This window comes from Mchenga conophoros, linkage group LG11 (genome assembly GCF_057382185.1).
Source record: "Mchenga conophoros isolate Kocher_MC1m ecotype Shallow Benthic linkage group LG11, M_conophoros_male_GT1.1, whole genome shotgun sequence".
Lineage (NCBI taxonomy): Eukaryota > Metazoa > Chordata > Actinopteri > Cichliformes > Cichlidae > Mchenga > Mchenga conophoros.
Window position 1 is genome coordinate 6,155,461 of NC_140536.1, and position 144,179 is coordinate 6,299,639.

At 40.6% G+C, this 144,179-nt stretch overlaps 1 protein-coding gene across 4 annotated transcripts; it reads right to left on the reverse strand.

Annotated features, from left to right (window-relative positions):
* Nucleotides 1-13,637: 13,637 nt before the first annotated feature.
* On the reverse strand, nt 13,638-92,243 carry gask1a (golgi associated kinase 1A). 4 transcript variants are annotated; one of them, XM_085290602.1, is made up of 6 exons: nt 91,951-92,243; nt 57,420-58,432; nt 55,092-55,529; nt 29,606-29,728; nt 21,667-21,770; nt 13,638-16,234 (listed from the first exon to the last, which is right to left on the reverse strand). In XM_085290602.1, the coding sequence occupies exons 1-6, from the start codon at nt 91,976-91,978 to the stop codon at nt 16,030-16,032; spliced, it is 1,911 nt and encodes a 636-aa protein (XP_085146728.1). In that variant the 5' UTR covers nt 91,979-92,243; the 3' UTR covers nt 13,638-16,029. The 4 variants fall into 4 exon arrangements, with proteins under 4 accessions (XP_085146728.1, XP_085146727.1, XP_085146729.1 ...); XM_085290601.1 differs by having other exon boundaries at nt 57,420-58,529; XM_085290603.1 differs by lacking the exon at nt 29,606-29,728 and having other exon boundaries at nt 57,420-58,529.
* Nucleotides 92,244-144,179: the final 51,936 nt, after the last annotated feature.

Below are 144,179 nucleotides of genomic sequence, written 5' to 3' on the forward strand. Positions count from 1 at the left end.
TGTTTGTGGTCTGATGCATGACTACGATGACCTGGATGACTGAGAACCTTCACAGACATGACGTAACCTGTTACATAGTAAAATGTTTGGATTTTATAAAATAAAAGACTATTTTGTTGTATAAAATTGTTCTGATCCCAACCAACCAACCATGTGATGTATCGTTCCGTACTGGCACAAGATGGCGCTAAACATTTCCTAAAACCTTTTAACTTTAAGCACTTATTTCTTAAATCCAGCTCCACAAAATTGGTGATATCAATAGCAGCTGCACTGAAAATTTTCTTTAAGAGGAAATTTAAATCGCACAAGGATTTTCGCTATTATACGCTTCCTATTTTTTTAACTTCATGGATGAACTGCGTTAAATCAACAATGAAGTTAAAAAATGTAATATATAGAGATCAGATCAGTCTATAAAAATGTGAGACTGAACAATAAAATAGGGACACATAATTACAGTATAATACAGTCCATTAAACGGTTTCTGTCGGTCAAAGCCTGATGTCTGCCCTGCAGGCTGCCATGTGGTTAATATGTGGCAGGTAGGGGGCTAATGTGTCAGCTCCTGTCTTATCACGTCACCTGCAAAGAACGGATGGGGCCCTGCAGGGAGAGAGCAGCAGTCACCTCTGTATGCATCTTCACAGTAGCTTTGGCATATCAAAGGACCACACTGTGTGCTCACATGAATGTTATACCACATAATCGTCCCTGCACTGTTAGAGTGAGGAGTTACAACTGTGCCAAGGTAAGCTGCATTATAGGATAAAGATATATGCTTATATGAGCATGTAATATAGACTATTTAAATATATAGAGTGTTTAAATATATAGACTATAAAACCCTCTGCCATTACCAGCCTTTTAAACCTCTATTCTTCTTCTAGCTTAAGCTGCAGATATGACAATGTTGTGCACAGTTTATTCAAGGCAAGAGCTCTCGAGGCTTTGTTAATTTGGGGACAGGAAAAGCCAACATCAAGCGGTTTATCTCAACCTACAATGTGTCTGTCAACCTGGCTGCAACTCTGTTACACTTACTTAATAATTTCAGCAGCCAGAGATAATGAGTAAGTAGTGAAAGGAGTGTGGGCTGAGCGGAAGAAAAAACATTTTGTATCCCGCTGTGTCTTCTTGTCCTTTGTTGAATGTTTAATGTTGTTTTTATTCTGCTCTGCGCATCAATGGTTCTCAGCCACTAATGCTCATATTATTATGTTGCTGTCACCAGGAGATTGAGCAGTTAGTCAAGAGTAACATTGTTTCAATTTGTATGGCACTTGTGTAAAAATAAATACATTTAAAAAAAATAGAATGAACACTGTTCATTCTATTTTTTTTTTTAAAAATGTATGTATTTAAATGTATTTACAGTGATTCAAGATCACTGGTAACAGGATGAGCAGCTCAGTGCAGCAGTTTCAAGGATGTTTCTCCTTTGTGATTTTGCTCTGATGAAATATAAGTAGTTACAATGGATTTGTTGCATTCCTTTCTAGATCTATATTTTTATTCTTGGACATTTTGGACATCTGTATACGTCCAATTATACTAAATGAAAAGGATTTGGATGAGGTAACTGGGGCGGCCAAAGGAGACCAATGAACTCATTGTTGTGTACATGATACCAGTGTGACAAGGATCATTATCCGTATAGAAGCAGCTACTAAAATGGTACGATGCACATGATCAACAACAATCGGCATTCAAATCATGACTGCTCTGCTGCCACAAGGACAGATACAGCAAATCTTTCTCATCCCTATATTGGGTTGATGTTAGGACTGTGTGCAGGCTACTAACATTCTTCCACTTCACACATGCATGTCTTTATGGACCTTGTGCACTGGTACGCAGTCATGTTGGAAGAGGAAGGGGGGCCATCCCCAAACTGCTCCCACAAATTTAGGAACATAAAATTGCTCAAAATGTCTTTGTATCCTGAAGAATTAAGAGATCCTTTCACTGGAGCTAAGGAGCCGAGCACAACTCCTGAAAAATAACCCCACACCATAATCCCCCCCCGCCCCAAGTTTACACTTGTCACAGTGCAAGTACAGTTCTCCTGGCAACTGCCAAACCCAGATTTTGCAGGCACAGAAGATGGACGGCTTTTTGTCTTTGTGTTTTACTTTTTTACAACCAACAATAATATTAGTCATATAATATAACACGATCGTGGCTCAAGAGTTAGGAGTTCGCCTTGTAATCGGAAGGTTGCCGGTTCGAGCCCCGGCTTGGACAGTCTTGGTCGTTGTGTCCTTGGGCAAGACACTTCACCCGTTGCCTACTGGTGGTGGTCAGAGGGCCCGGTGGCGCCAGTGTCCGGCAGCCTCGCCTCTGTCAGTGCGCCCCAGGGTGGCTGTGGCTACAATGTAGCTTGCCATCACCAGTGTGTGAATGTGTGTGTGAATGGGTGGATGACTGGATATGTAAAGCGCTTTGGGGTCCTTAGGGACTAGTAAAGCGCTATATAAATACAGGCCATTTACCATTTACATCATAAATAAAAGTAGTTATTTTTATCATTTATTCTTTAACTAATACTTAGATGTCAAAGTCTAAATGTCTAAACCTTGTTAGCAGTTTGCTGACTTGGATTTGTACCTAAATTCAGGCTCCAAAAGCAGGACGTAGAATGGCTAAAAAGAGTGCAGATAAGAGGAGAAAGGGAACAGAAATCTGGGTGTAAAAGAGAACAGTGGAAGCTTGAGGCGCTGACCTATCTCTGATCCACATTATCTCCTCTATAGTTAGAAGATGCTGAGCAGCTGAGCTCTCTTATTTATGGCTTGCTGTCGCTTGCTGTAAAAACATCATTATTAGCTGATAGGCAAGAGCAGAAAGTGTGTAAATATTCTTTTAATCACTAGCAATAGCAGCAGTCATCATTACAGTTTCAACTGAGAGGCATGAATGGAGCAGTAATCAGAGAGGGGGACAGGCTGACATAACCATAAACATGCTGGCTGTGGACCAGTTTTAGATTCTGCACTTTTGACAGACATGCATACTGCATTTATATTAAAAGTGAAGGAACATTTTGATTGGTTCTGAATTTGTTCTCCAACTATGAGAGGACCAGCACACAATTTCAATGTTAAAATTTGATCTCTTTAAGGATAGATATAGATTCCACCTGAGAGCTCTTTCGTGGATGCTCTTCAAATGATCAAATTAACTTGAGACACACACTGGAGTTCTCAGTCTGCACATATCATGAAAATATTATACATAACGATACCCCATTTAAGGAATAGCAAATGGATTAAAATGACAAAAGAATGTAGGACTGAGGTGTAAGCTTAAGATGGATTTATTTTCCAGGTCAGAAGCCTTATATTTAATAAACCTGCATTTAATATGCCCAGATCATCGAGTTACAGAAACCTGGGCAGAAATATTTGATGGATCGTGGCAGCTAGCTTTGATCATCAAAGCTAGCCGTCGTTTTTTCCATTCCATCTTCGATTTTTTCAGTAATTAGACAGAACATGCAGGAATGTGTTGAGCAGTTATAAAAGGTGAGCACTGTACCTTACTGAAATAATGATCATCACAAAAACTTAAACAAGCTTTGAAGAATCTGATATTAAATGGAAAATAAAGCCAGAGCCTAGAGTTTTTTTTTAAAAATAAAAATAACACTATGTTTAATGCGTCTACACACACACACACACACACACACACACACACACACACACACACACACACGCACACACACACACACACACACACACACACACACACACACACAACTAACACGGTCCACTCTCTTACAAGGTCCATTCTTCTTCTGCTCTTTCAGCGGCTCTTGTCAGAACCACTTGTATAATTAGATTTGTATAATTTGTATAATTTGTATATATATATATATATATATATATATATATATATATATATATATATATATATATACTGAACATCTGTTCCGATGTTCAGTCTAGCTTTGGGAAAGATAGATTATGCAGTGTATGCTCGTTGCTTGCTCACCTGTGATTGTGTAGTCATTAGCCAGTGACTGTGCACTTTTGCAGTCAGATACACCTGCCATTTGTCACAGCAGCTGCATCCATCTTTATTATTATTATTATTTTTTTTTTTACTGTTTCTAGCTATTGTCAGTGGAGCCTGAACACGATGCCGACCCTGGCTCTAAACCAGTTGTTCAGAACTGGTCAAAACTATGCATGACAACCTGTGACTTTCATAGTTAAAACATTTGGATGTTTTAATTGTATTTGACCTGGACCTGACCTGGGTGAAAATACATTTCTGGTTCTGTGTCAAGAATGCACAGCGGCAATTTGATAAATGCAGTAGCTGTGTCCATTTATAAACTCTGGATAAATGGGCTCACTGTAATAGCATTGAAAATGAAGCTAATGTAAAATTTGATATCATGCTAATGAGGGAGAAAAAATATCCTCATTACCTGCACGGCCTCCTTTTTCCAAAGTGCAGTAGTCTGATTCACATCACAGCTTCAAGGCACCACATCAGGCCTGCAGCTCGCCTCAGCATCTCATAATAGCCCATTTTTTTTGCACTGCACCAGATAATGACCTTCACCATACTGCTCCATGATGATAGCTTTTTATGGATGAGTCATGGTTGACTGGTTGTTTATGTTTGCCGTCTATATCTCTCTGTCTCCTCTGCTTTCTCTGTCTTAAAAATGCATTAACACATTTGGGGTTTTTATGAGCATGTATGGGAGGCATACATTTATTTAATGGAAATCACTGCAAACAGGAACAAGGCTAATATGATTCTGCGGTACACTGCGTGCCTTACACCAGATATAATTTACATCTGAGGTGCATTACTTTAAATGATAATGACAGTAGCACTCACTTGCACTCTGGAGATCAGAGAAGTAGTCAGTGGACAATATTAGTGATGCGCGGATCGATCGTGAAATATCGATTCCTCCGATACCAATGTTCTAGAATCGATTCTCACATTAAAATATCGATATTTTAGTAATTTAGAGTAAATTTGTAGTTTATCATTAACAGGAACACAGTGGAAAGAAACTATAACATTCGGATTGTCTACATTCAAAGGAACTACTTCCTCTTCCACCTTTCATAGTTACGTGCGAAATACGGCTGCATAAATGTCTCGCAGCCGCTGGCGTGCGCACTCACAACAATGGCTGAGCGTAATTGGAGTCATGTGCGGACTTACTTTACCTCCACAAACAGCTGAGACGTGGTTTGCGATACATGTGGCAAAAAAGTGCTCCAATGCTCCAGTGCTGCAAAAATTTTCGTTTGTGCTGCTATCATTTTAAAGATATTCAAGAAAATTTCTAGAGGTCATCAGAGGTCAACCAGCCCCCCCACATTAATGGAATCAAACAAAACTGGTGTCAATCAACTATGCTGTGTTTGTGCTGGTTTGTGCTGCTAAAATTGTCATTTGTGCTGCATCTGTTTTAAAGATATTAATGAAAATGTAAAGGTCAAAAGGTCAACCAGCCCCCCCACATTACCCAAATCAAACTAATTTGATGTCAAACATTTGTGCTACGTTTGCGCTGGTTGAAAAAAAATTCATTTGTGCTGCTATCATTTAAAAAATATTAATAAAATAATGTCCTGATGCCTGCTCAATCATCCAGGTAAGTAAATTCCAAAAGGTTGATTCTGTTCATCCGGACATTTTCAGTGGGAGAAACGTTTTGTCACTCATCCAAGTGACTTCTTCATTCTCAGCTGACTGCAGGTTTCCCCAACCTTATAAACAGTACATTTGCATAGTGAAGGAAACTAGCAGCACTGAATGAACAATAGGCTGGGGGGTTAGTTCCATGATTGTTATCGTATGCAAATTCTTATGACCATTGCTCAACGACTACTAATCAAAGACACAGATTCTCGAATGGCCATGAGTACCATTCACAGAGAGTTGGGGAATGGCTGCAATCACAGCATTGTAAGATGGCGAAAGATGTACCCTTGGGCCCCCCTTCTCGATTCAGAGATGGTCAGCATCCTGACAGCTTGATGGAGCTTGATGGACAAAGCTGTCTCTCAGTCTGCGGGTTCTGGCCCGGAGGCTCTTCAATATCCTTCCTGATGGCAGCAAACTGAAGAAGCTGTTGAAGGGATGACTGGAGTCACCTGTAATGGAGAGGACCTTCCGGATGAGGCAGGCACAGTAGATCTCCTGGGGAGGGAGACAAGAGAGGTCCCCACAATCCTCTCCGCTGCTCTCACTACCCGTTGTCATTTTTTATTTAAAGAGGGGGGTTATTTAAATCTTTTATGTGAGGTAACATTTACATCACAATGGCTAAATCGGGGCTAAAATCTAATGTCCAGTCACTGAATAAACAAAGGAAAAATTACAGTTTACAGGTTTACCAGTTTGACTCGACACCTGTTCAGGATTTGGAAAGAGTAAGTTGAAAAAAAAAACATGAATTTGTATTTCTAAGAATATGTTGCATAGTTTGAATCGAAGCCAAGGATTTGGATCCCCTGGCTGGTGCAGTTAGTTCAGTCTCAAGATGTGGCAGGACACAGGTAGGTGTAGATGCAGCCGGCAGTTTTTACCAATTGAAAAGTTTAAATGTTAATAATTTACAGTAGCTATGCTACCGTAGCAGTTTTTGGTGATCATAAATAGAACTGTGCAGTCGAGAGGAGACAGCTGAGGCTAACAGAAAGGACATTACGTGTTAAAACCACGCTCTGCTAGGAGGGAGGGAAGCAAACTAATTTCATTCAGTAAAGTTGGTAAATAGCTTTATTCACAAGATGAACAGAAATGGCACATTACACTGAGAAGGGGTCTGTGGATACTGCTAAATCAGTGGTTCTTAACCTTGTTGGAGGTACTGAACCCCACCAGTTTCATATGCGCATTTACCGAACCCTTCTTAAGTAAAAAAAAAAAAATATATATATATATATTTTTTTTTCAAATTCAAGACATAGATATGTTTTTTACTGGTGCACAAAATGAGCCGTGCATGAACATCACCTTGTTCAAAGAACAAAACCAACACAATGCATGAACTTACACCAAATTACATACCTGCAAATCAGTGTGACTTCTGCCGTTGCCTTTGAGAGACCAGTTCAGATATGTGTGGCTTCACCTTGGCAAGTGCCAGTCTCATGTCATTTTCACAGAAAATTCTGTTCCTTTTCTTCGTTTTTATGTCCAGCATCGTCGAAAAGGTTTGCTCGCAAAGATATGTTGTAACAAATGGTATAAAAAAATCCAGGGCTTTCTTAGCAATAATTGGATACTTGTCCATTTGTCAACACCAAAACGTTGAGAGCGTTGTTGTTCCGAAGAGTTGCTGTTGAACCTGGCTCTGCTGAATTTCAATGATTTCGTCAAGGTATTCATCATTGACATCTGCTGTCTCAACAGCAAACGTGAACGGCTGTCTCACCCATGCTGGATATGACTCTCTTGTAGGGAAATATCTGTCGAGAGACTTTGCAAGCTCATCTAAGTGCGTTGCAATTGTTTGCTTCAGTTCCGTGGATACAGAAACATCTCCGATTCCAGACACATCTTCGACCTTACTTACACAGTTGTCCAGAAGGGGGAAGTTTGCAAAGTTGTTGTTCTCTGTTCGTCGTTTCCATAACGTTAGCTTTTTTTGAAAAGCCTTCAGGTGTTCTTCCGCTTCTATGATATTGACTCCACCACCCTGCATCTGCTGATTGAGATGATTGAGAGCTGCGAATATATCAGCCATGTACGCTAAAATGAGAATGAACTCGGGATTTTTGAAGCAATCTGCATGACAGTGTTGGTGCTCTTGCAAAAACAGGGCTAATTCTACACGCATGGCAAAAACACGATTCAGCACCTGTCCCCGGGATAACCACCGAACATTAGAATGGTACAGAAGTACCTCGAATTCAGAGCCCATTTCTTTACAGAGCTCACTGAAGATGCGGTGCCTCAGAGCACTATTTCGCACATAGTTCACACATTCCACCGCGGTTTTTAATACTTCTGCCATTTTTGGAGGCAAGGTTTTTGTTGCCAATGCATGCCTGTGCAAAATACAATGAGCCACAATGATGTGTGGTGCATCGGCTTTTACTAGCGCACCAAAACCAGAGTTTCTTCCCAGCATGACTGGAGCTCCGTCCGTACAAACTGCAGAAACCATGTCCCATGAAAGATTGTTGTCTCTGAAGAAGTCATCCAGAAGCTTCTTCACATCGGCTGCCTTAGTTGTTGTTGTAAGAGGCTTACAAAATAAAAAATCTTCTTTTATCATGTCATGTTTCACATAGCGCACAAAAACAGTAAGCTGGCTTAGATTAGCAACATCTGTGCTCTCATCGAGCTGAAGGCTGAATTTTGCCGGGCTTGAAATCAGATCGGCGACTACTTGAGCCAAGATGTCTTTACTCATGTCTTCTATTCTGTCACTGACGGTGTCATTTGAAAGAGGAATTTGTTTGTTCTGGGGGCCTCTGGATGTCTGGAGTTTTGATCTCCTCCATACCCGCTTCACACCCTGGAGGACGGGGCTGTGGCCCCCCCACACTCCCTAGCAGATCATTACATGGAGAAACCTTTGGAATGCAAGCATGCTGATCCACACAGGTATGCACACATGGGTATTCACAGACACGGACTAAAGCTTTCTTGGCTGCTGCCTCAAAGCACACTGTGCGCTGTCTATCTTGCGTGCTGCACAATATCGTTTATTATTTAGTAAATACTGATATCTATGACTAGCTAGTTTATTGTGATGGTGCTTTGTTCTCTCTATTATTATGTTGCTCTTTGTTGTTTGCTGTCTCCTCTGTTTGTTTTTTTTGTTTGTTTGTTTTTTTTTTTTTTTTTCTCCATACAGGTGACCCAGGAGTTCTTTTTTTTTTTTCTCTCTCTTCCCCCCCCTTCTCACCGTCTCTTCTCCTCTTTGGTTTTCTTTCTTTCTCTCCCCCTCTCTCTCTCATTCATTCCCCCTGTCCTATTTATTAAAAAAAAAAAAAAAAATGACAAAGGATGAACTGAAGCTCTGCCATCACGTAATGTCGCATACTGCTGTTTCTGATGTCATTTAAAAAAAAAAAAAAAGAAAAAAAAAAAAAGAAAGAGGAATTTGTGATAATTTACCTTCGGCCGCTGTTCCGAGTATCAGATTTGCCATCTTTAACGCGGCTGGTTTCACGAGTGTTTCACCAATGGTGTGTGGCTTGCCCTGCTTTGCACCCTGCTAAGCAACTTTGTACGATGCTGTGAGGACTGGTTTGTTAACGGGTAGAAATCCAAGAGCAGGCAGAGTGGGCCTTTCATCGAATCTGGCTCTCTTCACCTTGAATTCAGCAAGTGTTGTGTTCTTGTGTTCCCCGTCTCCATGCAGCTTCAAGAAGTGTTCTTTTAGTTTTGCCGGTGCAAGACTAGAGTTGCTCAACTTGGCGTTGCAAATCACAAATTTACACGATAATTCGGGTGTGGCTGGACCTCTGCGACCTCCGCGGTGGAGGCTCTGCTGAACCCCTGAGACCAACTCACCGAACCCCTAGGGTTCGATCGAACCCAGGTTAAGAACCACTGTGCTAAATCAATGAATTAAAAGAGAGCACCTATACTGATGTGGAGAGCATGTGAGCATTTTTCATTCTTCACTCAGAATGATGTGATTTGCTATCTTTCTAAATGCATTTATTATATTATGGGTTTATAACCGCACTGAAATTTGAAGTGATGAAGCCCAACTTTTATCAAATATTGAGCCAGTCAATCCCATAGTTGTCAAGAATTCAGAGATGGGCCAAGAACCCACCCACTGAAGTCCTGTTTATGTTTGGTTTTTTGGCACAAAGTTTATTTTTCTAGAATGTAAGCATTTTTTTACTTACCATAATTCAGAGCTTCCCGGGCCCCACACTTTGGACACTGCAAGCATGGGGCGCCCACACAAACGCAAAGCAGGAGGTGAAGCAGCTGAATATGTTTCCAAACCAACTTCATTCAAGCCAAAGACTAGAAAATATGGTGAAGCATAACTTCCCTTTGGTTTTACCTGCACAAGTGCCAGGTAGGTCTCCCCTACAGAATTGGTTTTCCCTGCGTCGGGAGCCGCGCTGGGCTCTTCAAATCACGGGCAAAAAGTATCCCACACAGTGTTGCCAACTTAGCGACTTTGTCGCTATATTTAGCGAGTTTTCAGACCCCTTTTTCTCTAAAAAAAGTCGCTAAAAAAAGACGTGAAAGCGCATATCGCTTTTACTCTCAATAAGCACCGGCACCGTTTCAAAAGTACCGGTTTGGCACCGGTATCGGACAAAACCTAAACGATACCCATCCCTAGTGATGGGTAACCCGCGCAGCCTCAGATTTCTCCAGGAAAGCCTTAAGGAGTTGGTCTTGGGTTACAGTGAAAAGTGTGAGTTTTCACGAAACGGTGTGAGCAGCATGGCGAACATTGATGTCTCGCCATGAAGAAACAAATTAGTGTAACTAAAAGAAAGCCAGTCTGATCAGTACCAGACTTTACAGATATGATGACAGACCTGCCCTGAACAGATTGATATGCTCATTGTCAGGAATACGGAGAGCGCCACCTAGTGGGAACAGAAAATGTCATGTCTTTCACTTTGATATACTGATTTTCACAGGTTCATCAGGTCCACCTCAAAAGCAGTGAATATTAACATCAGCCCCTGATGATGCTTCAGTGAGAAAATTGTGAGTTTAAACGGAATGGTGAACCCTGGTGGCATGGCGGTTCACCATGAAAGATGAAGTGGCTGTTGAGGGGCTTGGAAAGTTTAAAAACTCTTGAAATTTGGTCCACACCTCCAATGTGTTGAAGGTTTTCTTGTTATGTGATCATTTTAATGGAATATTGTAAAATGGCTCCACAGCGCCCCCAACAAAATTTCAGCCCCTGCTCTGTGTTTCATCTATGAGTCTGAAACCTGGTAAGTTTATGTAAGATATCAAGATGTACAAAAAAGTCTCTTGGAGCAATATTCCAAAACCAACCGGAAGTCATCCATTTTGAATTGAACATGTAATTTTGGCTTAATTTTTCCCTCTTTTCAGGCCTCGTACCTTGATGAACTCCTCAGAGGGATTTCATCAGAACGACGTGATCTCCAATGCATGGAATCTAAAGACCTCTGTGATGTTAAATTGCAAAGCTTTTTATGTTTAGGGAAACGGGATGGTCAGGGCGGCACGTGGAGTTTCAATCATTCGCCAAAAAGCAGTAATCTGCTGTCACTCAAAAACACAATGTCCAATCTCACCCAGACGACGCAGGCATGAGTCAAGAGTCAAGCTCAGAAATGTTTGATAAGCGATGGTTAGAGCGCCACCTAGTGGGATGACTATAATCATCATTGATTCACATGAAATTTTACCTGGTGGTTCTACACATGAATTCCATCAATGTGACATCAGATCTAACATGCTGGGTGTAGGTGTTGGGCGTGGCTCGATGCAACGGGGTGCGATGGCCCTCATAACACTGCTTGCAGCTTTAATCCTGGTATTGTAAACACTCATCTATCTGACTGTGACCACTTTCTTCATTTTGTTGCCTTTCTTTAGTCCCAGTGTTCTGGTATTTGAACTGCCGTCCTTCAGCAGTACAGTATGAAGGATTTACTATTTATGTCTGAAAGCATTAAGTATGGCATAATCCAGATGGGGCTTAATGAGCTGGACCGAACCGATGTAAAAATAGCAAAATCCAACAGCAGCCAGCACAGTTAGCGGACTGAAAAAAGAAAAAAACTGAGAAAAAAAAAGGAAAAATATTTAATGTAAAAGAGACCGAGTGGTGATGAAGAGAGGATCACACATCTGAATCATTTCTCATTACAGCCATTTATTCAGTGATGAAAGAGGGAGCCATAGAAAATGTCATTAATCTGTGAATTGAATATGCCTGGAATTTTAATTCAGAACGGGTCAAACATAAAACAGCTTCAACTGATATCATCTGTGCATCTCACAATAGCAACATACCAAAAGGGATTTTTTCTGACAGTGAAGCTTAAAATACGTGCTGCTCAAACAGAAAGACCACAGCTCGGTTCCTTCACTAATGGTATTTGATTTTTATAAAATTTTCTTTCAACTTTAGATTCACTATTTGTATTATACAATGTACAAGTTCAGCCAGTTTGCAATAGAAAAAAAATATCTAAATATATTTAGTAATTTTTTATAAATCAAAAAGCTTCCAGGATCTGCTCCAGAAGCTATTTGCTGGCAGCCAGTTTTAATCCCTCGATTAAAAGCTTATCTCACAAAAGCAGATTTCCAAATCAATCACTCGATCTGCTGCTAGCTCTCTGTAATATTAAAACAGAGTGAGGAAACGGGGGATAATTTGTCTCACATTTCCCTTCAATGAGGCGACATTTGGGGAGAAGCTACTGAGTGCAGATGGGAGGCTTCAATGAAAAGCAGTGACAGGCGCCCTGAAGAACAGACGGAGCTACAGCGGTATTGCATATTCTGCATTTGAGTTAGGGCTGGGCGATATATCAAGTTTTTAAAAAAAAAAAATCTATATATTTTCATACGAGATATAAGATGTGACAATACCGTTTATATCGATATAGTATATGTTACGTTATAATTATACTTGTGGAGCCGCAAGTTTGCCTCTTTCGTCCACTTTTGTCTCTACGCAACGTTACTTGGCCTCGCCTCTCCTTCACTGAACACAACTCCCCCTCACCCATAGCTTCACCTGCAGGCAACGACAAGATGAACACAGCAAATCTCCGTTAACGAGTTACCGCAGATCGCTCCGTGGGGCTGGACGGCGTCAACGTGTTAGCGATCTAACCGCGCTAAAATCCTTTCATTTTCTCAAAAATCGACAGCGCGCCTTATGTATGAATTCTGGTTGTGCTTAATGACCGCGAACCGTTTTTATGTGGTACACAGCGCTCAGCAATCTGTCAAAAAAATGTTTTAGTACGACTTTGGTAAGCTACGGAGCAGCACCGCTTATGGATTGTCGGAGCATTACGGCTACCGTAGTCTTTAGCCTCGTGGAGTGATACGTACTGTGCTTCAACGTAATATTACTGTATTGTGTGTGTATAAGGGCCATAAATGGCACCTGTTAAGAGACATGGTTACGAAGAGGATTTCAAACTCAAGGCTGTCAGTCACGCAGTAGAACTTGGGAACAGAGCAGCTGTGAAATCTGTCTGTCTTTGTTATTATGCTCATCGTCTTTTAGTTTACATTTTGACTGCACAATTGTGAGCTTTTTGTTATCCACAAAAACAACATTGTTTTCTTTTATTTATGGAGCATTATTATTTAACACTTAAACCCCCACGGACTGCCATTTGGCTTTTTCTACCTTTAAAACCCGGGAGAGCAGCCAAATGGCTTTTAGCTAAGCTTTAGCTTCAGCCAAGTGGAAGCTAAATTGGCTAGTCATTCATATGTAAATTGGGTTGTTACCTGGGAATTCTGGAGGGAGGGGAGTGGGGGTGTGTGATTGAGGGGTTGGGGGAGCTGCTAAAAGCTGTGAACTTCCTTTTGTGTTTCATCTTGATGCATTCTCAATCATCCAGGGAAATAAATCTCCAAAAGTCACCAACTTGGAGTGTTTCAGTTTGCCATCTTAGGGAGAAATCAACACACATGGGTGTATTTCCTTTGTTGCTGAGATTTATTGATAAAAACAGTACAAAAAAACCAACCATTTGTACACATATTTACAAATAATAATAAAAAGTGAGTGAGTACATTTCAACATTATACCAGTGGTCTGATTGATGCCACAATGGAGCAAATCGAGCAAAGACTGATAAGTTTGCTGCAATTTCCAGTGTGTGGGGATCATTTGTCACCAACTGCATCACGTGCTACAACCCTGGTCTACATATCACCGTTGATGAACAGCTTTTCCCATCAAAGACTCGGTGCTGTTTCCTGCAGAATATTGCAAGTAAACCTGACAAGTTTGGGATCAAGTTTTGGGTGGCTTGCGACCTAAAATCCAAGTACATTTGCAATGTCTTCCCATATCTTGGCAAGGACCCCAATCGTCCCACTGGGGAGAGACTTTCTGAAAATGTAGTAATGAGGCTGATGGAACCATTCCTAGACAAGGGCAGAAATGTTACCACGGACAATTTCTTCACATTGCTTTCACTTGCGCAAAAACTTCTTAGACGGAAAACCACCATCCTCGGCACAGTCAACAAGATTCGCAGGAAAATTCCTCAATCCACTAGACAGACAGATCGCAATGAATTCACCACTCAGGTATGTTGCAGGTCTTTTGTGGTTCTATGTTTATGTGTTTCATTGTGTGTAAAAGGGCTATGGAAATAACAATTTATCTTATTTCTTAGGTGTTTTCAACCTCTGCTGCCACGCTGACGGCGTATGCGGCCAAACGGAAGAAGACAGTCTATATTCTTAGCAGCATGCACAGCGTGGTTCAGACTGATAACACTACCAAAAGGAAGCCAAACACTGTCACCCTTTACAACAAAACAAAGTGTGGCGTGGATGTGATGGACCAGATGGTTCGGGAGTACACTGTCCGCAGAGGAACACGGCGCTGGCAGACCTTTCCAAAGTGTGGGCCCGCCCCCTAGGGGGGGGGGGGGGGGGCGCAGAGCCATTGCAGGGGGGGGCGCAGGAGATGGAGCATAGCTGAATATAAACATTTTTCTTGTAAAACAAAGGGGGGCCTAGCAAAAAAAGTTTGGGAACCACTGATTTAATAAATGCTGATAATTTTTTTTTGAGTAATTTCTTCATGTACATCTACGCTGTATGTTACTAAAAGTGCCTGTGTGACATCTGGGCCACAGCTTTGGCTAACAACTCTCTTTTTGTTCTTACATCATGGCTTTAAAAAAAAAAATTATCGAGATATATATCGTATATCACCATCCAGCTAAAAAATATCGAGATATGAATTTTGGGTCATATCGCCCAGCCCTAATTTGAGTCAATCAAATTTAGGACTGCTGGCTCTTTTTTTAACGGGGTACACACAATGACACATCTTCAGGTTTAGTTTTGAATCTGTTTCCTGAATAATAACAATAAAAATGGCTAAAGCAGAGACATGACAACACACTTTATTTTGTAATGAATTAAATGGAGTGAAGCTTGTGAGCTCAGGCTGGTAAGTCATACACACTATCTCTCCTTATGTCATATACCTGCCGAAACCTTAGCGGTCTTCCTTCATTCCCGAATTTCCCATTTCTCCCTCTGACATATTAATGGCTCTGCTGTCCGGGGTCTCTACCTCCATCAACCTGTAGGCTCCAGGGAGGATGTTTAGTCATCACTCCCTAGTTTCTGTGTGAATCATATGTGGTGGGAGTGATGAGCTTGAAGCCTAGACATCAAACTTTAAGTGAAAACAGAACTGTCTTTTGTGGTAGGACTTGGTGAAATAACGCAAATTGCAATATACCTTTAGAAAGTTTCAGAGTGCTTTGTATCAACTCAATCTTACTCTAAGAGCACCACATGCTGACATTTGGTCAGTCTAGAGGGCCCTTTAGCATCTTTACAAAGTGCAGACCAGAATGCAAGAGCACAGGGGTCCATCTCTCCAGCTGACCTAAAAGCAGTTGCACCTTTTAAAAATACTGTATCTGCTGTACAGCCAATACTACAGAACACTAGGACTAACCAACGAAGAATGAAAAGCGTATTATGAAGTGAAAAAGTCAAACATGTTCATGAATTGCTGGGCTCGGGCTGCCAGACAGTGCACTTAGCTCCCAGTGTTTCAGTCCACTTTGTTGCTTTGTTGATATGTTTGCACACATTTAAATATTTTATTTCACCATGCAAGCCCTGGATGACTCTGCACTGCAAAAACCATTCTAAATCTGTTTTCATTGTGCCTCGGCGCACTTTTCAATCTTAATGACTTTTGTGCTTTAAATTATACAATGCATTTCATTGCTGCAGGCTTCTTTTCTTCCAGAGACTCTTGCTCTCTTTGACGACAGCTAATAGATGCAGTTTGCATCTACTTTATAATCCAGGCTGGCCTGATCAGGTCAGTCACAGATCCCTCTTGAGCTGAAGCTTTTTGTCCCTGATGTGCTGCAGGAGAATTCTTCCTCTCCGCTCCACCATGTGGATGAGAGGCCCGAGACCGCTGGACCCGCCGTGGCTGTCCCAGAATTCCCTGTCTGTGTAAAGGGAGCGTAGCAGAAGACTTTCCAGACAGCCTGAGCGCAGCACAGACACAGCTTTCTCTGGAAATCTGACAAAAGACATAACATTGGTTTTGATATGTTGTAGCTTTAATGGCTGTTTCACAGACTAGAAAACTAAAATATTTGTGTGCAGACTCTAAAGATCGTCATGTTCTTTATTCGTCACAATATAGGAAAAAACAAAGAACCTGCTCATGATTTAGGTTTTAGCAGTGCCAGGGATGAAACAATGGCGACAAGCCTGATTTGTACAGAACACTTTAAAAGAAGAAAATGCTTTACCATGAAAAGTTCAAAAAATTGCCCTGAGCATGCTGCTAGAATAAAGGCTACAAGGCTACTGAAGGCTGACATCTTAGCCTGAGGGTGGCATAAGAAGAAAACTTGTGGATTATCAAAAAAAGGTTCATTCTGCTGGGATGCTCTTCTACTTCAATGTTGAGGTTACACACAAACTGTATATTTTTAATATACGAGTACACTTTTAGACTTGGTGACGGAGCTAGAGGTGGAGTCACTCTGTGCCACAAGAAGAATTCATGTTGATAGTGATTATTACACAGCAGATACTCCCTCAGCCATCATTAGTTTTTGAACCTGGCTGATTCATTAAAAGGAAGCTGACACTTTTCTTCATTACCTCTCAGGGGCGTGGCTTAACAGCCCCATTTCAGCTTCTTCTAAAAAATCAAAAAGCAACAACTACACAGCAATTAAAAAACATGTTGTCCTTCTCTTTGAGTTTGTGTAAATATAAATAAAGTTTTGAAAACTCTACCGCCCTTCATACTGTATGCATCCCACTGCATAACATACCCTTTACTCTGCAAAGGTGAAATTCAACTTAAGGATGTGTAAGAGACTGTTGTTTAATTATTACACAAGATGCATTCTATACAACACAATCTTTTAAAAACTGCATTTTTAAAAGTCACCTCAAGGTTGACTCTTATCCTCGGATGTGCGGTTATATTTTTATGGGCAAGCCATGTTTATGGACATGTGTTCACAAATAAAATCAACAGAACTCACTGTTGATTTTATATACATATATATATATACACACACACATATATACACACACACACACATATATACATATATATATATATATATACATATATATATATATATATATATATATATATATATATATGTCATTGCTATACAGCAATGACATTGGAATGTCGTTCGGACTGGAGAAGTGTAGTCGGATGGTAACAAAGAGAGGGAAGGTAGTCAGAACTGAGGGGATTGAACTACCAGAAGGCAACATTGCAGACATAGAGGACAGTTACAAGTACTTGGGGATCCCGCAGGCAAATGGGAACCATGAAGAGGCCGCTAGAAAAGCTGCAACCACCAAGTACCTGCAGAGTGTCAGGCAAGTCCTGAGGAGTCAGCTGAATGGTAAGAACAAGATCCGGGCCATCAACACGTACGCCCTGCCCGTGATCAGGTACCCTGCTGGGGTAATAGGCTGGCCAAAGGAGGAGATAGAAGCCACTGACATAAAGACAAGAAAGCTCCTTACCATGCATGGAGGGTTTCACCCCAAGTCCAGCACCCTGAGGCTGTACGCTAAGCGGAAGGAAGGGGGCCGGGGACTGGTGAGTGTCAGCACCACAGTCCAGGATGAGACAACGAACATCCAAGAAAACATTGGGAAGATGGCCCCAACTGACCGAGTGCTCAGTGAATACCTCAGGCAGCAGAAACCCAAGAAAGAGGAGGGAGACGAGGAACCAGCATGGAAGGACAGAGCCCTGCACGGTATGTACCACCGGCAGATAGAGGAGGTGGCTGATATCCAGAAATCCTACCAGTGGCTGGACAAAGCTGGACTGAAAGACAGCACAGAGGCACTAATCATGGCAGCACAAGAACAAGCTCTGAGCACAAGATCCATAGAGGCTGGGGTCTATCACACCAGGCAAGACCCCAGGTGCAGGCTGTGTAAAGATGCCCCAGAGACAATCCAGCACATAACAGCAGGGTGCAAGATGCTAGCAGGCAAGGCATACATGGAACGCCATAACCAAGTGGCCGGCATAGTGTACAGGAACATCTGTGCAGAGTATAACCTGGAAGTCCCGAGGTCAAAATGGGAGATGCCCCCAAGGGTGGTGGAGAATGACCGAGCTAAGATCCTGTGGGACTTCCAGATACAGACGGACAAAATGGTGGTGGCTAACCAACCGGACATAGTGGTGGTAGACAAACAGAAGAAGACGGCCGTAGTGATCGATGTAGCGGTTCCGAATGACAGCAATATCAGGAAGAAGGAACACGAGAAGCTGGAGAAATACCAAGGGCTCAGAGAAGAGCTCGAGAGGATGTGGAGGGTGAAGGTAACGGTGGTCCCCGTGGTAATCGGAGCACTAGGTGCGGTGACTCCCAAGATAGGCGAGTGGCTCCAGCAGATCCCGGGAACAACATCGGAGATCTCTGTCCAGAAGAGTGCAGTCCTGGGAACAGCTAAGATACTGCGCAGGACCCTCAAGCTCCCAGGCCTCTGGTAGAGGACCCGAGCTTGAAGGATAAACCGCCCGCAGGGGCGTGCTGGGTGTTTTATATATATATATATATAGAAGAGCGCAGTCCTGGGAACAGCTAAGATACTGCCAGGACTGCGCTCTTCTATATATATATATATATATATATATATATATATATATATATATATATATATATATATATATATATATATATATATATAATTAGGGGTGCAACAATACTCGTATCGGTATTGAACCGTTCGATACAGTGCTTTCGGTTCGGTACGCAAATGTATCAAACAATTTTCTTCGTCAGAAGAAAAGTTTGACACAACTTTTCTTCTGACGATGCTGTCTGTGTTGAGCACTCAGTGGATCTGCGTTCAAATACTCCGCCTAGGCTGCACTGTCGAGCGCAGATCCACTGAGCAAGCTAGCAAGACAGAAGCTAAGCTCGTTGCAACATGGCAACTGCCTCAACGCTAGCCAAAATTAAACCTCCCCCACCCTCATTCAGATCTAGCGTTTGGAACTATTTTGGTTTTCATGTCAAGCATGACCCTGAAGGTAAGCGCATCATGGACAAAAGTAAAACAGTATGTTAGATGTGCCACGCAGTGCGTTAGCGCAGTTAGCTCATCAACGTGTTGACGCCGTCCAGCCCCACGCACGGGGCGATCTGCGGTAACTCGTTAACGGAGATTTGCTGCGTTATGGCGTTAATGTCATTTTAACGAGATTAACGCTGACAGCACTAGTGGGAACACAATGAATATGACTGCACATTTACGCCGACATCATCCTAGTGCAAAGACAAGTGGAAGCAGACAAAAACAACAAGCACGCATGCTACAAACTTTACCCGAGTCATTTAGACAGCCATTAGCACATGATTCTCCTTATGGGGACCTGATATGTTTAATATGCTGCTGAGAATATAGCCCAGAAGAAGCGGATAGTATAGCTTTTATTTTGGAAAGAGACATTTCTCTGTAATAAACTCTCTTTTCCTAAGATGAGGGATTTCTCGATCAGATAGATTTTTATTTTTTTTAATTATTTTTTTGTTTCAGTAACATTACATTTAAAAACTGTACTTTTGAGGTAAAATATATATTTAGAACTTTAATAAATGACAAATTAAAAAGGCATGAACATGTTTTTGTATCGAAAGAATATGTCATTTTTTCAATAAAAACCCTGACACTGGCAGACTCACAAAAAGCACTGATTGCTGTTGTATCTTTTGAACTGAATTGAAATAATGGTGTTCTGGACTTTTCTGATTTGTTGTGTTCATGCTTTCACACAGAGTACTATACTCCTGTATAGGAGATGTCGTGCATGTGAGTGTTCATACTACATGTTCGCTTCTTTCTGCTGGAAGGATGGCATTTAACTTATTGTTTGTAATCTGCTCTTTAATTCAGTTTTGTTGGCTCTTCGGGTTAAACAAAGCCAGATTTCCTGTTGTTGCCTTTAAATATTTGTGCCTTTTGTTCTGTCTGCAGTTTATCTGAAGTTAATTTTGTTTTGTCCATAGTTCTCTGCCTCTGAGTCTCTGCGTGATTTTTCACAAACAGATCAATAATCATACAGGGAGATTTTGTAATGAAGATTTTTACAAACAAGGAAAAGGGAGGCCATACATTATTATTATTACTTTTTTATTTTACAGTGCTGTGCCATACTAGATTTTTGTGATAATGCAGTGCAGACTTCTGTCAGGTTGGAAAGCCATTTGGTGATTCAAGCTTCCTGAATCAATAAGTCATAAGCAAAAAGCTTTAGAGACATCAATATTAGTCATTCTCTAGTGCTGCAAGAGCAGCAAAGCTCAACAAATCACCACACTAAAAAGAAAAAAAGAGAAAGAAAAACACAAAAACAACTTTTGGGACCTAAATCTTTCTAGTAGTTTAGTTTAATGTTTTTTATTCATCAGCCAAGAAATTCAATCTAATTCCAGTAGACCGACACTGCTGCAGCTGTTGTGGACAAAAAAAAAGATGATATGTGTATAAAAGAAGATGTAAGTTTTGAGCTTTGTTTGTATGACTGACCTAGAGGTCAGCTCAAATCCAGCTCTTTATGAGCAAATCTACTCTTTGCTCTTAAAGAGCACTCTGCTAAACGCTCAATCTCTGAAAGTTTTCTTCTACTCTTTGCTCATAAAGAGCAAAGTTTGAAGCCTGAGCTTTGGGCTTAATTTAACTTCAATATTTCACACTATGTTTATTATGAGCATGAACAATTTAACAGTATAGTAATGACATATTTATTGACAAAAACAATTTATTTTATAAATTCAAATTAAACCTTCAACCCAATAAAGTGTACAAAAAAGCAAGAATAACTATCATGTGAAAATGAATGTATATTAAAATGTAATTATATTAATTAAATACAGCAAGCATTAAATACAATAAATACAATAAATAAATACAATAAAATTTGTCCTGTAACACCTCTGAAAACTAACAAGTTTCTCTTTAATCTTCAGTCATGAGAAATAATATGTGACTTTAACATTCTATTTTCATTCAGCTCCAAGTCCAGGCTTAAGATATTTAAGAGAATTTTATGGAAGAGCTTAGTAATCCTAAGTGACAGACAAAGGGGAATTTCTATCAGAGCTGATTCATTCAGTATACTGAATAGCAGGCTAATTGAAAGCACGCTAATCTAATCAGACAGACATCGTAACAAAAATCTAACAAGCTTCCAGTGGACGTTTCTGTGCTGCTGATTTGAAAGCTGTTCAAATCAGAAACGTCACCAGGGAAATATGTTGTTGGATGTGTTTTATTTTTTCCTGGAACATTTCCTTACATCATTGTTTCTACCCGCTGTGAGCTAAAATGAGTTTCTCAATCGGCATGGTGTAATTTGTTGAACCTCACTGCTAGACTGAAGGACACGCACACAAAAAAAAAATCTCATTTGCCTGCTTCTTCTCTGACATAATGTTTTATACTCACTCATCAATGCCCTCAACCAGCTTGAAGTTGAGGTTGTCTGTGGACTGTTGTGGTCTCCCTGCATTATCTATAAACACCAGTGTGGAGGGATCCGTCTTCCTCACCTGAGAATACACACAAACATACACAGTCAACACAGAGCCTACTGTTTGCTCACCAAGAAGGAAGTGTGCACCGATTGGAAGTGAGTAACATTAAACGTAATACAATATTAACAGGAATAAATAAAGCTGATAAACTACAGACGTCACGATCCTGGGTTGTTTGACACAGTGTTTTTTGTTTTCTTATATTTTGATGTTTACGGTTTATATTTAAGTCTCATTTAGTTATCTTAAGCTCATTTCTATTTTGCCTAGGTTCTGTTTATTAGAGTCCCTCTAGTGTCTTCACCCCCTTGTGTTTAATGCGTTTCAGTAATGTTTTTGTCTGCCATCTCCCCCTTGCTTACACGTATTCCCCTTGTGAACCATTCCTTTTCCTCCCAGTTATCATGGTCTGTTTGTGCTTAGTTATTTCCATGTCTCATCTCCAGTTTCCTTCTTCCTCTGTGTCCGTGTGTCTTAGGTCGTGTCCAAATTAATGGGCTGTATTCTCCTGAGGACGCATTTGAAGGCCGATTACATCACAGTGACGCAACGCAGGCTGTTCAAATTCGTAGACTCCTCCGAATGCAGCCGACAAATGTGTCCTCTTTTTCCCCGAATTTGAAGGATGGGTCGGGTGTGTCCTTCGTGGCCCACCATATCCCAGAATTCATAGCGCGGCCCAGCCAGTTCCAGTTTCCAACAATGGTGGCTGCTGCTAAGTTTTTAATATTACTCTTATTACTCTTTCTGGGTCACAAAATAAACATATTTTCAGGCGAGAATGCAGCTGTGTAAACTTCAAATATCTGCTCGGTTTATCAAGATACCACATATTTGCAAAAGTGCTCCGACGTTTTCGGAAACGTCTGTTATCCACCAGCTCGATAGCTAGCTGGGAGCTCGAGGGTCACTAGAGCCGGCGAGAACGTCAAACTCCCGGCGCATCATTTTCAGATCACCGCGGTCTTTCGCTACTCAGGTTAAACGTGATATAAAAGTCACTTACATAACCTAAAAATGTTATTGTTTGGCTTTTTTCAGTGTTTTATTTGTTCGTGAGTAAATCGGTTTGGCTGAGATTAAAATTATTAGATTAGATTAGATAAAATAAAACTAGCTGTGTGGTTTTCACACATCTGAATAAACGTCAAACAGAAAACTGATTAAACAGAAGTGTGAGATGGTCGAGAATTTACACCAGTGTCCTGTTATATTTTAGATAGCAAGGAGCAGACGGCTGAGTTTACTAAACTCCACCGAGACAGCGGTGACGCAAATCTGTGTTTCCACTTCACCATATCACCTCCTGTGGCCGTGGCTCAGGGGGTTGGGACTCGCATCTGTAACCGGAAGGTCGCCGGTTCGATCCCAGGGCTCTCTGTCCTGGTCGTTGTGTCCCTGGGCAAGACACTTTACCCTACTTGCCTACTGGTCTTGGCCAGAGGGGCCGATGGCGCGATATGGCAGCCTCGCTTCTGTCAGTCTGCCCCAGGGCAGCTGTGGCTACAACTGTAGCTGCCTCCACCAGTGTATGAATGTGAGAGTGAATGAATAGTGGCATTGTAAAGCGCTTTGGGTGCCTTGAAAAGCGCTATATCAATCCAATCCATTATTATTATTATTTAGTCTCTGAGTTTTCATTCATTCCTTGTCCAGTCTGGGGGGATTTCACGTATTCATGTCAAGCCTTCATGGTCCAGGTATTTCATGCCAGGTTTTAATGTTCATGTTCCAGGTTTGTTTTTGTTAGCGTTAGATCATACAGTTTTGGTTATAGTTTAGTTTCACCCTTTTGTTTTGTACTGTTTCAGCACTGTCAGTGTCAGCACTTGGGTCCTCACTCCACACAGTCTGCTTCACCCAGATTGTGACAACAGATTTATATAATTTTGTGCAGTTTCTTTACAAAAATACATTATGTGTGTCCCTAAATAAAAAAGATAAGTGAAACCACAGTTCACCTTTAACAGTTTCTTTAAATAGTGTGTCACCATTACACAGATTGAAAGACACACGACAGTCCACTTGGACCGTGTCAAACTGCATTCTAAGCATTTCAGTATTTCATTCTCACATTAACCCAAGTGGCTTTTTCAGACATGAACTCTTCGCTTCATAAACAAAACATTTAACGACCTCCCCTGCACCCTTAGCAAATTAGTATGGCAGTGAAACAGCCAAACAATGAGAACTGATATTTTCTATTAAGACAGACTCTACTGTTAGAAAATACTAGAAACTGGGTGGGGTCTTGGATGTTGTATCAGCAATCTGGATAAATCAATTCAGTTAAGCTGGGCATACACTGTGCAATTTTTTTCAGTCGCGTTATTCAGCCCCTGCTCGAACTGTACGATTGACTCACAGGGGTTAGAATTTCATAGGTGATGATGCAGGGTCTCACACTATACGGCCCGATACTCTGATGCGACCTGAGTGCTCACACTGTGCGTCCATAACATGAAGGTTATAACAGAAAATCTGTCGCTCGCTCTCCCTTTCTCTCCCTCTCTGTTTTTCACTCACACAGACGCGCCACCATCAACTTTGCTAAATTGCTAATGAAAAACATTGATCAGGCAGCTGTGATTGAGCAGCAATGTCCATCCAATTATTTTCACGGTTGTTGTGGTCATGAAAATTTTGTGAGGCCACATCGAAAAGGCTCAGATGAGCTTGCCAAAGTTCTACAAGTTGTGCCTCCATCGCTTGTGTCCAGATCATACGCTGCACCGCTGTGCTGCTCCGTCTTTTCACTTTCATTTCTGTGTTTGCGTGTGCGCAGTGTGAGAGTCTACACCCTCACGACGGCCGACAGGATTTCAAACACGTTTGATTTTCTTACGACCAAGTGATTGATGATCGGGAGCTGGTCGTGAGGTGTTAATCGCTTCTTGTTACCCCACGTATACTACACGATGCATGACACACGATGAAGGCCAAACTCGGGCCGATCACCAAAACGGTCGCACGACTGAAAAATCGGCTCAAAATGAGCAAAAAAAAAATAATCACACAGTGTAATCCCAGCATTACAGAACATTATTTGATGGAATACTTTATAATAATGAAAACCTTTTCTGGATAAATCAATGTGCGACTCAATCAATGTGGTTGTGGAAAAGACAATACATTGTTAATATCCCATCCTGATCCGTCCACATGATAAGGAAATTAGCTACTGTGCCACCTGTGTGGGTTGCTTGTGATTTGCTACATGCCATATAAACTTGCCAGCATTTATCAAAGCCAATATTACACATTGTAACATTCAGATAATAAAATACACTTTAGATTTGTGTGAGTCCCATTAGTAGCTGCATTTTGGCAGATACAGTGGGATGCAAACGTTTGGGCAACCTTGTTAATAGTCATTATTTTCCTGTATAAATCGTTGGTTGTTACAATAAAAAATGTCAGTTAAATATATTTAACTGACATTTTTTATTGTAACAACCAACTCAACCAAATCACAAGCTGATGTAAAACCCCGGCTGGTTCCAGGCCTGGCATAAAAATCAATGCCAAACCAAATATGTCAACTCAATTTTTTGGTTACAAGCAAAATTTTCTGAACATGTAATTGAAGCTAGTATTGTTAACCTCACATGCACATAATTTAGTGACAAAGAAAATTAAAGTTGCCAAAGCTGTTATCTAAACATGCAAATCTTAGTAAAGCTCACAACAACAACAACAGGCAAAAGTTGAGAAAACCCAAAAAGCTACTGAATGATGTTGATTGACATATTTTTAGGTTTGTCATTTTTTCTTCTTTTTTAATAGCGCATCACTCACTGTAAAAACTCGTCTGCCTCACTGTGCTGTTTTGGGAGTCTCCTCTTCCCCCTGATGCTTCAAAGTAAATTAAGTCTGCTTTGTTTATCAAAATACCTCTATCATTAAGGACCAGAAATATGTGGGACAGGGGAACTCATTAAGGAGTTACGGGACAGAGCCAAAACATCATAGCTTTGAGCCATCCAAGGCCGTTGCTTGTCCTCACAACATCTCTGACTTTCAAATAAATGATACAGATGCTGTGGCTGATACACAGCATCTGTATCAGCCACAAGAGCTGCAGAGTAAGATGATTAGTTTGACTGTCAATTCAAATACTCTCCTCCATAAAATGCACATTCCAATAAAGCTAGCCACAGAATAACAGTGTCCATGCATTTCAGTTACAAAATAGAACGTTTGCTTTTCCGTGGCAAAAGAAGGTTTTGGAGTGGTGCAGAATGATCATAATATGGATTTAACTGTAGTCTAGCATCTTTTACTAGGTAATATTATGGTATATTTAGAGTATAGAAATAGTGCTTGAATTTGATGACAACAACACATCTGAAAAAAGCCAGGACAGGGCCACATTCACCACTGTGTAGCTTCCCTCTTCGTCCATAAACATCTGGAAACTGAAAGAGAGCAGCTGCTAAACTTTTTGGAGAAGAATGTTGTTATTTTTGTCTGATATAGGACTCTAGCTCCTCAGCAATCTTGGGTCTTAACTAACTATATTTTTCAGTTCATGATGTGCCAGAAGGTCTAAAGTACAGGCAGGCCAGGACCCAGACTCTCGTACTACAAAGCCATGCTCTTGTTATAGATGCACTGGCTGTGCCTTTCCAGATGACCAGGCTGCAGACACTAATGCACCCCCATATCAGCTTTGGAAATGAGTGCTGATTACAACCTGAATGGTAACTCTCCTTATTAGTTCAGAGGATGCAGCGTCCGTATTTTCCAAAAAGAAATTCAAATTTCAATTTGTCTAGTCACAGAGCAGTTTTTCACTTTGCCTCGGTCCATTTTAGATGAGCTTTGGTCCAGAGGAGACAGCCAGGGTTCTGGATCATGCTCACATACAGCTTCTTTTTTAACCTCCATTTGTGGATGGCACAGCAAAACGTGTTCACAGACAGTTATTTCTGAAACGTTTCTGAGCCCTGCATGATTTCCATGCCAGATTCATGTCTGTTTTTCATGCAGAGCCCAAAGATCTCAGGGATCCAATATTAATATTTGGTGTTGTCCTTTGCGCTGAGTCATTGCTCCAGCCTCCCAGGATATTTTGATGATGAAATATCCAAAGTCTTTTTTATGCCCATCACATTACTGACCAGCTGCCTATCTTACTGACTTATGTGCAAAATGTTCCTCCGGCTGATGTGTTCCTTTCATTAAATTCACAATGAGAAAATATTTCAAACATCTGATATATTTTGTATGTTCTATCATTGCATTCTTTTTTTACTGACATTTTATACAGTGTGCCAACTCTTTTGGCACTGGGTTTGCAGACTTCGTGAAAAACATTAATTTTATGATAAACATTCATGTCAGCAGTGTTACTTCAGTATCAGTGAGCCAAATTAAATTTCAACATCCGCTCAGTGTTTCACAATCAACTTCCACACTCCTGGAGAACGTAGCAGAGGGTCGGACTGTTGACACCGACACTCACGGTGAGTAGCTCACAGCAGCTAACAGGATAATGACAGCATGTGGCAGGATGAGGAAAAAGTCTGGGGCACCTTTCCCAAATATGAATGTAGTGAGTCTTCCTCATCACATTAAGGAAGATCATGAGTGGTTAATATCCAGGATAGCATCACCGGGAATTAAAGAATTTCAGAACAGAGCGTCAAAGTGATTGATCGTGGTGATAGCTCTCATTTAGCTTATGTGTGTGAAATCTCTGCAGTGAACATGATCACTGTCAGGAGCACAGCGCACACCCGAGAAAGCTGAAACACAATCTGCCTTCTCCAGTCACACACATACACATCATCCCCACCTGGACATATGCATTGTGTACACTCTGCAGTCTGGAAATAAAGCCAGTGATGCTCTCACACAGGCATTAATCAGAGTCTTTATGGTTGATCATTGGTGCACATTTATTGGGGTGGCTGTAGCTCAGGTGGCAGAGCAGGTCAGCCACTAATCAGAAGGTCGGTGGTTCGATCCCAGGCTGCATCCTGGCTGCATGCCAAATATCCTTGGGCAAGATACTAACCCCGTGTTTGCCTACTGGTGGTGGTCAGAGGGCCCGGTGGCGCCTGTGTCCGGCAGCCTCGCCTCTGTCAGTGCGCCCCAGGGCAGCTGTGGCTACAATGTAGCTTGCTATCGCCAGTGTGTGAATGGGTGGATGACTGAATGTAGTGTAAAGCGCTTTGGGGTCCTATGGACTAGAAAAGCGCTATACAAATGCATTTACATGGAACATCATTTTGGAATTAAGAATCCACTTAATTCCAAAATGATGGGGTTGGGGTGGCTGTAGCTCAGGAGGTAGAGCAGGTCACCAACTGATCGGAAGGTTGGTGGTTTGATCCCTGGCTTCTCCAGCCTGCATGTCAAGTATCCTTGGGCAAGAGACTAAACCCAAGTTGCTCTCCGATGCATCCAAGAGAGTATGACTGTGTGTAAATGTCATTAGAAAGCACTCGGATTAGAGAAAGTGCTTGTGAGATTCGGTGTGATTGGGTGAATGTGGCATGTTGTATAGAGCGCTTTGAGTACTCCGGGAGAGTAGAAAAGCGCTATATAAGAATCAGTCCATTTACCATTTCAGCTTTTGTGCTCATGTTGATTTTTTTAGTATTGATCATACACAGGCAGCCTGACCATTCTCCCTCAGACTCCACAGGAAGAACAAGTGCACAATCCTGTGACCTGTAAAGAAAATGACATGCATGCTCCTGGTGTCTTGGCCCCTTTAAATGACGATTCCCTTGTTAGGTCATACCTGCAGATGTAGATTTCATCACCAGCGATTATCCCTGATAATGAAGGTCAAGTTGGCTTGACATAGAAGTTGGTGTTTGAGATGAAAGTGCAGTTGTGCACCTGTAATCTTAAAATATCAACAGTGCTGCCCAAGGGTTCATAAAAAAGGGAGACTGGCCAAATACAAACGTGGTATGTTTCACTTTTTTATGTCACAGAACTGTCTGACTGCAACTTGAGAACATGCAGCCCAGAAACCCCTCCACTGTATCAGACGTACAAACAAACAGATGTTAGAAACAGACTGCTGTGTGTCACTTGGAGCGTGCAAAGATGTTCAGCTAACCCAGAGAAAGCACAAAAGCACACAACCCGACTGCTTGTACAAAAACAACACACCTGGACTAACTTGGACTGACGGGCCGTCATGGTGTTTTTATTGTCTTTATATTGTTCAAGAGTCTAAATTTCTGTGAAGTTCCAATGTACCTAACGTTGCTCCTTTTGTGCTGCTAAGATGTGTCAAGACTCTCTCTGCAGAGCTTGTTTCCTGCAGGAAATGCTGTGAGCTTTTATCTATTCTTATAAACAATATGAAGCACATGCAGCATAATCAGCTCCAGCTCGGTAACATCTGCCAGGCTCTGAACTCATTTTCTGTCTGTGAATACACATACATCAACACTCGGAGAGTTTAATATCCACTCCTGCTGTATCATTTAAATATAGAACCATTGTCTTTCCACGGAAGAATGACAGCAACAAATTGTTGTGTAACGAAAACTGGGGAGCCAAGGTGGTTTTTATTCAGTACATTCCCACTGATATAATGAATAATGATCTGGCAACAACAGAAAACCGACACTTAAATATTTTTTTGATTATAACAATATAACAATTTAGAATGGCAAGAGAAAAGCATTGTTTGCTATCACATCCATCAAACAGTGACCAGTGAAGTGGTCTGCTGACTGAAGATAACTGATTAATGTTTGCCTTGTAGTGTCTCGGGACATAAATTACTTTGATAATGGAACAAAGAGGAAACGTAAGGGTCTACTGTCTGCAGCGACTAGACAGGATGAAAAAGCATTAGGGCAGGCTGTGATACGTACCAGGATGTGAACCAGCAGCAGGTCTTTGGTGTTGGCACACTTTCCATAAAGCCGGTTCTCCACGCAGAGTTCTGCGGGATCAGGTATGAATCCACAGCAGTACCTGTCCAGCCGGTCGTTTACCTGCAAAACAAAGAACATGCAATGATAATAATTGACCTAGAGGTTACTAACTGACCTCTGCTGCAGAGCCTTGATCTGTAAATTAGCAGAAAGTTAGCAATGCAAGAATTCTCAAACTGCTGTTATGCGGACATGCATCGGCAGAAAGTTTTCAGGGGCATTTGTTTGCCTTTCTGTTTGTCTGTCAACATGTTTGTGCAAAAGCTACCAGGCTGCACTTTGTGATACTCAGTAGAAAGGTCGAGTGTATGCAAAGGAAGCACGTCTCTAAAATAGTTGCTCCAAGAGTGCCCCTCAGACTTAGTGCTGCAATAATGAAGCTTGGCTAAGACAGAAATACAAACAGTCGCACTAATATAGTTTTTTTAGGATGAAAACTATATAGAATAATATTTAATATTTAAACATATTAAATATTGCAGTGATTCAAGACAAGTGATTTGTAATTCAGGAATTAATACAAGGGCACTGTGTAATACATGCAAATTTCCACTTTGATCTTTTAATTGTAATTTATCAAATAAAATATGATTTAAAACAAATACATATTTATTTATGACACAGTAAATCAACACTGAGTGGAGGCTTTAGCTGTAGAATTATCAATATCAGATTTAATGTAACACAATTGAATGATTATTAATTGATAGTGAATAAAACTCTGCTAACAGTTATTTACTGGTTACAAACAATTGAAATTACAATGTTTACTAATTTGTTAAGAATTATTTTTCAGTTCAATTTAGTTACAGCACCGGTATCGAACAACAGCTTTCTCAGGTCACTTTATACTGTAAGATATAGACCCTATGAGCAACATCTAGCAATGGTAGGGAGGAAGTAACCAGTAATAAAACCAAACCAGTACTAAAATCTTTATTAAAAGCCCAAAGCATTTGGTACCAGTGTTGGTCAAGTTACTTGAAAAAAGTAATCAGTAACTAATTACTGATTACTTCCCCCAAAAAGTAATCCCGTTACTTTACTGATTACTTATTTTCAAAAGTAATTAATTACTTAGTTACTTTTTAAAAACACGATTTACAACCTGAATAGGTGATAAAGCAATAGATCTTTCAGCCCAATTCTGCTTTTTCTACATAATCCATCATACAAAATGTAATCAAATGGAAAAGTCTCTTTTTAAAACTTGTTTTATTAGTTTTAATCTTTTAACTTTATGCATCAAGCAAAAATTTAATTATATGCAACATTCTCTGACTGGAAGAAATTTGTTTAATATTCAAACCTATTTTCTGCACATTCCAGCACATAAAATATTTTTTTTGTGTGTTTACACTCACTCTTTCAAATAGATGCAAGTAAAACACAGCAGAAAATAAATAAAATCAAAGACTAGCGGTCCTTTTGCTCTATTTTCACCTGTATAGCAGGAGCAGGGTAGGCGGAGGTTTACCCTGGTGCAGGTGTGCCGCAGCGGTCAGTTGAAGAATCCGCGAGTTTCTCTGTGAGTTTCCCATTACGTCGTTGGGCACTCGGTGCTTGTTGGAAGTTTAGGGGTTTTTTCGCTGTAAAAAGAAGTTTTCTTCCCACGCACCATGCTAATGGACGCTAATGTTTTTGTCACTTTTTATGGAATCAAACTCAAAGTAAGGTCAGTACTTCCACGCTTTAAACGCTGCACGGTCATACTCTCTCCCGCACTCGATATATGATCCATTGTTGATCTGCACACAGCTGTTGTCACATACGTCGCACTCGCTTACGTCACTGTCATGAGACATTCTCACAAAATAAATCACAGTTTTAGTAACGCAGTAACGCAGCGTTCCTACGGGAAAGTAACGGTAATCTAATTACCGTTTTTGCAATAGTAATCCCTTACTTTACTCGTTACTTGAAAAAAGTAATCAGATGACAGTAACGCGTTACTGCCCATCTCTGTTTGGTACTATGATTACTATGGAGTAGATCTCTAAACAGTATGAGAGCAAAAAAAAAAATAGTTCAAATAACGCATATAAAAGAAGAATCTCTGACTTCATTCTGCTCTCCTTATAGTCTGTTATTTTACATCTTACTGTTTTTGGCCAAATGATTTGGAATAAAGATCAATGCTTACAAAGGAAAAGACATGGAGCTTTGGGTTAGTCCTGCTTGCTCATCACCCCAGTCACTTATCTGCTTCTGGCTGCTGGCCTGACAGATAATCTCATGGAGTTAAAAAAAAAATAGACTCACATTTAGTATCTGTGTTCAAAACAAGAGAAGTACTGATTAGGGCTAAAAGTGAAATTCATAGCTTTGGTTATGAGACATGAATATTCTACACCGCATACTCAGTGATCGCTGCCAAAAAATATGCAAACACATTTGGTGTTATGAACAACTCAGACTATGCCTGATATTTGGGAAATGTCCAACCTAATGTGACAGCTGTTTAAGTGAATTTAAATTCTACTGACATACCAGGCCAGTGTTTGGTATTATACTTCTGTTGTGTTGACTTCAGACAATGGATTTAACACAACTGAAAAAGAATAGTTGCAGATAACGTCATGTTACATGTATACAGGACAGGACTGCACTCCAAACAAGCACGTCTGTGCACAGTTGTATATAAGATATAGTCATTGAAACCATACATATTGAAAAATGAAAGCATGTACAAGTGCGACTGCAGATGAATTAATAGAACCTTTTAATGTTCTAGTGAAACGAGAGAATGTGGTTTCATATATTTTGAAGTTCATTCTATTTCTATGCAGCAAAGTATTTGAACACAGCTTTTACATTTCAGTGTGAAAAAACGGTGCAACTACTGTGAGAACTGCCTGTGACCTGATATTCTAAGTCCTATATTTAACTCAAATAGCTGAGGTAACTGGGCAATTTACTCAAGTGATCATGGAACTTTCCATGGAACAAAAGGTTCTCTTGGCTATTTTTTACCTGCTACCAAGTCTCTTTTACTTCCTGTAATCTAAGCCTAGCAAGATCAGGGATGACATCCTTCATGAAATTTTAAATAATGTGGACTTTAACGCCTTTTAATCTTGGCCAGATAAGTGCTTTAGAGTGTGTTTCTCATTTACACATTCAAACACACCAGTGGCTGTGGAGCTCCCTTCCACAGTGGCTGCTATCAGTTGCAACCTTGGGGGATTCAGTGTCTTTACTAAGAACATCTGACCACGCAGAGAGATTAAGGACTGAACCTCCAACCCCACTACATAGTTGTGGTCAGTAGTTTACATCCACTCATCATGGGCATGAATGTTACTGCAATTTTGGGCTTTTATTTCTTTCTTTGAACTTCTCTTTTTCCAGGATGGAATGATTGTACAGTATATATTTTTATTGACTGAATTGGGAGGATAAGTTTGAATATATTATTCTCTAATCCACAGAGGGTCAAAAGTTAGTTTTAAATCTGTTTCATGGCATTAATGTGATATAAAGTACTAGATAAGAGACATATGTACCTAAGGTCTCAATCCCACGGACACAGAGATAAGTCAGGGACCTCCTGGCAACCTCTTGTTGGTAGGGAAAAATGTATTTTCTCCAGTGTGTTGGCAAGTAGCTGCTGGCTGTACACAGGTGAAATCAGTCATAAAGAGGGTGCCACATCTCCTTGTGTTTGCTTCAATTGCTAGCAGATTGCTGTGGTTGCAATTAGTATGGAAGACAATCACTAGCTAACTAAAGGGCAAAAAGTGTGATGAAAAAACCTGAAACAGATATTACTTGCCTACTTGCCTTACCGAATTTCCCAGAGGAACCCACCTGAGGGATTAATAAAGTTTTACCTTATCTTATCTTATCTTTCAGTGTGAAAGTTATGCGTTAGTGCTGAAACCAACTTCTTTCAAAAGGCGCCGCAATAACAAGCAACCACTTGCCAACTGGTAGTGGGGTGGTTACCAGTTGGCAAGTGGTTGCCAACTGGTAGCAACCACTTGCTCCAATGAGCGGTTTAGGCTCCAGGTCATTGGAGCTTAAACCAATCCATGCAGTATCCATGCAATAAATCTACATTTTTCAGATTTCAAAAATGAGAACCTGTAGTCAACTCTCCCATTCTGCAGCTGGTAAAATGATTAACAATATGAGAGAAAGCTCAGTGTAAGAGTGTAATTTACTCCCTGGTGTTGAAGGCAGAGACTGACAGAGTGAGAAACAAACAGATACAACCTTGATGAGATCTGCCTTCAGGTCAACTGCAAGGGTTTGTGTGTATATGTAGTAAGGAAGGTTTGTGTACGTGTTCAAGGGTGTATGACTCACATGACCCTATTGCCCTCAAGTCAACAGTAGGTGAGAATGTGTGAGAGGTGATTGTGTGTTTTGTTGTGTACTAAAGATGCACCTCTGCTGTTTCTTCTCACTTGTGTGCTTCTTTGAGGAGACTTCTCACCCCGTTGCCACATTTCACTCCCACACTGGAATATAGTGATTTTGAGCACAGTCCAGCAGCTTTGTGGAGACTAAGCCAATATTGACTTACACTGCCACTGAACACCAGCAAGCCTCAGAGTGAGACAGCTTTCTGCGGTCAGAGTCAACACAATATTAAAGTGGAACAAATTGTAAAGTGCATCTGGGGAGTATGATTTATTCAAATCTATTTTTCCACTGCGTGTGTCCATTTGGAACAGAGTAATACACTGCATTATCACGTGTTCAGCAACCTATTTAACATGGCAATCAGACCTTATTTTCCATTTATCCCCATTAACACTTTCCTCTGGTGCCATGTCTATCTTTCTTCTTTCAACTTTTCAGCGTTCAGTCTCAGTGTGGGCAGCGTGTATTGCTCCTTACTTTTTTCACTCTAATGAAATCAGACTTTGTGTAGGTGTTGCTCTTTCCTCTGCTTTCAATCCACTTATTATGGTTTCACAACTCCAACTACATATTAATACTAAGCAGACTTCATAATTCTGTGCATATTCTATGCTGTCTTCCTTCCCTCACCTCAGCCGGTCGCAGCAGATGGCCCCGCCCCTCCCTGAGCCTGGTTCTGCCGGAGGTTTCTTCCTGTTAAAAGGGAGTTTTTCCTTCCCACTGTTGCAAAAGTGCTTGCTCATAGGGGGTCATATGGCTGTTGGGTTTTTCTCTGTATGTATTATTGCAGGGTGTACCTTGCAATATAAAGCACCTTGAGGTGACTGTTGTTGTGATTTGGCGCTATATAAATAAAATTGAATTGAATTGAATATGGTCGAAACACTAAGAAACCGAATCTCATGGAAGTCCATCTAATAGTTTTTCAGATAGGCTGGATGGCAAAAATATGAATGCTAAATTATCAGGAGAGCACTTAGCATTTTTTGCACACAATCAAAATGTTTCAAAGCAGAATCCCAGGGAGCAGACTGCTTTTCAAAAATAATTTCAATATATGTATTTCTTCTATGCTATTTACTATTTGGCACCCTGTGGAGATACAATGTACAAGCATAACATTAAAACCACCTTCCTTAGATTGTCTAGGTTCGCCTCATATATAATGAAAAGAGGTCTGTCCAGGAATCACAGCGGTTTTTTAGTGGTCCGTTTGCAGGGTGCAGCCATTGTGGTTGTGTCAAGGCAAGGGTGTTTTCTATTTTTTTGTTGCCATGTTTTTTTTTGGAGTTGACAACGGTGGGTTTCACCAGCTCATCTTCACCCCTGCGGTCGTCATCAGGCTTCCCTGTTAGTGGCTTCTGCTCTTAAGCTCTGTTCAGTGTTAATAGTCTCTCACTTTGTGCTAGCTTGAGTCTAAGCAGCTAACCAGCTGTGAGATAAACTCCAGCTCCGCAGTTCTTGTACTGCAGCTGTTGACAGCTGGAGGGCCACTCTAACTGGAACCTGCAACAGGTGGAGAACTGTTTCATGCACCATTATGCCAAGATCACAAGTGCTGCAGTCAAGAGGGACTACAGCCAACTGCTGCTCCAGATGGTGGACTTCATCCACAGGCTGAGTCTTACTAGAGAGAAATCTTGATTATATTGCTCAGTAATGTATTTGTAACAAAGTACTTTGCAAATAAAGTATATGCAGAGGAGGAAAATTAGCACTAAGATTATTTTAAAGCCAGCTTTCTGCCTATTACATGCTCAACTGCTATGAAACTTATCGAGCACATTTGCGCAGTGCATTGGGGTCATTGTAGTAAAAAATGGATGAGGAAATCTATGCGCATGAATTACCATATCATTTGTTCTTAAAATGACTGCACAGGTTTATAATTGCTAATTGAAAAAAAGGCTATGCATAATGCTGTTACATGCATCATCAGTCACTCAGAGCAGAGAACAGATTAGACACCATGAAAGTTATATTGGATTGTAAATAACAAATTCAAATGTGATAGAGTGAAGGCCAGGAAATGCATTTTGAATAACTAGTTGTATCTTAAGAATCAAAGGGGAACCTAGTGTGATAAAAGTTGCATCAAGATTTCCAGACTGGGGAATGAGTAGTCTGAAGGTTTGGATTGAAAAAGAAAATGTCTCAAGGTGGGTATTACTTTTTTCTGCATTACTCATCATGGGGTAGGAGTATAAGCAGAGCTACATCCCTCTCCTGGTAGCCCCCAGTAGACGCATAGCCTCTCCAACATGTCCTGGGTCTGTCACAGGGTCTCTTCTCAGTTGGTCGACCTGATAAACTTCACCTGGAAGGCATTTGTACCCACCTGTTAAAGAGCTATTGCTGTTATGGCCTAAAAACTAAAAGAGACCATTATTCTTAAATGTGTTCATTATCTCTTGCATGGGGTTATTATGATTTCTTCGTTTACACTTATTAAATACTGTCTATTAGATTTTTGAGGGTGTTGTCAAACCCCCGTTTAGCCCATTTAAATCGAATTCTGGTCTTCCCCCCTTGCTGTGATTAATATGTGCGGGTGTGAACACAGTAATTACACTTGGGTGCAGACCAAAACAAACGCACCAAGACCCCTGGGAGGAGGTGGTGCTGTAAGCTCCAAACAAACTCCAGATCGGTTCGTTTCTGTTATGAACATTATCCGACCTCAATTTGAACCAACTACCAGACACATCTGGCCATTGAGCGGACTGAACATATTTTGGTTCGCTCGGAGTTTATGTGAAAACAAACTCTGTGTGAAAACAAGTTACAAACAAGCTGACAAGTTTACAAACTCATCAACTGATTCGGACAAGAGTAAATGAACTACAGGTACCAAAATACCATACGAACGATATACAAATAATATATGTAAGTGTCCTATAACATTATCTGAGTCACACCAATAACACTACAATAAAAACACAGTGAAGTTTATACATCACCAGAGGTGGGAAGTACACATACCTTGAATATTTATTTTTTTTGACTTTTTTCTACCCTATCTTTATACTTTCTACTCTTAACAAGTAACCATGGGCGACCGTGGCTCAGGGGGTTGGGAAGCGTATCTGTAACCGGAAGGTCGCTGGTTCGATCCCCGGGCTCTCTGTCCTGGTCGTTGTGTCCTTGGGCAAGACACTTTACCCTACCGCCTACTGGTGATGGCCAGAGGGGTCGATGGCGCGATATGGCAGGGCAGCTGTGGCTACAACCGTAGCTTGCCTCCACCAGTGTGTGAATGAATAGTGGCATTGTAAAGCACTTTAGGTGCCTTGAAAAGCGCTATATAAATCCAACCCATCATTATTATAACATTTTCAAAACAGACTTGTTCAGTATATTTAGGGAGAGTTATTATTTCAGAGATGAATAAGATGAAAGCCGCAAAACCATATAATATTTTTTTTAAATTGGCACGACACTGGAATGAGTGCAAATGTTCATAAGTTATGGTAAGTAAGGCTAAGTTAGCATCTAGCTAGCACTACAGAAAAGGAGCAAGCATAAAGGCAGTAACTGAAAATTTAAAGTTTAGATCTAAGTCGTCAATTGGTAAATCAGATATTGGATCTCTATTGCAAAATGTCTCCTTCTGTTGGAGGAAAATACTCTGCAGTTCAGTGCTGGTAAAGAGGTTAGATTGCTGTACTGAGACAAATTTGCATCTCACAATAATTAATAAAAAAGGCTAGAACACACTGGTGTTACTTCACTCGTAAGGTCTTCCATAAGCCACCTCTCTCCTTGAGGTGCATTTACGGAATCAAAGCCCTTTAAAGGTGGTGGAGAGGGGACAACCCCTTTTTTGGAAGTGGTGAAAGCTTACGCTGGTGCTGAAGATTCACACAATTTTCTTTAGTGCCAGCTTGAGGAGAACTCAACATTTCCACAAACTGAATAGACAGACAACCCAAAATTTTAACCTCATGTCATTAAAATCTATGTTCACATTTTAATAAATCTCAGAAAATAAGAAAATCACCAAGCTGTTTATCTTCAGCAAGGACTGCTCTCTGGGTATCAGACTTGAGTGACTGGCTTCAGGCTGGTTTGATCACACTGTGAAACAATTTCAGAATATAATCCGAGCCCATCAGAAACATGCTGAGCGTGCTAAGCTTTGGTCGATTTCTTTCCTTGCAGCTGTAGCACAAACAGCTAGGTAGCAGTCTGAAACAGTGTACCTTTCATTTTTTAAACCTACACTCAAATTGTTACCTTAGCCTCAGTTCCCTTATCCTACCCAGGGTGTTCTTCACTGCCATTGTATGTGTGTGAGAATATGTGTCCTTCACACTATTCTTCCTGCGCCTTTGGTGTTTGGTTCCCTGCTATCAGAGTCAAGGGAGGTGTTAAGGGAGAAGGTAGAAACAAGTGTTCAGAGGCGCCCTCATCGGCTCTCAGCAAATCAATAGGAGGCTATTAGAGCTTGGCCCTATTACAGGGATTGACATCTAGAGGGGGAGAGAGCAGCCTCATGGGTTATTCATATTCCATCCCACACACACACTGTAGATGGGTGTTAGATACACTTTCCATCTGAGAGTGTGGACAGAACGAAGCAGGTCCAAATGTCTATTGGACGTTGTAAAATTAGCGGCAGGGTGCAGTCGCCACAGTGCAAGCAGCGCATGTCGCGACAAGCCTGACACCGAGAAGGTGACATGAAAAGAACTGAACGTAATTATTCAGTACTGTGTTAAATATTCAGTGTGAAGACGCTCTGTATACAAAGAGTTCATCTATAGCTGGGTTTGACGTGAACGGTCTACCTTTTATTTCTTTTTCTTCTCTGTCGTGATTCCTTTTTAAAGTGGGAGATTAAAACTGTCACTGTTCTAATTTTCCTTATACGTTGAGTTTCTTGCATCAGGTTGGTGTTATATAAGCTGTAGCTTCAACTTACACCCTCTTGGTTATTTTCTGTTTTTTTCTATTTTTTTTTTTTTTTTAATTTCTGCAGATATAAATGTAGGGGTTTGTGGGGCTAGGTTAATTGATTAATCCAAATTGCCCATAGGTGTGAATGCGGGAGTGAATGTGAGTGCGAATGGTTGTCTGTCTCTGTGTGTTGGCCCTATGACAGACTGACAACCTGTCCAGGGTGTACCCTGCCTCTTGCCCTATGACAGCTGGGATAGGCTCCAGCGCCCCCTGAAAAGGATGAGCGGAAGCGAATGGATGGATGGATGATATAAATGACCCAAATAAAAGTAAATGCTCAACATTTTACTACAGTAACGTAGCACCCTCCATTTGTTATGAATAGATGAACAGGTGCACACCATCTTTCCCATTGTGTCATTTGCATATATATTTTTATTCATTTGTATTTGAGTGCCATGTCCCTCTTCTATAATGTCTCTGAATTCAGTCGTGTGACCCTATGCACTGCATGAAGATACCATATGTGATATGTAGTAGTAAACAGCCAGTTAATTTCAGTGAGCTTTGAAAGATGGAGACAAGAAGTAGAAAACAATGTCGAACTAGAGAACTGTTTGCAAATGTTGTGGGTTTAGTCCCACTGATAACTGATAACATGAGCATCGCCTCTAGTTAAAGAGAGTAACCCTTTGCTGCTGCAGTGGACTCCGTAATGTCATCAAGTCGTCCTGTAGGAATCTGTGGAATAAGGTTAGGATTCCCTACATAATACTTACTTAAACAATACGTTAGACTAACCAACTGGTCTAGTACAAAGAAACCACTGTAGCTAGTATCCTAATGCTTTTATTAGCCCAGAAGGGTGGACAGCTGTCAAGACAACATGGACTACAGGCATCCAAATGAGTGTTTCTAGTTTGTAGTGAGGGAAGCAAAGTTAAATCAGACATTAACTTGTTTGTTTGTTCACATTCATTGCATGAGTGCCTTCCATCACCAGCTGCTCTGCACCTTTCTGTTCTTTTTCTTTTCGTTTTTACAAACGCTGCGATACACCTCAGTGAAAAATGTCAAGGTATGAAAAAACAGAGGTATCTAATATTACCTCGCCTAACTGGGCGCTTAATAATTTACTGTGTAGTACATCTGTGAGCTGGTTTTCAGAACTGATAGAGGAATAATTACAACTTAAAATCACCACCTGTTCTTCAACAGATGTCATGTTCAGTTAATCCTGTCCACAGAACGTTATCTTTGATATATTTCTCTCTCCTGCATTCTAGCACTAACATACAGGCAGATTTGTAGAATTGCTGCAAATAAAATCGTGCAGGTTTAATTCTAAGAAGTTCCTGTTTATACCCGTTTATGCACAGACAACTGTCAGCTAATGATGACGCTAGAAAAGAAGTAAAAAATATAAGAATTCTTAGGCAAATCCGACAGCTGTGGTTTGCAGATGTATGCTGTTTTGTTTCTTCTGCGTAATGTGCATGTTTATTATTTCCCATCATACATGAAACCACAGGGAATATTTTGTCCCTTGGTCTGTATTAGGCAAACAGTTTAGTTTCTTTTCTAGCCATTAGTGTTGCGTTCTTGTATTGCTTCTGCTTGGAGGACATAACATAAGACAAAACTTATAATATTGATACTAATCAATATTAAAAATTACTGTGGGATTAGATACTCATTTGTAACAGTACTAATGGCAACAGAATCATCTTTGCCTACTCCGGTTGACACACAGCCCCTCCCCTCAAGTATTGAACACTTATCATAAATGTTAGCCTCACTGTGCGCGTCAGTGTTAGCCACCCAACTATTAGCATTTGCACAACAGTCACAAGGTACTGAAGAGTGGTGTCAGCTAGCTCATCCTGCAAAGGATGAGTAGTTGAAAATAACTTTATCAAATAGCATTCTTTTCATGTCACCTTCTCGGTGCTGTGTCTTATCATAAGCTAAAGGCTATGGCTCATAATAAAACAATAACATTATGGTTGCCATGAGGCAGCAAATCTTATCAGTCCTGCAACTAAAACGCTGTGAAAAAGCAACAGAAAATTCAGAATTTCTTGGATATGAACTTGTCGTGTATGTATACTGAAAGCGCTTCTGCAGAAAATCTCTCCTCAAAAAACACACTGTGAAAAAATTAAGTCAGCATCAAATGATGATGAGCTATTCCTGATGTTTCTAAACAAGAAAAGAAAGAAATGGAGATTCTGGGTTCATCCAGTTCTCACGAGCAACCAGCAGCAGGGAGAGTTTCATGGTTTGATCCAGAAGTTGAAGCTGTGTCACGACCACTTTTGTACATATTTCAGGATGCCAGCTGGCAGTTTGAGCTCTTGTTGACAGAGTTGGGACCAACTGTCAAGGATCCGACTGACCTGGAGCAGCATCAAGCTGTGTGTTTGAGTTAAAATAGTATAACTTATCGTCCAGCGAAACTAGGGCTCTAGTCTGAAGCTGAGAAAAGTCTAACATCAACTAGAGAGAAACAGCGGCTGCCTATCTTACCAACTCTGTTTGATCAGCAAAGTATGGAGCCAGTCACCAGAAGCACAGCACCCAATGTTCCCTCTAAGCTGTGCGCGTGCGCAATTGCGCACTGCTGGCACGGTCTCTGCGCACAGAAAATCTGCATTGTGCACAAAAAAAAAACTAACCTGAATTGAAATTAAAATTAAAACTTTAACAATTCTGTTTTGCAGTGTTAGTCAGTGAGTGACTGGCTGCTCCCGTATGTGTTTAGAATGATGCCACCTTATCCCATAGTCCATCCAATGATGCGATTCACATTCGTATATACGCAGCTAATCAACGTCGTTGACAGGCTATGACAGCGTGGCTGATGTGGAGTGAAGCCATGTTAATGACAACGTGTACAACCATTGGAGACGTGAGCAGGACAGATGGAACAAGTGTGGACTTCACACCAGTTTTTAAATTGTGTTGATAAGCCACGTAAAACCAGAGTTATGATAAAAATATCTGCAATGTTTGGTTTTCTTCCTGAATCCTATCGTTGTTTATATTTACTGCGGGAAGAAACGGTAAAAACTGCGTTTTATAAGGAAAACGCTCGAAAGCCTGTGAGCAAAACCAAAACCAAAAAAAACCACCCTTTCCTATTGGTCGAAAAATGTACCATGTCGACCAATCAAAAAATGATATGACAACATGGCCAACATGACCAATTGTTTAGGAAGGGGGAAGTTTTAGGAGTGACGGCGGTGTTTTGAGATGTGAGAGATTTGCGACGTTTAGCGCAAATCTTGTGTAGTTAGTGTGTAGTCAGTAGTTTTGTTGTGTGTGTCAGAACAATGAGGCGACTGCTGAATGTTACAGGTGTTACAGGAGTGATACATCTCCTGGTGTCAGGCCTGCAGGTATCAGGCTGATGTTCTCCTTTATCTCATAGTGGACAGAAATATTTTTTTTGGAGTGGCACAAATAATTTGTGTGGCATCAAATTTGATGCAGAACAGCTGATTGTTCTGTAAATAGTTTGAAATGTTTATTTAAAAAAACCGCCTTTGCTGCATTTTTAGGTAAACAGCTGCAAAAAACTTTGTTTGCATAACATAATTGTTTGTATTTTTTTGTATTTGTAACGGTATTTAAAATACAAATTGAAAATTCTAGTAACAATCATAGATCCCACCGCCCTTTGGGAAAAATACCTTTAAAAACACTAACCAGGCAATTTGTTACTTGCGTCGTTAACACAATATCTAAAAAGCCACTCACATGGCAGGAAATCAATCCATTTAGGCATGTAAGTATGGTCAAGACTAAGTATCAGAATGAGGAAGAAAAGTGATTTAGTGACTTTGAATGTGGCATGGGTGTTCTGAGTATATCAGGAACTGCTGGTCCTCCCAGATTTTCCAGTATAATTGTCTCTATGATTTACAGAGAATAGACTGAAAAAGAGATTTTCCAAATCTGCAGCAAGTGTGTGATGCTGTTCAGGTCTGTAAGGACCAAAATCTCTGACGAGTGTTTTCAGCACTTTGTCGAATCTGTGCTATGAAGAATTAAGACGGTTCTCAATGCAAAACTGGGTCCAACCCAGCACTAGCAAGATGCACACTTAACTGGCTAGTGAGTCTGGACAACTGTATTGCTAGCAGATGTCTTCATTAAGTGAACATAAGTAAGGTCAGTGTCAGTATGTGTAGGTGTTTTTGAATGTATGATCCTTAACTCCACCAGTCTAAAAATCTTGGCACACAAACTGCAAATCCAACTCCAGCCTAGAACAATTACCCAGATTTCACATTTATTGTCACCCTGAGCACCATCAAAGCTGTCAAAAGCATGCTTTTTTCCTTTAATTTAGTAGAAACATAATTTTCTCTGGATAATCTCAAGCGTACTTCCAGTGGTGTAAACAGGATTACTGTGGGCAGCTCTAATCTAAGGAGCCAGGCTTTATTTGCAGTCGTTGCTTTGAAGTGTGTGTGTAAACATACCAAGATATGGCCAACTGAATCCCACCTTCTTAATCAAACAGTAAACAAACAGAAATGTAGCCAGTACCTTGTAAATGTATACTGCAAGTCACCAATGCACCAGTACTGTATCTGTAGTCACGAGACATTTTCTTAAGCTCTTAAAGTAAAACATTTCATTTGGTTCTGTGTTGTGAAAAGAGAGCTGAAAATGTCACACATTATCTATATAAACATTTATTGTTAGCCGTTACGAACCATTAATCACATTCTGTAAACCAGTATGGCTAAGATTAGCAAACAGCAATAGCTCTCGTTCCTTGCAGGTTCACAGGTCCACATGCACCTGCAGCACTTAAACATCTAGCTGACTAGCATGCCCTTGACTCAATGAACAAAACACTTTCAATTGAAACAACAGGTACAATACACTGAACCTTTATTTAATGTCTAATGTCACCAGCAGGCAAACTTACTGGCTTATCAAACTGTTTGTTTTAAGAGCCAGATGGCAGTTGAGAATAATGAGGGGGTAAATGTTACATTTATCTTTACTGTCAGTGTTGCAGCCTCATTAAAAAAAGGCCTGTTGAGTTCCAAGACAGCCACTGATAAAAGGCTCCTCTCAACCCAATTGAAATGTGTGTTCAATCCCTGGCACATTCAAAGTGTCCTTGGGCAAGGCACTGAAACCCAAAATGCTCCAGACGCAGCTGTCATAGTGTCTCTGTGCGCGGTAGGTAGAAAATGCTTAAAGGCACAGAATAAAGGACAGTGTGTTTGAGTCAGTCGATTTACCGAGACCGAGTATACCGAGTATACTGTCACCTTATGTTCATTAGGGTTGTGAGAATTAACTGATAGAGCATAGTATTTAATTTTTAGTATTTTAGTATGTTTTGCATGTACCGAAACAGGGACACTAAATATCGAGATAATGTTAGGCGAGCAAACTTAAATCAGCTCAACCAAAAAACCACCTGACACACTTAGCTTGACAAAGTCCCATTTAGCACAAGGGAACTGGAAGCAACTGGGTGCCAGCTGGTTGTCCATCCATCCATCCATTCGCTTCCGCTTCTCCTTTTCAGGGTCGCTGGAGCCTATCCCAGCTGTCATAGGGCGAGAGGCGGGGTACACCCTGGACAGGTCACCAGTCTGTCGCAGGGCCAACACACAGGGACAGACAACCATTCGCCCTCACATTCACTCGCACATTTACACCTAATGGCAATTTGGATTTTCCAATTAACCTATCCCCACAAGCTGCATGTCTTTGGACGGTGGGAGGAAGCCGGAGTACCCGGAGGGAACCCACGCAAACACGGGGAGAACATGCAAACTCCACACAGAAAGACCCCGGCCTGATGTTGGAATTGAACTCGGGATCTTCTTGCTGTGCGGCAACAGTGCTAACCACCGTGCTGCCCTGCTGGTTGTATTCTGGTTATACTCCTAAAGAACAGGAAGGTCACTGAGTGCAAATGTAATAATTAATTGCGAATTTCTGTCTATGGAGATTTTTGACAGTTCATCACAGTTAATTGCTGTATTATCAGAAACAGACTGCACGTAATTGCTAACCTGACCCCATTCAGTCACAAACTGATAACACACTATCTCCAAATTATGGCAGGGTTTAGTAACAGTGTTGGTTACTAAGAAAAACTGAAGTAAGATAACCTAGTATACCTCTGATGCAACATTGTTTTTTGGTTTTGTTGCAAATTTGTGAAGACATCATTGTGATATTCCTCACTATCCAATCTGCAGCAAAATGTATCACAATGAAAGCCAGAAACCAAACAGCGAAAAAAGGATAAAGAACCAAGCAGAAACAGACAGCAGTGAGGACACTTCCACTGCCACCAAAATCACCCAAATCACCAGAGTACAAACATCACAACACAGAGTCCACATGGCCACAGAAACCTGAAGTGACCACAACCAACTGTGGAGACCAAGCAGCAGTAGAGACAGGAAGGATGCAGGAAGGTCTCCCTGTCATATTACAGCTGTGGCACGCAGGATTAGGACCCAAACAAAAGGTCGAACTGAAAAAGACAGCTTTATTTGCTGTGACAAAAACTCGGAATATTACAACAGAGAAAAACAAAACCGACACTGGAAACTAGGAAACTAGAAAAACACAGCACCAGAAGATCTCAGGCAAGACAGAGAAAAACGACAGCAATGAGGGAGTACGACGCGACAACGCACAGAGGAAAACACAGGACTAATCAGACAGGAAGCAAAACTGAATACACCGAACAGAGGACAAGGAACTATCAAAATAAAAAAGGAAACATAAGACTTTTACAAAGACGCAGACTTGACACTGTGACATGGAGACACGATGACTAGGGGAACAGAGGGAACATGAAACATGGAGACAAGAGGAACTAACCGTGGAACACAGGGAAGGCAGAAAACTAGAGACTAGAAACTACGCATATAACACACAGAGACAAATAGGGAAAACATGAATAACACTAAATCAAAGAATATTAATCCAGGACCTGAAACACAAATACTGGGGCACAGACGTGATTTACAGTTGAAAAAAGTATTGTGAGTGAAGTGATAATGTCATGATTCCTACCTCTAATGTTTGTTATCATTCACAGTGACGGTGTGCTGATCACGGGCTGCATTGCCAACTTACCACGAAAGGCATTTGACCAAATCAAGCAAAAAAATATCTCAGCTTTTCTAACTGCATAAATATCCAGATATTTGCAAACATTTGCAAACTGGCACAGGAATTAGTCTTTGAGTTTTGAATTTGGATTTTCTTGCTACTCTAAACTCCCCTAAAAACATAAAGAGAAAAAACTTGGCATGAAACACAACTAATGCCTCTAATGCATAGAGCCACATGTGCAGTGCTGCTGGAGCGCAACATAAAAATGTTTCACCACTTTATTTCTGCAAATGAGGAAATGGCAGATTCACATTCTGCTTAATTTAAGCTAATGGTAACTGTACACTTATGCTTTATGGTAAAATGTAAGAAAAATGAACCTTAAACTTATATGGTGCTGGTTGCCTCAGCAACAGCACAGTAAATTGAAATTCACTAGCTGGGCCGACGTTCTCATTTTAGGTTAGTAGTTAAAGGTGAATGCTTGGACATGAATTGAGCTGCGGTTGGGGAAAGGGCTGGAAGGGGACTGGCGACGGCTCCCAGGCCTGGCAGATCCCCATGTACTAAATAGGAGTGAAGAAGTTAAAGAATTGAGAACAAGGAGAGAGGGAGGGTGGGGCACGTAAACGAGAATGAACAGCTTGCAGAACTGGGTGAACCTATATAGATGACAACCGGAAGGAGGGTGTTTGGAGGCGTGGTCCCACTCCTGAAATTCCCATACATAATCTCCAATAAATGCCTATTTCTAACTGCAAATGTAAAAGCAGTAAAAGATCCTTTTATTTTTGTAGCTGAAACAGTACAATCATGAACATTGTTGCTGTTTTCTTATTCATTCTTATTAACATTGTATTTCTGTTTCTCCTATATGATTTTCAAATCTAAAGCCTTGTCATCGCCTTTTTATGGAAAACTCAAATTACAAGCTAAAAATATAACATAAATTACAAAATTACACATTTCAAATGTATGTTTTTTTTCTTCGTTAATTAAAGAAATTAAGCATCAGATAAAGAGAGGGGGCAACCATCCCACAGGGTAATAGTGGAATAGAGAGAATAGGGCTGTGAGCAAAGCCTCTTCCCACACACTACGGGTAATCAGATAAGTTACGCATGTCTCCAGCATTTTCACTCAGTTCTGAAGGACATTTACTCATCACTCTTCATGATACACAGTTCTGTGAGTCAGTGAGGAAGATGTAGGGAACATTGAGCTCAGACCAGGACTCTCAGACTGCCGTGTTTCCTTCATACTGTCTCTGTTCAAAGTGAGTAATTTCAGGATGCTGGAGACTTGTGGCCAAATTACATGAAAAGATCCTAATCGATCGTGGCCCCCGGACTACCCTCACAGCTCAGTGATGTTCCTGGGGGGATTCATTGCAGCTTACTGCTTTTACTTATTGCATTTGTACCTCTGAATCCTTTAGTGCTTCCATTTGATTTGGTTTCTCATCAGTGCACTAATAAATGTTGTAAATATCCACACTGAATGACTCCCAATCATTAGTGTAGTATTCCCATATACTACAAAGTAACTACCTATCATTGTCAAGTTTCCACTCTCTACTCGCAGGCTGTCGTTTAGCACAGAAACAGCAGCTCTGACAGGATCATTAGCAGCTAACACTTTTTAAACGAGCTCCACTAAAATTGCAAACCCAAAGACACAGACCCTGAGAACCAAAAGTGCACATACACACCGGGAGCTATATTGGATTTTTAATTGAACCGATGGTACTGGATCTATACTCACAGACACAGGCACACACTTTTTGCACACACAAGCAGAAATCCAAAGAAACACTTCTGGTGTGTAGGTATTGCTCATTAAGTGAATCCATGATGTAAAAAAAAAATCAGCCTGTCAGCTCTGGTATGCTGCAGAACACACTCAAACTAACAAAAGAGTTAAAAGATAGAATGAATGAGACTGAGCAATTAATCACATCATATACTCACAATTATTAATTAAGGGATGATTTAACTCACACATCAGATCTTGAAAGAAATATTAAATTATAACATCTTTACTGGCGTATTAATGCTCAGTGGAAACCAAAACCACCCACCCTGTGAGGGCTGGATTCAAAGTCACACCAAAAATCAGTTGAATCTAGAATTTTAAATAAAATGCGTTATAATGTGTTATCACTGCTGTTGTATTTGTTTCATTTTGTTCATGTTTCCATTTGCAAAGATGTCCGTCATTGTTTTCTCACAGGGGAAGCACTGACGGGTGCTGGAAATGTCTCCAGTGATAAATCCAGGAAAACTGCAGTACTTCTCGTCTCCAGAGCTTAAGCGTACTGGCAGTGACATGCACATAAATTCCATCTGCACAGTTTGCTACTCGTTACTTATACGATGTTCAGCCTGTCGCTAAAAGAGATGCACTGCTTTTATTTATTTATTTTTTTAACCAGAAACACTCAATTTTATTTTAGCTCCTTCATCAAAGTATTAAAAGTAACTCGAGGTGCTTCATACAACATGCCAACAGTCTGGTGATTCTTAACTTGGCAATTACTGCACTGCTACAAATTATAGTGAGTCACTAACACAAAATGTACTTTCAAAAATTACCGTACATATGGTACATTGTATGTAAAATATATTGGCTCCTGTGAATTCTTACTGCAAGCAGTGACATTACACAACAGATTCTTTCTAGCATAATATAAACACCACACATTTGTGAGTTTTCTCTGGGGAAAAACTTGCCAACCTGACTGTGTTATTTGCTGTTAAGAAAAAAAACTGGAATAGATATAAAAGGAAAACATAGTTAAACATCTGCTGCATTAGGAAGAGAAGGAGGCTATTGTGTTTGCGGGAACATGGATGCAGTGCTTGGATCATAAAAAAGCTTAAATGCATCTGCCTCTGATGACCTTGCTGGCAAAGACATGCATGTGTGGTGTTTAAACGCTTGTATGAATTTAATACTAATGCTCAGGTTTCCTCCCACATTTGAAAGACTGTAGTCTTATTAGATCATCTTACTCCACTAAAAAAAGCTCACCGTCTGTTAAATCCAATGCATTAATCCACGTTTTTCTTCTCTGTCAAAACCTACATTACCCAAAATTCAACATGCTACAAGTTATTCGTCATGTTAGTCCAATTTAAAAAAGTGGAGATAAACATCTGCTTTCCACACACTGTCCATATAGAAGCTAATTTCTCTGCTCTCCAACTTCTTAAAGAAAAAAGTCAGAAACATAGTTTTTAAAGTACTGATTGTTTCTTTTAAAATCTAATAAACTCAGTGAGTAGCTGTATGGATTTCAACTCCGTAGTGGTGATGCCTTCCAGAAGATAAAAGAAATGCAGTGGGTGGGAACTTTGTCACAATTTGTCACAGTAGATTACTGAAAAAAAATGAGATGAACAGACATTAAATGCACTTGATCAGCAAAGTGTAAAAACACATTAATCTTCAGGGAGCCCACTCTATCCAGTGAGGAAGCTTAAACCACTGAGAATCAATTTAACCTGCGTTGGTGTAGATGAACATGACAAATGGAGCACTGGAAGAGAAATCCCCAAACCGGGGGTTTCCACAGACCAACTAAGTTATCCTCTCCAAAACCCTCTGCTAAATGGATTTTTCTTTAGGTTTGGTTTTTGATAACATCCTGTAACTAGTCCAGCTCCTCCAGGATGACAAATAAAGGAGAAAATAGTACCAACCCCAAGCATAACATGAGGTTTGTGTCCCTGTTAGTCGCACAAGAAACCCAAAACTTTCCTTAAGTGATCAAATAAAAACCTTGGTCAGTTAAAACTAGGATCTCTGAAAATGGCCTGTGATGTCATCTACACATGAAAAAAAACCCACGCACAAAGAGTACTTGCTGAGAAACAGCAATTTATATTAGATTAGCGAAGGTGCACACAGTGGGTCATAGAACTGAGCGCTATCCCAGGGGCGTAATGGATAAATCCTAATCAGAGTGATGCTCTTCTTATTGTCTGCATAAAGGACTGCTGACAAAAGCTGGAACTAGCCTAGCAATTCCTCTCAGGTGTGAGTCACCACAGTGCACAGCATAACTCAGTGACTTGAACAGAGGAAGGGAGAGGAGAATTAGGCATCACACTTAGAATAAAAAGGGAATGAGAAATAAAGGCAACTATTTCAGGAAATCTCTCATACTCTGTTGGTTACTGTCTGGCTGAGGATGAAACTCTACCCCTGACACACACACACACACACACACACACACACACACACACACACACACACACAAGAACAGAGGCCACTGTGGAGAAAATATAACAGACTTCAGATTGTGTTTTTCTCAAGTAAGGTGCAAGTAAGGTGAATCATAGGTGCAACATGATCCAACAGTAAGGGAGACAATACAAGCAATTTATCAAACACCTGTTGAACAACCAGAACACACGTTTGCAGAACCTGTGATGTGTGTTTGATTGCTCCCCCGACCCTCAATTCCCTGCACGGCTAAGAACATCCTGGTATATTTTGCTCAAATGTTGTAATAGACAGTGATGTTTGGGACAAGGTTTTGCAATTGCCATCCAAAATTACAATTTGGGACCTCAGCTGTCCCAAATGTAAATGTTATGTAGGCAATGTTATGTTTGAGAATTCAAATGTCGGCAGTATGTAAGTAAGAACGTCTTAGTACAGAAAAAGGTAATACTCCTATGTCTGCTTGGGAACGTTTCAGTGTCTTTTAAAGAAAATGAGGATGTGATCCAGTCTCTGGAAGGGAAAACCATAAAGGTCATGTTTTTCCCGTCCAGGTGGAAAAACCTGGAAATTACATTAATGGAAGCACACATCCTTTTCAGCAGAAATGGTGGAGGCCCTGGAACGTTTGGGGGGTTACTTATAAACTGGATTAAAATGGATATATTCATAATTGTATTTCACCAACAAAATGAACTACTGTGCAAGTGCAGTCTATTTTCTAATTACATTACTGATGTCACAACCCCTCAAACCAAATAAATCAGTCTAGCAGCACGTCTGTAGCACTTTTTGTTCATCTATCTTTAACCCTCTCAGGCTCAAATGAAACTTTTTGTTGCTAATGCACAACCAAGTCCTGCAGTGGTACTTCTGAGTAAAAAAAACTCATAGAATATGTATGTGGGGTAATCAGGTTGTTAGTTTTTAACTGTTGCAAATTGGCAACGCCTGCCTCGAGAGGGTTAAAATGTGAACAAACAGAAAAAAATACCACTGGTTTAAAATTTCACACCGTAATCTGCAATGTAAACTTTTTTTTATAACTGCATTAATTCTCCTAAGTGTGGCTGACAAAAAGCAACATGACAGTGCACTTGGCTCATTAGGCAAGCTAAAGTCTGACAGGAACTGCAGCTCAGGCCAACTACAATTAACTCTTTTTGCCTCCCTCTTCTCATCCAAGGAGCTTACCAGCTTCAGCAGTTGCTACTGCAGCCAAACTGACACTGAAAAGATTTGAGAGCCAGTAACAACAGGTTTAAAGATTTCATTTATGAACTTTAACCCACATAAACACTTGACCCCTGTTTCAATCCAGGGGGTCAGTGTTGACATTGTGGAGGACTATAAATACCTTGGAGTACACATTGACAATAAACTGGACTGGGCTAAAAACACCACAGCACTTTACAGGAAGGGCCAGAGTCGTCTCTATTTTTTGAGGCGACTGAGGTCCTTCAACATCTGCCAGAAAATGCTGAGGATTTTCTATGAGTCTGTTGTGGCCAGTGCGATCCTCTATGCTGTTGCATGCTGGGGGAGCAGGCTGAGGGTCGCAGATGCCAACAGACTTAATAAACTGATCCGTAAGGCCAGCAATGTTGTGGGGATGGAGCTGGACTCCCTCAAGGTGGTGTCGGAGAGGCGGATGCTGTCCAAGATAAAGACAATGTTGGATAACACCTCCCACCCACTCCATGACATGTTGGTCAGTCACAGGAGCTCGTTCAGTGAGAGACTGAGATTACCGAAAAGCACCACTGAACGACACAGGAAATCATTCCTGCCTGTGGCCATCTCCCTGTACAACGCATCCACTTAACACACTGTTTGCTGCTACAACTACACATGTTTCTTTTCCAAATATTTATTTATAAGTGACTTATGTATGTATGTATGTATATATATGTATATATTGTACTATTCTTAGTTAGCGTATTGTCTGTCTTGTCTTAATGTTGGTTTAAAATGGAGCACTGTAACAAAAAATAATTTCCCCCAGGGATCAATAAAGTATTCTGATTCTGATTCTGATTCTGATATTACATTTGTAGCCACACACAGAGTTATTTAATATACCACTACAGACAAAATTAGAAAAAATATTTGTAGGGAAAGATCATCCCGATCACAGATGGCTGGACATCACTTACAGTGAAAGTACATATTAGCTCGCAGTATCACTGGAATACATAAACCAATACTTATAGTGATGGCAGTACATATTATAGCTAACGTTGACAGCCCCACATCACACCCCCTCCACTGGACTCCTGGGCTGCGATTGTACTGATGAGAAAATCTCTATGCAGGATGAATGTGATTACCAGGAAAACTGCATAAAACTGGGAATTTGATGAACAGCCAGAAATACAATAAACACGAAATGACCACATCAGTGGACTTTATAATAGCCCATAATATGCTTGGGTGTCACTTTGACTAAATGAATGAAGTTAGAAAGAATACAATTCAAATTCAGTGCAGTCACAATGATAAGTTTTTCCAGATTATTTATCTCCTTGAAGATTGTCTGGTTAGGAAAAACATTAGAAATGGCACAGCCATCAACTTAAGTGCAATCAGAAATACAGCAGACTGCCCTGTACTGCTATGCTCCTCTGTTGTATCTGCTATGTCATGTATAAGTCGGGTAAGAGTTCATATTGGCAATAATAAGCTTTTAATACAAAAAAATGCTACAAATTATACTTGTTGAATATATAATAGTCTTCACACGGTATAATTTTCTGTCCAGTGGAAACCTTTTTTTCCCACAGGCATAAAGTGTGCAGAGATTAGTTTTGTACACTATGTACATGAAACATTTATTATAAAAGCTCATTAAATCCAACTCAGCATGAACCAGGTGTTTCAGATTAAAGTTACCCATAACATGACATTATATTATTCTAGTACATCACCACTTCAGCTTTATACTTTACAAGTGATCTGTGGCTTGTAATCCTCTTAGGAAAAATGTTTAGGCGACTTTCTTCTTGGTGGGAACATTACTACAAACAGCTTTGCGTTAGTTACAAGGTGTGACCAGATGGCTTCTTACACATAACGCTGCATCTTTAATTACCTCCTAAATGTAACAGTTTGGCCAGTGTGGGTTTTTGTGTCTGAGAGCAGACATTCATCAATCTCACTCCATAAATGTCTTTTTTTCCCCAATCCACGAGCCAATGAAAGCACATGCTTATACAACTATGTGCTTTGTGTAACTTGTGAAGCAAATGTCAGAGTAATAACAACAACAGGTCTTTTTATTGCTTTTATCCAGCAAAGCAGAAATCAATGTCAGAACCATGACTGGGAGAGCTTTAAAAAGAGGAGGAAACCCAGGCTGCACATGACTGACCCTCAGTGTTGGAACCTGGTTGAAACAAATGTTGGCTTTTCAATGTTGTACAACGAATAAGACATTTCATGCTAGATTCATGTATGAATATTAGCCAGAATTAATGTTTCGATATTAAGGCCGATCAAAAAGCCCATGTTTGTCTACATACAAGATACAAGATGTTCCACCTTTTAAAGCTGAAAGGCATCACTCAGCCTCCTCCATATAATGTAAAATAGCTCATGACTGATCTCATAAAATAACATTTGACTTGTGCATGCAAGTAATTTAAAACTTGGATTCAACTGTATTTAGGTCTGAAATGCATGCCTAAATAAAGCAGCTGACCAACAGCACGTCAGCCTGACACTGGTAACCTTCAAGAGAGCGGAGAATCCAAAGCAGACATTGACACTGGAGTGTTTTGCTTGTTTAAAAAAATAAAACTTTTAACAAACTGATAAACAGAAAAGTCAAGATCTGAGTGTCTGTGATGAACTCTATTAACTTATTGTCTAGTTAGCAATTTAGCTAGCTAGCACGTAATGAAATTTAGGTTGTATCAATGTTAACTAGCTTGGGAAGTTACTACACTACAACCCACAAGGTGAGGGTCACATGACCTAGCTGTTTTTTTCTGGGTTTGTGGGTAGGTTGATGCTTTTAAAAAAACGTGCCTTTCACTCATTGTCATCATGTCATCATTATTATTATTGTTATTATTGTTATTATCAGTAGTAGTAGCAAACTCCATTCATTGTCCTGTGTCTTCTGGATAACTTTAATAGTGCATGTCAGCTTTTTTGATCTAAAGAAATTGTCCTGCTGAACTGTATATACACATCTTGATGCATTCTCAATCATCCAGGAAAGTAAATCTCCAAAAATTGATTCTGTTCATCTGGACGTAGCGTTTTGTGGGAGAAACGTTTCGTCACTCATCCAAGTGACTTCTTCAGTCTCAGCTGACTGCAGGTTTCCCCAACCTTATAAACAGTACATTTACATTATGACTGAAACCAGCCCACTGAGGGAACAATGGGCTGGGAGGTCAGTTCCTTAATCTTAATTATACAAATTCTCATAACCATTGATCAACAACCACTGATCAAAACCCACTGATCAAAGACCATGAGTACCATTCACAGAGAGTTCGGGAATGGCTGCAATCACAGCATTGTAAGATGGCGAAAGATGTACCCTTAGGCCCCCTCCTCGATTCAGAGATGGTCTTTCCCTTTTCATGTAAATGGCCTCCTATACTCCGCGCTCAAACCAGCGTTCCTCCCTGCAGTCAGCTGAGACTGAAGAAGTCACTTGGATGAGTGACGAAACGTTTCTCCCACAAAACGCTACGTCCAGATGAGCAGAACCAATTTTTGGAGATGTATATAGACAGTTTAATATTACTACAGTAGGAAGCCACAGGAAAATGGACAAAATCACTTCTCTTACCTGCAGCAGGAAGTCAAAAAGAGCTAGGCTTCCCCACTCTGAGTGCTGCACTCCCACGCAGGGGGCTGACCTCAGGTCTGTTTCACTCCCACAGCGAGCTTTTAGCAGTTTCTGGTAGTGAACCCAGCTGAGCTGTATTGAGTTCTGGTCATTGTCTTCATCAGAAAGGTGGTGAATATCTGGGTCCCACCACACTGCAGGTCTGGGGGTGCCATTAATGTACCTGTTGGGCAGCACGTGGCTATGAAAGGTCCTCAGAACTGCGGGGAGACTTCTGTTGAGTCCCAGCACTCTGTCCAGGTGGAAGGCGAACACTTCAATCCAGTCATCAGTGCGCTTGACCAGGGCGCAGCAGCCCTGCTGACAGCGCTCACTGTGGGTAGTTGAACGTCCACGTCCTTCTCCGTGCTGATGTGAGTTTTTCATCACGGATGGCTTCTGTGATGGATGAATACAGTTAGATAATGCTGTTCACTTTACTCTAAGACCATGCACCCATTATGATCCTATAGCCATGTATATTTAATTGTAAGGACTTCATTTACGACAAACTGAATATTTATTCAACTAGCAGATTATGACTTTTTATCCAGTAATTAAAGGATGGGACCTTTTAACATCTTTCATATATAAATGTGCCAAAGGTGGAACTAGAGTATACATAATAATATTGTTGAATTCTTTCAAATGTAATATATTTTTTTCTCCTTTTCCATAAACAGCAGGAATCCATTATCAGACTCAAAAACCTGCTTGACTTGTGAGCACAACCATCAGCTCTTAGTTGTGTCACACTGTCACTGCATGACAATCCAGATTAATCGATGAAACTGCTGTTACTCTAGATTTTTGGTTTTGGCCACAAATCCCATGAAAAGACTGAAACAACAATATGTTATTCCAACACCTTCATTCTGGAATTAAACTGACAAAACTGACAAGTCAATAACACGACTGGGTATAAAACAAGCAACCCTGAGACAGGTAGTTTCCCCCGAGTGAAGATGGGCAGCTTTGAGTAATACTCAACATATTTGTGAAGGCTTTATTAACACGCTAGACTTGAATATAACTGTTTAATATGGTGGACAATTTATGGTATCTACACTTGTTTGTGAAGCTTTGTGAAATATTCTCTATTGTTTTGTGATAATGTTATTATGTTTGATTGCTCAGCATGTCTTAAATCCTCTACAAACTCAGACTGTGGTCTGGCACATATTTCAGTATTCTGTTTGCATGTGTTCTCTGTCACGTTATGCTTCTGTTTCTTTTCTGTTGTGAAGGCAGCGTCCTGCTGACCTTTCAGTTTTATTTATACTTTCTGCTTTGTAAGGCTGAGGCAGTCACACAAAATACTAAACTAACAACTAGTAATCAACTGAATTAAAATATGAAATAAGTATTTATAAAACCGCTTTCACCACACAAACAATGAATTCATGTCTTTATCATATTTTTTTGCATGAATGAGCAAAATACTTTTTGTATCACTTACATGGACTTTCTAAATGACAGCACAAACCATTAAATAAATAAATAAATAACTTGTAGTACTTACTGTAATATTTTACAGTTAATCCATCATTTATAAGTATAACAGTGCTGGCATTATTTCCATTATATATGAGCTTATTAATTCAAAATAAACCATGTTTAGAAAGTAGAAAGGTCTTCAAATAAGTATTTACTAACTGATTACTAATGCTTCATAGTGCGTAACTATATTACAAACATTTTATGCAGTAATAGGATTATAAAGTCTAACCAATTCATCCACATTTGGTGCAATAATGAGTTTTTCCAGTGAGATGACTGCGACTGTGAGACTGAGTCAAAATATACCACAGTGTGTGTGTTCAGAGAATGAAGTGCAGCAGCAGGAGTGCTGTTTTAAATAGTTCTAGAGAAGAATAGCTGCTCTTTGGTGCAGAATAACATGCCTCACACAGTATCCGGCTTCGATTACACATGCACAGCGCTAAGATGCATTCACTGTTGGTTTTTGCAGAATTCAGCATCTCATCCTGTCACCCAGGCATGTCGTCACCACTGACCCTGTGTGTCTCAGGAAGTGTGACAAGGATGGCACAATATTCAAGGCCAACACAATACGGGCTGACAATCTCAAGCAGTATTCAGCTTACATTGCCAAATTACACCTTTGGCTTGTTATGGTCATATCAGAGCAGCGCTCTTTCACCTGCTTTCACCTCATCTGTGTCAGTCTGTGAGGCGTCTGCATTATGTGATTGAAAAAGTAGGAAACAGCTTTTTAACATTGAGAAGTGTTTTCAACTTAAAATTACAGTCAGCAATACAACACACCTGCTGGTCTGTTGGAGCATCCAGTGCCACTTGGAGCACCTGTCCGTGTCCCGGCATCCTGGTCTTGCTAACCACCTCGCCCTTAGCGAGGAACTCCATCTTCTGGATGTCTTCCCTGCTGAACCAGGGAAGGCGGTGCAAGTCGGCCCTGATCCTTCTGCGGTCGCTGTCTGGGAAGTCCTGCTCTGTAAAGCTTTGACACCAGTCGATGTCATCTTCCATCACAGCGACCTCTGGTTTGGACAAAGCCTTTCTGTTGGCCAGTGATCCCGGGATCTTTTTCGCATCTGAGGGATCCTCAGAGAGATTACGGTGTTTTATGAAATATCCAGCGGGCTTTTTAACAGCCTGCACATTGTCTGATTTCAGATTGCGTTTTGTTGGTTGTTTGTGTTTTTTTAAACCCAGGTGTTGTTGTGCTATCTTTGCACTTGTATGGCTGCCATGTATCTGTTTGTCTGCATTCCTGTTTGTGTGTCTAAACCAAAATTTGGCTGCCTGTCTATCTGCAGCTCCTGTCTCACTTTCTATGGGATCTGCTGAAGCATTCTTTTCAAGATAAATATATGTTTGTGTAGCTTGCGTTGCCACAGCACTGTGGTTGCTTGGTTTAATTCTGTGCTTTGGCAGCATGTTGTTGTCTATAAACTCTGGATGGGGACGGTGATGACTGGCTGGCTGGCTGACGCCTGCCAGCTCTTTTCTCTTGGAGGCAATGCCTTTGCTTTTGTGTTTATTTCTTTGTATGTCAGCGCGACGTCTCTCTTTGATGCTGTTTTTGTCATTGCCAGCAGCGTCCCCGAAAGGTTTAAGTGGCACAGAATGTTTAGATGTCTCTCTTCTACTGCTGCTTCTCAAGCTCCTGCTGTACATGTGAGTGAGTGGCTGCTGGAAGCCAGCAGCTGGAAGGGTCTCCACAATCCTGTTCCTGGACCTGAACTCCCCCGTAGAACTCAGGGCCCGGGACGACCTCCAGGCGATGTGAGCGGGTGGTGAAGGGAGTGGCAGGGTGACTGTCATCACAAAGATCATGAGGAAGAGAAGGAAAAGAGGGGTAAGAAGTAGGATCCATTTGTGACCACACCAGAGTTTGGACCACACTCGCCAGGCCTGTGGTTAAAAAACAAAACCAAACACAAAAACAGATAAAAAGAAACAGAAGTTAGAGGGAGAGTGAGAGACCAATGATTATAATGGAGAGGGAACATAAAAATCAAAGATAGCATTTGCAATAAACAGACTGGAGTGCTCAGTGCTCAGTGCTCCTGCGGGGTCTTTCTCCTGGCATGTAGAAAACAAACTCTACAAGGGAAAGCTGAAAAACAATCTGATGTGGGCACACAGCTCGGGTCGGTTGCATGAGATCAGAATAGTGACCTCTGAGTCATCAGTTTACGTGAGAGGAATAATCTGGAATTTTGTAGCACAGAGCCATCAGCACTGAAACGTCCTGTGCATGCTGCACAAACATGAATGTGTGAGGAGCAGAATATAAAGAATATAAAGCTCGTGTCAGGCGGCTGCATTTTTCCAGTAGCTTACAATTGCATTGGACCTATCCAGCTGAGACCAATACAGCTGTGGCATGCCCATTGCCTGTGCCCAGCAAGGATGGAAAAGCCGTATTCCTCACAATGTGCTCTCACTGCCCCAGTACGACTTGTGGTGTTCTTGCTGAAGGCTCTGTCAAAGTGATTTTGTCGCAGAGGTGCTAGCCCTTTATTTACTGTAGACTGCACTCCTTCTATTTGCTTTTAAACAGCAAAACTATAACTCCATGACGCTGACATTCAAATAATAGAGCTGGAATTGGCCCTTCCAATGATTTATCGTCCAATTTTTCAAGGGGTTGTGTTGCAAGAAGTCTCTGTAGCAGCATTTGTTTTATTTGACAGATCTGAGCTGAAACTCGAAATAAAATTGTTTGAGAACAGGATGGTAGCTCCTCTGCAGACAGGGTGGCCTACCAGTGGAAATATTAAGAAGCTAAGTGGCAGAGGATGCATACAGCACTTTTCCCATCAGCAAAACTTCCTGCAACTGTTGGATTAACCACACAGCTCCATCTGAATACCACACTTTCCCCCCACCTGTAAGTAAAGCCATATGTGAATGCTGCCAGGTTGACCCAGATAACTGCTCTGTCCCTGCCTGCTCTCTCGCTCGCTCCCTCCCTTTGCATCACCTTCATTTTTTTCTGCATTCAGGTGAAGGAATGTTTCAGACCCTTGAGATCTCTTCCTCATCTCAAAGCCTCTTAACAACATGCCCAGATTCCTCCACCTGTGAAAGGGTTCCATTATTCTTCTCCTGGACTGGACGGCCTGAATCAGGCTGCCTGTGCTGACAGAGCCTGTACAAACTACCCAACAGTACCAGTGTGAGACTTGGAGCGTCAGACTTATATAGATATATTCATCTACCGCTCAAAGACAATTTTTAATGCTGTAGTTAACAGTGTTAAAGAGACTACAGTATATTATAGTAGCCACACATTCAGTCCAGAATTGATCAAATGTGCTACATGGAGAAATTGAATGTCACTGAATCATTAGTGTGAGACTCTGCTGAATTACTTTAAATAAATGAGATCATTACTGAGCAGACTGGCAGCGTTTACTGACCTCTTAATGCCTTTTTATATTTCACGCTAATGGATTGGATTTCACAGCAAATCTGCAGCTCGCCTGCCTCAGACACTTTCGAGCAGGACTGCTCTGACTGAAAACTCACCTTAACCTTCGTTGTAAAGAGGTTTAAATAGTTACTCCAAGTCAATAATACAGATCCTTTATCCATCCATTTATTATCTGAAATGTTTATTTAACCAATCAGATGCTACTGCTATTTGCAGTCCCACTAACACTTTAATCTTTAACTGGTTGGTCAATTGTTAGATAGCTTAAAAATATCAAAAAATATTAAGAAATTCACAATCATAATATTTTAACTATTAATACAAATCCTCAAGTAATACAGAAATAGCTTATCTGAAATGTTCAAATTCATTCAACTCCGATGTTCTATGATGTTTTTAAATACACAATACAGATGTATGACATACCAAGATGGTGCATTATATTATTTTTAACTTACACAGAACTGGTTGAAATCTTTGGCGTCTATAAGCTGTAAAAACTTGAGATTTTAAGATATATTCATGTAGTCTGTGATTTTGCGAATCTTTATGGCATCATTGTGATGTTGTCGGGTGACAGATTGCACAGCACTTTAATACGTTACTCAATATGGTTTCTTGAAATTCTTTTCAAGGTCAACTTTGACCTTAGGGCAGTACCAATGAAGGTCAAGGTCAAATGTTTAGCCAACCTAGGTACCTAGGTATGTCCCTCGCGGCCTAGTCTATTTTTAAGTTTGAAGATGATCAATAAAATATTATGGGTAATATATAGTTTTTAACCTATCCCTACTGTCCAAAGACATGCAGTTGGTGGGGATTTGTTAATTGGAAACTCTAAATGGTTGTGAGTGCAAAGGGTTGTCTGTGTCTATATGTTTGCCCTGCGACAGACTGGCGGCCTGTTCAGGGTGTACCTGGCCACTCGCTCTAAGACAGCTGGGAGGACTCCAACCCCGCGCGACCGTGAAAAAGGATAAGCAGAAGCAAATGAATGGATGGATAAAGTTTTTATTGATTTTCAAATCTGGTGGGACCTTGGCCGGATTTTCATCTTAGTTCAACCTATCACTGGTATCTACATCACATAAAATGTGAACATACCTTCACAACTGTGGCCGTTAACCTGCTAACAAACAAAACTTTTTTTTGGTCAAAAGACGAGAGTGCATCCAGAAGACAACTGCATTCTGCTGCTACAACAACTCTTTGCAAGCACCTACACAGAGTGATGATAAAACTGAGTGTCTGCTGACCCCAGCAGCAACCAGACCCTGAACTTAAACAGGTAACCAAAGCAACGACTGTTTCTAACTGTACATTTTTCTCAAGTAAAATCACTTTACTTTAAAGTCTCTTTGTGCTCGTTTTCATCTTTGATTTGTGCTGTCGGCTTTGTGTTCTTACCCTAAATACTAAAGAGAAAGATCACACGTGACCTCATTAGGATAAGGATTTGTAATGGTGTGTGTAACTGTAGCCTATCGGTTTATATTGTCAAATGGTAATTATGAGACAGTGTGTTTCAGGTTTCAGTAAAGTACGACATAATTTTTTAGGAAAGTGTTCTGTGTAATACATTCGTTTTTTTGAGTAACAACCCCAACACTGACCACAACAAATAGGTGAAATACTCCCAACATTAGACATTACATTCATGCAGATTTATTACATGCCGTGTTGTCATTGATGTGCTGCTTAGTGATGGTGGTGACTCTCAAGTGGAGCCAGTGACAATCCATTGAGAATCAAATTAATAAGTGACGTTCCCAGTTCCCATCCCCACTCCTGTATACAATTTATGAAGCTAAACTGCACAAAGTCAGTTTTTCAGCTAATGACTGAATTTGATTATAATACTGAACTATTAAATCTAACATGATACCTTCATAGTACCATATAAATGAACTTTATTCAAGTTCAACATTGATTTTTAATTTAGTTCCACCTTGGTCTTCTTCCGCTACTGAAGAAAGTATGTGGCTCTTTTTCCTTCCTAATTCTTCAGCCTGTCTGCTGTGCTGAGCAGGTAGTGTACTGTACCGTGGCCGTTTGAAGCTTTTTCACAGAAAAAAGTTGCCTGCTGCTTTGAGAAATTAAGTCTGTGAAAAAGTGCTCAGTGTGATACCGACAGTAGACTTCAGACTATAAAAAACCAAACCGGGAACTGAGAGAGATAATCATTTGCAGTGAGTGTGCCACTAAGTGAAAATACTCTTACTGTTTCTAGTCATGTAAGCCATTACTAATCTTTTAATGCACTTCACACATAATACAAACACAATACATTTTGGTCAGTTTAAAATTGTACTTTCTTCTTATGCACATAGTGTTTCCTAATAATAATAATTTCTAATGTGTTTTCATTGTAGTCCAATGAAATATCCCACCAACAGCCTGCATTAACTCATCAGTGACAACTCCCCCACCAAGGAAAAGCAGTATAGTAGTCACAAGTGCCATCCTGTTATTGTGGCAGGTCAAGCTGAAAAATGTCTTTATCATTGAGTTTCATTTTAGCCACTGTAAGACTCACACGACACTGCCACCATCAAGACAAATTTTTAACTGCTAACAGTTTACAGGATTCTTATTTAATACAATCAACCTGGCTCTGCAGTGACTTTAAACTTTGTGTTTCAAATTATAGCTCAAATTATGACCTTGCATTGAAGACACAAGGTGATAGCATTCCATATGCAATACTACAGCCCCACACAACACACACACACACACACTCCTCTGCGTTAGCAGTTACTTTGGCTGAGATTTGCTAATTAGTGTCCATTCGTGTGCAGCCTAGCATAGCTTGATGTGAATATGCCAACAGTGGAGTGTGCTGTTGCCTTCAGCACCTCTCTATAGCATCCAAAGATGCCAGGCTTTTTAAATGTTTAGAATGAGAGGGGAGGGAAAACTCACTGCATGAGTCACGTGATGTGGTTGGCTGTACTTTTGACTGTGCTGTCATGCACTTTGACCCACAGAATAAATACTTTGAAAGAAAGAACTGGAAAAACACAATGAATAAATATACAGAGTGGTGAGAAGCCGCGCACACACACACACACTCACATGCGTATGTAAGCCTTTTCTGCCGCGATAAGAATCACAAACCCCTAAAGACCTGAGGTTATAGAGTCTAACTCAATGTAGCGTTTTGTTTGTGCTTTCAAAGAGAAAAATGACACTATTACTGCCAAGCTAAAGATATTTTACACTTGTTATCTTCCCAGTTTTCTTTTTTCTCTGACAGGTTATTTGTGTCTGCAGTCCTGCCTCTTTGTCTGGCTCCACTCTTCTTCCTCCGCTGCTTTGACAGCAGCCCTAGGGCCAGCAGTTTCTCTCTCCACTACAAATGAAATGAAACCGGTGTCCACGGTTACCAGAGTTCAGGTACGCATAGCTCCCGTAGATTCAAAACAGGTCACCAGGTGCAGGCACAAAGCAGCATGCAACGTGGATTTAATGCATTAAAGCATGGTGGGAAGCAGTGAAAGCAGTTTAGAGATATTTCAGTCTAATGAGGAAACTTCAAATTTTCCTTTGTGATGACGTTTTAAATTACCCTGAACCATTCCTTAGGTATGCTGCTATCGGCTCAGGCTTTTGTTTTTCAAAACTTCAACATCATCTGATAAAGAATAGACCCTTTCAAAATATGGAAACAACAAACATGTTCGACACCCTGTCAAGTCAAACCAGGCTATGAAGGAGGAGATGCTAGCCTCTGGTGATGTGCGGCACAGATGTAAAGAAATGACTCTAACAAGCATTGCTAGCTATTCTCGTAAATGCACTTCTTAGAACAGGAAAAGTAAACAGTGGATGAAAATGACTGATTTCCATCCAATTAAAATATTTTTGAGTGACGATATTTGTGAAGCTCCTGAAATGAGATACAAGTTTAGTTTACTTCACTTCAAATTAAGTGTTAAGCAGATATTTTATACTTGTATGCAAAAAACTGCCTGCACGGCTTTTGTCCATATAGTTGACTTATGCTGTGTCATTACTATTGCACTGCAATACTGCTGTGGCACCTTGTGTCAATAGATTATCATTTCATATCATTGTGTCATCACTGAAAGTCGGTCATTGGAAAAGACTGGCCCTTTATTTATTTACACTTATAAATGCAGTTGCCTGCAAGCATCAATAAAACGTTCAGATGATATAATGAAGATATGCTGCCCAATAGGGCAGGGCAATATGGCCAAAAATATTTATCACGATATATATTTGAAGATTTGCGAAACGATATGACTGACACTATAATTGACGCAAGACAAAATGCTTTACAACTCCACAACTTTGTTAGTGCAAAAAAAACCAAGCAGCTATTTATATTAGTTTAGTTCATTAGTTAGTTCCCCCCAGCATTTGCTGCTTTTGTCATAAGGCGTGCAGCTATTTAAAGTACGCCGATTGTTTGTTGAGTCCGCTTCTTTGGTCTCACCACCTCGCTAGTTGAAGCGGACGCCTTTTCACATGCTTTAGCAGCTTTGTTGTACTCCAACAAGTGCTTCTGCTTCAAATGATGAAATAGGCTTGCGGTGTTTCCTCCCTTCGCTACGACGGCCTGCTTGCTTGTTCTACAAAAAATTGTGCTTTGGTGGGTATCTGACGGAAGAAAACCAAACCACTTCACACCACTGAAGTTGCACAATTTTTACAAACCAGTTCTGGTTCATCTGTTTCATTCAACGATCCGCTTTCGCCCTTTTCTCTGTCGCTGCCATGCTTTTTCTGAGATGTGTGTACGAAAGGTACTGCGCATGCGCATTTTACCCATATTCTGTTGCGATATTTCATTTTCTTATCATTGCCTAACATTGTACCGGAATTACCGTGAAAGGTATAATATGGCCTACCCCTACTGCCCAATCCTATCAACCTGTCTGCAATATATCCAAATGAAACTAAATAATTTTGTGGTTTTCACCTACTAGAGGACAGCAATACAAAGGGAGTCATCTTTTAGCACAACGCACAAAGGGGGGATTTAGAGAACAGCGAATTCATCATGTTTCATCTCTCTTATCTGCTAAGAGTTTATCGCTAATGTAAACTGGAGTCATCTGTATTAAAGCACTACAAAGTGTTCTGCATCTGCATGTGTGTTTGCAGAATGATATCATGGTTTAGCGGACATATTATGCTTTTGATTTTTCTGTTATATCCTGCAACACTGGTGGATGTTCATATGAAACATGGCCAGAGTTTCAAATAAAGTCCAAGTAATCCCTGTGAGCCAAAAGCTCAGGATTTGGACTTCTCCTAAAACTCTGTTTCAGACAGCTATTTTTGTTCTTGGCTCTATGTGATGTAATACAGAGAGGATGTCGCTGTTATGGTCATCTCAGGCACTGAGCACAGAAAACCTATAAAACCTGATGTTCAAACTTTGTGTTTGTGAGAGGCAGCCAATCAGATTATAACTGGGGACGGGAAAGGAAACTCAAAAAAGCTTATTACAAAGATGAATCATTTTGAAGTCTTAATCATGAAAAGCTGGTCTAGTAAAGTCCAGGAATAAAGACTGTGGCAAAGTTGTTGTTGTTGATGATGATGATGATGATGATGATGATGATGATGATGATGATGATGATGAAGAATAATTAGTCCCCTCTAAGTAGATTTATGACTAAAAGATGATATGTTGTTTATTTAATATCTGGCAGCTTCATATCTAACCCTCCACATGTATGTATACCTCTTACCTGCTCTGACAGGCCAGGTGTGCCACTATCTGACAGCTCCTGGCTCATTTCCCCTTTCTTTTCTTTTTAATATCACTTCTTTTCTTCTCTTCCTGCTCAAAGCTGACGGCGAGGTATGCAGCATTAGGTCAAGACACGCAACAGGTGCTGCAGCCAGCCAGCCTCAGGAGAGAATGGAGAAGAAAGGAGGTGAGAATGTCTGGACCCAGAAACCTGTCTCATTTCACCGTCTTCTCTATGGCACCTTTTATCAGTGTGTTTAAAGAGACAGGGCAAGACACAACAGAATAAAAGTCTTGACAGAGCAGTGTGCTGGCAGAAGTGGATGTGCTGTTTCCAAAAGTGTGTTTAACTGTGAGACAAAGTCAGCAGAACAGTGCAATTACGGGTAAACTCTAACATACCAGATGGATGTCCTCACATTAACAAACGGAAACTGGCCATCAGGTTGGAAGAGCATTAGCTAACCATCTGTGCTGTAGTTAGTGTGACATGGCTCAAAACAAATACACTTTGTGATTTACTAACAGAAGGGTAGACTCAGTACACTTCTGTTACACCGAATGAGGGTAAGGAGGGGTATATTTGGACTTAGTGCTATAAAAGGGAAAAATTAGCCAGAAATGACCACCTTACTGGACATACACCAGTCAAATCATACCCAAAGCAGGAAGGTCCTCTTGTGTTACCGTCCACATGTTTGATCAGTATCACAGTTTTAATAGAACTCTTTCAGTTACATCATTCAGTTACTAGTTTATTTATTCTTCACAGAGGATTTTCTTAAACTTAAAATATTATTCAAATGAAAAATACAAAAAACAGTTTGGAGTTGACTGCTAAGTCAGTCATGCACAAGCCTTCACTGCAAGATTTCTGCAGACAGGGACGAAGAGAGCCCCCCCAGCAACAGCAGACTAGCACAGTACCTTGGGGCAAGCAACAAAGTCTCAAAGTCAAGAGTCAAAAGCACAAACTGTTCATAATCCTTTCACACGCTCACCTTGTGAGTCTGGGCTAAGCTCTCTTTCATTCATTTTTACTCAGACTGCACCAAACAGCTCCTAGCTTCAGCTTTTAAGAAGGGGAAACACAGCAATGCTGTGAAGGCAATGGTTGTGCTTATTATGAAACAGATAAAACGAGTGCTTCACAGTAAAAAGGGACAGATTTAGAATTAACTTAAAACTCTATTACATTAGAATTAGAATCACTGCTGAACCTGAAAAATTAAGTGAAAAATGAAAAACAAAAAACGGTTTGGAGTTGACTGTTAAGTTAGTCATGCAGTCAAATGAACCAGTGAGGGTTGCTGCAAACGGATCCAAAAGTGAATCGGTTTGCACACATAGGTGTTGCCACATAACTGTGCAAACTACAGGTGACTGCAGCCCTCTGTAGTAAACAAAGCAAGGCAACCAATGCTAGTCCTGTTTGATTGACCGTTTGGCTAGCACTAGTATAAAATAACTGACGGAAATCAAGATCAAAAATTACAAATGCTACTAATTAGGGAAAGTAAATGTGGCTCGAGGCCGTAATTAACTAAGGCTCTGAAATCCTCATTGGGGACTTTATTATTAGTTATTAAGCTCTTGACTTTGAACTACAAACGGCAACACCATGGCGAAAAAGAGGTATAAGGAGGTATAAGGATTCATCCTCAAAGATTTCATGTCTTGAACAAATGGCATTTCAGTCCCTGCAGAGTAAGGTGGGATCAAAGGTCGGGAGAGATGCAAAGCACAATTTTTATATACGTATATATATATATATCTAAACAACCAAAAAAGAATAAAAGTCAACATCTATAAAACATATCTACCAATATACATCCAAGTTATTTGATAATTGTTATCCCAGCTGTTTAAGCTGCATGAGTACTTGAAATTTTTTACTGCTACTATCTTCATTCCATTCTGTTGAGCTGTTTTATTCCAAATGTGGTGCTTCAAGGTCAAACGGAGTGTGGAATTAAGTAAAGCTGAGTGCACTTTGATTTAAATGTACAACAGAGCTGAAGTCTTCATTAATCATTAGTGTTATAGTCTAGCAATTAAACATTTATATAGAGAAGTACAGAAAGAAGCAACTCTATGATGTTGTTGTATAATGAAGTGATACTAACGGGAAAAGAAGGTTTAACAGCGCATGAATGATAAGAAGCTGGCATCAGGGCTTTAGAGAGTTTGAATGAGCCAGCATCTGAGATTGGTTTAATAGAGCTATCAAAGCTGGAATTATGTTTGAAATTTATGAGGTCAGAAGGTCTCTGTCTGTGCCAGCTTCAATTATAAGAAAGAAAAGAAAAGAAAAACCAAAAACACACACGAATACACACATCATCCCCTCATAAACACACACACACACACACACACAAACACACACACACACACAAGCAAAGAATAACTCCCCGTCTGGATCAAAGTGGATGGAGAGACTAAAAAAAATAACGAGTTAATTCAATCTGGATTAATTCAATCAGAGAGACATCAAATCTTCAGAGACACAGATATACCGCGCGTGTTTATGTGCAACATCAACTAACTAACAGCCAAGCGTCAACACAAAAGATACAGCTTGCCACTTCATAACACCCGGTTTGGACTGGTATCCTTTAATATCAGTGTTAAATTAATTGGATGTGCGTTCAGAGGCCAATTACATTTGTGCAATGCTCTTACAAAGAGTTCACCTTTACAAGCAAATACACATCACTGGCTGATTCCCAACAAGAACACGATTATCTGTACAGGTTGCTGCTGCAGGATAAACAGTGAGGGTAAAATAAATTTATAAAATACCTAAGTTTAGTTTCACAGATAGGATATTAGAAAGCCTGAGTGATCTCTGCTACGAAAGACATGAAACAGCCTCAATTCACCAACAATCAAAAACAGAGACCTGCATTTATCACTAGCCATTTCAAAGCTTAATTCAGTATGCGTTCAGCCACAGCAGTCAGGGTTCTTCAACTTTGCTGTCTGCTGACAAATTCTAAGGTGTTGCCAAACATTGTTTAACAATTCTCATTCTATCTGTAGCTGGTTTTGAACTTTGTGTCATCCTTTCCAAACGGTTGCCTGAATAAATCCATGACTAAACTCATACCTGACTTGGACGAAGCATCAAAGAAATTTGTATTTTGGCTCACAAAACACAAATGTTACCTCAAAGTTAGTGTTGATTACCTCTGCAAAAATACAAACAGCCTGAATGAGTCAGAAGAACTAAAACAGGATTTAAAAGAAGTTAATTTAAAAAATGTAAGCAGTATCATAACCAATGTTGGGACACAGTTTACTTTGTTCGACTGATGATCACTAATCACGGAAGCCCAAATCATTACAGCTCTCACCTACATAGCTACTCTGACTTCGCCAAACAAGGTGAGTGGACAGTGGTCCAAGAACGCCCTAAGACCATTAGATTTAACATTAGATATTTTCAGAAGAAACACAGTTTTCAATTCTGTGCAGGTTGGGAGAATTAAAGCTACGAGTACTAGCTTTTTTTAAATGGATGAGATAAATGATAACGAATTAATGAATAAAATGAATGACAATAAATAAATGAAAAGAAATGTTATAATTTGAATAATTAACCTTTATTTAACCGGGAATGTCTTATTGTGTTACTGGTAAGGTAGGTTAAATTAGCCTACAACATGCAATACCACATCGAAGGCTGCTGGCCTCTACCTGTGCTCCTGTACTGCTGTGCTGCTGTACTACTGTATGACCTTAGACTCTAATGATAAAAAGCAGTTCAGATTGTAGATCTTACAGAGAAAAGAATTGGATTTGGCTCAGCTTTACTTTATTCAATAATGATCCATTAAAATATGGCTGGATAAGTGTTGATTTCAACTTATGACTGACTCAGGACATCTCATATAAAAACCCTGCCCAAGTGGTGATGAAGAACAGCATGCCGTGACAGACTATATGTAGTTTAAAACCAGCTGAGACTTTGAATGTTTTTAGCATGTCCAGTCTGCTGTTTTTGTTTAGAGGAAAACCCCAGAGTAATTTACTGAGTCGAAAACAACCGAAAAATGACAGCCGAACAACCGAAAAGGAAAGGTGCAAAAAAGCAAAGAGAAGAAAAGGAGGACAAAAGCGCATCTGAGGAATTCTATAGGAGAGATGAAGTGTGTGTGTGTGTGTGTGTGTGTGTGTGTGTCTCTCAGCTGTCGACAGCAGACCTTAATGAAAGTGGTCAGATCCTCTTTTTCTCTGACATGCACATGAATAAGGAAGAGCGTGTGAGAAAGGATGGCAGGAAGATGAAAGAAATGCAAAAGCAATGCAACAAAAGCAAAGTGATGTACCAAGGCACAAAATGCATTCAGCAACTGCTCGCTTCACTTTCTGATGCATCTGAGTCTGAGGATGATGACAACACATGAAAGATGAAAAATAAATGACTTTTGAGATTACAGCCTGATATCAGTGTATTTTTCTACCCAGAAAATAATGGGAACAAAGCAACTATAGAAAGAGGAGATGAGGGAGAAAGAGTTCAGATTATTTAAATATTGGTTATTTTCAATTTCATTTTTGAAACAGAGGATAAAAACATTTTTTCTACTGTGGCTGCACTTAGTGTTACACAGATAATTTCAATAACATTTAACATGTGTGTTTATCACATTTATTCAGTCGCAAATAATGTCATCAGACCTAAAATTTGCCAATTCAATTATCAAGCATACCAATACTAAACCCTGCCATAAATGTTTCAAAATGATGGAGTCAGTCTGCTTGACTGGGGTCAAGTTGGAAATGTCATGCAATCATTTCTGATGGTACAGCAATTAAAATGATGGCAACATATTCATAAATTAGAGAATAATCTCTTCAAGAGTGATTATAGTCAGTCCAAGTCAGAATGTATCTGTCTTATTGGACAATCTGTGCAATTGCCTCACAGTCAAAAGTGGCTGTGAGTGTGCAACCTCAACTATGGACACTGAAACGCACTGAAAGTTGCAATTGGTCACAGAAGGTGGAAAAAATTAAATGCAGTCGCCATTGATTTTTTTTTTTTTAGTAGATGCTAGATGGTTGTTGTCCTATTTTTACTCCTTTTACAGAGCCATTAGCTTGCTCTGAATTCAGAGGTAGCTTTGCCAAGCTCAGTGTGCCCAGCATTGGTTGGTTTTTCAGTTAAGCCGATTTAATGTAAGTTTGCTCGGTTAACTTTATCTCAGGATGCTGGGGCATGAGCTTGCTTTTTATTTTATTAGAATATTGCTACTTGGTGTCCCTGTATCAATACAATGCAAAATATTGCAATAATATTATTAATATTAATAATTATTTCTGCCCCACCCAAAGGTATCAATATCATCTTAGAGCTGGAAATAGTTTGATAGGTCCATCCCTGTAGCATCAAAGCTGAACAAAGAGTAGTGTGAAGCCAAGCAACGCACAGTAAGGTGAAAAAGCTCTACTTGATGCAACTACCAGTCAGTCAGAAACAGCTACTCCAGTCTGTAACACTGCATCTCCAACTAGACTGGACACAGTTTTAGTCAGCTCAAGTCATCAGCTTGCCTTGTGCTGAGTCTTTGGCATAGAGCTGGGATTTTGCTGCACCATCCTATCCAGTGATGCACAATACAGCATAATGAATTCCACAGTTCGCCCACAACAGTAGGGCTCAAAATGATACTTTAGAAATGGTCGTATATAGCACAGAAAGAAATGGTTGATACCATATGACATACAGTGCACAGAAATGGAAGTAAGCAATAATATTGGTATATGTAACACCTCAGCTCAAGGGCACACAAGCCTGAGGCATTGGATACATCAGTGGGCTATGGAATTGCTGATGTAATGCAAACCGATGTTTTTGGTATCTTGATATGAGCTTGCACAGTCAGAGGGATGAATGTTCACACAGCAGGAACTAATCCATGAAGGCAGCTACACACTAGCACAAGAAAATGCATTTGTGCGTTCATAAAGTATGAACTCCACCCTGCATGTGCTCCCATATCTTTCCGAAGCTAGAGCACAGTGAATAACGCACTTCAGTTCAGGCCTTTGAATAAGCATAAATCTAAATATTCCCACAGAGATCCTCTTTCGAGAAGAAAACTAACCCCTGCTTTTCCTGGAGTTTGAAATATGAGTACTGTTCTATCCTGCTCTCCTGTCAGCAACTTTTTCTTCCGGAAAGCAGGCGTTGGATCCAATTGACAAACGGTGAAACCTGAAGTGTATTTAATCATCCTGGAAAATCCTTTTGCCTTTTTAAAGGATGGTTAGCTGTTTCTAATGAAGAGCAACGTCTGGAGGACAAGTAATTACCAAGGTTAGACTATCAGCCAAGCAAAACAGGCAAGAGCCCAGGAACAGCACTTTAAATCAGGTGCCAGGTCCACTCCATATCATTTTTATGAAGTATAACATCACCTATGACGGGTATCCCCCCCCCATTATTTGGTCTTAAAGAGAGTGTCTATTTTCAAATATGATTTTAGAAAAGATTTACACACACAGAAACACACATAGACACTAAAAATAAATGTTTCTATAGTGGATATTTGTGTAAGGTTGACTCCATAAAACTGCTTCAATATTTTCCATCTGTGAAGTAATAAACAACCAAATCTCTACTCTGCACTTTTCAAAGTTAATGGGATGGCTGATGAAACAACATATCAATCTACTGAAAATCCGTTTTCCTCTTTTCAGACATGAAATACTTAAAACGACTGGCCTCAGTTTTCTTAAAGTCACCGTATTCTGTCAAACGCCTGTCAGACATAAGCCATATAGCATAAAGCTTCATTCAAACATTTCCAGGAAATTGCAAACTTGGCTATTTGCTTACAGCTCAGATATACAGTGGGGCAAAAAAGTATTTAGTCAGCCACCGATTGTGCAAGTTCCCCCACTTAAAATGATGACAGAGGTCAGTAATTTGCACCAGAGGTACACTTCAACTGTGAGAGACAGAATGTGAAAAAAAAATCCATGAATCCACATGGTAGGATTTGTAAAGAATTTATTCGTAAATTAGGGTGGAAAATAAGTATTTGGTCACCTCAAACAAGGAAAATCTCTGGCTCTCACAGACCTGTAACGTCTTCTGTAAGAAGCTTTTCTGTCCCCCACTCGTTACCTGTATGAATGGCACCTGTTTGAACTCATCATCTGTATAAAAGACACCTGTCCACAGCCTCAAACAGTCAGACTCCAAACTCCGCCATGGCCAAGACCAAAGAGCTTTCGAAGGACACCAGGAAAAGTATTGTAGACCTGCACCAGACTGGGAAGAGTGAATCTACAATAGGCAAGCAGCTTGGTGTGAAAAAATCAACTGTGGGAGCAATCATCAGAAAATGGAAGACATACAAGACCACTGATAATCTCCCTCGATCTGGGGCTCCACGCAAGATCTCATCCCGTGGGGTCAAAATGATCATGAGAACGGTGAGCAAAGATCCCAGAACCACACGGGGGGACCTGGTGAATGACCTGCAGAGAGCTGGGACCAAAGTAACAAAGGTCACCATCAGTAACACACTACAACGGCAGGGAATCAAATCCCGCAGTGCCAGACGTGTTCCACTGCTGAAGCCAGTGCATGTCCAGGCCCGTCTGAAGTTTGCCAGAGAGCACATGGATGATACAGCAGAGGATTGGGAGAATGTCATGTGGTCAGATGAAACCAAAGTAGAACTTTTTGGTATAAACTCAACTCGTCGTGTTTGGAGGAAGAAGAATACTGAGTTGCATCCCAAGAACACCATACCTACTGTGAAGCATGGGGGTGGAAACATCATGCTATGGGGCTGTTTTTCTGCCAAGGGGACAGGACGACTGATCCGTGTTAAGGACAGAATGAATGGGGCCATGTATCGTGAGATTTTGAGCCAAAACCTCCTTCCATCAGTGAGAACTTTGAAGATGAAACGAGGCTGGGTCTTCCAACATGACAATGATCCAAAACACACCGCCCGGGCAACAAAGGAGTGGCTCCGTAAGAAGCATTTGAAAGTCCTGGAGTGGCCTAGCCAGTCTCCAGACCTCAACCCCATAGAAAATCTGTGGCGGGAGTTGAAAGTCCGCGTTGCTCGGCGACAGCCCCAAAACATCGCTGCTCTCGAGAAGATCTGCATGGAGGAATGGGCCAAGATACCAGCTACTGTGTGTGCAAACCTGGTAAAGACCTATAGTAAACGTTTGACCTCTGTTATTGCCAACAAAGCTTATGTTACAAAGTATTGAGTTGTATTTTTGTTATTGACCAAACATTTATTTTCCACCCTGATTTACGAATAAATTCTTTACAAATCCTACCATGTGGATTCATGGATTTTTTTTTCACATTCTGTCTCTCACAGTTGAAGTGTACCTCTGGTGCAAATTACTGACCTCTGTCATCATTTTAGGTGGGGGAACTTGCACAATCGGTGGCTGACTAAATACTTTTTTGCCCCACTGTAATGCATGCAGGTCAAGTGATTGTGGCCTGGGAGCGACAGTCATAGTTATTTGTAAATAGATCAGACAAATACAGAGTAAAAGGTGGAGACCTGTGGTCAGGTGGTCATTTTTTCCATGTTATTATTTCACATTAACAAATGAAATGTTGTGTTAGCAAAAGTGACGATCACCATGCTGGAGGAACTAAGTAAAACAAAGACAGAGGCATCAGAGAATGAAATCATAAAAGACCCATCTGTGTTAAATTCAAATGTATGGAATTATTTTTGATTTGTTAATAAGGATGAGATGAAAAAGATGAATGTGACATATGTGATTTGCTAGGAGTGTCCTTAAATGTAGTCAGCCAATGATGGCAAAGCTAGCTTAAAACAAACTGTTCCAATTCAAAGTGAGCTAAGAAAAAAAAAGCACAAACCATCACCCACTTCATGTGCAAAGGCCTCCACTGATGCAGTGCTGTGGAAAACCAGGACTTTTGTTACATGCTGTGGAAAATGAAGTATGATGAGAGGTTATGAGGAATTAACTGTACAACTTATGAACGTCATGGGCTATAGAGTCCTATGTGACTAAAACAGCTCATTATCTTAATACTACAGTTCACACGTCTGCATTCAGTTAATTTGAACTAGATCGTAACACAAAGAGTTCAGTTTGTAAAGTTTAGATAACATTTATGGTCTGTGGTGATGGCTAGGTGAGAGCAAGCGACCAATAATTTCTCAAATCAAATTAAATGCCTAAAACAGACAAAGCTTACGTTTGGTGGCATTATTCACAATATTATTATAATAAAACACAAATACCATATCACTAAATGTTTGAAATCACACTAATGTCTATATTGTGAGTTAATTATCATGATAATATGGTATCACTGGGTCTCTGGTGATTCCCACTTCTAGTTTTACATATTATAATATATAATAATCATAAATGTCGATTAATTAATGCATAAAACATTTAAATGTTGTAGCTGGAGATGGCTTTAATTTCTCAACATAGCAATAAATCACATTATATTACATGACTGAAAAATAAGTAATACAACATTAAAAACCTGTTTCAAACGCTTAGTGTTCTTCCAGTAGCTCCCTATGAGGCCTGCCACAGCAGATCATCTGCCTCCACCTCACCCTGTCCCGTCACAACAACCCTCCACATATTTTCCTTCACTATATGCATGAATTCTCTACTGTCTTCCTCTTTTCCTCCTGCCTGGCAGCTCCATCTTCAATATCCGTTATCCTTTACATGTATCCATGCTCCCTCCTCTGCAGATGTCCAAACCATCTCAGCCTCGCCTCGCCAAACCACTCACTCTGAGCTGCCCCTGCGATATACTCATTTCCTCTTTAGAGCCCGTCTGGATTAGACTGTATCTGGATCCAAAACTCTTTCTGTATTCTCTACACTTCTCCATCAACACTCTCAAAGCAAACATTTCATCTGGAGTTCTCTTTCATGGCATGAAGCTGCTCACACCTCTAGTCTTGGCCTCACTTCAACAACTCCTTCCCATATCTTCATGGTATGACTCATCATCTTTATCCCTCTGTAGTTACTACAGCTCTGCACATCACCCTTGTTCATGAAAATTGGTTCAAGTACACATCTTCTTCATTCCTCAGACATCCTCTCACTCTCAGAGACTGTGTTAAACCAATGTGGTTAAAAAGTCCACTGCTTTCTCTCCTAGACATCTCCATACCTCTACATGTATGTCATCTGGACCAACCACCTTTCCCCTCTTCATCCTCTTCATAGGTGCCCTGCCTTTCTCATTACCAATCCTCGGCACTTCCTGATTCGCCAGAAATGTCTTTTTGTGCTCTGTTTGCTTTGTGTGGAACCTGCTGTCATCCATTGTGATGTGACTGTGTGGTCTCTTTGCATGGTGACCTGTCTGCCATCGTACTATGTGTCAGCTGAGTAGGTGGAGCGTGACAGCAGGCAATCTGGCAATCTTCTCCCTGACAAGACCTTCAGATGGCCAAGTGCTGTGTGACTGTGTGTGGCCTCGTGCACGTTTTTGCATATCCTTTAATTTGCATACCTCTAAAGTGCACATAGGCTGTGTTTGTGTGTGTGAGGAACAGCGATTCAGTCATTCTTTTGAGCTGTACACTGCCGGACCACGTACTGGTTGTCCTGGAAACAGCCCTGTCGTCATAACTGGGATTAATATAAATTGCTCATAATTTATAATACTGAAATTCCTGTGTTTAAAAATGTTCCAGATGTCATGCCTTGTTCCATATGTGCACACTGAAAACAACAGTGATGTTTTTAATTTGATGTTAGAGAAAGCAATAGTTTTCTTTAACATGTACACCTCAAGATGTGAAATGAGGATCACTGTTAAATATAGAAGAGAATTGCACTGCCTTTTCTTTATTTACATATTAATTTTCTCTAAACGACAGACAAAGCTCATCTCAAGACTATTTGATCAATTAAATTATTATATTAATACTTCAATCAAAAAAGTGGCTTTTACTTACTATGCCACACACAAGAGAAACTGTGATAAGGATGATAAGCTAACAGCGATGCAGGTGGATGCTTCTCTGGTGTCCTGGATTGTTGATTACCTGACAGGAAGACCACAATATGTGCGCCTTCCACATTGTGTGTCTGACAAGGTAATCAGCAATACATGGGCACCACAAGAGACCGTCCTCCACCCCTTCCTCTTCACCCTCTACACCACAGACTTCAGCCACCGCACAGAGATCTGCCATCCTCAGAAGTTTTCTGATGACTCTGTGGTGGTTAGATGTATCAGCAGGGGTGATGAGTCAGGGCTGTGGTCGACTCCTTTGTCATGTGGTGCAAGCAGAATCATCTGCAGCTCAACGTGGCAAAGACTAAGGAACTGATTGTGGACTTTAGGAAGACCAGGAAAACCTTGACCTGTGTTTTAATGTAGGGGGTCAACGTGGGCATTGTGGAGGACTATAAAAACCTTGGAGTACACATAGACAATAAACTGGACTGGGTTAAAAACACCACTGCACTTTAACGGAAGGGCCAGAGTCGTCTCTATTCTATCAACATCTGTCAGACAATGCTCAGGATTTTCTATGAGTCTGTTGTGGCACGTGCTATTCTCTATGCTGTTGCATGCTGGGGGAACAGGTTGAGGCCCCTAGACACCAACAGACTCAAACTGATCTACAAGGCCAGCAATGTTGTGGGGATGGAGTTGGACTCCCTTAAGGTGGTGTCGGAGAGGCGGATGTTGTCCAAAATAAAGGCAATGTTGGATAATACCTTCCATCCAGTCCATGACTTTCTGGCCACAGGAGCATGTTCAGTGAGAGACTGAGATTACCAAAAAGCACCAGGAAATCATTCCTGCCTGTGGCCATCTCCCTGTATAACTCCTCCATCTAATACACTGTAAACACTGCAATAGTTACACCCTTTTTGCACACACTCTTTTCTACTCAGTAATGTTGCTGTCAATATTCTAGATACTTATATATAATCACCTCTGTCAATCCTTGATATTTATTATTTAGTGATTTGTATATATTGTGCAGTTTCTTAAATCTGTAACAGATTTTATTGTTAAATAGTACAGTCTGTTTCTGTTAATGTTACTGTACTGGAGCAACTGTAACCCACATAACTTCCTTAGGGATTAATAAAGTATTCTGATTCTGATTAGGTGAATAAAGTTGATCCTCTCTTTACAGTGCAACTGTCTTCTAGGAAACCCTGGGTCCTAGTGTTTTAGTCTGTTCTCAGCCCATTTCTCAAAACTGCTGACAACGTATCTTTTGGTGCCTGTGCACTGAATCCCCTGGGCTATGACATTAGATGCATCTGTCACTCCCTCACTACCAACTGAAAAGAAAAAAATCATCAAGTGAAAAATAAAAATAAAAGAAAGCGCAAAAGAACTGATTACTTTAAAGGGTCTCTGAAACCAGATTCAAGACAATGACAAACAGCTCAGTAACAACAGAGGAATCAAATAGGCCCCTGGTCTGTTTACTTATATCCCTTGTATTATTGCCATCTTGTGGCCACAGTTGGCTATTGTCTCTGGAAGCAGAATTAGCGCTGCTAAATTAGCTGAAATGTGTATGGGGTAGGTGTTCTCATGTCTGTGTCTATGTCTCATTAACGAGAAACCAGTAACTTTTTTCTGGTTGTCTACACATGCGCATTAAACCTTTGGTCTTTGTCGGAAGACTGATGGGAGACCAGCATGCTAGACAAGCTGCTGCTGGCTCTGCTTTCACTGCTCTGAGAAGTTCTCATCTGGGTATTTGTTGAAACAGAGCTAGCGTTAGAAAGGAAACAATCACTTCAATTTATTCTCATTTTAATGAAAGCCTTGATTATGAGGAGGTTAACTCCTGCCATGTCCAGTTTAATAAAATGAGTAAGTTGAACAGATGCAAGTTTCAAAAGAGTGAAGCAACTGTGCAACCTGCCCATTGATTATAACAATCAATAAGGACAAGTCAACTCCTTAAAACCACAAGTTTTTCTGACATGTTAAAAGCAAACACTCAATGAGTGCTGACTTTTAGGGATTTATGTGCTGATTAATTTAAGTTTTTTTTAAGCTTCAAGAAAACCCCATCTGCCTTTGAAAGTTGCTCATTTTCTAAACGCTACCTCCTAATAAGATATATACTACAGGCACTGAGAAAACGTCTCTTTTTGTTCAGAATCCCAAACCAATCTCACTTTGTTAAAAAGCTTTATGTGAGTGCACAGACCTGATTTTTCTCCCTTTTGGCAAAGGAATAAAGAATACATTTCTTCATATTCTTCATCTCCGTGTGTAGAATGAAGCCCAAACATCAGATCACAGCTCTGAAAGTAATTACTCTATGGCACAAAAATCCTTCCTCCATATGGCTGCAAAGAGATCTGAGTGCATACGTGGTCGAGTCTGTTCCACAACGCACATTCCATTCTCCTAAGTGGAAGGGGCTGCATAAGAGCAAATTTTGCAGAAAGATGTGGTAGCAAGAAGAAAATGAAGGCTGACTTTTCAGGATCATTTACTGGCTCGCAAGAAACAGACTACATTTGGGCTGCAGCCAAATTACATCAACTTAAGCCAAAATTAAACTAAAGCAGAAATAGTGATTCTTGTTTAAAGGACAAAAATGTTGTCTCAATTGACTGAACACAGCAACCCTGCCATGGTCACATAGCTTGAGTGATGGTAGATGACTTCCTCTATATTTCTTAGTGTCACCATGCATTTAATCTAATGCTTCAGTAGACCAACTGGTTACAAATGGAAACCATCCCTGGCTGCTTATTTGTACTTGTGAAATGTAAGTACATTAACCTAAGCCCTGTATAGTTTTGAGGTATTTGAGTCATTAAAAAGCCCTTTACTTTCATTAGCCACTGAATGTGACTAGTGAAGGATCAGGTTTGTCTAGAAAGCTTTATTCCTTAATAGATGAACTCATTATTTAAAAAATGTATACCGTATTTTTTGGACCATGAGGCGCACCGGATTATAACGCGCACTGTCGATGAAAAGGTCTGTTTTCATACATAAGGTGCACCGGATTATAAGGCTCATTAAGTGAAACAAAACAGTCAGATAAGTCAAACTTTACTCAACTCATTCTTCTTGGTTTTTCCACTTACGTACCATTGATTCATTAATGTTGAATTCTCTTGCAGCTGCTCTATTCCCGTGTTGTTGCTGTATATTAATGACTAACCTCGTATTGTGGATGAATTATCTCAGTTGTTCTCCTGACTGAAGTTTAGTCTGTTTACAGCATCCTGCCATTGCATTTGTCCCTAACCATCGGGAACTCTTGCATTGAAGGTGGAGAATGAATCTAACTTTTATCGAATGTAAAAAAGTTAGCATTCATCCTCCACCTTCACTGTGTTTATGTTATGCTAACATAGCTGTGTCGCTAGCGATCACGTAGCACATCGATATATATCCGGTCCAACTTCAGTAACCCTAAAAAAGTCACTGCTGTTTAGTTTTCTGTCTTCATTTGTGTTGGAAGTGATAGCAGAGCTGTACATTTAAATTTTTTCAGAAATCTCTCAGTCAGAACGTGGTATGTCATGTTTAGGTGGAAACTAGTGAGCTAACTTCCTGCTAACATTTAACTCTGTTAAATTTAATAAATTCTGTTTTCATGGATGTTAAACTTAATTGTTACACCTGGTAAAGCAGCAACACTGATCATTTTATTAAAGATAAAAGAATGTAGACAGTTTTTAACTCTCAGTAATGCCGCAGTGTTCGTTTGACTTTGGGACCTGAAGCGGACGGAATTTTGGACCCAGATTCCTCCACGAGGCTCCCGCCTACGGTAGCCTTAATGCAATCTATCAAGCAGTGCGGCTTCGTAGCTTATCAAAGTCATACTAAAACATTTTTTGACGAATCGGTTTTATGATTTCCAAGCTTGACAAAAATATAGTAAGAAATCAGGAGGGAGGAAAATACTTTTTCATAGCACTGTATGCTGTCATAAAGGGAGATTCTAATATTAAACATGACCAAAGGTTCCAAATATGTGTAGATGCACCCAGTATCTCAAGAGCTTAAAAACTTTGCTTTGAAGCTCTTTTTCTACTCCTGGCTCTGTGTGTTGTCGATCCCTAAATGGGCTGTCTCAAATACACAGGTCTGGCTGTGAAAACCGCTTTGATTCAGATAATGCATCCCCTGTGGGCTGCAAAAAGTACCACTATAAGATAAATAAGGAGTATTCATAATTGAATTATTCAAAGGTCATATATACTTATATTAAACACAAATTATAAAAAAGTAATGTCACTACTAAGGCTGAATACATTATCTTGATACTCCAGTATCAAGTATCCTTGGGTCTTTGCTTTTTTTAACGGACACATCAAATGCAATTACATTTGATGTCAGTTTTTAGATTAGTTAGGATTTACAAAAACGTACCTGTCCCAGATCACATGCGAAGATACCTAAATGTGCATTTCAATCCCAATGGGTTCTCCATGCATATTTCCCTGAATTGCCATGTGTGTTAAAACCAAGCAGAGATGAAACATGTTGTTCTCTGCACCGTTAACAGAAACATTTTTCTTGCACATGTTGTAATTTGTTGAAGTAGATCCTTTTTTAGGCCCTATCGGAAACTGAAATGCCGCTCTTGGTCTCAGAGATGCCTGAGCTCGTCTTGTTATTTGCACTAGGGAACATAAACTGCCTTGCTATAGCAATGATACTGTGATAAAACACTTTCATATGACATAAAACTTCATACCAATGATGGCACAGTCCTAATACCAAGCAGCAATCCCCACGGCTGATAAGAAAAGTGGATGTGGAAGTGCAGTTCTTGGGTTTGCCACTTGAGACTGGATTCAAAATTAATCCAATCTCAAGTAATCCTCATCGACAGCTTTGGTAAAACAGCCAAGCTAAAAGGCATTAAAAGGCCAGTTTGTGTGTGTGTGTGTGTGTGTGTGTGTGTGTGTACTCATTTCACTAGAAATGCAGCTGTAATAGTCATCCCTGCCTGTTTAGGATGCATCCACAGTTCTGTAAAGAGGAGATTTTCACAGGCTTCAGAAAGTATAGAATTGTCTTTACCTTTACAGCCTTGTGCTTTTAATTTGCTAAACTGGCAGCAGCTCATTATATAAACCATTATGTTGCATAAATCTCTGAAACCTTGTGAGTTTGTCCTTGGAGAAGTGTATGTGTGGCTGAAAGATTTTAATAGCTGTCTGGCCAGCAGCATTACATACTTCTTATTTACAAATATATATGTGACCTGACACTGACACCAGCTGCTCACCAATCACCACCTCCGCTGGGCAATTTTCTGGTGGAAAGTCTGCAATGTGGCAAATTGTGTCAGGAAAAACTGCTCTGTTTGATCGATAGATGCCCAGATGGAAGACGTGGGCGTCACAAACGGACTGGCTGACAGACGGACGAACAAACATTGGCAACCACAGGCCAGACTACGTGCAAGCCACATTTGCCAAATTACTTAAGATAATGACTACATATAGATATTTCCTCCGTTGTATCTCTTTCTGTTATTTGCAATTTCTGTTAATTTCTTCGTGTTAATCTTTAAGTCTTTAAAGACTTTAAAGATATTTAACAAAGACCCTCGCAGGTGTCCGTTTTAATGGCTAGACATCCCAGCCAAGTGTTTCATTTTTACAATAAACTGTAGAAAATTAGAGCAAGAAAGAAAATGAGTGGCATTCTCTCTCCTTGTTCTGTGACGAGACAGAAGCACAGCTGATGCAAATCCATCAGGTATCATAGACCAAATGGTTATTAGCACTGGCCTAATATAACACATCCACCATAAACAGAGGTTATAAACTCTATCGACTTCTACAACTATTATAGCTTTTCATCTGTCACTACTTCCTAACACCCCACTCTCTACCATCTCCTTACATCAGCCTGTCTTTCCCTTTCACCACCCACTACTTGGTTTACCCAACAAGTCACAATGCATATCATTATGAGTTTTGAGCGATACACCAGCCACCTCCACACAAACACGAAGAGCAGATGGCTGTGTGGACAGCGTCCCTCTTGGAGTTGTACTCGCGACAGATTGAGTGGGAGGCAAGGCGCCTCTGAAGTCACTTTCACTGCACTTTCTTCTGTTTCCTGTCCAGTTTCATTACGCTGCAAAGCCAAAGCAACCAAAACCAATATACTGCAGAAACTCATATCATCTATGCAAGCACACAAATGCAAGAGTTAGTAAGACTGCATGAGATTACATCATCATCACTGCTGCTCACTTTCTTCAACATGGTGCAAATAAGTCAAACTAGTCTACAGCCATAATTAGGGTTTTCTATCAGAAAGGCTGCTTGACAGACAGGGTGAGGGCCAATTTAATGTTGCATTCAACTGATGCAGGGTTATAATGCTGCTTTAACCTTCTAGGACCTGGCGTCCACATGTGTGGATATCACATTTCGGGTTGTCTAGACCAAAATACTAAATTGTGCTCTACAAGTACCTGATATCCACTTATGAGGACATTATCCTGCCACTGTTCTATCGAAATTTAAAGCGAATGTCCTCATATGTGGAAACAAAAATCAGGTAAAAAAATAAATAAATAAAAAATCTGGTAATTCTTTGTTTTTACATTCATCATGTCCCAATCAGCCCAAATAGCAAAGAGAAATTAAAAATGCAATACTAACTATGAGAACAGCAGCGATGGGCTGGCCTATTTATTTATGTTGGATTTAATCCTACTGGCTTAGTTTCATGTAGGCATCCCGGTTTATAACCAGCACTTGCAACACAGATGTGTGGGCACACACCAGTGCCCAAAACACAAAGTTAAAGCTTGCACTCCTGCCCTCTACACTGCTACACTGATCCATCACCACTGCAATGAAAAAACTGAAGGTGATATTTCTGTCTGCTTTTTCAGTTTTAAAACTCAATGTAAGTGTGTGTTTGTTGGTGAAACACTGTGGAGAGGGCATGGTGGAGTGTGGAGGAGAGATACAGTCAAGTCCATAATTTTTTCTAATTTTGTCTCTGTGCACCATTACAGTGGGTATATATAAATAAAACAATCAAGACGTCACTGAAGTGTAGACTTTCATCTTTAATTCAAAGTACTGTATTAACTGTGACTATTTAGGAATTACAGTTTTTACAGAGACACATTTTCAGAGGCTCTAACAAACTAACATAATTTAAAATATAAAGATTTGAAGGAAACTTGTTTGCAGTCAGTGTGCTGCCTGAAGTCTAGAAACCATGGATATGACCACATGCCGTTTCCTCCCTTGGAATGCTCTCCTTGGCTTTTGCTGCAGCCACCTTCATTTGCAGATTGTTTGTATGTCTCTCCCTTTAGTTTTGTCATCAGTAACTAAAAGCATGCTGTAGTGGATTGAGATCACTTGAGTGATTTAGCCATTGAATAATATCCCAGTTTGAGAAACTCTAGGGTTGCTTTTGCACTATGAGCTGTCTGATGTGTTTTTCATACCAAACGGCTGGCCAGTGCATTTCTGCTTTTTAAAAATGTGCAATATTGTTGATTTACTACTTCTAAAGGTTTTCGTGTCCCTCTTATTATTTATTTACATCTTATTTAGTTTTTTCAGTCCAACAATGGCTTCCCTCACTTCTACTGACATCTCTTTAGACCTCAAACAGAGAGTTCCAATGAACAGTAACTGGGTGAAGGTCCCAGTGGTCCCAGTGGTAATTGGAACACTAGGTGCAGTGACTCCCAAGCTAGGCGAATGGCTCTAGGAGGTCCCGGGAACAACATCAGAGATCTATGTCCAGAAGAGCGCAGTCCTAGGAACAGCCAAGTTACTGCACAGGACCCTCAAGCTCCCAGGCCTCTTGTAGAGGACCCAAGCTTGAGGGATAGATGCCCGCAGGGGCGAGCGGGGAATTTTTTTAAATTTTTATGTATGTGCACTTTCTAGACATCTTACTATCATTCAGTTGTCTAATACTAACAGTACTTATTAGCACCTTAAAGGAGCTCAAAAGAGTTAGAACTATAAAGTGTAAAGTATAGAAGAAATAAACTTTTTAAACAGCATTTGATTAACTGATCCATCCACTGATCCAATACTCACTAATTATGCTAGGCTAAATTATTCATCACTGTAGGCAAACAAGGTTAACTATTATTTGCTGCTCCCATGCTAGTATATCCAGCTGCTGGAAGTGGAAAAATATTCTCATGTCCCTCTCCTTTCATCACAAACAGTGTATCTGCACAGAAATGGCAGGAAGTGCTGGCAGTGCTACGCAACTCCATTGTTCCATCTGTTTGTTCCACCTGACATGCAACACAGTAGGAGGATGCTTAGTGCAAGAGAAGAATCCAAGTCTCCTCATTAACCTTTTGTTTGGTTGCCCTCTAGCCATTTGCACATTTACAGGGGACATACACTGAGATTTTCTGGGTCATATATACTCCAACAGAGAAACCAATGTGAATAATAAATGTGAGCAAGTGTGAGAGTAGTTCATGTTTGTAATTAGGGTCAGTATACTCCCACATGGAGAATCATTAATTATGGTCTGAATCCTGAGTTTGTCATTACACTGCTAATTACTTTATTTACTAAAATTAATTCAGGTATGTTTACTGTTAGGTAAAGCTAAAACGTTTGTGGCTTGTGTACTGGATCAGAATACATGGACCCGCCTTCACTCCCGCTGTGCATCAATGATCCTTGGCCTCCAATGAGGTAACCACTGTTCCTTCTATGGACCACTGACCTCTCTCCACAAACTCTCCACGAGAGCTGCAGTGTTGAAGATCATCACAATTTGGCCCTTGCTTGCCCATTTCTCCAGTTTCTAATACATCAACTTTGATGTCAAAATGTTCACTTCCTCCCTAATATATCCCACCCACTAACAGGTGCCCCAACGAAGAGATAATCATTATTTACTTCACCTGTCATTGGTCAGGGTGTTATGCCTTATCAGTGTATATGTGTGTTTGGTGTAGCAGCCATTTAGGAATATGGTTCTCCATAAAATTAAGTTCCAGGTCCAGTGACAGTACAGTAATTGTAGAATAGTAATGGGTAATTTGGTGCAAGTGTAAATCTCTGAGTTACAGTGCTGTCTAACTTTGAAATGGTTGTAGCGTGCATGACAAAATTATAACTGGTGCTTTAACCACACTTCTGTTACAGTATATTTAGTAGGGATGCACTCCACTGATACACTGCAATCAGCAAAGGCGTGTCTACCTGCTTTTCTTTCTGTCTCTCACACAGATGCAGACATGGAGTAACACACAGCTGAGAACACTGCAGAGGGCTGCGTTGTTGTTCTGTCTGTATTTAGGTAGGTCTGTCACCTTCACTGAATCCAATCTGCTGCAAAAACCTAGTTATATAATTTACATTACGAGAAGAGAAGAGAAGAGAAGAGAAGACCTTTAACACACCTTTATTATATTATCAGTTATATCAATTCTTCAACTTACAACCATAACTGAAAATGAATGCCAAATCAACATATGAACAACCATCAACCCCACCCAAATACAATAAACACAAAAATGAAAACAAAAACAGAAGACACTCCATTCTGTTTTTTTCAAATATTCAGAACTAAATTATCATCGGTTATTTTACACAAAACTCCATTAATACCCCAAATAGAGACAAACTCTTCAATGTTGGACACCATCTTGTAATAAACAAACTCTACTTTCAAACGTGCACCTACTAACCCTTTAAACATAATTCCTAAATTAACAGATCCTGTTCCCTTCATTTTGTTCCTCCTTGTGAGCCATATACTCATCTTAGCCTGACCTATTAAAAAATAATCAAGCAAACCTTCCTACGCTGCAGTGCAGAGTACCTTGGACCCAGGATAAAGAGACCCTCCTCTAAAACACTCCTAAGGCCAGCAAGCCACTGCCGCAGCAATGAAAAAAGGCCAGCTAGCCTGGGACAGCCAAGCCACAGGTGCTGCAGTGTTTCCTCAGTTAGAAAAGACAGTGGTTCCCTGTTCGTGGATCCATATGTGCCACATGCCTGTTCGCAGCCATGGCTCCATGCACTATTCTCCACTGGAGATCCGGACTGTGTTTCTCTATGGGAGGTTTGTACAGGGACCTCCAGCTGCCCCTTGGAGATGACCCCAGAGCCAACACACCTGACCACCTCGACTCCAGAACACCAGCCAACAATCTGTTCAGCAGCTTTACAGCCACCTCATATATAGCCTTCTGTGAAATCTTTGACAGGTCACCCAGAACAGGTGTTCGAAAGGAAAGTAGAGAGCCTCCCTCCTCATCCTGCTCCCCAACTGCGGCACAAACAGGCAACGACAGAAAGTCAGCTGAACTCGGTTGACCACCTGCAGAGTCCCCAGCGCAGCCCTTACAAGTCCAGGAAGACCACCCATGACTTCTTCCACCAGCTTGTCCAGAAAGCGCAGAGATCTGATTCCAGTCTCCTGAGCCAGCTTGGCAGCCGTTTTCCACTGCCCTGCCATCCTGAGGCCCGCCAGCTTAGTTAGACCAGCATTTACGAGGAACCTCTGCACACTAGTAGTGCTGATCATCCTACTTGGCATCAGGGGATTGTAAAAAAAAAAAAAAAAGAGGCTCTTCACCAACATCACCATAAAATTGAGAACAGTCTCTCTGTACTTTAAAAACAGTCTTCCAAGCAGTCAAAACAGACTGGTAAAAAACAGAGGTCTGCGAAAGGTCTATGCCAGTTACGTCAATAAGAAACAGGTGCTTGTCATATGCAAGGTCCTTTATTCAGTGAAGCAGCATAGATGCAGTCTTGAACCAGAGTGGTTATTGCTTTCGATAAAGATACTGCTATGCTGTCTGAAGACGGAACGCTGTGATGCAGCTGCGAAGGTCAATCAAACCCTGACCCCCCCCCCCCCACACCCACCCACCCGACACAGGTAGAGACAGCACAGCAGACCTGGTCCAGTGAAGCCCTCCCCAAAAGAAATCTCGCTCATATAAATTTTACTGTGCTTCCTGCTTCTTCAAAGGTCAAACCTGAGAGTCCCTGTCTAAGATGGTGCAAAAGAGGTTCAAAGGCCAGCGTATACAACATACCAGAAAGGGGGCACCCCTGCCTGATGCCTCTCTGAACTGGAACAGGCCGACTTAACCCTCCCCCCACCTTTAACATGACAGCAGCATTTGAGTACAACAGTTTGATCCATGAAATGAAAATGTTTCCAAACCCAAAAGCTTCTAAAGTTTTTAACAGATAGCGGTGATCAACTCTATCAAAAGCTTTTTCTTGATCCAGAGATAAAAACCCCACATCCAAGTCTCTGAGCTTGGCCAGATCAATAATGTCTCGAATTAAAAACAAGTTGTGCATTATAGTCCTTTCAAGGACACAGTATGCTTCATCCACATCTACAATCATGTCGATACAGGTCTTCAACCTATTGGAAAGACATTTTGCAATAATCTTATAGTCCGTACAAAGCAAAGAAACTGGTCTCCAATTTTTAAGCAGGCCCAGGTCCCCTTTCTTTGGCAGTAAAGTCAAAACTGCCCTTGTGCAACTTGCTGGCAAGATCCCAGTGGTCATACAGTATGTTAAAACCTCACGTATGTCCTCTCCTAGCAGCGACCAGAATTTCTGATAAAATGCCGCAGGAAGACCATCAACTCCTGATGACCGACCACAGTTGAGTTGTTGAACCGCTGAAGACATCTCATCAAAAGAGATAGCAGACTCCAACACAGCCGATTCAGCCACATCCAGCCGTGGCAGCGCCTCCAGCATCTTCGTCACACAGTCAGGGTCACACATTTCAGCACTAAAGAAGCTGGCATAAAAGTAAATAGCAAGCTTCCTCATTTCTGCTGGGTCAGATGTTACCTTCCCATTTGGAAGCCTTAAGTGCATCATTTGGTGTGACTCACGAATCCTTTTCTCCAGCTTGAAGAAAAATCTGGTTGGGGTATCTATTTCTTTAATAGTAGAAATCCGAGTTCTTATAAGAGCACCTTTTGCTCTTTAGTGGAGAAACTTGCCTAAAGCCTTCCTCCTACTGTCCCAGGTACTATTTGTATCATCTGTCCCACTTATAATCTTATCCTCTAGCATCTTGAGCTCTCGTTCTAAGTCCTCAAAGCAGTCTTTAACAGTGGCCGTTGCATGTGACGTGTATTGTTGACAAAAAAGCTTAATCTGCGTTTTCCCCACCTCAGTTTTCCTTTGTTTCCAGTGGCACCAGGAAGAGCATTTCTGGCCAACATCACCACACTCAAAGCACTTCATGCTACGTGCACTTGCATAAACAGTATATAAGCTGTTTTCATATCTCACTTTAAACGACACTTCCAGTGTCTGTGAAGGATCGTTTAGATACATGAAGGCCTGCCTTCGTAGAGACTGAACGTGCTGCAGTCTGGCATCTTTGCAGCCAAGGCGAACAACCCTGAACCCACTAGCAAACTTTCCAAAGCGGGTCAGTTCCTTTTCAAGCAGTTCATTTGGGATGAATGGCGGGACACCGGACACGGTGACCTGCATAGATGGCACAAACAGTGGCGAAACAGCCACAAACAAATCATCCAAAATGATCCCCCTTTCAACTAACAGGTGAACCAAGCGCTCCTCACGGAGAAAGGCAACCACAGCCTTGTTCATCCAAGAGCCATAAGTTATGTTCTCATGGCCCACCTGTTCACCAACAGCTAGCAAAACCTGCTCCACGGTGTACTGTTGGGGTGCCACCACCCTGGCCCCATGTCTAACAGACAGGGGAGGCGAACCCTCACTAGGGAGGGACGCCATGACTCAAGGTAAAACTGGCCAATTAACTAAAATTCTTCACTTCACACAACACAATGAAATAAACGTGCCTTACCTGTTAACCACCCATAAAGCCCAAAGTTTTCTGGAAAAAAACAGTCCAAATGTCCCAAACTCACTCAGCAGCTCCACGCACTCACCAAACACCTTCACACACCCATTCACTCACACTCCCAGCATGCAGTGCAGGAAGAAGAGAAGAGAAGAGAAGAGAAGAGGTTTGTGGTTTCCATGTGGCAATTTAAACCCAGGCGCCTGCTCTGCACATGGAACCAATTTGAAATGTGAAACTATAGGGACTCCTTGAAAGAAGGATGACTGCCAATCAGATGATAGAAAAACAAGTATGTAAATGCCAACCAAGCTCTTTTCAAATTTTGTATCAAAATATATCAGGTTACACTGTGTTTTCTGGTCTTGTATATCTCGTCTCAGAGAGTTTCAGGCTGTGTGCATCTTTTTTCCTTTCAAAGGTTACATTTGCTGTGGCAGTTATATGGTTGGATTATCTGTCTGTTAAGAAGCTTAATCAAAAACTTATTGATAGATTTCCATCAAAATTTTACCAGAGGTGGGCCAAACTGACACAGGAGCTGGATCTAAGAATCTAAGGATTCTTACCCGCTGTGAGATACGGCAAAAACAAACATACCAAACTAACATAAGTACAAGAAGCACAAACCACCATTAAGGCAGCTCACTCTCTGGGCAGTATTTACTTTTAAGGGTATAGTATTGTATTTTATATATATTCATTTTTTTTCACATAAATATACTTTTAGAAGTTTACCGTGAAGTGAAAACAAGTGTTTTATTCTGTTAAAACCTATTTTAATATACCTGACAATTTTGCCCATATTTTTTTATTTTTTTTATTTATGTGTATATGGCACATGTGTAGCATTCATTTTACTGTTAGGTAAAATCTATTCACATTTTTAGTAATAAATATCAAATGAAAAACATTTCCTCACCACAAGTTTATTTTTATTTTTAAAATACATTTTTATGTATGGCGAATTCCCTGTCTTTTGCTTTGCTCTACAGTATCTTTTACAGAATACAATTTTATAAAATACAACTTGAGATTAAAGAAATGTGAAAGTTTGTAAAAACTAGGCTCACTTCTAATGACTACAACATACATTTTGACAAAAGATTAAAGGTAGGTTGTTGCTTCCAGCTGTTCTGAGAAGTCTTCTCTTAATTTATTGAAAACCTGCTGCGTCACAAAGGCAGAATCCATCCAAAAAGTAGCACATCAGTAGTAAGTGATGATAAATTAACCCCAATGTGGGGACAAGATCAATAAGGAGCTAATGACATTGTAAACTTTATGTTTGAGAAGTAAGCTGTCACGCAAAGTCACAGTTTATTACCTCAGTAGTTAATTTGTATACATGAATTCTCTCTAATTATCTAAGTAGCTGCACAAATATTGCTGCCTTGTTAAGAGCATTCAAAGAGACTGCACTTCTCAGTGGTCATGACTTACGGTCAATGAGAAATGCACGTGTGCAAGGCCAACAGCACCATCTGCACCAGGTTTCCTCCATTAGTCACCCAGAAATTTAAAACAGCTTGTGCTGAGAGAAAAACATAGCAGAAGAGAGAGACCACAAAAGAAAGCAGAAGAAAGAGCACTCTTGAAGAGTCACCCAACAATGTCCTTGTTTTCGGTTTTAAAATAAATAAATAAAACGCAGATGCATTTCAGTTAAAACACCATAGTGTAACAATTTCAGTTGTGCATATAATTTATCTATATGCTGGTGTGTACTCATTTCCAAATTCCTTTTTATCAGCGCAAAACTGCAGTTTTAGATGGTTTCACACTGAACCAAGACCATGCACAAAATATAAACTGGCAATTAAATGAAAGAAAAAACATCTGCAGCTGAAACCAACACACAGCAGAGTGTGTTTAAGGCAGAATTACAACAACTGGGGCTGAGAAAGGAAGGGAGCAGCCGACAGCAGTAATCACACACATGCATGAGGACCTGCTTAGCTGTCTGTTGTGTATGTGGTCTTTAAATATGCACACTTCCATTACACTACTTTTACATGGCAGTGTCCTTATTATTTATACTTATTATTTATAGAGTGGGGAGCTCTGCTCACTAAGATTCCATTTTACAATGGAGACTGGTGCTCTGCAATGTACAAACAGTCCACATTTAGGACCTACAACTATATTTTTTCCACTACTAGCTATAAACTCATTTTACCTATGAAATATGTGGTCGACTGTACTATGCACTCTCTGAAACAGACTCGTGGATCTGCCTACTCAGCACTTGGCTGAAAACTTTCAAAGTGTTCCGTCTTGTCTCAGACTGCAAGGCTGAAGGGAAAACTGCAGGAAGACAAAAGAAGACTCTCACCATGGTGCGTGTCGCTGGTCGAGCGCATTACCCTTATCTCATTTATCACACAGACATCCCCTTTGACTGGAGGTTGCTGAATCTCCACACAAGCATGAGACAGCCGGTGGTCCTGAAGTTGCAACGGCCACGGGCCAGTCGGACAACGAAATTTCTAGTCTGAAAACTGCTTGCTTTGCTAACTAAAAACTGTGTTTGCTTCTAATATGTCATTTTCCAGAAGTTACATAACCAGGTCCTTAATTTTGTATCTGCAAAGTTCAAAAAAATGAGTCTACGGGGTGTCGCGAGCGCCGTTCTCTCTCCCAGGGGAACGCGCAGCTGCTACGCGAGCGTCTGGGAAATGACTTTTCAAAGTAAAAGCCGTGCTGTTTAAGGAGGGGCTGCCTGCTCAGTGTGAAATTTGAGATGATTTCTCCCTGAAAACATAACAACGCGTCTCCGAACCGGCAGACAGCTTAAGGCAGATATAGGAACAAGAAAGGAAGAAGGCAGACTACAATCCCCTGTAACTGCAACAAGAACTGTGACCAGGAACTTGACTGTTACAAAACAAAGCAAGCATGATAACGGCTATGGCTCAATAGGGTTGAGTAAAAGAGTAAAAAACGCTATATAAATACCACTCCATTTACCATTTCTATAGTTTTTCTTTAAAATTATTAATATTTTAATCTCTAGACATGAAAATTATGAACAGTCTTACATGCTGGTGATCCTCTTTGTGTGCCACTAACGCAACGCCAGCTCGTGAGATCTAAAGTCTGTATTACAAAGCAAGACTGCTATCCCTGTGTAGCAGAGAGTACCAGAGCCACAAATTAATGTTCCTGGTACTGTTCAAGGTGTACCCTGCCTCTCTTATAGTAGCACCTTTGATAGGCTTCAGCCCCCTTGAATTGGATACATGGTTAAGAGGATGCATGATTGTAGGTATTGATGAATTAATGGATAGATGTTCCTTGCCTGCAACACTTTTTAAGTAGGTGGCAAATTATCGACCATGTGAATACTGAATACAGGGTTTCCCAAACGTGTATTGCCAAGATAATCATACTCCTTCCACCAGTTTGCCGTCTTTGTGTATGCTGGTGCACACATCACATACACATGTACCCAGCAGTAACGCAGTAAATATAGAATCAGAATCAGAATACTTTATTGATCCCTGGGGGAAATTATGTTTTTGTTCCAGTGCTCCATTATAAACCAACAATAGTACAATATATATATATATATATATATATATATATATATATATATATATATATATATATATACATATATATATATATATATATATATATATATATATATATATATATATATATATATATATATATCACACTGGGGTCTATCACACCAGGCAAGACCCCAGGTGCAGGCTGTGTAAAGATGCCCCAGAGACAATCCAGCACATAACAGCAGGGTGCAAGATGCTAGCAGGCAAGGCATACATGGAACGCCATAACCAAGTGGCCGGCATAGTGTACAGGAACATCTGTGCCGAGTATAACCTGGAAGTCCCGAGGTCAAAATGGGAGATGCCCCCAAGGGTGGTGGAGAATGACCAAGCTAAGATCCTGTGGGACTTCCAGATACAGACGGACAAAATGGTGGTGGCTAACCAACCGGACATAGTGGTGGTAGACAAACAGAAGAAGACGGCCGTAGTGATCGATGTAGCGGTTCCGAATGACAGCAATATCAGGAAGAAGGAACACGAGAAGCTGGAGAAATACCAAGGGCTCAGAGAAGAGCTCGAGAGGATGTGGAGGGTGAAGGTAACGGTGGTCCCCGTGGTAATCGGAGCACTAGGTGCGGTGACTCCCAAGATAGGCGAGTGGCTCCAGCAGATCCCGGGAACAACATCGGAGATCTCTGTCCAGAAGAGCGCAGTCCTGGGAACAGCTAAGATACTGCGCAGGACCCTCAAGCTCCCAGGCCTCTGGTAGAGGACCCGAGCTTGAAGGATAAACCGCCCGCAGGGGCGTGCTGGGTGTAAAAATTATATATATATATATATATACACATAAGTCACTCATTAATAAATAGCTGGAAAAGAAACATGTGTAGTTGTAGCAGTAACCAGTGTGTTAAGTGGATGCGTTGTACAGGGAGATGGCCACAGGCAGGAAAGATTTCCTGTGTCGTTCAGTGGTGCTTTTCGGTAATCTCAGTCTCTCACTGCACGAGCTCCTGTGACTGACCAGCATGTCAAGGAGTGGGTGGGAGGTGTAATCCAACATTGTCTTTATTTTGGACAACATCCGCCTCTCCGACACCACCTCGAGGGAGTCCAGCTCCATCCCCACAACATTGCTGGCCTTACGGATTAGTTTATTGAGTCTGTTGGCATCTGCAACCCTCAGCCTGCTCCCCCAGCATGCAACAGCATAGAGGATCGCACTGGCCACAACAGACTCATAGAAAATCCTCAGCATTTTCTGGCAGATGTTGAAGGACCTCAGTCGCCTCAAAAAATAGAGACAACTCTGGCCCTTCCTGTAAAGTGCTGTGGTGTTTTTAGCCCAGTCCAGTTTATTGTCAATGTGTACTCCAAGGTATTTATAGTCCTCCACAATGTCAACACTGACCCCCTGGATTGAAACAGGGGTCAAGTGTTTCCTGGTCTTCCTGAAGTCCACGATCAGTTCCTTGGTCTTTGCCACGTTGAGCTGCAGATGATTCTGCTCACACCACGTGACAAAGGAGTCGACCACAGCCCGGTACTCTGTCTCATCATCCCTGCTGATGCATCCAACCACCGCAGAGTCATCAGAAAACTTCTGAAGATGGCATGTCTCTGTGCAGTGGCTGAAGTCTGTGGTGTAGAGGGTGAAGAGGAAGGGGGAGAGGACAGTCCCCTGTGGTGCCCCTGTGTTGCTGATTACCTTGTCAGACACACTGTGGGAGACGTACATATTGTGGTCTTCCTGTCAGGTAATCAACAATCCAGGACACCAGAGACGCATCCACCTGCATCGCTGCTAACTTATCACCCAGTGAAAGCACTAGAAAAGTCAAAAAACATGACCCTCACAGTGCTCGCCGGCTGGTCCAGATGGGTGTAGACACGATTGAGCAGGTAGATGATGGCGTCCTCAGTTCCGAGACGAGGCTGATAAGCGAACTGAAGGGGATCCAGATGTGGGTCGCAGCTGGTCCAGGATGAGCCTTTCCAGGGTCTTCATGATGTGGCAGGTCAGTGCCACAGGCCTGTAATCCTGGGGGCCACTGGGACGTGGCGTCTTTGGTACAGGGACGAGGCATGATGTCTTCCACATCACTGGGACCCTCTGCAGACTCAGACTCAGCAGGCTATAGGCTATAGCAAGATCCCTTACTCCCCATCATGTCTGTAATGGACTGAGTAGGTTTGTTGTTTTATGTTTCAAAGTGCTATGTGTTACTCTTTGTTAATATTTAAAATGTTTATAGTTTTTTTCTTTTTAGCTATTAGTAAGGTATTACAAAATGTTGACGAGTGGTGTAAAGGATAGGTGTTTGTGAAGGTACTGATACTGAAAAATGATCAATAACTTTGTGACTGCATATTTGAGGAATGAGAGGGCACAAAGTTTAACCTTGAAAGAGTTTCTATCAGGGGGCAGGGGTGTAATTTCGAGGGGGGGGGGGGGGGGGGGGGATTATGACCCAAGATATCTTGCTTTTCCAAAAAAGACTTCAACTGAATATAATGAACAATCTTTTGGAAAAGTAACGACAGCTTAGTGATAGGCCTAAAATTAGCTAACACAGTTTGATCAAGATCAGATCTCTTAATTGAACGTTGCACAACTGCAGTTTCTAAGTTTCCAGGGACTACACCAGAAGACTGACTACTATTAATGATGGCAAAAACTGACTGCCCTATACTGGGAAAAACCTCTTTAAAAATTAAGGAGGAACAGCATCATGCAGAGGACCTGAGGGCTTAATGTGATGAACCACATCCTCTAAGAACACAGAGACACAGGCTCAAACTGGTTAAAAACAGCAGAACAAGGGACCGAGGCTTAGAGGTCAAAAACAGGGGTTGAAATGAGAACCCTGGTGGTGACAACCTTATCAATAACAAAAGGGAGGTTTCAAAATAAAGGCATTAAGAATGTAGTCAATAGTTTTAAACAGCAGGCGAGAGTTATAACAGTTGGCTGCAGTCATCTTTGTCTCATCTTTTAGCCTGTTTAAAGGTATTTAATACAGACGCCAACAATCTTGATTTGAAAGGACACCTGCAGCTTGTCCTTCTTCTGCCTTCGTTCAGCTCTTTGGCACTCCCGTCATTGAACCAGGTTTATCAGATCTAGCTTTTGGTTGTTTAATTTTTAGTGGCACTACAGAGTCTAAGATGGTTTTGCAGGAGGAAGTGAACCAGGCACTAAGCTCCTCTGGATTCACAGAGTCACCACAGAATAGATCAAAAACAACAGAGAACTGATCAGCAGTGAAAGGGTTGAACATCCGACAGCGCCGAACACGGGTTTGTAAGTATAGCACAAGACAACCCAACCTCATATGATACAGACATATGATCAGAGAACATAGTGTCACAAATCTCTAGGTTTGACACGGGCATACCAAACTGTATGAGAGGACAAGATCCAGTGTGTTTATGAGCAGGACCAAACACAGACTGCACCAAATTTAAAGACTCAACATTTTAAAAGTTCTGCACAAATGATTTATCAAGACAACATTATAAAATCTTCAGTAACAAGGCCACAATCATAAGAACAGTCAGCTACAAAAAAACAAACAAATACAAAACACTGCTTATATTTATGGGCAGTGTACTTTTCACTTTTAAATCACAAGCAGATTTAAATGAAAAATTTGAAAGCAGAACTTTCTGATGGAGATTTTTCCAGTTATACAAAAAGATGGATTATTCTGGCTCTTACTACAGCCAAACGGGTCCTGCTAAGACATTGGCGGAAAAAGAATCCCCCCTCCCTATGAAGAGTGGTTAAAGACAATGGCTAAGTTGGCGTCTTATGAAAAAGTGACTTATGGTTTATTAGACAAATTGCATCAATATGATTGTATTTGGTCCCCCTTTACAAGCTTTCTGTAACTTGAAGAACAGAGGAGTAATGACAGAGTGGTGGTGTGGGGATTGGTGTGCGAAGAAAGAATAGGATAACTTCCTTTGTTTTGGTTTTTTGTTGTTGTTGTGTTTTGTTGTTGTGTTTTGTTTGTTTTTGTTTTTTTGTTTTTTAAACTATTTATTTGTGTAGTTATCCTTAAGTTCTGTTGTTGAAGTTTAAAATGAAATAAATAAAAATTGTTGATGACAAAAAAAATTGAAAGCATTAATTTGTCATGATAAGATAAATGTTAAAATTAGATTAGTTTTTACAGCTTAATGCATAGCTTTTCAGAAGAGTATCTCTTTTTAAATTTACAGTAATCTGATGAACATTTATTCAAGTAGATCTAGATGCTGTGAGATCTGACAGGCCAAGATGATGGTCCAGTTCGTCAGCAGGCGCAGATAATTACGGCTTCTGTTAGAAATGACCCCTGCCAGGGCTGTGGCTGATGTACTGTGTTAATCTTGAGGAAGGTTGAGGATGACATCTTGTGTTCAATGAGGGTTTTTGTCTTACTTGTGTTGGGTTGAAGAAGCCTGGAAATGAAAGTTTGTCAAGAATAAGAAGAAGAAGAAGAAGAAGAAGAAGAAGAAGAAGAAGAAGAAGAAGAAGAAATGTCTTACTTCACTTGTTTAGGTTTAAAGTGTTTTTTACATTCATTCAAAAAATTAAACATAATTCAACAAAATTTTCCATAAGCATGTTATTTTTCTTTGTAGATTTTTCTTTAAACAACACTGAACATTTCAGTATTAAAAAGATATTTCCATTATGTGATTGATCACTTGAAACAACCATTTATAGATACCATGTTCTAATAATACACAGTTTTAATCAGTGGTCCTATTAATGGTTACAACATTATTTACTAGTAATGAGTTGTAAGGCAGTATAGGGACAGGGATTTCCAGACTGTTGAACATTATTCTTGGTTTTTAGACATATAGAGCAGCTTATTTGTGCATGTTATCATTTACAACTGCAGTTCTGATGGCTTGCAAAAATAAAATTTTGAATGTTTGATTCCTCAGAGAAGGTAAACAAGGACGCATAGGTATCAGATAGGCTGATTGTTTGTCTGACTATCAGAAGGTTGTGCAAAAAATGACCAAGGCACACTTAAACACGGTGGAGAGCTGGGAAAAGGAAAAAGTATTTATACATTGATGCACAATAACTGGCCTTAGTGCAGGATCTACTCTGTGGGCCCTTCTAGTTTCCATTTGAAATTAAATAAGCAGGTGTGTGGGAAAATGATCCTTAAGTTGTCCAAGAGATCCAAAAAATTATATTCTCTTAGAAAAATAAAAGCCTGTACTTGTATGGGTGTCACCCTCATCCCGCTCTCAGATGTGCTGACATACAACAGCCTGTAGATGGTGACACTGTTGTGTTTTGAAACTCTTAAGCTTAAACTGGTAAAATGATGTGATTGTTTTATTGTTAATGCTCCCTGAGATTTTAGTAAATAAATGAACTGTTTGTACTCTGAAAACATTTAACATTTATGAGCAGAATAGCTTGGACAGTAAAAAGTAAAAAGAAAGAGAAATCATAACTTAAATGTTATCAGTTTTATTAAGCATAACTTTTAGCTTCTTTTATAGAAATTCTACTTGTACTGCATGTACAAATTTCCTTCTCTAGACAACACCTTAACTCACCTCAAAAAATCAAAAACTAAAACTTTTTTTAATGTATTTATTTATTTTTAATCTATCCAAGCGTGAGTGCAATGATCCACAAAAAGAAAAGAAGAGCGATATGGAGAGTGTGTGTGAGCAACAGTGTGATAGCAGAAAGCTAGGCTGATGGTTCTCATCTGCTCTCTGACCTTTCTGGCTGCCTGGCAACCCACTCACTCAGCACTGGTGTTCAGTACTGTCCCATTATACAATCAGCTGCTTCATCTGACTCTACTGGCCTCTGACCCTTCCCTCTGAACCTCCCGGCCACACGACCCCTACAGCTCACGCTTCATGACATTTGAGCTGAATAAAAGATCTGTTAAACAGGGAGCTCAGTGTGCACAGAAAACAAAGGCAGGTTTTTTGTGCAACTGAGTGCACACCCAGTTAACTGTATGCATTTACAGGGCATATGTGAACCATCTTCTACTGTATTAATCCTTTCTTTTAGGCTGCCATGGCATTTAGATTATTTCCAAACCACAGGGAGCCTCATAGATGTTTCCCTGCCACACAGCGAGAGCTTTGTTCCACGATGAGATTCCTTTAACTTTACATTACTGAACATTATTAGCAGTAATCTATATAATCATTTAAGCTGCAGAGATGTATCCCCCGTTGTACTTGGAGAATTGTTATTTCAGCTAAAGAAAGATGATGTATTTCCTGATAGGTTTTTGTAAAATCTATAGCTTAGAGGTAAAAATGTGATGTCTAAGAGTCTCACAGCTCCTGGCTGTTCGTTCAGATTGTGTGAAAAACCCAGACGTCTTAAACCTATGAGAAACACATCAAACACCTCTTTGTCAACACAGCAGTGGTTATATAACTGTCTCGTTTCAGGATCCACAGCCGGCCATGGCCAGTTTCATTAAAATCTGCAGAAACTCCCAAAGCATGCCCTCAGAGACAGCCACCATAAACCTACAAGATTATGACTCACAGTCAGAGATAACAAACGGGGCCTTGTTTCGCAAATGTGTATTTGAAACCATATCAGATAAGTTGTCTTGTATGTTCAGTCAGCAGTGGTAAAGATCTGATAGGTATGGGGAAAACCCAGCTAAAGACTTTATACACATCAAAGTTTGTTTCACACTCTTTAAGTTACATTTTTTCTCACTACGCTGCCAACTTTACATATTCTGCATGAATGTCTGTGGATATTTTTCAAAGCGATAGCTAAATGATTTAAATATGGTCAAAATAATCAATAAACACTTCAGACTGTAGGAGACAAAATCCTCTGTTGCGGTTGCGTCACGAATGGCATTCGCCAAATTAAGCATGCAGAGCTTCCTGCTGTGGGGACCCGTTTTAACAAGGGAGCAGCCGAAAGTGTTTTTTATAACCAGATGTTTAAATTACATCTAACAAGTAAGTGGTTTTAAATGTATGAATTTATACTTAAAACAGCTAAAAATAAAAAAAATGAAAGGACAATAAATATATGACATAATGTAGTTATAATTAAGCCGTGAACAGGGACACAAGCCAGTGCACTTCTAGTCCGGTCCCAAGCTCAGGTAAATGCAGTTGTGTCAGGTAGGGCATTCAGGGCATAAAACTTTGCCAAATGAAACTTGTGGATCATTGTTCCGGCCCTAGCTGGGCCTCCTGAAACTGCCCTTGTGTGGGTGTGGTGTTTTCTCTCCGCCTCTTCCTCTCTTGCTCCACCCCTCTGTCCCTCTCTTGGTCTTCTCTCTCCCCAGGACACAGCTGCTGTTCATTGGCCTCATTTACCACCTGGGCCCAGTCAGCAATCACCTGTCTGAGGTCATATAAGCTGGGGATGGGCTGGATGTGGGAGGGTGGTGTTCTCTGGTTTGAGAGCTAGGTGTGTGATTGTCCTGCCTACAGTGTGGAGTGGTAGGAGCAGTGGGAGAGGCTTCTGGTGGTTTTCCTCTGTGCTGGTCAGTGTGTGATACTGGTCTAGGTGTGGAAAAGGCCTGCTGTGTGTGACCAGCCCCACCCTGCGTGGCTCTTTGTGCGTAGCTCTTAACTGAGCAGTGCTTTTCCTTAAGTGTCGGTGGCCTCCATTATTTTGTTTGGCCTGCCTAGTTATTGCTAATAGCAGCGTTGCTGTCTTTTTCTGTTGAAGCCTTATAGTTGTTTTCTTTGTTGAAGTGGTCACCATCTCTTTGGGTTGGCTTGTCTGATTTATCATTAATGCAGCGTTGCTGTCTCGTTTTGTTGTTACTGTTTATATGAATATTGAGTTAATTGATGATAAAGATATTTTGTGTTAAATACCTCTGCCTGGCGTTTTTTCATTTCAACCCGGATCCAACTGTTACTGTCCCCCACCCTCTTCAACTAGCTTTCATGTGAGGACATAGCAGTCATAAAGCCTGGGATTTACTGACCTTGGTTGAGGCCCAGGTTAAAAATGACCACCTCCGGTGCCGTTGGCCAACAGGGCTACGTGAAACTGTGCTATTGTTGGCTAAAGACAAACGACGAGGAGAGGAGGAAGGCACGAGAAGGCAGTGAGAGAGAAGGAGAGGCCTTGAAATGCAGGGACTATGGTGAAAGAGAGATCTGACTGATAGGACTAGAGTAGAAATCAAGGCATTGTAGATGGATTCAAGCTGTATGGAAGTGAAATGAAGTAGGAGTAATCCCGAAGGAAGAGTATGGGAATAGTATTATAGAGGTGAAAACTGAGGTTTTACTGCAGGTAGGTCTGTTAAAAGAGAAGAATTCTTTGATACACTGGATGAAGTAGTAGAGTGTGTCTCCACTCTCTAGAGACTGGCGATTGGTACAGACTTCAACGGACGTGTAAGTGAGGGGAACAGAGGTGGCGAGGAGTTGTTGGCTAGGTGTGGTGTCGAGGAGAGAAATGATCATAGTGGATTTTGCAAAAAAGATCAAAAATGGCTGCAGTGACCATGCACTTCAAGAAGAGGCAGGAACACAGGAAGGTGCACGCATCTTATGCAGAAGGTGAAATGTGAAAAAGATCGGAGACTACAAGGTGTTGTCAGGAACGACTCTGGATCTTAAGGATTGGATGGTATTCTGTAGGATGACTTTAGAAACCAAGAAGAAGCTAGTGAAAGCAAAGGCGAGGATTAAATGCTGGAAGTTGAAGAAGGATAAACGTTCAACAGAGTTCAGGAAAGAACTGTGATAGACTCTTGGTGGTAAGGAAGAGTTGCCTGATGACTGGGGAAGTACAGCTGAAGCGTCTCTGTGCCTCTACACATCTCAGGGTGAAAAAGGAGAGACATGCAATGAATGAAGAAAATGATGGAGAGAGAAGGATGGATGGAGGACAGTTAATGAATCAGGAAGTGCAGAGGATTAGTAAGGAGGAAGTGAGGACACCTATGAAGAGTGTAAAAAAGAGCAGTGGATTTTTTACCTAGATTGTTTAACACAATCCTGGAGAGTGAGACTATGCGTGGAACAAGGGTGATGTGCAGACCTGTAGTAAATGTAGAGGTGGGAGAAGCATTATTTAACACAAGTAATGAAAAACCTACTTTAAAAACTTCAATTAAATGAAGTTAAAAGATAGCAACTTTTACTTACATGGGCACAAATGATCCTTGAATTGCACCCAGAAATATTTTTTTTTAATTTTCAGTACAGCTACAATAGTAGTCATCTGTTTACATCCATGATCATTATGTTCCCAGCTAATCCGATGATTTTAACCAGCCTTATTTTGTCTTTCTGCCATCTCATCCCAACCACAGACTGACTAATGCAGTCTGTTGTTGAAGTGAAAACATCTGATGCCTCCGCTGCATGTTTTTTAAAAGGTGATTCAGGGGCATGAAATGCAAGTATTTTGGGTGGATCTTTATAATGTTAAGGAACAGTTATGTTTTTAACTGGCCCAGAATAGCCCTCATAGTATATGTTGATGCTGTTAAGGGTAGTTGATTAACATTGTGCATACATACAGCACTTTGTTGAAATTATTTAGGTATTTTGGTTCTAATTTTGTGTCTGTGATGTGAAGCACACGCCTGTCTCACTGTTACTGAATATTCAGTAACATCACCACTAAATTATAGGAACCACACACCCAAAATATGTCCACTGTAAACAGGAGCATCACATCATAGCTACAAAGAAATAATGACAACACTCAGCATGGCCTCTGTTCCACTAGGAGTGATGTCATTAGTTTTAACAATTGTCAGCTACAAACTCTCTTCCACTGAGGACAAAAAACAGGATGAGCCGTGTGTGTGTGTGAGAGAGAGCTAAAGAGAGATTCCCTCCACTGCAATGAAAGCCAGATTTCAGTATTTGGATAGGATTTACCACAGTTGTTTTTAGCATTATCCAAACAAAGGGAGTAGGTGGGACACTGAAACTCAGGAACTGTGTGATCATCAGTGCTTTCACACATACAGTAAAGGCACAGAGCCTAACATTTGTGGTTTGACAAAACAAGGATTTTCAGTTGATCAATTAATAAGATTGGCAACAGCGTTGATGTATTGTGACTTATCAGTGATCGGTGCCTGTGATAAGATAAGATAAAACTTTATTAATCCCTCGGGTGGGTTCCTTTGGGAAATTCAGTTTCCAAAAGCACAGCACCGACAGAAGTTACAGTTACAGAATATTATACATATACACACACACACACATACATAAATACAGAGACATATATAAATAAAATATATGAAGTGGATAAATAGAATAAATAGGAATAAAAATACAAGTGAATTGCACATTTCAAGTATTGAGGTCTATTGCACCATTGACTATTAACAAAAGTATTGCACAAAAGGTATTACACAGTGAAGTGAAGAGGCACTACAGCTTAGTTGTTCCCCCCTCCTTTGTCCTCCTGTTTCCCCTCCCTCTCCCCTCCAGAGAGGAGTTAAACAGTTTGATGGCGTGTGGGACAAAGGAGTTTTTAAGTCTGTTGGTTCTTGTCTTTGTGAGAAGCAACCTGTCACTGAACAGACTCTTCTGGTTGTTTATGGCCGTGTGCAGAGGATGCCCAGCATTGTTCATAATGTCCAGCAGTTTTTTTTTAGTGTCCTTTTCTCTGCCACTGTCACCAGAGTGTCCAGCTTCATGCCGACCACAGAGCTAGCCTTCCTGATCAGTTTCTCCAGCCTGGATGAGTCCTTCTTTGCTGTGCTGCTCCCCCAGCACACCACAGCATAGAAAAGTACTCCAGCAACCACTGACTGGTAAAACATCCTCAGGAGCTTCCTGCAGACGTTAAAAGACCTCAGCCTCCTGAGGAAGTACAGTCGGCTTTGGGCTTTTTTTATACAGGTGCTCTGTGTTGCATGACCAGTCCAGTTTATTGTCCACCCACAGCCCGAGGTACTTGTACTTGTTGACCACCTCCACCTCCTCCCCCTCTATCTGAACCGGCAGTGGACCTGCTCTAGACCTCCCGAAGTCCACAACCAGTTCCTTAGTCTTTGACGTGTTGAGTTGCAGGTGGTTTGTGTGACTCCATGCGACAAAGTTCCTCACCAGACTTCTGTACTCCTCTTCCTGATCATCCCAGATACACCCCATGATGGCTGTGTCATCTGCAAACTTCTGAATGTGGCATAATTCAGAGTTGTAGCAGAAGTCAGAGGTGTACAGGGTGAAGAGAAGAGGGGACAGCACAGTTCCCTGTTATATCATACACTGAACAAAAATATAAACGCAACACTTTTGTTTTTGCTCCCATTCTCCATGGGATGGACGTAGAGACCTAAAATTCATTCCAGATACACAATATAACCATCCCTCCCAAACAGTGGTCACAAATCAGTCCAAATGTGTGGTAGTGGGCACATCTGCTATATTGAAATAATCCATCCCACCTCACAGGTGTGCCACATCAGGATGCTGATCTGACATCATGAGTAGTGCACAGGTGTACCTCAGACTGCCCACAACAAAAGGCCACCCTGGAATGTGCAGTTTTGTCTCACAGCAAAATGCCACAGATGCCACAAGCAATGAAGGAGCGTGCAATTGGCATGCTGACAGCAGGAATGTCAACCAGATCTGTCGCCCGTGCATTGAATGTTCATTTCTCAACCATAAGCCGTCTCCACAGGCGTTTCCGAGAATATGGCAGCACATCCAACCGGCCTCACAACCGCAGACCTCGTGTAACCACACCAGCCCAGGACCTCCACATCCAGCAGGTTCACCTCCAAGATCGTCTGAGACCAGCCACCCAGACAGCTGCTGGAACAATTGGTTTGCACAACCAAAAAATTTCTGCACAAACTGTCAGAAACCGTCTCAGGGATGCTCAACTGCATGCCCGTCGTCCTCATCGGGGTCTTGACCTGACTCCAGCTCGTCGCCGTAACAGACTTGTGTGGGCAAATGCTCACATTCGATGGCGTCTGGCACGTTGGAGAGGTGTGCGCTTCACGGATGAATCATGGTTCACATTGTTCAGGGCAGATGGCAGCTGAGAATGTCCCAGTTCTTGCATGGCCAGCATACTCACCGGACATGTCACCCATTGAGCATGTTCGGAATGTGCTTGACCGGCGTATACGACAGCGTGTACCAGTTCCCACGAATATCCAACAACCTCGCACAGCCATTGAAGTGGAGTGGACCAACATTCCACAGGCCACAATTGACAATCTGATAGACTCCATGCGACGATGTGTTGCACTGCATGAGGCAAATGGTGGTCACACCAGATACTGACCGGTTCTGGGTCCCCAGACCCCCAATAGCGCAAAAAACTGCACATTCCAGGGTGGCCTTTTGTTGTGGGCAGTCTGAGGTACACCTGTGCACTACTCATGATGTCAGATCAGCATCCTGATGTGGCACACCTGTGAGGTGGGATGGATTATCTCAATATAGCAGATGTGGCCACTACCACACATTTGGACTGATTTGTGACCACTGTTTGGGAGGGATGGTTATATTGTGTATCTGGAATGAATTTTAGGTCTCTACGTCCATCCCATGGGGAATGGGAGCAAAAACAAAAGTGTTGCGTTTATATTTTTGTTCAGTGTATATAGCAGCAAAGCAGCTAAGGAAATCATCTAAAAGGTGCTTGGAGAAATATAAATAAATAAAGGAAAATAATTTGAAGTTAAAGACAGCAAACATACGTGAGACTCCCTAGGTTAAAATGGAATTAACCATGCATCGCGTCTATCTGAACTGAGAGCACGTCAGCTCCCCCACCTCTGCTTTCAGTGCAAGAGGTGGGAAGGGGGCTTAGTGAAAGTTAAAGTGAATCCCCATAGAATCCCAACTTTATGGCATTAAAAAGCTTTTTTTTCCCTCCATGGACACACACAGAAACACATATATATATATATATATATATATATATATATATATTGTCTTGATGCTACTGGATAGTTCAACACTTGCATTAATGAGCAGTTGAACAGGTACAACTAATGGAGTGGCTGGTGTGTGTATATTCAATATAGTGTGTGCTTATATGCTATATGCCTATAAAATATGAAAGAAACAGAAACAGCTAAAATGGGACATACATAAGCCACAAAAGATCAGCAAAAACTAAACCAGAAGGAAAAAAAACACCACAAAAAGACAAAATGTTTGCAGTCAGGGTTTTCCTCCTTGAGCAAATGGTGAGGTGATTGAGCAGCATCATAGGATTTTGTCTCGTGACCTCTGGATTTCCTAGTTCCTCATACATCAGTTACATCTTCCTGCTGCCTAACTGCCATTCTCTTAGGTGCATTATCTAATAGAGCAGAAATGAGTTTGGAAAACACTTTAAATGTCTATGGAAGACCTACCACAGTAGAGCCCCACTGCTAGAGCCCGGCGAGGGCTGTGGAACAACAATGATCTCAGTGTTGGTCTGGTCCGGGGTGGAGGCTTCGCTTGCTCTCTGGCAAACAGATGCTGCTCTGCACAGCAGGTTCATTTAAGGCCTCTAGAAGCTTTAACCGGTAGAGAATAATGCTGAAATAATAAGTTATCTCCCTCATTACATCCCCGTGAATGTTTTCTTCCTTGTCGACTTTTGGTTTCTATTTACATTTGTTTGTCTGCTGTGAGGAAAAAGAGGAATCTGCAGCATGAATCTGCCCGGCCTCTGTACTCGTCGCTACATTCTGGAATCGTTTGCCCTGCCCCATGTGCATCTTAAAAGATAATTAAAGCTGGAGCGCTGGACTTGCTTTCCCAGATAGATGTACTTTCCTCTGCCATGTCTGGAGAGTGTTTTAGATCGAGTCTCTTTTTCTCTCTTTGGCTTCCTCTCTCATTCTCTCACTCCTCTTCCTTTCCACTCTTTCTCTCCAGACTTGTTCACAAGCCCAGACGTTGGTTTGAGAGTCCAGATTGGTCACCATGTGAACAGCCCTAACAACAGAAGTAAACAGACGTGTGAGCAGGGTAATGACGAAGTACATGGGGGACTGGAGGATAGCAGAGGTGAAAGGGCATATGGTTAGGCCTGAGGGGCAACAGGGTCGGGGGGTTGGGGGAGGGTGTTCTGAAATCAACTGTCCCAGAATGAAAGAGCAACATAGATTAGTCCAGTGGGCTACTTGTCAGAACAATGACATCGTTAGAGACAGAACCAATAAAAAGGGAAGCATGAAAAAGGCTGATGTTGAACTGCCTTTTCAATTCTTAACAAGGAAAAAACTGAATCTGTAGAAATAGCTATCTAAAGGGTCTGCAGGGTACAAAATTAGCATGCTTACAATGTTTTGTATTATAGTGATGCCTTCAACGAACCATAAACAATGCAACAAAACACTGATTTCTCCACATTCATCAGTACAGCCCCTGAACAGAAGTCTGCAGTGTCGCTCCAACTATTTCATTCAAAGAAGCTGTCAATCTCAGCTGTCACTGATTATGATTTTATAGCATCAAATAAATTTAGTTTAGGTACATTACCTCTAACGCTGAGAGCCTATATTGCAGCGAGCCATCAGAGAATGATCCCTTTATTTTGGAATCCTTGCAAGGAGCTGTCAGGCTGCCCATCTTCATATACAGCATATGGAGTGTAACACAAGTGTATCATATTAGTGCCACTCCCTGAACGATGAGCAAACCTGGAAATAAGTAATGCATCGGTACGAAGCCTTGAATTGTGAGCTGTGCGTGCACTGAAAGGGTTCTGGTCGGAGATACACTTGAAGCACAGAGTGATGACAAAGGCGTGAGTAAAGCCACAGTTTATTCTACAGTCTATACAACAGCTGTGTTGGCTTAAAGAATGAGGCACGTAGGACTAATGCAGCCAAGCCATGTGGGCGTACGTTGCCATGTGGGTTTGCTGACTGTGGTCATTAGTTACTAATCTGAACTAGGACGCCCACAGACTCAAGCCTGTAAAAGTTAAAACAACAAGTGTGACGTATGAGTCTGATTAAGAACACCCATCTTTAGTGCTCATTACTACCAAGTCTATCAATATTATACGGATTAAAATACTTTTATACTTATATAAATACCTCTGATCTCTTTCACCCACTCAGGGACTCTGTATTCTGAGAAAACCTGAGAATTTAAATCATCTCTTGGAATAAAGCATTGGTCCTCCAGGAATTCTTTTCCCTGGAATCAGTGTGTGTGAATGTGCTTTTTTTTTTTTTTTTTTTTTTTTGCATTGTAATCATTAATCGTAGGCACATTTGGTAATAATTTAATCTGCACAAGCACACTTGATCTCTTTGAGAGTCTCTGTTTTATGTATTCCTCAATGACAGAAGTGGCACAGACATCGTATTGGAGAGCGCTGACTGTGGAGGTAGCTTACGAGTTGATCTATGTTGGCCACAAGGATTGATGGATGGGTGGATGAACAGTAGTAATATTAACTGGAGGTCTGCTGTGTGGGTTGCAGATTAGAGGAATGTATTGTATCTACCCATGCTTGGGAGTTTGGATTCCCGAGCTGAATTTGCCAAGACAACAAGGCTTGTCCCTACCCTCTAATGAATCATGACTCACAGTGGATGTATATTGCACTTTGTAAAATTCTGACAGAGCAATTCTGAAGAACTCTTCTCTTTCATCATTACAGTACTGCAATATGTTTATAGGCATAGTTCAACACTTCAGACAGCTACAAAAACATGCTCCGCAATGAGGGTTTTAAATGAAAAGCATGGAACTCACTCAGTCAGGTCAGAGTTGATAAGGTGGACTATTTGATTCTTGCTTACTTTATATATTCTTTCTAAAAGATGGGTACTGCGCTTAATATATGAATCAATCAGTTGATTAATGAATTTGAGTAAAACTGGTCAAATATGTGTTAACCTATTTGATACAGGCCTCTGAAGTTATATATGTCCTCTGACTCTCCTCTAATTTTGTGAATGTTCAAGATTTGTACCTTCAAGACAAAATTGCAGAAAATATGTACTCATTACAGCTGTTAGAGGTCTCCTACAATTAAATGAGCGGTGTTGTTTAGTAGTTCACTACCTGTGATTAAACTAGGAGTTCAGTTATATTTTGCAATATTTTGTTGGTACACTTAAGAGGAACCTTTTTTCATCATCTTTTAATGAAAGGGGTCTCCCCCTTACCATCATTTTAGTATAATTTAAAAACATTGAGGGGGAAAAGTTCTTGTTGGCTGGTATGAATCTAAATATGAGACAAGCATTTAAGTCTAACTGGGTGACTTTCTTTTTCCAATTATATTTTACTTGTGTGAGTGACTTTACTCTTTTTGTTACTATTTAGGTTAGGAAATATGTGGTTATTTTTAGGCAACAAAGCTGAGTCCTGAAATTTTGGGATTTGGGTTATTTGGTTTCAAATATACCCTTTTACAACTCTAAACACATACCAGAAGGTAAACATCTCCCACCTACCAGTTTATGTGCCCAGTAACTCTTTCTCTCATCTATTTCAGATGTTGAGAGAAATGCTTGTTGGAAAAAGTTATGCTGAAATTGTAATCCAGTATAATATGTACTAAACAAAAGACAACAAACCAAAAACACATAGCAACATATGAAGTGTGTTATGCTTATCGTGAGTCACAACTATTTTTTTGTCAAATGGTGCATAAATAATATGCATCATTCCTCAGGGTCGGTTGGTGCATTGTCCTTTTTGCCAGTTCTTAACCATGGCATACAGTACCACCCACCCCACCCAACTGGATCCATGGAAAGACATCCAACGTCTGTCTCCATGTCTGCGTCCAGATGCCTCTGCCCAGTCCCAGAGTGATGATGATGAATTCGCTGATCATTCATTCAATTAAAATTTAAATTTAAATGAAGTATCCCGCCTATTATTGTTCAGTTACATCACACGGTCCTCATGGCTGACCACCCAGCCACTAATTAATAAATCATGGTGTGATCATGACATGAAGGGACAATTTCACAGTGTTTTGCACAGCAGGAAACACATTTTCATCTTGTTTTGTTTCCTGCTATTTTTCCCTAGCATTCTGTGTTGAGAAAAAAATGCATTGGTTTGGGAAGTTTTCAACATAACACAGAGTCTCTGTTGCAGTGACTAAGTTTTACCATCCAAAGAACACTGGAATTCATTAGTGTGTGGCAAACACAGCTCAAACATGGAACAGATTAGGAGTATTTAGACAATATAAAATATCTATGTGTCCTGTGTAAATGAAAAAAAAAAGTATATTTACATTACACAAGAGTTACAGTACAGTATGAGTGCACTGTATCTCAAAGGGAGAGGAACCCTTGTCTTAAAAAAAAAGCATCCAGTGTGAGTGCCAACAGAAACTCAGGACAGTACAACAGCAGTCCTCAGACGAACTGCTGCCAAATTTGTGGAAATGAATACTGGGAATCTCCATGTTAATGGTATCATGCTCATGACTGAAGTAAAAATAAAAGATAACAAAACAACAACATTCACAGTCAGTGAAAAATCCGGGTTATTTTAAACCGTTAGCAAAAAATGATCAAGAAGAGGAAGTGGAAGTAAACACAACTAACCAACAACTCAACATAAAATGATGACAAAAATAATATAAAATTACAATAATTATCCTGCCTTTTTCGCCCTCTTCAGCTGATGCAGAAAAAATTAGCTAATTTGAACTTTTCTACTTTTACATTAATTTATTAAAATCTGTTTCATGTTTTGTTGTAGCCAGCGGTGAGGTCAGTTTTAATATGCAGGCGGTGATTGATTCAGTCCTTCACAGTTACTGCTCTGTTCTTCTTTATCTTAGAATAAGTTCATTTTTAACTTTTCTATGCTTCAACATTAACCAAATGACTTAGTTACATTAAATATTGTGGTATTTCTTGCACCCTTTGTTTTTTTAGTAGGCTCTAAAATAAGTTTACTAAAATAATCAAAAATATTTTATGATAACTTCATTTTAAATACTCTGAAATCCAACTTATAATTGGTAAAGTTGAATTTCTAGAATTGTGACATAGGAGGGAGCGAAAGTGCCTCAGCTGGTGGACAATACAGTTTAAATGGTCTATGCTGGGAGCTGAAATTGCTCCCACATTTCCAACACAGGGCGATCAGGTTGATTAGCCCCAGCAATCCCACATTTCCCACTGATCCATTCAGCCTCTCCTACAGGGAGTGCAGAATTATTAGGCAAATGAGTATTTTGTCCACATCATCCTCTTCATGCATGTTGTCTTACTCCAAGCTGTATAGGCTCGAAAGCCTACTACCAATTAAGCATATTAGGTGATGTGCATCTCTGTAATGAGAAGGGGTGTGGTCTAATGACATCAACACCCTATATCAGGTGTGCATAATTATTAGGCAACGTCCTTTCCTTTGGCAAAATGGGTCAAAAGAAGGACTTGACAGGCTCAGAAAAGTCAAAAATAGTGAGATATCTTGCAGAGGGATGCAGCAGTCTCAAAATTGCAAAGCTTCTGAAGCGTGATCATCGAACAATCAAGCGTTTCATTCAAAACAGTCAACAGGGTCGCAAGAAGCGTGTGGAAAAACCAAGGCGCAAAATAACTGCCCATGAACTGAGAAAAGTCAAGCGTGCAGCTGCCAAGATGCCACTTGCCACCAGTTTGGCCATATTTCAGAGCTGCAACATCACTGGAGTGCCCAAAAGCACAAGGTGTGCAATACTCAGAGACATGGCCAAGGTAAGAAAGGCTGAAAGACGACCACCACTGAACAAGACACACAAGCTGAAACGTCAAGACTGGGCCAAGAAATATCCCAAGACTGATTTTTCTAAGGTTTTATGGACTGATGAAATGAGAGTGAGTCTTGATGGGCCAGATGGATGGGCCCGTGGCTGGATTGGTAAAGGGCAGAGAGCTCCAGTCCGACTCAGACGCCAGCAAGGTGGAGGTGGAGTACTGGTTTGGGCTGGTATCATCAAAGATGAGCTTGTGGGGCCTTTTTGGGTTGAGGATGGAGTCAAGCTCAACTCCCAGTCCTACTGCCAGTTTCTGGAAGACACCTTCTTCAAGCAGTGGTACAGGAAGAAGTCTGCATCCTGCAAGAAAAACATGATTTTCATGCAGGACAATGCTCCATCACACGCGTCCAAGTACTCCACAGCGTGGCTGGCAAGAAAGGGTATAAAAGAAGAAAAACTAATGACATGGCCACCTTGTTCACCTGATCTGAACCCCATTGAGAACCTGTGGTCCATCATCAAATGTGAGATTTACAAGGAGGGAAAACAGTACACCTCTCTGAACAGTGTCTGGGAGGCTGTGGTTGCTGCTGCACGCAATGTTGATGGTGAACAGATCAAAACACTGACAGAATCCATGGATGGCAGGCTTTTGAGTGTCCTTGCAAAGAAAGGTGGCTATATTGGTCGCTGATTTGTTTTTGTTTTGTTTTTGAATGTCAGAAATGTATATTTGTGAATGTGGAGATGTTATATTGGTTTCACTGGTAAAAATAAATAATTGAAATGGGTATATATTTGTTTTTTGTTAAGTTGCCTAATAATTATGCACAGTAATAGTCACCTGCACACACAGATATCCCCCTAAAATAGCTAAAACTAAAAACAAACTAAAAACTACTTCCACAAACATTCAGCTTTGATATTAATGAGTTTTTTGATTTCATTGAGAACATGGTTGTTGTTCAATAATAAAATTATTCCTCAAAAATACAACTTGCCTAATAATTCTGCACTCCCTGTATAATAACAACATAGTGGCTGCTCCATAGACCAAAAAAAGCCAACTTATTAGTTCAAATGTGAACAAGGCATTAGCAAGAAGTTTTACATTTCCAAAATATAATTAAAACAGTAGAATAACTTAATTTGACTTGGTGAAAATTGCCATTTAATTATGTCCCTTAATAATTTTTTATATTTTTACATAAAACTAATATATAAAATACATTTTTTATATAGTTTTCTATTACAAACACAGACTAAATACCTCAGAGGCTTGGTTCATGAACAGCTGGCTTTAAGTCAAACGTTACGGTAACTTGACAATGTTGTTGTAGTGCTTCTGGTTAGAGAAGCTGCAGGAGGAAGAGATAGCACAAGTGGTTTAGGGAATGGAGCCAGGGAGCGGATGTGATTGACACAGGTGTATTGTGTTGCCTTTAAGTATTACTCTCACCCTGTTTTTGTACAGTAGCGTGCTGGATCTCATGCCCTGGGGGAAGACACATCAGCACAAAGAACAGAACCAATTTAGGCGAGCCATTCATCTTCCCTTTACTCCCATTATAGAGAAATTGTCAGCAATTCAGCCAGGGGCACAGCAGAAGGTGCTAAAAAGTCCTCAATCTACAGGATTCAGTGGTGTCCGAATCATTTCCAATAGCTTTCAGGCAAAACAAAATGAAACAAAGCAAAAATAAATAAATAAATTCTCATTTCATTTTCATTTCATTTCACACACAGTATTGATAATATGTCCATTTTAAAATAAAACACTAATGTCCTTCTTTTTCCTTTTTTGTTATACTATCTAAACAATGCTGCTACTGCATGCTGATCGGTCAGTTGAGGGCTTACGATGCAGTGCGAGCGTGAAGTGCTCTAACAACACCCTATTAGAGCACTTCGCTCTCGCTCTGCAGGCCTACTTGTTGTTGGTAGAGTATTTAAAAGTAGAATGGGAGGCAGAGCCTTCAGTTTTCAGGCCCCTCTTCTATGGAACCAGCTTCCAGTTTGGATTCAGGAGACAGACACTGTTTCTGCTTTTAAGATTAAGCTTCAAACTTTCCTTTTTGCTAAAACATATAGTTAGGACTGGATCAGGTAACCCTGAATCCTCCCTTAGTTATGCTGCAATAGAGGTAGGCTGCTGGGAGATTCCTATGATGCATTGAGTTTTTCTTTTTCAGTCACCTTTTCTCACTCACTGTGTGTTAATAGACCTCTCTGCACTGCATGCTACTTGTTATTAACCTCTGTCTCTCTTCCACAGCATGTCTTTATCCTGTCTTCCTTCTCTCACCCCAACCGGTCGCAGCAGATGGCCCCGCCCCTCCCTGAGCCTGGTTCTGCTGGAGGTTTCTTCCTGTTAAAAGGGAGTTTTTCCTTCCTACTGTCGCCAAAGTGCTTGTTCATAGGGGGTCATATGATTGTTGGGTTTTTCTTTGTATATATTATTGTAGGGTCTGCCTGACAATATAAAACACCTTGAGGCGACTGATGTTGTGATTTGGCGCTCTATGAATAAAATTGAATTGGATGATACGTAATACATTGCAAAACAATGGAATCTGTTTCCAGATTATAACTAAAGTTGAAAGTTAAACCACAACAAAAGCTTCCATGTCTGTAGAAGAAGCAGCTGGTTGCAGTGGTTTAGAGGAGACTGCTGCTAGAAATTTAGAGTCTTGTTGCGGCAAAAAATCCATAAAATAAACAGGAAAGTATTTTCCTATAATCAACGCCCTTAATAATAAACAAATTGAACAATATTATCTCACCCCTCTTTGCTTACCTCAAGAAATGTGCATTTGTGGGCTCCATGAAGCCTCAGTCATTGTGGTTTTTACAAGCATCGTCTAAGAAACTGGATATGAAGAGTTCTCAAGAGTATCTCTGTTTTGATATTTATAACTAATTAAAACCTCTGTGTACCTAAAACAGCTGGGCAGTGACAGGAGCACGTGGCTTTGTTTTGTTAGCAAAACAAATTGTACTGATCTGTTTGCCAACTTTTTATAACACAAAAAATCTTTCAGGCAATCAATCAGATCTATTTCACAGTATCCCCAATTTACAACAATGAGAAGAGAAGACTTAGTCTCACCTCTCTTCCTCTGCTCAGAGTGCCCTGTGCCGTGATTGGAGTCAGCTGATGGTTATGTACACGCAGCTAATTGAGCTTTGGTTTGTCTTTTCATGTTAAAGCGAGTGTTTGATCTCCATTAATCCTTTGACCACTGTCACAGCTCACTGCCAAATAGGATAGAGGCTCTGGGTCAGATGAACCTGAGGTGATGCCTAAGCTGAGCTTATAGGCATGATTAATTTACATATATAGAGAGAAGAATTAAAATAGTGTTAATTGTTGTTTTTTTTGGGGGGGGGGGGGTTGTTTTTAGAATAGTAACTGTGCTGCTTGTGTTTGTGTAAGACTGAAGATATTTAGAGCTGCAGATTGGCTGTAGCACTATACAAAGATTAACTAAGTATAATACGTCTATAATATAAGTAATATAAGGGCCAGCTCTGTTCTAGGATGCCCTCTGGACCCAGTGGAGGTGGTGAGTGACAGGAGAACGGCGGCTAAGCTGTCATCCCTGTTGGACAACATCTCCCACCCCATGCAGCAGACTGTGACAGCACTGAGCAGCTCCTTCAGTGGGAGACTGCGGCACCCACGGTGTGGGACGGAGAGATTTCGCAGGTCTTTCCTCCCCACTGCTGTCAGACTCCATAATAAAGACTTTAACTGATCAAGCACACACATCCATACATATGCAATAATACTAAGTGCAATAATCCTTTCTGTCATCGTTGTATTTTTACTCAGTTGTATATAGTATTTGTATTTGTATTCTATTTTTATCTTATTGTATATTTATTTTATTTTATTCTACTGTATATAGTATTTTATTTTATTCTATTCTGTACAGTTGTGTACTGTATTTATTCTTATTGTATTCTAATTTTTGCCTCATAACTTTTGCACTGTCCACTTCCTGCTGTGACAAAACAAATTTCCCACGTGTGGGACAAATAAAGGTTATCTTATCTTATCTTATCTTATCTTCTTATTATATCCATTAACAAATAATAGAGTGCAGTAAAGACAAAAAATGAATCTACATTTGCCTTTAAACTGTACCTGGCCTCCTTGGTTACTCCTTGGCAGGTTGAGTTCTCCAATATGAATCTAAACCTCTAATGTTCCTAATCCATATGCACAGTATGACATATTTAGGTAAAGATACAGAAGAACAAGACAAAGACAGACATGTATATGCATGGTACTTGATTTTCTCTGGTCACTACACAGTAGGATTACTGCTGCACTACAGCTGCTTAGCTCATATTATTGGGTGAACAGATCATCATCACAGGATCATCTTCAAATGGGAGATTCAATTATTTAATATCAGGAAAAGCTTTAGATTTTTTTAGGCCCTCTTATGGACCTTTTTGATAAGATTCTGTATCACATATTGAATTATACTCCCCACGGTCGAAAGACTTAAGTATAAAATGCAGAAAACATTCTGACTGTGGCTCATCAATGATTGTTGGATCATCATGGTACTGAAAGTGTTCCTTACTTGAAGATATGTTCAGATTTTATTCTCAGGATGCTTCTTTGGACCTGTGCTTGTCCTGCTGTTTTAATGTGATGCCACTGTTATAGAGTTCCATAATCACGGTGGACCAGTTGAGTCTGTGTGATAAATTTTGTCATCATAGACTGACCGATCAGCTGCTTGTCTCTTTAAAAAAGCAGAGGATACTCAGGGGGTCCTTTTGTCCCTGTTTGGGGGGATACACCCACGGGGTTTAAATCTGGGACTCTCCACCATTTTGACCCTAGAACTGAAGAAGCTTCTCGGATGAGAGGTGAAACGTCTTCAAGCAACTTAAAGAAGTCCAGATGCTTTTCTTTCCAAGCTCCTTAGACCATCCTCCAGGTTGACTCCCAATGGAGTTGAAAAACAATGAGCCAATTCAGGCAGGCCAGGAAGATATACTTAGCAACAATCCTGGAAGAGATGATCTCATTTCCGGCTCAAATCATCTAATGACTCAGTTAATATCCTTCTTCAAATCCAATTGACAAATATCACATAAACCATATTATTCAAGCTCCTTTAGCCTGCCCCTAACTGTTGCAAAGCTGCAAAGCTACAAGCTGTTTTATATCCAGCTCCACCTCAGCTCTTCCTTTCATGTTCTGTTTGACTTGCTCCCTGTTATACCTGTTTTCACTGATGCCTGCTTTCTTCTGTACATTGGTCATGCTGCTATGCTGCCTGGCTTTTCAATTCTGTGTAGGCAAGTAAAAAGAAGAGGAGGTCCAAGACAGAGCCATACCACCAAGTCAAAAAGAAACAACTACTTGTCTGTGATGTCCACAGCTGTCCACAAACAGCGCTATAAACAAGTATTTGCCCCATTTTTGCATATTTCTCACACTTACATGTTTCACATCATCAAACAAATGTTCATATTAAACAAAATAACAAGATTAAATACAAAATATAACATGGTTATCCAAACCTTCTTGGCAAGTAAAAGCTGAGTTAAATTTCAGTATCCACAAACAGACCTGATTACTGCCAGAGCTTCTGAATCATGAAAAAGTTTCAGAGCAGCCATATTCAAAATCCAGACTTAGATCAGATTGAGATATGTTGGCATGACCTTAAAAGGCTGCTCATGCTTGAAAACCCTCTAATGTCTCTACATTTTGCATTGACTCGGGTCAGCTTTGTATAATACTGAAATGTGCTTGATGCCATAATATATAAGTCATGAAAAAGCCTCTGGTTCTTATATAGTGCTTTTGTATTCTACTTGAGGTTTCAAAGCGCTTCATTCACCCAAGCACTTTTTTCTACACTGGTAGTGTAGTGAGAGTGCTTTCTGTCTAACTTTGACACACATTCATATTCATGTGGTTCAGCACCTCGCCAAAGGATCAAATCACCACATTTCTGATTAAGCAGTCACTTGCTAACCTACAGTCATCCTGTAGCTGTAGGTGTAGTGTGACAAATATGCAAAACCAAAATCACAAATCAGGAAGGGGGCAAATATTTCTTCATAACACTGTACATGTCAACATATCCACAATATAATCAAGGTCTGAAACTCCTCTAATTGTAATGAAAGCCAGTTGCAAAGAACACTGGTTTTAACCTCCTATTAAACACCTTTGAAATGAGCCAGTTCTTACCCAGCAATAGTGTTGGCTCTCACTGCAGCTCTTGTTATTGTTTAGGGGAAAATCCTGGCAACCACTTATACACATCTGGTGGAAAGGCAAGAACCAGTTAAGACTATTATACCAGGAAGTTTGTAGTGAGAAAACTTACTTATTCCTGCTTGGCATTTCAATCACCAGCATCTCCTGTCATTGCATCAAAGGGTTTATGGACAAGGCCTGAACTGTAAGCTGAATGGTAAGCAAGTGTTGGAGTGTGATTAGTGATCAGATGATACTACTATCACTTCTGACAATTTTTGGAATGCCATGACATCTGTGTGTCTTTCATATGTTGGCTCACATCCTTTGATTTTTATGTGTTATTTGTACTGTCAGACCAAAAAGCACAGCTTGTACCAAATGTGTTTATTTTCTCTCTTTTGCAGAACATGTGATTAACGAGTACATTTGTTCATAATTATGACCACGTTCATTTCTGTGAAATGCGTGTTCGCACTGTCTAGACCACAGACTACAAAACACATTAGCCGTGCAGGATAAATGATACTGAGGCAACTTTCCGTAAGTCCACTCCCATCGTCATTCTGAAGAATTATGCCCATGTGTGCTCACTGTCTCAGTCTTTCTTTCGAGCTCGCAGACACTCCAGTGACTGCATTGGCAGACAATTTGCAACACATGTCAATTCCATAAAACACTTGACCAAAAGTGACATATAACTGCCCCAGAAAAGATACACACAAACACACGCACATATAAAGGGGCTGCACAATGAAACGCACATGCCGTTTGTTCCGCAGCAACTACAGTCGCTCACAGAGGGAGGATGGGAATAAAATCTTGAGCACTCATTGGAAGAACATGTAGAAGTATGTGGAGAAAAGGGTATTTCGTGAGGACTAATATGCACACGAACTCCCAGCAAGGCGTGATATTGGACAGAATATACTAAGAGAAACCTAGCAGCTGAATTATTTTCCATTTCCTTACAATACAGTCTTGCATGCTTGTCATTACGAGCGTGTAAAGGAAACAAACAAATCTAACATAGCAGGTGATTGTTAGATCACTCGCTGTGTTAGATTTGGGTCAAACTGCAAAAAGTAGTCCTTGTTCCAGTGATTTAATAGCACCATTTCCTTTTTTGGTATTTTTAAGGAAATCCACCCAAACGGATCATTGCTGACACCACCTCTGCCTCTCTGTGGATTTCCAGCCTGCTGAGTTTCATTAGGAAGAGATGATCCACCCAACACAAATACTGCCCAAAGCCACTCACTACCCTCACTGGTCAGCCAGGGAAATACATTTATTCTTTCCTGTAGGGAGGGCCCTTCCGTAACAGAATGTAGCAACTGTGCCACAGAGAGACAAGAGGACTGACAATAACCTGCCCTACTCTGTCAGCATTTCTTTATTGTCTCGTGTTGCACACAGGCTTCGTGGAGTGTTCATTAACCACAAAAACCTCTATCAGTACCCATGATGACAAGACTGAAGTACTTCCTCTAATTGCTCCTTTACTGTAAAAACCAATTCCGTAAAGAAACAGAAAATGTCCTGGTATTGTTTTTTGCCAGTACATTTTCTGTTTTATTTATGGAAGTTGACAGACTTTTCCATAAGCAGTAAAATTCTGTAGATTTACAGTATATTCTCTGTACTATTTACAGATATTCACGGTATAGTTTCTGTATCATTAGTGGATATTTTCCATTAATAGAAAAACTGAAAATTCTGTTTCTATTCTTATTTACTGTCACTTCTTTTAACTTTAACCCATTAAATATACTTTTTTATATCCTTAATCACACATTTCTATGCATTTACAAGCTTACACACTATTTGCTTCTAAATGAAAACTTCTTAAAATGATCTGTGCACAAGTAGTACACAAGCACATTGGTGCATTTAATGTTAAATATTCTTTTATTGCCTCAACTCAAAAACTATACTAAAATATAAAGACAGCATAACTCACAAACTTTACAATTTGAGCATTTTTATTTTTCTTGAAGTCAGTTTGTCCTCATGTAATTGTGTTCCTATACATTCAAGTGGCTTCAAAGTGTTTTCTCCAAACAGGACACCTGACAAACAAAGAATGTAGCTAGAATCACTGCTGCGGTTGTTTTGGCTCAGCCAAACCGTTAAGGTGTGGTTTACATCCATGTCTGTCCACTCATGATATACTATAGTGAGTTATGGCCAAAAACTCACCTTTGATTACTGACTTGCATTCACTTCATCAATGAATCAGAGTGAACATTTGACTTTGGTTAACACAGTAGGGTCTTTACCTTACAATATGACCCAAGACAAGATTTGTTGACTGTTAACTGGTGCTATATGAATAAAACTGAACAGATCTAAAGGTGTTCCTGAAATTCGGGTTTATTAGAACAGGACCACAGCCTGTTCCCCATATAATAAATAAAACACAAAATATATTAAGACAGATTACTAAACCAAACGTCAAGATAAAAATGCATTTACTGGATTTGTTTTATCAGCTCTTGCTTTTCAAAGACAGTGAGGAGCAAAGTACAATTAGAAGTGCTTGTTCTGATGAAGACTTTGAAACTGTAAACAGCAGCTCAGTGAAAAAGGATCTGTGTACACGAATCCTCAGCAGTGACAACAGACCATAGTTCAAAATCCTCAGTGCAACCCGTTGTCTATACTGTGCTCAAAATGCTGTTAGCTGTTAAAGTAAAGGAGAAAAACATTTTTCACAAGCATTAAATGTTAGAAAAGCCTCTGATAAAGAGGTCACGGTTACTTCCCGAGCAAAAACCTCTGCAACAAATAAGACAATTACAACACAAGTGACTACAAAGTGACACCACAGGTTGGTGAAGAGCAAGCATGAAGTGAGACACTGTGTGTACACTTTCTAGTGGTACCACTCTTCATATACCATTGTGATAAAGTCCTGAATGCAGCATAGTAATCCATCAAATTCCAGATGAGGTCTAAAGAAGATACACTCAGCTTTTCCTTGGATTTTCAGAGTTGTTCGGTTCATACAGGAACTTCTGCAGTCACAGTTAACGTGTCGCTGTTTTGCGACAGAACTTGAAATCGGAGGGTTTTTTGTTCAAGTTTTGTCAGCTAATACAAAAGAAGCATGGCTTTGTTGAACTTAAACCTTATAATATGCCCCTCAGGGAGATTTAAAGTTATATTGTTTCTGTTTTTAAGACAGATAACACACATTAATTAACATGCTCGAATAAACTGTTATTCACGAAGTCAAAGTTTTATTATTCACTCAAATACATTTTTTCTATCTTTAAGATATGAGTTCATCCAGTGAATTGTGAGAAACTGAACTCTGATAACTTGGTAACAAAACCCTTATTATTAACAGGGTTTCTTTAAATCAGTGAAGAAGCCTTGAACACATCTTCCTTATTCAGTTTAGCTGCAGTTTGTTCTCAAAGATGATACAACAGATACTATAATTGTGTGATCACCAAATGGAAATAAAATCCATTCCTGGCTTGTCACGGTTCACTGAGGACACGCGGGAATCTCCAACAGACAGTGCAGGGAAGAGTGCTTCATACCAAGGTGACAGGGGTATGGGCTCCAGGGAATCCAAGGTGGGGAGGACAGGAGAAAACACTTGCTCCTCTTCGGTCACTCACTGCTCGCTGCCAGCCACTCTCCAATCACTCACGACAAGGAATCCTCTCAGGGAACACAGCGACGGGTGCAGGGAATCTATAAACAGGACATGCACGAAGGCAAAGAAGTAACAAGAGCTATACAGAAATCTTTGAGAGCTTGGCTACACTGACGCTAGTCACACAACAATCCAGCGATGAGTAGCTGCCATCCCTCGGCTTAAATGCTGACAGCAATAATGAGGCCCAGGTGTTTCCACTTCACAGGTGAGTAGGTCGAGGGCGTGAACCCACAATGAGTTCCACCCTGGCGAGAGAGAGCAAGAGAAAGAGAGAGCGAGAGAGAAACTGTAATGCTACTGATCAGCTACCTGCTGATCCTCCGGGCTGCGACATGGTTAGATGACAAGTACGAACTTTCCATCTAGTCCTCCCTCCCTGCAGTGAAGCATGGTGGTGGCAGCATCATGCTTCATGCTTTGTGAGTGCTTCTCAGCAACAGAAAAAGAGACAGGTCAGAAATGAAGGCAGGATGAGTGCAGCTAAAAGCAAAAAAGGTCCTAAAAGAAAACATTTTACAGCACAGCAAACTAAGACTGGGTCCATGATTCAGCCACAACACAGCACTGGAAGAATACAGCCAAAACAGCACTTAGGAAATCTCAGCAAAAGTCTCTGACTGTCTTTGAGGGGCTCAGTCAAAGCCCAGCCTTAAGCCCCACAGGATATCTGTGGAGAGACCTGTTCACATACGCTTTCCATCTAGTCTGACAGCACTGGATGGGATCTGCCAGAAAGAATGGAATAAATTGCTCAAATCCAGATGTGGACACTTGTAGAGACTTGAAACTGTAACTTCTATAAAGTCTATGTTTCATAAAGTATTAAAGTGTGTAATAAGACACTTCAGGTTTTGACGTTTTCACTTTGTGTTTGCTATGGAGTACTGACTGAAGAGAAAACATTTCGTTTCATCCATTCAAAACAAATCGACAACTAAATGACATGTAGTAAAAGTAAACGGGTCTGAATGCATTCTGAAATGTGCAGATGTTAACTTTGCTGTTGAAAACTTTGAGTCACGCAGTTATTCATCTGTAAATCTGCTGCTCTTGGACTTTGTAGTGATATATGACATATCAGTGTTTCAAAGAGAGCCAAAACTCGTGTTTGCTCTACAACAGCAGAGTAAACAGAATGGAACATCACTCAGTGGATCAAAAATAAGTCTGTCTGTGTTTAATGTTGTGCATTGTAACTGCTAGCGGATGTGGCTTGTAGTGTGTCACACACACAAGACACAATATGTTTAGCAGTTGTGACCTGTGTTTGGCACAATGTGTAATAAAGTAAAACATTAAAATACTCAGATTACTCGTTAGTAATATGTTTAGCATGTTTAGCATAGCCAACACTGGTTCCCACCTCCCTACTTGAGCTGAGATGCGAAGGTGGGAGAGCTGACAAAGAAGGCCCAGCAAAAGAGTCCTCAGCATCTCTCAAAAAAAGCTGGTGTCCTTCTATAGATGCTCTATTAAGAGCATCCTTTTTTCTAGTACCTCTGTGTGTGGTTATCATGCTGCACAGCAGCACAGAGGAAAACACTCCAGAGAATCATTAAGACTTCCCAGAAGACCATCAGCTATCCTCTACCCTCTTTTGAAGAACTCCATAGATCCTGCTGCCTTAGGAAAGCCAAGAACATTTTAAAAGACTCCTCACACCCTGGCCCCAAGATTAACTTCTGTCCGCTAGCCATTACTGTAAAAGATGTGCAATAATGCCACACATGTGATGGTGTTCTCATGCAATAGTGCCACGTGTTAAGTGCAATGTGTATTGTGTGCATGACTGTCACCATAAGGAAGCCACCTCCATGTATTTCTTCAAGTATTTACAATGACAATAACGATAAAAAAGAAAGAAAGAAGAAGAAGACGTTTTTCAGCAATAATGTATGTGTAATCTGAAAAAAATTAAGCTTGGGCCTAACCTGGCATAGTTAGTGTGGTCTTTTCAGACAACTCATCTTGTAAAGTTCCTTAAATCTTACACAAGTCAATTTCCTGTACTGCAACTATGGCAACTATAATTCAGGTGTGACGATAACGGAAAACAAGGCGATGATAGGATGGTTCTACGGCATTATTTATATAAGAAATACATGATTCTTCTTCATTAATAGAATATCAAAGAGATGCACTGAAGCCTTTTGTTGGTAGGAAGTCGTCCTTGAAAGAATTTCCAAGGTTAACTTCCCATATGGCTCTGTCTTAGAAATCATTTGCATTTTAGGTTAGCAAGTAAATTTTCAGAAGGAATAAAGTCAATGTATGCCTGTCACTTTCCATTATTATTATATTTCCCTATAACCTTTATAGTGATGTGACTGTTGTGTGCAGATGTTGCAGAAAGAAAGAATTTCAACAATGTACTCTGTAATTTGGGGTTTTGCAGAAACATCTAATGTGACTATTCTTTGTCTGGCAACAGAATTATTTCAAAGGATTTGTAAACAACAAGAAAAATAGAGAGAAACTTCAGCTTTATCCTTTCATATGCAGTTTGTCTAAAAGATCAACATGGTATGTTATTTTTTCTTCACTCCAACCTCAAAAGAAGAAAGAAATGCAGACACTCTTTAATTATAGTAATACCAATAAAAATAGGAACACACATTGTGAACAGAAGACTGTCACGAATAATTTAAGCAAAGAAAATGTGAAAAAAACAAACAAACCATCAATTATCTGTTTTGTCTTTCATGGGGACTCTTCTCCTTTGAAGAAAATAAGCATCTCTCTTTTAGCGTGACTCCTTCTGTCCTATAATAATTGCCAATTAAATGTTGCTTGTGAAGGCATGTTAATGGACTGCCTGAGCAGATGATCTGTTACAAGTTTTACTACTTTCTCTGATCCGCTGTAGCAAAATCCTTCAAGAAAATCCAACCAAGAATAATAGTAATTAAAAACAAACTGAAACGTTGTACATTTTAGGAAAATAAAATCCAAATTATATAAAGCTGAAGACAGGAGAACACTCCCCTGCTCCCCACCCATCTCCAGGGTTTTGTTCTGGCTGCAGAAAAAGAAATGGAGAGGTTAGGAAGCAGATTAACAACAGCAGTGGGGAAATCACAAGGCGACACTGCGAACATATCATGTTCTGCTGACTGATGAGCCCCTGCTTTCCTGCAGCTCCTCCAGTCACTCCCAACTGCATGAAAGCAACATGTGGCATGTGCTTCTTTCTGTGTAGAGTATGACACTTTGGAACCTTGTTACTGTGTTCCTTGTTATGCTCTACCCTCATTTTTGGACTCTTAAATCTCCGTCTTAATCCTTCTTTCTTCAGATCTTCACTTAAAAAGTCTGAATTTCATGCTCTCCTCCAGTAGTATTTCTCTCAGATCAAAACATCTTTCTTGATTTTCACTTACCACCATGATGGGGGTGAATGTTTCAGCAGATGTGTGTGTGTGTGTGTGTGTGTGTGTTTGTGCGCGTGTGTGTGTGTGTCAGAGAGAGAGAGAGAGAGATGGCTTTGCCAGAGGAGCACAGTGAACTCCCGTTCTGCCATCTTGAGTGATGAGACGAAGCATTTTACAAGTTGTGTGGTTGTACTTCCATTACCTGACTCATGCTGTACATTTCAGCTTCCTTTATTGAATGAAACAACATTCTTTAGTTTTTAGATTGGATCTTTAATAATTTAATGGTCAGTGTTTAACCAACCATTATAGAAGGAAAAGGAAAGCAGCATCTCCATAAAACTTGTCTGCAGATTGATCAACAAACTGCTATCCTGACTTTGGACTTCGTAAAACACAATGCCCTCTCTGCTCTTCCACCTAGGACCACGATTACCAAATGAAATGCAAAATTTACTTTCATCTGAAAAGAGGACTTTGAACCATCAAGTGAGAATCTGAGTCCAGTTTTTTTCATCCTTAGCTCAGGTAAGATGTTTCAGCTGTTTCTGGTTCAGGAACGGTTTGATTTTACGAAATCCAAAAGCCTGTAGCCCCGAAGACATCTGTGCACGATGGGCCATGTTGTACTCTCACTATCCTAAATCCACTCCTTGTGAAGGTCTCACGAGTTCTTGAGCAAACTTGCCTTGACAATCTTCTCAGGCTGTGGTCATTCCTCCTGCATCTGCACCTTACCACACTTCGCTTCCAGTCAAGTTTTCTTTAACGGGCTTTGATACAGCACTGTGTGAACAGCGACCACCTTCTGTGACTTACCTTGCTTGTGGAGAATGTCAACAGTTGTCATCTGGTCAACTGTGAGTGCAATGGGCTTCTCTTTAATTGTGATTACATGTACTGAATGTGTCACGGTTCTGAGTCCGTTGGACCCAGTATTTTGAGTTTATTATGTTTTGGTGTAATTTTGCATCATGGATTGTTTTCTTGTTTTCTTGTGGTTGTGATGATGATTATTATTAGAGTTTCATGTTTCTGTTATCCATGTTTTAGGAATTGTGGTATCATGTATAGTTCAGTTCCATGTGTCATTTTCTGTCTCTGTATTGAGTCCGTGTATCTGAGTTGTGATTCATGTTTCCTGTTTTATTGTGAAAGTCTGTCTTATGTTAGTGTGTGCAGCTTTGTTCCCCCTGTCTCGTTAGCCCTGATCTCTCCCAGCTGTGTCTCCCTCCTGTTGCCGATTCCCCCGTTACTACCCTGTGTATATAAGCCCTGTGTTTTCCCATGCTTGGTGTTGCGTTGTACCCTCAGATTATGCCTGTGTGTTCCTGTTCGCCGGTTTCAGTGGTCACTTCATGTTTTGTTTTCTTGCCAGCAATAAAGCTGAGGTTTTTGAGTTTCACGTTAGTGTCTGAGTCCTGCGTTTGGATCCTCCTCTCCGCCTGCCCGCACACAGAGCCCTGACAGAATGAGACCAAGAGCTACCTGCTTTTGCAATATTATTTATTCAAACTTGAAATTAAATATTCTAATGATTTAGGGCTTGATTCCATCCTTCCACTTCTATTAATTATCTGTCATAATAGCTTCAGAATAGCTTTGGCATTTTCAGAATATCATATGTAGTTTTCCAATCATTTGTGCATGTCAGACAAATGAGTCCTTTTCTTCCTTTTTAGAGTTATATATGTTTATACTGTCTTATCACATTAGCTGTAAATTCTCAGTGAGTCCCCACAGTGACCACTAATCACAGTCATGTGTTTGTGGTTATTGCACAGTGCACTCCACTCCACTGCTTTGTGGTTGAGTGCTGATGGACAGTTTAGGAATCTCTGGAATTTTTGTAACAGATTTAAAACTAAAGTGGTTCTGAATATGAACAAACAATTAAAAAAAACTTTTGTAAGATGTGATGCTGCTGTGTTCTAGATGTGACCACATCAGCTTATGGGAACTAGTTACATGTTGGTATTTCATGGCACGCAATAATGTTTTGTTTCTTCTTTTTCCTAAATCATAAAAGAAAGAATTGTACACAAACTTCCCTTTTGGTAGAAAGTCCAATGATCACGGAAGACATCCAGCAGAAGGTTCCAGGTTGCGTTTCCATTGTCCACAATACCTTTATTTTGAAAGTATTTTTCAAACAAGACTTGATGTCCATAAAAGAAAGTCATGTGATGGTCATTCAGCATCACAATGTTTGCTGGGTGTCTTATTGCAGTAGTATTTATATGATCTTAAAGAATAATGAATAACTTTGAATTTTCTTCATCAATCATAGCTTCAGCTACTTCTTCATCTACAGATGTACTGGTTCTCATGCTTCAAACCTCCAGTATTAAAAGAAAACACTACAACCAACAACAACCTTTAACCAACAACAACAAAGACTTTGCTGTGTCATTGCATCAATTTTAATATGCCTGTATTTAAACTTGCTATTTTAAGAGCACTCACATTGAGGAATATGGCTCCAGTGCACCATGAGAACCCAGATGATGTACTAACTACACTGTGCACACTTCTCACCAATAATGCTGGGCCTCTTGGCTCTTGGCCATTTTCGACAACCTTTTGTCAGACTGTTGTTGTCCTTAATGGTATTTGTGCTATAATATCCTGTTTTTGTTAATTAAAATGTAATCATTTTTATCAATAAATACTTAAAGGTTGGTACAGTTAAATAAGGGTCTAATAAGTCAGGCTTTTACAGGAAAGTAGGTGATACATAACTAATTTTAAGTAGTGCTGTAAATTCCAGGTATTTTACAGGAAAGGAGACACAAATTATACTGTAAGTAATTTTGGGCACTCCATAATAAGTGCTGCGCTTTTAAAAGATTTCTTGGTCATTTTCTGGAAAAACAATATTTCTCCATCTTACATTGTAAGTATGCTGTATTTTTGGGGTTGTGGGTCATATTATGGAGTGGCTTAACCTTGCCTAACCTCTGGGTACTTTCTGTACACTCCTCTTGAAAGTTTGGTCTTAACAGTAATTGTGAAAGAAAAAGTAAAGTTAAGTTAAACCTGGCTTCATCATTATAGGGTCGCATAGGGATGGAAATATTAATAGTATAGAATAGTTTATTGTAAGTTGCTCAGGGAGAACAATCTCTATCACATATATTCAGGACAACTCCATAATACAGCCACACATTGAAAAGTACAGTGTATTCATGATGGGGAAATATTGCTTGTTTCATTTTTTTTTTTGCAAAATTCCTTTACTCTGTTACTTATTTGGAAAGTAACTGATTAAGTAATTACTCACTAGATACATAGGTAATTGGTACTTAATTAAGTAATTAAATGTCCTTACACTATATTTATTTTTGTTTCCTTTAAAAAAACCTGACTTGTTATCCTCTTATTCTAGTGTCCCAATGTGTCTGTAGGTGCATTTAATTTTCTAGTAATTTCAGATGAATCTGTTTGAAATTCCATGTAATTACAGGGGAATTGTGTCCTCTGTCAAAAGTCATATGATAATTGTGTTATCAGTATTGTTATCAGTATTAACAGTTATCATAATCCAAATATTTAATGTGCCCAAAACGTTCACACAGTGCTGTACACGTCTGCCAGTTGGATTCTCCATAATTTCCCTGCCTGTATAAACCACAAGCAGTGGAGCTGGGACCAGGCTGGTCACAGATGTTTTGTGTTCTGTGTATGTGTCAGCCTACATGTATGTGCAGGCACATTCATTTGTGTGTGTGTGTGTGTGTGTGTGTGTGTGTGTGTGTGTGTGTGTGTGTGTGTGTGTGTGTGTGTGTGTGAGTGAACTATATCATATTCTTCGTGGTCATGAATCAAGTCCTGAATGCAGCCCATTATGACATGCACTTCCCCCCTTCACAAGTGAAAGCCGCAGAGGTGAAAGGTCAAACATCTAAAAGCTAAGATGAGCTGTGACATCTGATGTCTGAGGTACACCACAGACACACAGCCTTCTGCTGAGGAGAAAGAAAAGGCAGGAAGACTCAGACAGAGGTTGAATGTGCAGCTATGCTGAATCTAAATCATCACTGCAGTCTTATAGTAATCAGATAATCATTTTTGAATAGTATCAGGACTCATTAATGTGGCCTTTTACTTTTATAAATGAACCTTCAGAGACTTTGCCATGTTCAGAGACTGTATACACACATTCCAACAAGATTAAGAAAACTAGATTTGCTGAGCTAACATATCAAAAACAAATGCAACAAAGAGAATCACAACTGTGATCAACAGCATATGATACATGCAACAAAATGCATGTCCTATGAGGTTACACAGTTATGACCAGGATGATCATCATGGTTGTGTTGTTCAGTATTGAGATCACAAATATTCATTGATTTTGATGACAGAAAATGTTTTCATTGCTGTTATCTAAACGGAACACTGTTTTGGTTTTTTTGCATTAAAATAAAACTAGTTCTCTTTATTTACCTACATTCAGTGCATCCCTTAGAAAAAAATAAAAACTGTACCAAAACCTAACATAAAGTTAAATCAACAGGGCACAGTTCTCACACTTACATTGTGGTACATTCATATTGCGCTAATCAGTAGAAATATCTTATAAACCTCTGCAGAGAGAAATATAAAATTCCACTGAGTTCATTCATATAACTACTCAACTCGAAGCTGGCAAATTAGTCCTCAACAGTTGAAATTTGAAGTGTAATGCCACCATGACAAGAAGCCAAATGCACAGGCTTCATGTTAACGCTCTACATGGGCTCTGCACACCAGAAAGAGAATATATTTAAATGTTTATGACTCAATGCTTTTCAAAAAAGGAGTGAAAATGAAACTTGAGGGAGAGTCAACACCAGTTTTCCAGGTCCACAGTCTGGTATTTTTTCCCTTTGACTTGAGGTGACTGTTGCTGTGGTCACCTCAAGTCAATGTTATATAAATAACATTGAATTGAATCTGCAAATTAAAAAATTTCAAGCTGAATATAAACTGGATTCCTTAAAAATACTCTCCGCACAGAGGATTCTGTCATAACATAAGCCCCAAACTATCCAACAGTTCAAAACTTTCAGTCTGCACCAAAGAGTCAAACGGTTAACCAACATAGACTGCCACTGGGAAGATATTTGCTGCACATATGACTTATAGCCTATGCGCTTTCCTTTGCTTTCCTTTGGTTTCCTTTGCTTTCCTTTCCTTTGCTTTCCTTTCCTCCCTCTTTGTTGTTGGTGATATAGTCTTAATGCTCTAAACTTTCTGTATCCCCAAAAGCCCTCCACAGCACGCAGTCTTTCCCAACAAATCCACGCCCTATGTTGCTGACGTCTCTCTTTCCTGCATCCGTGCCCGGAAAGCCCAGATAAGTGATTAATTAGAAGGGGAAATGCAGGAAGAAAAAGATTATGTCAAATGGCTTTTTACATTAGAACAACACAAATAGAAGGATACTTCTTTTTCAGGAGGAGTTTCTATTTTACTTCTCTTTTACTCTTCAACACTATCGAACACAAACAGTCTTGTGTAATCACTTTCTCTTTTTAGGATACTTTTAAAACACATAATCAGTGTGTTCCTGTGGTGTGAATGAGACACGGCGGGTCCAGGGATCATAGGTTTGAACCATTTTATTCAATACTCGTCACAACACAACACACCCCAACCCCTGAGTCCCCGTGTTTTTAACTAGGCGGGCGTGATTAAGGATGCCGTGCAGGTGCGTCCGCCCTCCCTGCACGGCACCGGAGACCACGCCCCACCACGCCCGATTGAGGCCGGGGAGTCATTCAGCTGAACCTACTCCCCCACCGCGAGCTCGCCAGCTCCAATCGAGCACGGGGGACCTCCGGCTCCTTGCGTGGCCCCTCCGTCATTGCCGTCGCTCCCCGCTGGAGCAGCCCGTTGCGCAACTCCTCCGTCACTACTGCTACCACCGCCGCCGCTCCCGGCTCGAGCAGCCCCTCGCCCCTGTACTTCCTGATTCTACCATCAGATCTCCCCAGGTCCTCTTTCCTCCCTCCAGAGGATGCACCAAACAGCTTCTTTGCAGTTTCCTTCACCAATTCAGCTGTACCTACCCTGTCATGTTGTAACATTTGCCTACCTCGCAGTTTGTTTCAATTCCTCTATAACCTATGTAAAACATTTTTCCTTCTTCAACTTCCAACATTTAATCATGCCCTCTGCTTTCACTCAACACCTCTTTTTGAGTTCCAAAGTTATCTTACAGACTACCATCCAACACTTTCTAGCTACAGTCTCTCCTGCCACCATGTTGCAGTCTATAATCTCCTTCAGATAGCACCATCTGCATAAGATGTAGCCCAATCTCTCCAGTGTGTCCTGGGTCTGCCCCAGGGCCTCTTCCTGGTGGGACATGCTCAGATCACTTCAGAATGCGCCCAGGAGGCATCCTTGTCAGATGCTTGAACCACCTCAACTAGCTCTTTTCGATGTGGAGGAGTAGCAGCTCTATTATGAGCCCCTCCCAGATAGCTGAACTCCACACTAAGGGTGAGGCCAGCCACCCTTCAGAGAAAGTTAATTTCCGCAATTGTATCCATGATCTCGTTCTTTTGGTCACTATACAAAGCTCGTGATCAAAGGTGAGGGTTGGCACATAAATCAACGGGTAGAGAGCTTCACTTTTAACTCTCAGCCGACCTCTAGAGTGTCCGATTCACTGCAGCCCCAGCACCAATGCGTCTGTTGAACTTCTGCTCCCCTCACTTGTAAACAAGACCCTGAGATACTTAATAATCCACTAGGTGCAGTAACTCGTTCTGAGCCTGAGTGGGCACTCCACCCTTTTCCAGCTGAGGACCATAGCCTCAGACTTGGAGATACTAATTCTCATTCATACCACTTTACACTTGGCTGCGAACTGCTCTAGTGTGAGCTCGAGGATACCACCTGATGAAGCCACTTGACCAGGGGTGCCCAATCCCGGTCCTCGAGAGCTACCGTCCTGCAGCTTTTAGATGCATCCTTGTTCCCACACACCTGAATCAAATGAATGGCTTGTTATCAGGCCTTTGCCAAACATGATGGCATGCTGAAGAGGTAATCAAACCATTTGATTCAGCTGTGTTGGAGTAGGGATGCATCTAAAAGCTGCAGGATAGTAGCTCTCGAGGACTGGGATTGGGCAGCCCTGCACTTGACTAAGCCCAGAAATTCTGTCCATAAAAAATGATTAACAGAATCAGTAACAAAGGGCAGCCCTGGCGGAGTCCAAGGCCCACTGGGAATAAGTCCAATTTATTGCTGGCTATACAGACCAAGCTTTTGCAAGAGTTGTACAAGAATTGAAGGAGCCAGAAACTCCATGCTCCCAAAGCACCTCCCATAGAACATCCCGAGGGACACGGTTGAATGCCTTTTCCAAGTTCACAAAACATATGTGTTCCACGACTTGGACAAAAACAGCATTGTTTGTTTCTCCTGAATTCGAGGTTCTACTAACACACAGACTCTCCTTTCCAGCACCCTGGCATAGACTTTCCTAGGGAGGCTGAGCACACCCTCACCATTGTGATCACCACACAATGTTGTAGAGGTACGTCAACCAAGACAGCTCTACAGCATCCAGAGCCTTCAGGAACTTAGAGCAAACCTCATCCACCCCAGCGGCCCTTGCCACCAAGGAGTTGTTTAACTGCCTCAGTGACCTCACCCCATTGTTGGGAAGGTTACTTTTAAAATGTATTCCACTACAGATTACAGAATACATGCCCCCAAATGTATTTTGTTACGTATTCCGTTACGTTACTCAATGAGTGTAACGTATTCTGAATACTTTGGATTACTTAATACATTATCAAGCTTTTTACAACTACATGAATGTACTATTGCTGTGTGATTTATTACTATTACTGAAGGTTACTGACCATACCAATACCAACTAGATTTTTAAATCTTAATATAAAATGAGTAACAGTTGGGTGGACATTAGGTGAGGCTGCACTTTTTGCAGCGATCTCGTATAGAAAATGAATCCACGCGTATATAAAACAGGTCCGCGGCTCTGAACCGCAGTAAAGGGACCTCTGGCTAATACATTGGGTTCTATGTCGGGCTCGTAGCCAAAAACTAGCTTTACTTTGTTGTCTGGGTCAACTTTGGTAGCGAGAGACAGAAAGAGGCGTTGAAAGGCTGCTCCAACGGAACTTATTGTTTCGGAGGAAAACACGAACACAGTCGAGTCTTAACAGCTTACTTACAACTGGGCTACACTGCCCATGAGGCTACATTCTTTAGGGCTATGCCTGTAAAACTCTGCCTATTGCCTTCATATTAAATCATTTTTTGAACAATAATTTAAAAAAATATGTCTTCATGTCATTATGCGGGCCGCAAGTAGAGGTGACTTTGATTGAGACATACTGTAGGCATTGGAGCCTCTTAATGCGTGTTTTGTTTGGGTTTCCACCGGCGTGGAATTACCTAAAATAGAGAGGGCATAGCCTAACATATGAAACAGGAAAAGACTGCCGTGTAATTCCTTTATTTCAACAAAGTAATTGTATTTTGAATACCACCTTTTTAAACAATAACTTTAACGGAATACATTTATTCATATTTTGTATTTTAAATACGTAACGGCGGTACATGTATTCTGTTACTCCCCAACACTTCCTCACCCCAGGAGATGGACATCCCCCTCAACCCCAGACTTTGCTTCATCTACGGAAGACGTGTCAGTGGAATTGAGAAGGTACTCGGAGTATTCCTTGCACCACCCAACAATATCCTCAGTCGAAATCAGCAGCACTCCACCTGCACTATAAACAGTGCAGATAGAGCACCTCTTTCCTATCCTGAAGTGCCTGACGGTTTGCCAGAATCTTTTCAAGACAGTCCAAAGGTCTTTTTCTATGAACTCCTCACACACTCGAGTTTATGCTTCAGCCATGTTCCGCTTGCCCTGTTGGTACCTATCAGCTGCCTCTGATGACAGAGTCCCCAGGTGGAGCACCCTCAAGCAACCCACTCAGGGACTCCAAGAAGGCCAGGTAATCTGAACTGTCGTTCGGCGCATAGACAGTCAGGTCCCATTCCCTCATCCAATGGCGAATGGACAAAAACCCTCTAGTCCAAGGGGAAAACCTCAACATATAGGTAGAAACCCGAGGGGATACTAAGATACCCACCCCAGTCCGCCGCTAAGGGCAACTCCAGACTGAGACAGAGTCCAGACCACTTACAACGAAAATTAAAAAAAAAATCTTGTTCATGACCTGTGTAGTATGTTAACACTATTGGAAGTATTGATTGGTCGACATGGTACATTTTTCGACCAATAGGAAAGGCTGGGGTTTTTTGGTTTTGGTTTTGCTCACAGGCGGAGAGTGTTTTGGAGCGTTTTCCTTATAAAACGCTGTTTTTACCGTTTCTTCCCGCAGTAAATATAAACAACGATAGGATTCAGGAAGAAAAACAAACACTGCAGATATTTTTATCACAACTCTGGTTTTACGTGGCCTATCAACACAATTTAAAAACTGGTATAAAGTCCACACTTTTCCCATCAATTGTTCCGTCTGTCCTGCTCACATCTCCAATGGTTGGCTTCACTCCACATCAGCCACGCCACTTTGCTAGCTAAAACACCGGTGTCGGCACATAAGGACGCTGTCATAGCCTGTCAACGACGTTGATTAGCTGCGTATATACAAATGTGAATCCCATCATTGGCTGGACTATGGGATAAAGGTGGCATTGTTCTAATCCCATACGGGAGCAGCCAGTCACTTACTGACTAACACTGCAAAACAGAATTATTTTTGATATACCTTTATTAGTCCCACAAGGGGAAATTTCATAAGGCTGCCGACCTATTGCATGCAATGGCGGCGCCATCTTAAAGTATTTATTTTAATTTCAATTCAGGTTAGTTTTTTTTTTGTGTGCAACTCAGATTTTCTGTGCGCAGAGACCATGCCAGCAGTGCGCAATTACGTTACGCAGCTTAGAGGGAACATTTGTCCAGACCCTCTCCAGGAGACTGGTTCTGGAGCCCAAGTGGTGCTTTGAGGCGAGCCCGACTATATCTAGTTGGTACCTCTCACCCTCAAGCACTAACTCAGGCTCCTTCTGTCACAGCGAGTTGAGTGAGCCATGTGGAAGAAAGAAAAGGAGGATCCAAACACAGGTACTTGTAAAGGTGTGAGGGAGGTTTATTAAACACAAAATAAAAATGGGCAAACGGCAAAAAGGAACAGAAGGTTATCTAAACTGAGAACAACTAAACTAGTGAACACAAACCAGGACATGAACATGAAGGAGGATGAGCAGCGGAGAATGACGACGGATGACAGCAGGGATAACACACAGAAGGAGCACGGTGGATACACAGACAGACCAGCAACTACAATGACAGAAGACGCAACTTAAATACACACATAGAAACACAGGTGGTGGACACAGCTGGGAGTAATTAACAAGACGAGACAAGGGCGGTAAAACTGAACACACTCAAATGAGACGCAGACCTTCACAATAAAACAGGAAACAAGAAAACACTACACAAGGACGCAAACACGACACTGAGAGACAGACAGAAAATGACACATGGAACTAGAACTAAACCTGCAATAAACATGAGAACACAAAACCTACGAACTAATCCCTAAACAAGAATAACTGAAACATAGATTCATAATCATCATCATCATCATCATAAGAAAATAATCCAAAATGCAAAAACACACCAAAACATAACAACTCAAAATACTGGGTCAAACTGACCCAGAACCGTGACACCTTCTAATGGGTTAGAAAAAATGTGTGTGTGTTTATTAATGTAAGTTTATGGTACGTGCATTGCAGGACATGGAAGTGCATTCTTGATAATTCCTGCAAGAACAAGTGGTTGCCCTTTAACCCTTTAAGACCTACCATAGAACCATGTCCGCCAGAGCTTATATTATATTTTTACATGCTGTAGTGCCATTTTTGGGAGCATTTCAAGTTGCTATACATCAATAAAACAATTATAGCCCAGATTTTAATAATATGTATGCATTAAGTGCATAGTAATTACATAAATTGCAAAAAAGTGCAATAAACCACAAAAAAATTTAAAATCGTTTTTGCTTTTTTAAGTAAGTAAGTAAAATTTTATTTATATAGCACATTTCTAGATAAGGGATCACAAAGTGCTTTACAAGGTATAGACACAGATTAAAAAGACGAAGTACAATCAAAAGTTAACAAAATGCAATTTTAAAAAGATGTGTTTTTAGCTGTTTTTTAAAAGTAATCAGTGAATCAGCATATAACATATATTTCTAGTTAGAGAAATTTAAGAGGCTTATCCCTCAAAACTGTAAATACAAAAAAGTTGCACAAAATAGTTTCCCACCACAGGAAATTTATTTTGAGTGTCTTCATAGTTTTATTTTTGACATACACCAATTTTTTATATACTGCAGGAAAAACGAAAATAAATATTATACTGCAAATTTGCAAAAAAGCAGCATCTGCATCAAAATAAACTATTTCCAGCAGTGCAATATGAGTCCTAAGCATCCCAGAAAAGACACAGAAAGTCATAAAGTCAAACATAACTTTTAAAAACACCAGTATAGGCCCTGAGGCCCTGATGGTAAAAAACAACTACATTTCCGCGAAAATGACGTCACTTCCGGTTTCGAGCAGGTAATAGCGGACATGCAAAAGTTCGCGCTGACGTCTATTCCAATGTAGGAAGTGTTATGAACAGCTGATCGGATCGGCAAAGCGTGTTTATGAAATATTTTGTTTTTGTTGCTGCAAGTGCTTTTTATGTAGTTTTTGCAAAGCTATATGTGGAAGGAAACTGTGACCTAGGACAAGCTGATGGCATGAGATGTAAGTACAACTCCTCCGGTTTCATATGCAAAAAAAATTATTGTGCTAGCTTACGTGGTTGCAGAGCTACCGGGATTTAAAAATAGTTACGCAAAACAGAGCGTCCCGCTCCGATCGGCTCTAAAGGGTTAAACTGACACACACACACACACACACGCGCGCGCAAACACGTACACACACACACACACACACACCACATGCTCCTCCACCCACTCTTATCAGCTGTTATTTGTTCCCTTACTCAGATTTCTCCTGGCCTCCCACATCTGTTACTGAGATAAAACAGTTTGACACACACCATATATGCTGGCCACGGAATCACAACATGGGATCACAAGTTTGATAAGCTAAGAGAAAATAAAGGACTGTGTGGATTTTTTATTACATTTTTTTTTTTTTTTTTGGTGCATCCATTGCTAAGATTTCCTAACCAACTGACGTTGAACAGTCTGACTCAGCCCCCACCTCTCCCCTCCACAGTCTCTCTGTGAATTTCTCATTCCGTGGCAGCGTACTTGGTGCTTGCTCAGAGGTTTAGGGGGGTTTTTTCGCTGTAAAAAGAAGTTTTCTTCCCACGCACAGTACAGCAGACGCTAATGTTTTTGTCACTTTTTACGGAATCAAACTCAAAGTAAGGTCAGTACTTCCACGCTTTAAACGCTGCACGGTCATACTCTCTGCCGCACTCGATATGTGATCCATTGTTGATCTGCACACAGCTGTTGCCACGAACGTCGCACTCGCTTACATCATTGTCATGAGACATTCTCACAAAAAAAATCACGGTTTTAGTAATGCAGTAACACAGTGTGCTTGCAGGAAAGTAACAGTAATCTAATTACCTTTTTTGCAATAGTAATCCCTTACTTTACTCATTACTTGAAAAAAGTAATCGGATTACAGTAACGCGTTACAAGTAACGCGTTGCCCATCTCTGGTCAACACCCCTCTCATTATAAATGGAGAACTCTTAGAATCTGTCTCCACCTTACAGTGGACCCACTGGCCTAGCAGCAGCTGCACTGACCGTACCCTGAGGAAGAATAATCTGGACCAGAAGCTGCTGCTGGCCTTCTACTGCTCCTCAGTGGAGAGGGTGCTCTTCCACTGCCTGGGTGCTTGGTATACAGGGGCCACAACTCAGAACAAGAAGTGCACAGGTGGTAATTGACAGCGCCCAAAAAATCATTAGCTGCCCTCTGCCACCCCTGGAGGCCATGGACAGATTCTCCTGTCTCAGGAAATCCAGGCGGGTGACCCATTGAACCCTACCCACCTGTTTGACCTGCTGCCCTCTGGTCAGCACCTCAGGTCAGACTGACAAACAGCTTCTTCCACCAGGCCATTCAGACTCTTAACAAACACTATTGCCCTACACCCCACCCTTGTCCATTCACCTCACCAATCTGAGCCATGGTCTGAATAATCTTAACCACTCAGGCCACTCACACACCGACTGTATTCAGTCTTTTTGTTTGCACTACTTCCAAGCACTTTGCAACTTGCTCTCTATTGTGTGCCTTCCTCTTAGTTTTGCATGTATTTCTCTGCTTGTGTATATAGCCATCTTGATTGTATATTTTTTTTTATCTTGTTTGTTATTTATTCCTGCTGTGTACTATTTATTTTTCATTTTGGCCCAGTTGGTGCCATAATTCTGTTGTGCATGTACAATGACAATAAAGGGCTATTCTATTCTATTCATATCAGACTTCCTTCTTTCTTTTCTGTCTTTACTGTAAACTGGTCAATAAAGAGAAAAGGCCTTTACTTCTCATATGAGTTCCAGAGAAAAGCTCATTTTACAGCATTGTTGGCACAGATGAAAGGCGGGATTCATGATTTAGTTTGGGAAAGATTTTGCAATGGACATCAGTAAAATGACAGAGTCTGCTGCACGGTCTTGGCAATCACACACACTAAAATAAAGCTTGCTTGATCAGGCAAGTCCACACATATTTAGAAAGAAACTGCTGAAAACTAATTAGTTTGACCCAAAAGACCCATAAGAAACCCCAATGGCATCCTCTGTATCTTTAACCTGGACTAAGTAACATGCATGCAAGTACCAAAAGGTTGATGCTGTCCACCTGGATGTAGCATTTTCAATGAGAGATACGTTTCGTCACTCATTCAAGTGACTTCTTCAGTCTCAGCTGACCACAGGTTTTCCGGACCATGTAGCATTTCCATTTTCAACCTTTTGGGATTTACTTACCTGGATGACTGAGCAAGCATCAAGACAGCATGGAAATATACATAAAATCATGTCTATCTATCTAATTATTAAGTTATTTCTTAGTAGTTTTTATAATCCAATTATTAAAGCTAAGGACGTTTTTTATGGCATGGTGTAAAAAGCCAAGGCCTATATCTGATTTTTGGCAATAATTACATTTAATACAGTTTGACTCATTTATGTGTTTTGTATACATAATATTGTTTTAGGCTGTCAATATTTGGAAAGTAAATTTAGTAAAAATAAATTATCATCATTTATGATCCAATAATCATTTGAATTTAATTTTGTTTTGCGTATGCGAATACTTAACTGGGGTTTGATGTATGCTTTTGCACCCTGACGGAGACACTGATGCTATCCTGATAGATCAACCACAACATGGGGGTCTGAGAATAGCTGTTGATGACAGTGTAACATGTACCAAACACTGGTACCGAGTCAGGGCAATCTCCTCTGCTTGCCTTTCTTTAAAAGTCATCACATATCACCAAGACCAAACTATCTTTGCTGACAAAAAAGATGGGATCAAAAGCTTCTGTGAGACACTATTTTGGCTCAGCAGAGGATGGCTCAGCCTGCATGCAAAGCTGATGTGCACTTACATATGGTCAGAACAGCACTACCAGGGAGGATTTAAAAATTGCATCTTCAGTAAATAAGTAATTAAATCTGATAGGCAGATTACTTCATTAGTACTGTTGAGTGAATTAGTGTTGCTTCCAGCAAGTATAAAATTATGACATCACATCTTGCTCCCTCAATACACTCCTTTGTCCTTCAGGGGTGGCAATAGATTATCGACTAATCAGAAAGTTGCTGGTTGCTGGTTCAATCCCTGGCTGCTCCAGTCTGTGTGCCTATGAATTTTGGGGCAAGATACCAAGTTGTTGTCATTGGACTATGAATTTTAGATTGAAAGCACAAAAGAAAAACATGTTTGCATAAACATATGTGGGAATGCCACACATGTCTCGGAAGCTAAACCAACACATGGTGTATTTCTCACAAAGAAAAAAAATCATAGTGTATTAATAAGCTCTCAGAGAAGGAGAACATTGTAAGAAACAGAGGAAGATAAGACAGTGTTTTCAAAGCCAAGGACTGGAAATTTAAAGCTTACTTGTAATGTTCTATTTTATTTTAGAGCTTTTATTTTGAAATCATATCCTGGCAGTCATGTTTTTTTGTTTTCTTCATATTTTGAAACAAACTGAAGTGTAATAACTTTGTGTTATTCACAGATTAAATTAACAGCTAGGCAATTTTGTACAGTTTTCTAGAAGAAGTAGTTTGCAGTATTGTGGGGAAGTCTAACATAATGCATGTTGGGCTGGTACAGAGCAGACTGGTGTAAGGTTGCATTAAGGTTAACAGACAACTTAAAGAGATGATGCTGATTAGATTCACTTTCATTTTCTTACTATCTTTCTTACTAATGTCTGGCTGTTGGAAATCAGCTATTATAGCTTGTGAAATATCCACTTACATCTCATTGGAGCTCACAGTACAAATTATTGAGCAATTTCTTTCTAAGTGGTTATTTTCCCTACGCCTACACCCAGTCTTAGGGTTCCTTCACCTTCCAAATCACCCTTTTACCCCTTGTACTTAGAAAGCCACATGAGCATGAGCTAAATTCCTGCTCACGAGCTGTTGAGTTTAGAATTGTTTAATATACTTAAACCATGCTTGGATGCTTGCATGCATGTTTGTTTGACTTCCTAGCAAGAGAAGGTTTGAATTCAAGAACTGTTATCTTATATTTTCTGTCATATTCTAAATAAATTAAGCAAAATACTCTGAACACTAGGAACATCAAAGAAAAAACATAGCATGATGCAATGGAATAATATAGTTGAGGGTTTTGGAGCATATTTCTAAACATACTGGACTGATGATTACACATCACAGTTTATAATGATGATATTACAAGGCAGAGACGCGATGGCTGTGACAGTCTAGACTCATTAGACATGATTTACCAACCCAGTCTCGAAGCAGTTTGTGAAATAGTCATGACCTTTAAGTTATTGATTCACACGGACAGACACAAATATTTACCCGTTCTTTTTTATGTTCCTCAATACAAATTTCCCAACATTGTTTTGTGTCCCTGAAAATGAGTTGTCAACAGTACGCTCTCATACCCACATAGCAAGCAGGTCTGGCCCGGATCTGGTATCAAGCCGGCACTGCTGGCTGACTTCTGGCATGATAAGATGTATGTCATCCAGATTTGGGCCGGACCTGGCATAGATGTGATGGCATGCCATATCTGGCTCGATTGTGGTTTGGTTTATGTGGCCCAAGCCCATAGAAAACAGGTCTAGTCCGGATCTAGCATCAAGCTGGTACTTCTGACTGACCACTGTCATGGCAGGGTGCATGTCAACCAGATGTGGGCCAGGTCTGGCAATGATGGCACTATTTATGTTCCTATTTTCCTATTTTAGTTAGAAGACCCAAATGCAATGTTGCAATACTATACTGCTATGGTAGCCAACGTTTCAAAGGCAGGTTTGACAGGTTTGTGAGTGCACACTTTATCCAAAACCTAAAGACGGTTTACTCGTCTTTGCCAGTGAGTGGCTGTAGCTCAGGAGGTAGAGCAGGTCACTTACTGATCGGAAGTTTAGTGGTTTGATCCCTGGCTCCTCCAGTCTGCACGTCAAAAGTATGAATGTTGCTAGGAAGCACTCAGTTTAGAGAACGTCTGTGATTGGGTGAATGTGGCATGTTCTATAGAGCACTTTGAATAATCCGGGAGACTAGAAAAGCATTATGTAAGAGTCAGTCTTTTCACTGTCTGAATAGAGTGTCGTCATGTTACTTTTGATGTTCTGGCACATGTTGTTATTACATAGCTTGATTAAGGTACACATTAGGCTGACATCTGGGGCCAGAGCTGAAACTGTTCTGGGTCAGCACAGGACCAGCAGTGTGTCTACAACTGGTCCGTGGCTGCACACAAATTACACACGGCCCACATACCACAAAGAATGACGGCCCTTTGGTGGCCGAGATCAGGTTTGTCAGACGTAGTCCACACATGGGCCAGCACAGGACCACCAGTGTGTCTGCACCTTGTGTGTGGTGGAGGAGTAACTGATGTTGACTTTCACACCACAAAGTCAAGTGGTGAGTTAAAGTCATTATTTGGCCATGAAAAACTTCTTGATTAGGTTTGGAGAAATATATTAGGGGCTACTCTTTTAAAACTTTGCTTTTCTGGTTGCCATGGTGACATTTCCCCACTTTTTCTACACTTTTTGTGACATGAAATATATATTGAACTAGACCAATTTTAGTGACTCAGTACGCTAAAAGAACTATTTTTATTCTGTCTCTGGAGGGTGGCCTGGACATCTGCCCATCTTACTGATCCAACACTGAACAGCACAACAGGAAGAGGCTGAGGAAGGCCCAGACCAAAATGCAGTTTTATAAGTTTAAATTAAATTACTGCAATTTTTATATATGTTCTTAACATATTTGAAAGTGGATGCATCAAGTAAAAAAGCCAAACTATTGCTGCATGTTTTGGGAAATTATGCAAGGCCATGGCAATTATTTGGCTTAAACACATGCAATCCTAGGAATGGTCCTTCGAGCAAGTATTATTTTTTTGGTTGATTAACAGAACTGCAGGTTTGTCTGTGTGTCTCAGAAAGCACAAAAACACATCCTGACAAATGCTCACGAGTTCCTGTTTTCTGGTAATTACTATGGTGCTCTAATCCCATCAAAAAAGCAACAGAGGAAGGAAAGACGATCCCTGGATTACTTTTCAGGGCTTCTGTGGAGACAGCTGCAGTGTAACAGTTCACCATGTTTTACCCAGAACTAGAAAATGGGATTAAACCATCTTTTTTCCTTTACGGGACTAAATAAGTTGTAGATAAGTTTTTCTATAAACAAACTAAATCAGAGAAAGTATTCTCTGACTGTTAATATTTTCCTTATTTCTTTTCCTCTTTACCTTCTTCCTCTTCAGTCTTTTGTTTCTTTGCTCTAGGTCTTGCCCTTCCCAGCAGAATTTCATACTGAGTATTCCTCCTGCATATTATGGTTTCTGTGAAGAGAAACAACTTTCTTCCCTGGACAAACACTTCCAGCAAAATGGGGTCAGATTACAAACAAAAATCTGTTTTCCCCTCTGAATGGAAATAAAGCAAGAGAATGTGTGTGAACATGGAATTGTACCAAAACATGATGGTAGGAATAGCATAGCTAGCTTGTAGTTTTTCTGAATTGAAAGAGGTAAAGTCAGAGGGGACATCCTTGACCTTTGACCTATGCCATTTTCTCATTCTGAAACGTTGTGTATTGGCATGTGCTTGCTCTCCTGGCCTTTGTCCAAGCACCACCTCCCCAAAGAAGACTTAGTGTTATGACTGACCTTAATTCGCTCCATGAGATTAGACCAACATGATTTGTCATGTTACTGCCACAGACAGATCATCTACCTGCATTCATCATGTTAATAACAATAAATTAATAAAGAAATAAAGAACATTTTGTCCTCAAATGGGCAAGTGTAAGGATTTAAGCAAGTTTGAAAACAGGCCAAACTGTGATGGCTAGATGACTGGGTCAGAGCATCTTCCAAACTGCAGCTCTTGTGGGGTGTGGGGTGCCTTATGAGAAGAGTCATTTAACTTGTACAATGCTTCGTCCTCAACCCTGCTGGCTGGAGAATACTGCTGGATAGGAGAGGATTTAGGTGTGGGGGTGAAGGGTACTTCCCAAAGCTCTAAGAGCTGCTGAATGAGGGTATAATGAAAGGGTCTTGAGTTTCCACTGAGGCAAATGTGAAGTGAATGACCTCTATATCCTTATGGAGAATGACTCCTTTCTGGACTCAAAGCACTGGTATAAACAATGGATAGAGAAGCAAAACATGGGGGAACAGAGCAGCAAGCCTGTGATGGCCAGTGTCAGCTGAATGTAATTGGATGGTAATGACCTTCGATTATGGTGTTCTCCTTCATAACATTGTTCCTTAAAGTCAGCAGAAAGGGTTAAA

Excerpts from the sequence above, each read along its gene's own strand:
- gask1a (XM_085290601.1), bottom strand. Across the intron at positions 55,530-57,419 it reads ATGCTCCAACAGACCAGCAG|AAGCCATCCGTGATGAAAAA; the intron begins GTGTGTTGTATT and ends CATCCATCACAG. Across the intron at positions 29,729-55,091 it reads TTTTTGACTTCCTGCTGCAG|GTAAACGACCGGCTGGACAG; the intron begins GTAAGAGAAGTG and ends TTTGTTTTGCAG.